The 144,179-nt window shown below is 39.5% G+C and overlaps 3 protein-coding genes across 4 annotated transcripts; all 3 read right to left on the bottom strand.

Annotated features, from left to right (window-relative positions):
• Window positions 1-3,259: 3,259 nt before the first annotated feature.
• TRIM36 (tripartite motif containing 36) lies at window positions 3,260-30,664 on the bottom strand. Of its 2 annotated transcripts, none has more exons than XM_063295326.1 (10): window positions 30,432-30,664; window positions 24,182-24,419; window positions 17,849-18,192; window positions 13,745-13,891; window positions 12,640-12,735; window positions 11,095-11,348; window positions 10,380-10,504; window positions 8,273-8,566; window positions 7,264-7,561; window positions 3,260-5,342 (listed from the first exon to the last, which is right to left on the bottom strand). In XM_063295326.1, the coding sequence occupies exons 1-10, from the start codon at window positions 30,456-30,458 to the stop codon at window positions 4,976-4,978; spliced, it is 2,190 nt and encodes a 729-aa protein (XP_063151396.1). In that variant the 5' UTR covers window positions 30,459-30,664; the 3' UTR covers window positions 3,260-4,975. The 2 variants fall into 2 exon arrangements, with proteins under 2 accessions (XP_063151396.1, XP_063151397.1); XM_063295327.1 differs by having other exon boundaries at window positions 17,849-18,174.
• A 34,925-nt stretch (window positions 30,665-65,589) lies between these two features.
• PGGT1B (protein geranylgeranyltransferase type I subunit beta) lies at window positions 65,590-108,004 on the bottom strand. Its single transcript, XM_063295338.1, has 9 exons — window positions 107,812-108,004; window positions 102,057-102,175; window positions 95,578-95,645; window positions 83,069-83,220; window positions 80,521-80,653; window positions 72,383-72,428; window positions 71,629-71,813; window positions 71,179-71,287; window positions 65,590-66,352 (listed from the first exon to the last, which is right to left on the bottom strand). The coding sequence occupies exons 1-9, from the start codon at window positions 107,952-107,954 to the stop codon at window positions 66,171-66,173; spliced, it is 1,137 nt and encodes a 378-aa protein (XP_063151408.1). The 5' UTR covers window positions 107,955-108,004; the 3' UTR covers window positions 65,590-66,170.
• A 2,598-nt stretch (window positions 108,005-110,602) lies between these two features.
• Window positions 110,603-138,042, bottom strand: CCDC112 (coiled-coil domain containing 112). The gene is made up of 10 exons (XM_063295325.1): window positions 137,782-138,042; window positions 136,284-136,399; window positions 124,094-124,215; window positions 123,011-123,100; window positions 121,935-122,010; window positions 119,854-120,238; window positions 117,240-117,656; window positions 112,371-112,466; window positions 110,944-111,062; window positions 110,603-110,804 (listed from the first exon to the last, which is right to left on the bottom strand). The coding sequence occupies exons 1-10, from the start codon at window positions 137,830-137,832 to the stop codon at window positions 110,774-110,776; spliced, it is 1,503 nt and encodes a 500-aa protein (XP_063151395.1). The 5' UTR covers window positions 137,833-138,042; the 3' UTR covers window positions 110,603-110,773.
• Between the last annotated feature and the right edge of the window lie 6,137 nt (window positions 138,043-144,179).

The raw sequence follows: 144,179 nt of genomic DNA, 5'->3' as shown, positions 1-144,179 counted from the left end.
TCAGAGACACATGAGTTTTTCCTGCATGTTTTTAATATGAATAATTGATCAGTCTACATGATCATCATCATATATATTGGGCCAGTTTTTCACTCCCAAATCCTGGAATTCTCTCCTTCACAAGCAGAAGTGCCAGTAGTGGCCATTGAGAAAGACATTTCAGAGTACAATGAGATGACTGGAGAGCAAAATTTAGTTACAGTGGAATAGCCCATTCCTCTTGGGTTCATCTGATAGGTATTCCAATAGCAGGGAAGAAAGTCTGCGTGAACTTTGCATATAATACTCAAACAGGAGCATAAACTCAGATCTTTTCAGTGAATCCTTGGCTCTGATAAAGGTTGCATGTTACTATTCTGATCACTCTTTGCAGGAAGTGTTTTTAAATCTTCCACTTATATAGAGATTTATATTGTCCAATAGCTCATATGAAGTATGAAGACTTCAGGTCAAAGTTCCAAATATTCTTTTGGAAATAATTTGCTAGTGATTGTTGATATTCCTCAAGCAATTGTTAACATAGGTTTCATAGTATGTTGCTATTTCTTCTTCCTGGTAACCTAACATTAGAAGTTCAGGTTTTGTGTGGCTTGTCCCACAGGATTTAGTGACCCTGCTTTCTTTCTCACTCTGAAATGCAATAAATAACGAGGAGGAGGAGGAGGAGGAAGAAGAGGAAGAGGAAGAGGAAGAGGAAGAAGAGGAAGAAAGTCTATTAGGCAGAAGGGAAGGCTGGGAATGAAAATCATTCTTTTGTCCAGTGTTGCTCAGTCAACAGTCAATAGTCGCCATCTACTGGCAACACTGAAGACCAGCAAGAGCAAGTCAACCTCCAGAGTGTGCTGGCATGGACGATATTAGAAGGTGGAAATTAAAGTATAAAAGAGAGATCAGACTGTTGACCTTGGTTCCATGGGCATTTGTTAAACATAATGTTAACAATACATTGCAGATTATATCATCTTTTTGAACTTATGAGCCTAATTCATCACTAGGATAAATGGCAAGAGGCAGATGGAGGGAAGTCTCTTCACAGGTGTCGCTGAGTTCATTTCTCAGCTGCCCCATAGGTGAGAAACTATGTAAGTTGGCTTGGATGTAAAGCTCATACTTTATATCCAAGCCAACTTATATTATGAAGATTTATATACATTCTGTTACTTAAATAGTGCTTTCAGCACTCTGTTTATGTTCAGGAATATATCTTCTAGCAAAAGTTCCTGCTGAATTCAATTCACTTACAATAAGCCATGCCTTCATTTCTTAGTATAAGACAGGCTTCCCAAATGTGATGTCAATGGCTATTACTGGAAACAGCAGCCTTAATACATGTCATAACAGGCATGGTCTATTTGAAGCACGATCTTCTGGGTGGTTAGTTATAGATTGTTCTTTAGACAACACTACTCTGGGTCTTCCTAGTATGTCACAGGTTAAACCCAGGTGTTTCCCTGTGGACTTGTCACACCATCTCTTCCAAGCAAGCTACAGTTTTTCAGGCACTTGTCCAGCAATCCCAGTGCAATGGACTCATACTGTATTTAGTTAAAAGATGCTTTGAAATTCAGTCAGTCTGTAAAAAAAAACCCAATACACAAATATTTTGAGTTGTATGCAAGGCACACCCAGTTGTGGACAGAAAACAACTGTCCGGAATTTTCCCTTGATAAATATCAGTCAGGATGAATGCCGCCACACCTGTATTTATTCCTGGTCCTCCAGTACACAAAGCTTTTTGGCACAAACCACTGAACACTCCACCACCACTATGTCTCAGAAGGACTGGAAGCTAAAGGGCATCAGATGCCGTCAGGTCTGCATTTCCCAGCCCTCCTTAAAAGAGCTATTCAACGTGCCTTCAAATTAATACATGTTTTAAAAAAAAATGCTAGCAGGGTAAGTACCATGAAATAGTTCCTCAGTCATTTGTCATCAGCAGCATAAGATGACATCCATCCTGACTCTTGCTTCTTCGACCTGAATAGACCAAAAGGCGACTAGGTTTTGTGAGGTTAGGATAATTTCTTTCTGATTAGGACAAAAATGAACTGGATCCTTGGGGAAGAGGAGGGAAAAAAACAGAAAAATGTAGGAGAATGGATAATTTTCAATTTATCCAAAAGAAAAAACATGACACAAGGGAAAAAAACCCTATAAAACACTTGTCTTAAAACTGACTGAAAAGTTTTGTAAAGCATTCTACTCATTCAACATGTGTAGTAAGACTTTTTATGAAAGGCAATGCACTATAAGAGAGTAATTTAATTCTGAAGTTTAATAATTTAAATGTAGTTGTAAAATTCATATTTAAATATCCTGTCAGTTCCTATCACTCTGAATGTATCACCTATTTGCCTAAGAAATCCCTGCCTGTATTTACTGCAAAATTTCTGTTGAATTTTTCTTCTCACTTCAGACTGTAAAAACTAAAATACCTTTTTAGCCTAGAAACAGCATGCAATGCTCTAATATTGGGTAGGACTATATTTATAGTTTGCTTATGCAAAGCTGTATTTATGTACCTTTGAGACCGCATTCAGGTACAGGCTTACTTTGGTAAAAGTTCCACCACAGTGGCTTTTCTGAGTAAACAGACACAATTGGTTTATGCAGGACCCCTGGAAGAGCCAGAGCACTGTAGTGATGTAGATCCAAGACCAGTCATGGAGCTCAGTGGGTGCCTGCGAGCTGCTCTCTCTCAACCCAACCTACCTGACCTGATGCCTATTATGGGAATAAAAGGAGAGGTTCCCTCCCCCCACCCCACCCGTATGTTGCCATAAGCACCCAGAGAAAAGGCAGAATGTAAATGTATGAATATTAAAAAATGCTCTGCAAATGTCAGAATATGCCAACTAGTACTGTTCTAGTCCCGCCTTAGGCATGAAAGCCAGCTGGGTAACCTTGGGCCAGTCACTCTCTCTCAGCCCAACTCACCTCACAGGGTTGTTGTTGTGGGGAAAATAGGAGGAGCAAGGAGTATTAGTATTAATTGAAAAATAAAGATCAGACACAGATTATGGGTGGTGAACTTGCAGCATGCAATATGAATGTTTAATCATATATGCAAGGATCTGTAAAGCCATAAAGCTGTAACAAACAAACATTTAATTTTGCCATATACCAGTGCAAAGTAAAGCCTAATTTAACCATTGTTAAAACTTTTAATTTCATAAGATGACTGTGGTTTTGAACTGAATTCCTGCTTCCCAAACACATTAATTTTCCCATACCAATAACTTAGTGACCAGGTGGAAGTATAAGAAACGGCCATTTTATTTGTTACTTTTATTAGAAAAAAAGAACTGGGAAAAAAACCTTCAGAAATGTTACATTTCCACTTCACAATATTTTCAGAACAAGGCCTTATGGGTTGCATTAAAGCTTCAAATATTTATTTTCTAAAAAACAGCCTACATGATGTACCTTTGCCTAGAGTTTGCCAATCACAGAGTGGTTATCAACTGATTTGTTAGTTATAGCAGCTACATTGTGGGTAATCCACACAAGGTTTAGCTTAGTCTGTATGTAAAGTGCAGAAAGTAGAAACTGTTTATTGTTTCCTTTTTTTCATTTATGTTGAAAATCAAATTATCACCACATGGCTAGATGTTTCCCTGGTCCCTTAAACTAAAGAAAAAGCACCAATTTTTGCATTGAGGAGGTCCTGACCATTCTACTTTTTCCAGCACAAATTACTGTTTTTAATTCAAACAATAGAATGCGTAAAGGCAGCAGAAATGTTCAGATCCACTGGGTGGATTAAATTGATGATTTAAGATTTACAGGCAGAATATCACTTCACTGTACAATAAATAATTACATCATAAATAAAAAAGTTTAAATTAATGCTTTGGGTTATTATTATTTGATTCAGAGTAACTAGCGCTTACCAGATCTTGGGAAACTACTGCATAGTTGATTTTTTTTGAAACAGTATTTCATACATAAAGTGTACTGCACACATTTATTTCCATAAAAACAAACAAAAAACCCTATGACCTGAAGTGCAAAGCTTCACAAACCCCTATTCAGAGCAATATTTTTCACACTCTTAAGTAGATTATATGGAGCTTTAGACAATTTTGTATGGATTGCTTCTTAGCTAATAGGTTTAGACTGATGATGATACCTTAAGGTCAAAGTGTTTCAAACTTAATTATCAGTGCATTTATTCTAAACACACTAAACACCTTAATTTTATGAAGTTAAGGATTAAATGTGCCAAAACCTTTTCTTAAAGAAAAACAAAAGTACAAGTTGTGTCTGCATTTTATCTCCCCACCCCCCATGACTTGCAGAGGTCTCAACCCCAAGGTCTGATGAAAAATTGCACTTATTTAAACATATTTAAATACAGCATACAGGAGATAACCTAAAATACTGAAAACACACATAAGAACCCTGCTTTTAATCAGTTACAATTACACCAGTTTTAAAAGTCAGCTATATGAATCACAATAAATCTATGTGAGATACAGCAACTGTGATTCATTATCTATCTCCCAAATGTTACCAGTTCTCTTGTAGCTTGGACTCACAAAGCACTTTGCTCTCATGCAAAGACAGTTTCTAAGACACCTGACCACTCAGTGTAGTCAAAATTAGCTCTTTCTGAAGTGAACAAATCTATAGCTACAAAAAAGAAGAGCCTACTTCCATTTGTTTAAAAATGGAATGTAAATGGCAGCAATATCAGGAAAGTAAGGATTTAAAATTAGACAGGCAGGCAGGCTTCCAGTTTGCAAAAGGCAATGAGGGTGCTAATCTGAGTATCCAAGGTCACTAAATGACAAAAGACAGTTCAAAGTTGTCTTCAGGTAGAGCTTTCTGGACACTAGACATTTAGTAGAGATGATTATTTTTCCGCTATTAAAAAACAAAAGAAAAACTGACTCAAAAGCAGGGGGTGCAGCAGATGCACTTGGAGTTATGATGTAATTAAGACACAAAGCTAAAGGTGGGTCCTTGGATATTACATGTCTTCATCCTGATACTGCAGGTATTTCACTGCAATCGTTTCTTCCAGATGAATTCCTGAGCTCCCCATCAGTGCAAAAGCTGGATACATTTTACCAGAGCATTCCACTGGACGTTCATAAAGACACTTCATCCGATCTGCATCATAGAATCCAATGTTGCCTTTGTCACAGTCAAGGCAGATTCCGATGCTTGATGGCATGGGAAGAACTCTGTTCACGGAATCCTTGGGAGCAGCTGAAGCAGATGATGCCTTAGGAATAAAGAATTTTTTCATGCCTATGGTTACCAACGTGAAAGGCTGCAAGGACTCAGCAAAGATGTCTTCACTCCCACTGTCATGACCACTGTCTTGTTCATACCTGAAAAACAAACACTAGTCATGCCACAATACTCAGGTTTTCAGTGGATTTTTCAGACTTCAGCACAATGTTCATACAATAAAGTTTGTAAAATCTTGTACAATATCACAGTGTGTTAGAGAAAAAATCAACACTTGTAGGAGGGAATTACATAAGAAAGGTGAATTCTGTTTCCTTTATTAAATATTTCTTGCAACAAACAGACCAGAAAGGTTCTAACTTATTAGAACATTTGAAATGATCAAAATGCTATTTCCAGATGAAACATTACAATACAGTCATGCTGGGGAAGCAATTTGACTGCAACCCTATTTCAGTGGAACCTCTTGGGGAAAAAATTCTGTAAGAAGCAATCCACCCCCATCCAGTACTCACCTCAGCTAGGGTATGCCAGCAGAAATAGAACTAAAACAAGCCCACTGCCCTCCAAAACCTGTTTGTATGGCACTTCAAGCCCCCTAATCTAGCCTGCCTAATATAGACTCGCTCATGTGTAGTATTTGTTATAACTAATCGGTATCACAACTACTGCATCTTAAAATCTTCTGATACTTAACAAAGCCTTATATAACCTAACCCAAGAGATTCCAGGGTGCCCTGCTGAACGAGACATGTACAGGATATGATCACAAACCCTTTACCTTATCACAGTCTACAATTCTTGAGATCTACCTGTCATTTCATCATTTCATTTCATTTCATCTCAACTTGCTATAAACAACTGACTTCTTTTAGGCTATAAGAAAACATCAGAATGATGTGAGTTCCAGATTCTAGATCTATTGTCTGACATTGTCAGAATACTCACTATGAGGGGTAATCTAAGCACAACTGGAGGAACCTGTGGCCTAGGGAATACATAAAGCTTAGAAAAAGGAAAGGGCATCACAATTTTTCAAGAGTTCCTTACAGCTATTGGAGGATGGCACATCTCACATATATGAACAGGATCATTTTCTAATACTGTATGTGATTGCAATGTTTTGTTGCAAGTCTCACTAATTAATATACCATTTAAACAGTTCTTTGTAATTTAAGTAATCTCTTCCCTTATTGGTATCTTAGTTTTATGAAATAAAGCAGAGTACTTTTTGTAAAGACTATAAATCTAAAAAAATCAAAACAGTATATTGCAAGCCAAATCACCATGGAAAATCTTAACCCCCCATTTCCAAACTAATTATGTGAAACAACAATAGAATTCTTATAGAGGCACATTCTTTCCCATGCGGGATTAGCCTGCTCTCAGATTGCCTTTTACTGTGATATAAATTTCATGTCTCGCTTCTAACCCAAAGATTTAGCTTTCAGCTATATGTATTCTTTTCTACATTCCATGAAGTATACTGGTTATCATCAAGTATATTTTCTTTCTTCTAAGTAAACATCATCTTCCAATTGTCACACTTCTTAAAATCATGGCACTCTGAATTAAGTAAGTGCATATATAAAAATTACAGATCTCTAATTTGGGGGAAGTACTCTAATTATTTTGCTAATCATATACACAAGTGTGTCAGTTTTAAGTATCCTAATATATGTGATATGTAATGGCTAAGACCTTGGATATACTTATAAGTATTATTGTTGCCGTTCCTGTTATTATTATTCTTATTTCTTTGAATAGCAGTCCTCCTTCCCTCAAAGGATACTCCAAATTGCTTTGGGAACCCTCAGCTAAATGAAAGCATGTGGGAATCCATTTGACACACATAGGTCTAAAGTTCCCTTGAGCATGAAGAAAAAAGTGGTTCTGTATTTCTTTAGATGCAGATCACTATCTAAAAATATTATCTTCCTTATTAACATCCAATTAATATATTTGAACTAATGGAAAAGAACCAAGCTATTAAATTAAATTACCACAGCAGAACTTAAGAGAAAATAAAATCCATAAAAACAATAGAAAGTGATTATTTACCTGGGGCTATTTAGTTCACAAGAATTCTGGAACCATTCTTGGATCTTAGCATCAGATGCAACTCCTACTTTCACAAGATATGAATAGGGCTCCACCCGGAAAGCCCAGAAATGCTTTCCTTTCACAATGCCAGTGTCTCCAATAATGTAGTCCAGGGCAGTATAACAGCCTTGTTGGATACGTTCAGCTTCCAAAAGCAGAGGAAACCCAGCCCTGCTTTCCACAACATTTCTTCTTGCATTCAGCATTAGACGTTCACTATTGTAGCCACATTTGTCATCCAAAAGAAAACTGAAAACTAAAAATGAATACAGTATTCGTTAACAGAATTACAGCTTCTGAAAATATCATAAAGGACCGAGTTAAAAAAAAAAGACTCTCTCCCACAAATTTCTGGGCTTCCCAACTACAATGACTCTGGGCATCTTAGCATGTACAAACAATAAAATCAAAATAAAACTCAGAACATAAGTGTCATCTGGAAGGAACAGCAAAGTGTTCAAAAAGATATATAGAGAGACAGATACATACAGTATATTGTATATATAGATATCTTGAACAGTATTTAAAGGAAGTGCTGTTGCTAAGGAATCTCAAGCATATAATACTATAATTTTTGTCACCATGTTTCTTCTGATGCATAAATTATTAGAAAATGGAGAGTAAACCAGCTAGCCCAGGCTGTTCAATTTTTGCATTTTATACAAATTGCTAAGGAATGCCTTTTTCCCTAAAAACAAGTATTACTTTATATTCACTGATACTAAAAATATTTTCTTCAATCTAATTTAAAAGTTCAATAAACTCAATACAAAGAATTGTATCATGGCATCTTATACCTCATTATAGCAATTTAAAGACTGAGAAGAAACAGTGGATACCATCTAACTTCTGTTTTGTGTAGACTTATTAAGCGTGGCTGTTTAAATTTATACCTAAAGTCTTTGGTTTCACTAAATGCAACAAGAGAACAGGAAGAAAAGCATCACATGTAGATTTTTTATTGTACCTGGAGCTGGTGGTGTGTGTAAGATAAGTTCTCTGCTCCATGGGCTACAGATAGATCCTTTATATCCTCTGACCCTAAAGGCATAGCTACTGTTTGTGTCAAGGTCAGAAATTATTTCACTCTTATTGCAAACTTCAATTTCTTGCCATGCTGAATTAGCATCTTCTTTATTAAGCTTGCGATACTCAAGTATGTAAGTATCAGCTGAACCTGTTCTCTGTGGATGATCCCAACAGATCAAAGCTTTGTTATACATTTTGCTCCGTTCCTCACTGATTTCTGGTATATCATTCCCTGAATTAAACATACAAGATGTTACATATAAAAATACATTTCACTCCATGTATATTCATAAAATTAAGGGAAGACGATGGGCAAACCACATATTTATTTGGCATGTACAACATCATCTTATTCAAGCGTTGTTATCTTCACCCCACATCTCCAGTCTATCTCATACAGCCAAGGTCCAGGCTTATCTAAGACCAGGTGTGTCTGAATCTAGAGCGGCCATCATTTCTGATAAGTAGGAACGCACTGAGATAACTTTTTGCACGTTACTCACCCACACTTACTACCCTCACCAAACCACAGTGCTGCTCATATCGTACTACTTCCCCCTGGCAAAAACATGACAACAGGGGTAGACAAAAATTGGGCTTGCCTGACATAGATGGCTGGGGAACACCTACTATGGGTCCCCATCACCCAGGAGATGTAATGAATAGAGGTCAGATTGCAGGCATCTTCTGTAGGGTTCCCTTCCTGTGGAACATCACCTACGCCCTAGTCACCTCCCATTTGGACTATTGTAATGCTCTGTACATGGGGCTGCCCTTGAAAAGTATCCAGAAGCTTCAGTTGGTTCAAAATGCAGTGGCCCGCATAGCTTTGCGCAAGCCTAGACTTGTGCATGTGTCACCTCTTTTGCAGGAGCTGAATTGGTTGCCATTTGCTTCCAGGTCCAATTCAAGGTGCAGGTTATCACCTTTAAAGCCCTACATGGCTTGGGGCCGAGTTATTTGAAGGACCACCGCATCCCGGTCACATCCACCCAGCCCACCAGAGCAGGGAGGCAGGGTATGTTGCAGGTCCCTTCAGCTAGGGAAGCACATCTAGTGGGGCCAAGGAAAAGGGCCTTGTCCATGGTGGCTCTCTCCCTTTGGAACATCATTCCCCCAGATATAAGATTGGCCCCCTCCTTGCTCCTTTTCTGGAAGGCCCTGAAGACATGGTTTTGTCAGCAGGCCTGGGGACCCCAGGCTACTTTGGAGCCAATGAAGTGGCTGATATGAATGTGTTTGCTGCTGCCGAGTGGCATCTATTGTGGTTTTATGGTTTTTAATTCTGTAAGCCACCTAGAGTCACTGTCTGTGAGCTGGGCAGCCTTATAAATTTGTTAAATAAATAAATATTCTGTTCATTGACCTGAGAACAGACCTGATCATTCTTCCAGAAGATTGGAAAATATCTGGCTCTTCCAGATGGCCTTTTGAGATTGACTGTGGTGTAATCAATGCCAAAATTAGTTTTATTGTACTCTACTATGATTTCTATTTTATTATCTTTGTATTATTATTGTATTCTTACTTGTAAACCACCTGGAGTCCAGTCAAACTAAAGCAGCGAATAAATTCCATAAACAGATTTTAAAAACCAAGCCTTGTTGGTTGAGGCTGCTGGAAATCATAGCTTGGCAATATTTGGAGGCCTACAGGTTACCCATATTAAACTGTCCAAAATGTTATTGATAGGTCCTGCTAGTATTCTTCTTTTATCCAGTCCCAATCTAAAGATGCTTTGCTCCACTGACAATATAAAATAATGGAAACTCCAGTATGCACACAGAAGCACCCAAACAGTATATGTGCACTCATATTTACCAGAGATGTTAGTAATAGCTTGTTCCTAATGGCCTATTTCTCTTCCTGTAAGGATTTTTTACTATACTAAGAAATTCCCATTGAGGGATAATCAAGTGTGTTCAACCAACTTTTGAAGAATATTGAATACTGAATCAAGAGCAAACTGTTTACAAATAAAATCTCTCTCTCACTGCCTCTCTTAGGTGGGGAGAGGTTAAATGTTTCTTCCTTTTTTAACTTACCATGTGAATGAAAACACATATTTTCAAGAGCATCCTGTTGCTTTTCTATGTCAAGAACAAAGTCATCAAAAGAAGCTTGGGCTGCAGGCCTGAAGCTCTTCAAAGATTCAGTAGCTTTTTGAATTCTATAGATAGAAAAAAATATTAGTAGTATACACACACTAACAAATTGCCTTTAAGGTTTTAATGTGAGAGAAAAAAATTGTGAACACATACCATTCAAGAACCGTACTAAAATACACGATTTTTTAATTTTTACTTCTAACTGAAAATTAGTAAAAAGAATTCTTTCACCAAAGAAAATTCTTCTTACAAATTCCTATATTATAATGAAATTAGTAACACTAGCAGCTGAATTATATAGTTCATATAAATTGGATAAAATTTTCAAGATGGTAAAGATATAATCCATCAAAAATTCTCCTGTGCAAACTAATTAAAATGAGTAAGAATGACACATGGATCTCATAATCTTGGATTATATCTTTGGATCCAAAGTAGACCACACAGCAGCAGAAAGCACTTTTACAGGTACATAAGGAAAACTGCTAGTTTTTGTGCCCGTCCCCACTACGCTGCATGCATCCCAAACCAGTGGAGTCTCTTGGAGTGTGGCTTGCAAAAGTACAACTAAAAGGACATTGGGAAAGTCCCAAGAGACATGCAGAGCATCATGCACAATTCAAGCCACTATGAAAAGAAATAAATGACATACCTCTCATGAAGCTGCTTTGCTGTTTGAACAAAACAGGATGGGTCTGTTTCTTTGAGAACTTCTTGAGCGTATCCCACTAAGCCATTATTTTCTAGAAGTCCCTGATACTCTTCTATTTGAGAATGCAATTTTTCCAGTCTTAAATGTTTGGATGCTTCTATAGCTCTGAGTGCAGTATTTTTCCTTTCTTCCAAAACACCAAACAGCTTATCAAAGCTATTAGAAGCTTCTTCCTTTGCTCTTTCACCATTGCACTGTTTTTTTTTAAGTTAAGATAGGATAATATATTAACTTTAAAAATGTTTTTCATTAGTTACCAGAACAATTTCAAGGAAAGTAGTCAGATTAATGCAATGTACAAAACCAGGATTCTTTATACATAGGAACATAGGCTAAAGTATTCGATGGACTGAAATAAGTTTGTTCATCTTTATGATTCTGAAGGATAGTTGTTTTAAACAAAACATTTAAACCATAATTTTGGGTGAAAAGTGAATTTAGATATACTTTACTTTCTATGTTACAGAGAGAAATTTACAGTCCAACTCTTTACACAAGAGCAACTAGCCATGACAAGCTACAATTGTGAACAAAGGGTTGCTCTTAAAAATTTAGACACCAGAACATCTGTGACAATTAGGGTAAATATATTAGGATGAAGAAACACTTTTTCTGAATTACTTCTCTGACATTAAAAACAGTCCAGATCTTAGGCTTCTAGAAAATTGCTAGAAAAAATAGAAAAAGACTATTTTTTAAAAGAACATGTTTACAACAGAAGCTTTTCAAAACTCTGTAAAAATTGAAGCATTTTCACTTTTCAGAATAATAAATTATGGATATTTCAATCTCACAATCTCAAAAACAATTTAAAGCAAACTATCTTTATGATAGAAGGGTTATTTTGTTGAAGAGAAGGGAACAGACGCTTTTTCAGTATGTAGGTGTTTAGCTCAATGCAAATACTGTTCCAATCAGGGCTGTCCTCTTTGACAAGGAGTCTGCAGCTCTTCCTTTTCTGGGCAAAATAAAAAGTGAACAAAATAGTTCTTTTCTACTTTGCACAAAACAGTATAATGGGCTAGTGGTGGCTCTGGTTGCCTCTTAATTGTGGCATATGTTTCTGAATATTTTGTATAGATTACCATGCTGTAGAGTATTTTTAGTCTGATTCAAAACAAGAGAATTTCTAGAATGAAGATAAATATTATCCGGCTATTTACTAGCCAAATATTTCATACTTGAAAGTCATAGTATCTAGCAATACATTTATAGGCAACTGTCACATATAACTGAATGACCAGTTTTAGCACAATTTTCTAATACAATGCAAACCTATTTGAGAAGCAGAAGCTATGTACCGTAGCTCTTCATTTTTTAAATGCAGTACGCAAGACCTTTAAATAAATTGGTCAAATTACAACTGCAAGTGATGTTTTAGTTTCAATGAAATGTAATAAATATTGTTCATGTAAAAATTCACAATAATACTAGTACTATTAAAGAGCCAAAGTACGGCCCATGGCAAAAATAAGTAGTTCTTACCTCAGCTTCTTTCATTAAAAGACCAAGCTCTGTAATTTGGGTTTTCACATGGCTCTCCTTACTAATGAGGTAGTGTATATCCTGTGAAAGTTTCTCCTATGAAAAATCATACTGTACTGGTTAAAAATGATTATAAAATTTTATTTTTTCATTTTAAGTTAGTGAATATAAGGAATTTTAATATTTTTGTTTTGCTATTGACAGTTCAGTTCAATAAACCATTGTCTCCTATATCATCTATTTAAACTGCAGCCCGGCAACTGTTTCAGAGTTAAATAAAAGTGCACTTAATTCAATCATGACATGAGAACAAAGAAGTGTGATGGGCCTTGGCATAAACTATGTATGTGCCAATGTCAATTTCATTTCTTCAAGTAAATGAAAGCTGCATTAAAAAAAAAAGAACAATATGCTCTTTTACTACCCATGGAGAAGCTTGTAGTCATCACTAATTCTAACTGCTTATTTGTTTGCTTCCAAATTAAAAGGGTTACTAAAAGGATATGGTATATAACCAGTCCATTAAAACCTGCAGTGAACCAAAACAACTTTAGCCAGTATTACATATTATCAAATTAAATCTGCTTTGTCTCTATTCCAAGAGCTAATTTAAAATGTTATTTGTCCCATCAAATCCATCATAAAACATTTGTCTATTTGAACAGATGGCATGAGCCAATGTAAGGTATTCAATGATACTGATTAAATTTAAATGTTCCCCTTCTAGGATATTAAAAATGTTACAAGCCACGGCCATGACCCTGTATTATTGCTTTATGGGTAGCAATACTCAAATGTGCCTAAATGTTAAAAACATCATTTAGACTGTAGATTTTTAAACAGTTGAAGTCCATTTTACTTCTGAGGAAATTTCTAACATTCTACACATATGACCCACTTGGGAAGCTGAAAATTATTAAGGCCTTCTGAACACAAAATTGTGGTATAAGTCAGAATCAAGTCAGAAAAAGACTGGACACTATTTAATTATCCCAGGTTTTTGTGACTTTTCATGACACATAGAATCAGTTGAACAAAACAGCTGCTTTACTCTTTGTAACACTAAGCGACACAGAACCAGCCAAGAAATGAAGAAAGAAGACACCTTGAGTGTTTTGTAGGCACTGCTCATGGTAGTCACTCTATGGTTTGCATGTGTACCACCCAATTTGCAAAGGTGACAAACAGGTCTTCTGCATATTTCACAGTACATATTTACTTTTTCCATTTCATGTTCCGGACACATCAAAATCTGAGAACAAAATAATAGAATATAAAATATACTTCAAGAACTACATAAATTGAATGAATAGTAACTGGGTAACTGTGAAGTAAAATCACAAGTATTTTCATTTCTGTTTTTCATACACATTTTGATGTTATTTACTGCATATATCAAAATTATTTTCTTCCTTTCTTATCAGATAGAATACTTGTAATATTTGTATGAAATCCATTCATACAAATGAATGGATTTGTACTCAAGCTATATTCTATTAAATTATAAAAAATGAATGCATTTTTAATATTCCATAAGACCATCGTATCTTTGTAAAGGAAAACGTTAAGATATCCTTGTGGAACTTTCTCTTGTTCTATACTGAAGAATTTCATGCTGGAATCTGTGTCTTTCCACCAACAGAATAAATATCTGCCAGCCAACAGACTCCCACAATCTCTTCTGGAGATTTTAGGGACACACTGCAGAGGGAAAAGTTGCATGAGGAAATATATCTGTAACACTGGATGAGACTTCGTAAAGTACTATTACTATAACTATATAACCTGCACATACCATGACCTTATTCTAAGGAATACTATATGCTCTGTTATTTTGGAGAATTTCAATCTCATTTGCTTCCACTGTCTTTTGAATAAATTTTGTTTCGAGTATTCAAACCTTTTCTTTCAGACCCATAAGTCTGGTTAGTTATAACTGCATTTCTGTTCATCTTTTAAAGTAAATGAAAGCAAGCTCCTTAACCATTTGCTTTGCATCAAAGTTTAATTTTTTTTTCAGTTTATTTTACTACACCAATTATAGTGTTTTTTTCTAAATCTAAGAATTGATTAATGGAAAATAATTTTTGGCTAAAGTACAATAATCTAGAATTTAATATTTTAAAGTTAGTTCACTTAAATAGATTTTTTTTCCCTGTTTGATTGTATCCAATTCTCAGAGACTGCCTGGACAAGTCCCTGCAGTTTTCTTGGCAAGACTTTTCAGAAGTGGTTTCTCATTGCCTCTTTCCTAGGGCTGAGAGAAAATGACTGGCTCAAGGTCACCCAGCTGGCTTTGTGCCTAAGGCAGGACTAGAACTCACAGTATCCTGGTTTCTAGACTGATGCCTTAACCATTACACCAAACTGGCTCTCCTAAACAGGATCGCAAGATTCCATTTACTTCTTTTTTTGAAGCCATTTAAAATAATTATCCTACAACTGGAACTAGCTGAAGAAGATCACCATCTTCCCTGAGATACTATATATGAATTTATTCTTCAATAGCTTTCCCAAACCAAACATTATTTTACAATTATAGATTTTCTTAACACTAATAGAAGGCACCTCCACTTACAGAGATATGTCAATATCCATAAAGCTGAAGCTGTATTCCTCTGCTGTAGGACATGCCATAATGGAAGGTTCTCTAATGTTAACAAAAGCATTTTCAAGAGGTAAGATAGGCTTACTGCATTTATAATATGGCTGGGAAATCCAGATGCTGTTGAAGTACGGTGATCAATTGGGGGAAAGAGTGCTCATTGCTCCTAGTTGTCTGTTAAATCACAAATTACCTCATCCATGGCAATTTATGTCATTTGTATAATTACATCATTATGCAAAACCTGTAAATTATGTCATTTCTGGTGACTTTCATCATTTGCATAATAAAGATGTAAATGGATGTAAATTACATAATTTGTGCATTTTGTTAGAGATGTTGCAAATAGCAACAAAAGATTAACATTAATGTAAATATAACTGTTCATCCAGACTATTTTGGTCCATTATATGCAAAGTCTGCTAAAATGGGGTCTATTAAACTGAGGTTTCAATATATAACTGTCACCATCCCCAATGGTGGTTGTGCCAATTTATTTATTTATTTATCTATTTATTTGATTTCTATAGATGCCCTTCTCAGCAAGTGACTCAGAGCAGCTTTGTATCTGCAACTCAACAATCTCCCTACCAGTGATTCATACATTTAATTATTTGATTCAAGCTACTATTTATATTAAAAGGGAATACAGATTTGATACTGGTTCAAGAGCTAGTGCAAATAAATGCAGTTACGAGCAAATTATAAACTGGAAACTAGGGAAAAAAATTAATAACTTGAACAGTGAAGGTTTGGAATAGTCCCTGAATAAAACTGAAAGCTACTGTATACCCCCTAATTTTCCTAAACTGCACAATTTCATACATTCTTTAAAAGAAATTTCGTATTAGACTTCAGTAGATAAATCTTATCCTCTCTCCCATTCATATTTCTGCCTGAAGAATTACAAGTTGTATTTAAAAAAAGAAACAGGAAGCAGTCACCCAGGATTCTCTTTGTTTGCTTACAAAGTCATGAAATTTGGAGATCACTTAAAAATGACAAGTTTTTTTTTGAAGTAAAACAGTAGTCTTGGGAATAGCATTACAAATCTGAAAGACATCTCCATACAACCTAAACTGATGTTGAGCAGGAAAGAAAGAAGAAATGTTCTGTCATATTCTGCAGAGCATGCTTACTTGAGACTTGAGGCCAGTTAACATCTGACTCCACAGTTATCCCACAAAATGATATAATTTGACTCATGCTGAAGTACAATCTATTTACATCATACAATGAGGACAAAACTGATCTAAAGTCCCACTATCAAGCAGGTTTCCTCACTCTGAACTACAACATTTGTTCAACAGCAGAAAATTTCACCCATGATGTCAGAATTGCTACTTTGTGATGTGCAGAGTTATTTCACAACATAAACTGAGCTACAGCTAGAGGTCACAAGACTAGCTCTATGTGCTGTTTTTTGCAGGATATCAACATTTCCCCAGTTTTCTGATCTTCATCCCATTTAGCAGTAAGAACATCTGTTTTCAAAATTTTAAGCATGACTTCTACCATGCTACCAAAAAATAAATCTGATTTCTTCTTTCACCCTATCTACAGTACTATAATCTATTTATGAAAGACTGTCAGAATAAAGTCCTTTACAATTTCTCTGAAACAGTGTAAATCAAATAGTAAATCAGGGATGGCAACATTTTCAACACAGAGAGTTCTACATAGGCTCTGCTTTTCCAGCAGTTGTATACAATTATTACAAAATATGGAAATAAGATATGGATCTAACAAGGATGCACACCTGGCATCTATGAAACCTATGTGTGAGCAGACATTATCAAACTTCCAGCTCTAATTTTTTTTAACTGGAATTTGGCCAACAGCGAAGCAAAGCAAAGCAAAGCAAAGCACAACCCCCTCATTTTTATTTCTAAGAATACCTCTGATCAAACATACTTTCAGTACATATTCTTAGAAAGCAAGTTTTAATAGCAGGGAATCACCTTTGTTTGTTTTGAAATGAGCTCATCCACCTACAAAGCGGTGGCTTGCAGAGGAAGAAAAAAATCCAATTCCACTAGCGGCACTCTACCAGCAAGGCCTCAAATTCCGTTCTAGCAGCAGTCAGTTTCTTAATCTAAATTTAAAACTGTTTACAAAATACTTAACATTTTAGGGTAACCATCTTTAAATATAATATTCTAACAGCATAAAATATCTCACTTTGCTAAACATACGAAGTAATAAAGTTAAGCCAAAGAAAATGACTAATTCCACAAAGGAATATAAATTAATATTAGATGCTAAAATACTTACATTTCAACTTATTTGAATATAGAAATCCAGCTATATGCACCTTTAAAAAATAAGAAATATAAACACTATGCTTCTTACCCTAAATCTGCTTTGGCAATTACACTAAACGGTACATTTCCTCCAAGTGCAGCTTATGCATATACTATATACGTTTCAGCTTGTTCATCAACATCTATAACACAAAGCTGAACTGTACTGTTGGAACATGTCTGTTAAGAGTATTAAAGCAATTGTTTCATAGCAACATTTAATGAAGAGTTGGTTTTAAATAAATACATATGCATTCACTTCTACGTGCTGATATGCACACTGAAGAAAAATACCACTTACTTTAGGTCTGAAATTGGTGGTTGGTCCCACATATTCATGTTGGGCTTTTAAAGTTCCCCAGGGATGATGTATTTTGAAGCATTCGTTGCAATAACTTGCACTACAATCCATGCAGCTCTTTGTGGATTCTTGTGCTGGAGGTTTACAGAGATCACACATAATAGCTGTGGCTGCCCTTGCTGCCTGCCTGTATCGTTCTACAATAGTTTCCAAGGTGACATTTCGAAATAGGCCACTGATGCCACGCTCGCCCAGATCTACATCATGCCGGCATCCTGGGCAAGGGAAGGTAGTTGTCCTAGGAGTCAATGAATTGCGTTTCCAACCTGCATAGATGGTAGGACCTGGTTTAATTACAATGCAATAAAAAAAAAAGTTTTACCTTGTCAAGAAATGAAGAAATGCTAAGCTACTGGGTTGCATTTTTTAAAAAATGCACACTATAGGCAGACACTAAATGAATGTCATACTGTTTAATAACTTTTCATATGAACTGTGAAATCATGACAACAAAGTAAAACAGAAAATTACACTAAATATTTTATAAATGGACAGCCCTTTGATCTATGAGTAAAATGTTGCAATGAATACATACATACATACATACATACATAATGTAGTAAAAACCATACTGGAAAATAGTATAATTTAACTGAGAAAGATCAGGTAATTGGAAAGCTTTGTTCAGATCCCTCCTTCTCTGGAAACTCACAACAGCCTTTTGTACTTTAGGGTCTTCCAACTGAATCTTTTGCAATTTTTTTTTTAATAAGGTATATACTGAATCCAATATATGCTGGTCGTGGAGCAGAAACAGGAAAAGAAAGAAATTGCTTTCAGAGCAGAGGGGTGATATAACTTGATTTCATTCCCAGACTGCAAGCAATTGCTAACTCGTCATTAAAATTACTGCATTTTAGATAGAACAGGCTTTTTTCCCATAAACATGAAAATATATGCATGTCACATACTTCAACATTAATAATATTCTTTTGGGCCTAAAAGAACAACAGTCCCTTAAAATATTACTCATGGAATCCTTTATAGGTTTCTACAGAAAGTTTATTTTTCCCACCTTTGATGTAAAAAATCTAAATATCACCACTGAGTTTAAGTAAATCTAGACAACTTTCAGATATTTTACATAGATATTCTTTCCCAGATTAAGGTTCTCACAATATATGTATTGTTTTGGAAAATTAGAACGGAAAGGTAAAATAAATTACAGGAATTCTTTACACAGAAAGAAACTTTTGAAAACAATTCTAAAATGTATGGAGAAGTGGTCATTCTCAATTACATTTACAATGGAACTCATTAAAATATTATTTTTTAACTAAATTACTATTATGTACTATTCGGACTCAGAACATCTGTATGAATCAAGGATAAAGTGATATCCAAAGAAACCTTCAGAAAAACGATTAGCATCAGATGCATATGAAAACTTGCAGTAACAGATACTAGTGCATTTATAAACTAATTTCAAATGATTATTAAAAAAGAATCATTTGTTTGGACAGTGGGTTTAATCTAGGTCACAGATACCATAGCACAACACACATGCATTTTTAAAATTAAAGTATAGTATGTTCTAAGCAAAATTTAACTCACAGCACAAACCTATAATGATCTACTGAGAAGTAAGCGCCACTGAGTTTCATGGGACTTACTTAAAAGTAATTTTAAATTACTTTAAAATCTAAATTACCTTTAAAATCTAAATTACCTTTAAAATCTAAGAAGCAGGAGGGTGTAGTGTATAGCATGCAACATGCAGTTAAGTGATGCCACAGAAGCAGTCTTAGGCTGACCAATTTAGAAGAAAATTAATTTAAGGCATTTTTATTCAAGCGGCGATTAAACAGATAGATATGAAAAATAAAATGCAACATAAATTGAAGTGCAGTGGTCAAGTTTAGATAGTATGATTTGAAATGTTTAGACAGTAACATGCTTTTGAAATGCCCACAAGTGCAAATATTTTCATTTAAGCCAAAACATTAAGTTAAATGCCTAGAACTGCAGCAAAATTAGTTAAAAATAAAAAGTGATAATGAAAACATGTGATGTGATGCTGATGATTGTTATAATCAGATCTAAGATGTTCTATCCCTTTTCATGTTGTCTATTTATATTTGCTTAAACTAAGGTATTATATGGCATTTTACCCTTATTTATACAGATATCACAGAATTCAGGTATTATTATTATTAGTGGCTAAGCAAATCTTCACTTGTCTGTGCAAGCCCTATTTGCATTTCTTATTTAGTAATAGTTAAAGCATACTAGCAGAACTAATATAAACTGCCAATGTGTTATTTGCCCTTGTGCTTTCTATTACACTTTATATCTAGAGGATGAATTTGAAAACTTCAGCTGGGCTAAACACAGTATGTCCCTGAGGTATCTCATGTTCCAATTAAGGTTACTGAATTCAATTTTAAACTACTAAAGAACTTAGTACCTGGACACTTAAAACATATATGAATCTACACTGAATTTAGTATCTGCTTAGATATCCTTCAATAAACATCCCCTTTTCATAGCACCAGAAGTATTCAAAATTTAGGTATACCCTTCTATTTTCCTCTACCTATATATATGCAGAACTTGATAAAAACAGTATTTGGTTGGCTGAGAAAAAGATGCTCATTTCCAACTGCCTTCTTCCACTTCCACATGACATGCAAGAATATTATCTGTGGTTGCAAGCCAGAAAGCCCTTTTAGAAACATACAATGTACTGAATGCATGCAACAAAGCTTCTACTATTCAGGGACAGAGCAATTATTATATTCAATGTTCTAATGGCTTTAAAAAAGTATTTCACCATACCACATGACAAAGTAGAAAAGGGATAATACACCCTTAATTTATTGTAGAGTTTTGAATCAACAATATCACCAGCATAGCACACAAAGAATAAGAAGAATCAATTTATGGGGTGTATTTTAAAAACACTCAACAAAATTAAGTCAACTGGATTCATATATTTGACACCAACAATGTTCTTCCTATACCAACAATGTTCTTCCTACCTTTTGATGAAATATTTTAAGATTATTAGAGAAAGACAAGGATTGATCTGGGAACTAGAATTGGAAACTAAATCACAGCTTGGGAATAAGAATGTTTGAATAGAATTAATTGGACATAATTAGAATAAAAGCATCTAAAATCTGTTACTCTCATAATGGAAGACTTTTTAGTTTCACTCATACCTTTCTGGAGTTCAATCCTTCTAACAAAAATTAATTTTGAAAGACAGACTTAATCTACAAGCAATATATTGCTTGTGTCTATACCGTATTTTCAAACATACTATGTTTATATCCCGCCTATGAATCTTTCATGTGAAGAGGATTGAAACTGAAGGCTCTCGCAAAACAAGATGAGTTTGTAGAATCCCAACCATTTTTATAGCAACAATTGTTCACCGCCTAACCCTAACCCTAACTCTAGGTTTAAGCCAATCCATGAAATGCACCTAGTCTTCGACTAAGCTCAGATACTCACCCCTTACTTTTTTCTGATATGATTGAAGGGATAATTAATTTAGATTAGCTGTAATTTAGTGTATTCTCTTAAATTTAATTTATGTTTAATCTCAATTACAGCTAGTAAAATAAGCAAGCTTCATAAATGGCTTGTTTCCATTAACCCTAACTGATCAAAACTATATTTTGTCCAAATTTGGATGGCAAGGCAAGCTACAGCTAATTATTAGTTAAAACTTGTAACCTCCACCTTGCAGCCCTATCAGAGTTGAGGAAGGAAATACACAGGCCCAGAGGAAGCTAGGGTTCTTTTTTAAAGCCTATGCTTTAACACAGCATTCTCCACTCAGGACCTTTCAGAGAATTCTGGAAGTTGCAATCCCAGTATACCTGAAGGGAAAGGATGTTTATATCTAGAGGGTGTCAGTTGTAATCCCAATATATCTGGAAGGGGGCAAGTTGGGTAAAACCACCAAATCAATCCAAAAAAATTTAGAGGCTGGATATAGAGAGAATGAGATACTATTTTTTAACTATGAGTAAAAACAGGAGCATAATATTGTATTACTCTTTCCAGAAAATAATGAAAATATAAACCTGATAGCAAAAATCAGTGTATGGGATACATCATTTACTCCTTTGCCATTTATTTCCTCTATAATAGAATCAGATTAGAATTAATTACTTTACTAATGAATTTAAAAGCTGCAACTGACATCCATACTTTTAAAAAAAATAATTCGTGTCAAAGGAACTCAGAACATCAAAACCAACAAAACTTTTCACTTCGGACAACAATGTAAGTTGTCACCTTGGTAGCATTAGAATCACTGTACCAAAATTCAAAAGACCATTTTTTTATTTCTAAAGATAATCTTTAATGCATGGAAGTTTTATATCATCTAATGAAGGTGTGATATTATGCATTTGAATCCAGGTGACCTTTATATGCATTAGCAAAATTAAAATAATTTTTGTTTGCAATATTGCCCAACTGATAATTTTGGACTTGACCACTGATACTTAAAATAATTATACTAAACTTAGTATAAGACCCAGGTTCTACCAAGTATTGTCTACAGCCAAATAAAAGGAAACATTTCTACCTCTCAACCCATGCGACCTCCTCTGTGAGGCTGTAAACAGTGAACAGAGAATCATTTTTAGAAGAAAAGTAAGGATTCCGTACAGGTTTACAATGGTATGCTGGATATAACACAGCATCTACCCTTATTTCATAACAGGAAATTGGCTTAAGTTACAAGCCATGCACACTTATTTGGAAGTTTCATTATGATTAATGGGACTGACATTTGAGTAAGCAAGGATCAGAGGGATGAAGAAAAGATCTATCACCATCTATAACTGAAAGATAGAATTATTATTAGAAAATAGTTTATTTGTACTTTTAACTATAGAACTGCTAGGGTTTCAAGCATTTGTTTTTTCATTAAAATGTGATTTCCACAATAAAATAAACTCTATTTTATGAATAACCTTCTAATCAAGCACACATCAAGCTAACCAACTGAATCAAAATTCGTAACTTCTGTGCTTCTGTAACACCAATAACATGTTCTCTCTAATATATAGACAAACAATTACAGGAGTTACTTTGAAAACATTATTTGATTATTCAATTAGGGCAGCATGAAACTTGCCAAATCTGTATTTAACTAGATTCTCAAGGACACAAACAGTAAGAGGGAATTTGGAACTAGAACTTATAAACTCCTGATTGAAGGCAACCAGTTAATATTCATATTTTATACTCAAGGACGCTTATACAGTTAGTAGGAGGCCAGCCATGTCTCATTACTTTTTAATTTTCAATTCTAGTTAAAACTGCTAAAATTACTGGGAATCAAAAAATGATGCCTATCTGTCGAAAATATTCAAAGATCCATTAGTGGCTATCAGTCTATCATCCTGGACAGCACCAGATCCAATAACATGAAAATGACCATAACTCAGTCACCAAAGCGTATGCTTCATATGCAAAAGATCACAGTTATATCCTCTTGGTATCCACATTCAAAAGGAAAAAAGAAAATATGTGATGAACATGATCTCTGCCTTAAGAGTCTAGCCAGCAACTGCTAGTCAGAATAAACAGTTCTGGACTAGATGAATAGTTTGATTTGTTAGGTTGCTGAAAACATTTTACAATTCTAGCTGGGTTTATGAAGAATTCCACTATTGTATATGCAGATGAAGTCAAACATAGCTGAGTAGAGAAACAAGTACACAAATCAATACCATGATCCTAGCTACTCTTCCTAGGATTACATTAATTTACATGGGCTTATTCCTTAGTAACTTTATTCAGAATGCAAGAACCTGGAAATTAAATAAGCACAAATATATGGCGCATTCTTAGAAAAGTGAAGATGCATATACTATAAAGTAATTAAGCATTGTATTCAAGTAAGCAAGTTTACCAGAACAATCTGATGATACTATGTGTATGTGCATAGATACACAACAGATATAAAACCTATTTGTTGGTATATTAATACCCTAACCCCACCTTGACAACAACGCAGCAACAAAGCATCATTTTACACTTTTTTACTGTGTTGGTTATTTACAAATACATTGTGCAATTCACACCATACTAATCGAGTGTTTATATTACAGTATTTTTGGTGTTACATCAAAGGCTATCTACTTGCTTAAGCATTTTGACTGTTTGACTAAGCTGGGTGTAGCTGTCATGACATGTTTATTATTGTATTTTGATGTGGTTTGATTAAGGTTATTCTTTTATTCTGTAACTTACCATGTTACTTTAAGAAGAAAAAAAAATTTTTAATAGTGTTTTTTCACATACCTGATCTATTAACCCTGTCAATTCTATCCAAGCTAGGGGAATTCATTCTACTGCGAGGGCTACTATGATTGGAAGTTTCTGAGGCAGCATCATTGAACGAATCTTCAAATGTTAAGTACAGAATTTCTTTTACACATTTGTGGCAGATACTATGTTGACAAGGGAGAATAAGTGGATGGGTAAATAACTCCTTGCATGCTGGGCAGATGAGTTCTCGTTCAATATTCTTAATGGTAACCTACAAACAAAAAGAAATGAGAAACTGATAAGGAACAGCATGATGGCTACATAGACAAATAATGTACACTATTTCAATCAGGTAATTTTAAAGAAATGAAAATATGAATATGCTGCACTTTTCGATTTTGACATTCAGCATCCAGATAACCTGTAGTTTCCATTAGAAAAAGATGTTAATATAATAACTAAAGACAACAAAGACTGCTATTCTGATTCAGAGATTAATTAAATGCAGTCAAAAATGAAGTACTAACTTCACACATTTAATAACAGCAAGAACATAACATGAAATGGGAAAGAATATAAACTATGGCCAAAGAACATAGAGGATAGGGCTCCAACCAGTATGGAAGCTTATAAACTGCCCTGGAAGGAAGGCTGACTTCTTGAGCTTAGTGAAAAGAAACTGAACTTTACTCTGAGCAAGAAAAAGGCTTTGCAAAAACCCTGATGTATTATGTGTTTGTCTAAAGTATATGTATAGCTACAGCATGGCTAAACTGAAGGGGAAAAAAGGAAAAGTAATGGATTATATAGCAAACACCAATAAAGCTATTTTGTCATTCTTCCGTACCATTAATATTGCACTCTAACTTACCTGAGTGTTATACTGAGTAAACATGAATAAGCTTGTAATAATTTTTTTCTATGTTTAATAAATGCTGTAAAACACAGGTAGTTTTTCTCAGAGGTTTGGACTTATTTTTACTCTGCAGAGTACTATCACTTGTACTGGTAAGACATGGTATCTTCTATTTGCGCACATTCTCTGAATGCTGGAGAGCACCATACAAAAGTAAGGCTAACACAAACTTCTAAAAACCATGTTTTGAAGCAACATGAAAAAATATATACCTGAGTTTTGTTTCCAACTAAAAATGTGAGGCATCTGATTATAAATACGGAAAGTAGTATTATGTTTTCTGTATACTGTACCATTTCATACACACATATAAGCCTTTCATGTTATTTCCTTTTGGAGAAAGCAGTATTATATAAAGCGGAGAAAAGGAGCAAGAAATAATAAGCAAAAGAAATTAAAGAGAAAAGAAAAGAAAAAAGAAATGGGTAAATCTAGGTTACACAAATACAATCCAGTGTAAGTCATCATACCTTTCTATCCTTTCAAACCATCCTTGTTTCCAACATATTTATGTACTTGCTTCTATCATTTCCATACATTCAGTAAATGTACATCTACTAAAACACATTGTATGAAAATGATGTACATTTAAACATCACAACAATCAACTTGAGCTTCCTTCTCTTTAGGTAAAGGTAAAGGTTTCCCTTGACGTAAAGTCCAGTCGTGTCCGACTCTAGGGGGCGGTGCTCATCTCCGTTTCAAAGCCTTGGAGCCAGCGTTGTCCATAGGACACTTCCGGGTCATGTGGCCAGCATGACTCACGGAACGCCGTTACCTTCCCGCCGAAGCGGTACCAATTAATCTACTCACATTTGCATGTTTTCGAACTGCTTGGTGTGCAGAAGCTGGGACGAGCAACGGGAGCTCACCCCGCCGCGCGGTTTCGAACCGCCGACCTTCCGATCGACAGCTCAGCGGTTTAACCCGCAGCGCCACCGCGTCCCTTCTCTTTACTCAGAAATAAATAAAATGAAACATGTTCTATTACTGTATATTCCACTACAACACTTTCTCTGATTAGCATCTAATCAAGCATTTGCAAACCACAATTAATCACTTTATATCAACTAATCCAGCAAGGCACAAATTTAACACTGCAGTGTCTTTTTAACTATTTTACATATATATGTATGTTTGTTTGCTTCTTCTTTATGATGCTGTTTCTTACTTTTAATGTGTTCTTGATATACTGTTCCCCTAAATAATTTTAAAATTATAATTAAAAAATATTGATTTACTATATTTGTTAACCACCCCAATCTTATGACCCTCGATAGTATATAATGGAGTTAAAAACAAACCAGGGATAAACAGATCTTAAAATGAGAATTATTTTGACTATATTACAAGCTTTTTCACCTCTTGCAGAAAACCAAAAAGCAAATAAATAAAACACTACAGAAAGAACAAATGCCAAAAACAATCTCAAAACGTTTCTGAGAGCTGCACTTTCACAGTGACACCATGGTATGGCAGTAAATGCCTTAAGAATTTATCAAACCACTTAAGCTATAAGAATTAATGTCACTTGTTAGAAAACTATTTTAGCCTAAATATTTAACAAAGGCATGCATATTCTAAACAATTTATCACTAATTGTATTTTTAGTTCTAAAGATAGTACTAGATAGACTGAAGCGCATGTGCTTTAAATAGACATCTAATAAGCATATGGCAGTTTCTTTGCCTCCTTTCCAAAAGGATTCTGAAGAACAAGCAAGCACATGGTTAGAAAAGAAAGATGCTTGTCCCAGTTACAGTTCAGTCAAAATAAATCATAGCCTGGTTGAATAAATCAGGAGAGGTATTCTGCAAGTTTCAGCACATTGTCTTTTGGGAATAGCTATTTGCAAAGTCAGCTGCCAAAGATTCAGTGTGGGATAGTCAAGTTACTATTCATTCTCAAGAAGCACCACACAAAAAAAATCACTTTCCACTTATCCAAAGAAAAAAGGGAAATGAGAGAAATAGGGTTCTATGTTAGTCTGTAATATGTTGACTAGAGACAGAGTACTTTTTCAGTAAACTGAAAATGTGATGATAGATGGATAGATGCATTTTTGTCACACTGTTATTCGTCAAAGGAGCTTTGAAGTGTCACAAGCTGCAATCTGATCTTTCAAAACATATTTGTTCTGACATAAACAAAAGACATAAGATAAACCACCATCTCTTCATATATTTACTCAAATTCACTAAATAAAGATTAATTAATAAATTTTTCACTGTTTAAACATAGATTTCCACTCATATTTTAAATTGACATTTCTTAAGGAGGGATTGCACCTTATGGTACTGATACTCCCTTTTAGTTTGTGTAGCTTGACAATATGAACAAGCTGCTTAAAGGTTAAGACTTAACACTTATACCCTAGAATGGTGATCATCTTATTCTTCTGAAAGCAAACAAAATGAGTTAAATGTTGGAGTTTGTAAAGCTTTCCTTGAACTATGAGTTTTCTTCCACTTTGGAAAACGCAGTAATCTGCCTTTTTAAAATCTACCTTGGATGCTATAAAGCTGAACCACTGCTGTTCAGTGTTGTTGTTTATTCGTTTAGTCGCTTCCGACTCTTCGTGACTTCATGGACCAGCCCACGCCAGAGCTTCCTGTCGGTCGTCAACACCCCCAGCTCCCCCAGGGACGAGTCCGTCACCTCTAGAATATCATCCATCCATCTTGCCCTTGGTCGGCCCCTCTTCCTTTTGCCTTCCACTCTCCCTAGCATCAGCATCTTCTCCAGGGTGTCCTGTCTTCTCATTATGTGGCCAAAGTATTTCAGTTTTGCCTTTAATATCATTCCCTCAAGTGAGCAGTCTGGCTTTATTTCCTGGAGGATGGACTGGTTGGATCTTCTTGCAGTCCAAGGCACTCTCAGAATTTTCCTCCAACACCACAGTTCAAAAGCATCGATCTTCCTTCGCTCAGCCTTCCTTATGGTCCAGCTCTCGCAGCCATATGTTACTACAGGGAACACCATTGCTTTAACTATGCGGGCCTTTGTTGTCAGTGTGATGTCTCTGCTCTTAACTATTTTATCGAGATTTGTCATTGCTCTTCTTCCAAGGATTAAGCGTCTTCTGATTTCCTGACTGCAGTCAGCATCTGCAGTAATCTTTGCACCTAGGAATACAAAGTCTTTCACTGCTTCTACATTTTCTCCCTCTATTTGCCAGTTATCAATCAAGCTGGTTGCCATAATCTTGGTTTTTTTGAGGTTTAGCTGCAAACCAGCTTTTGCACTTTCTTCTTTCACCTTCATCATAAGGCTCCTCAGTTCCTCTTCACTTTCAGCCATCAAAGTGGTATCATCTGCATATCTGAGATTGTTAATGTTTCTTCCAGAGATTTTAACTCCAGCCTTGGATTCCTCAAGGCCAGCTTGTCGCATGATGTGTTCTGCATACAAGTTGAATAGGTAGGGTGAGAGTATACAGCCCTGCCGTACTCCTTTCCCAATCTTAAACCAGTCTGTTGTTCCGTGGTCTGTTCTTACTGTTGCTACTTGGTCGTTATACAGATTCTTCAGGAGGCATACAAGATGACTTGGTATCCCCATACCACTAAGAACTTGCCACAATTTGTTATGGTCCACACAGTCAAAGGCTTTAGAATAGTCAATAAAACAGAAATAGATGTTTTTCTGAAACTCCCTGGCTTTTTCCATTATCCAGCGGATATTGGCAATTTGGTCTCTAGTTCCTCTGTAGTGTAAAATGTATCATTTTGAATGACCAAGTGGTGATCTTTCAACTTTGGTTTTGGATTTGGATTTGAAGCTATTTCATCCTTCTTTCAACTCAGTTTTCGAAACCATGTCCCAGAGCGAGAAACGATCTGTGCTTGGAGACGGACGGGGAAAGTATTATTTTATTTGTCACCCTAGATCATTCAGAGATGTTTAAACCATTGGGCATGGTATCGATCTGGATCGCTTTTCCAGAGTAGTATTTAGGAGGCATGATATTACAATGGAGAACTGTTTTCAGAAAATTGTATTAGAATGCATTTTTTTAAACACTGACCTTTGATATCTAGGCTTTTATATGGCCTTTAAGGCACTCCAAGACACGCTTAATTATGCTTTTCAAAATTTATATAAACTTGCTCTGAGAAATCCCTGGAAGGCTTGACCTAAGATACCATGAACAGTCCAACTTCTCTTCCATCTACTAATCCCTGGAAAATCCTTAGTTAAGGGTTTCAAGGCAGCTCAAAGGAGGATGAAGATAAAATAAATGAAGCATAATCATTACAGACAGAAAAACTATTGTATAGACTGTTTATACAATAGAAATTTGGGGGGGGGAAGTCCTAAAGGAGTTGCAGTGAACAACTAGGCATTAAGTTGGGGTTCACTAATCCAGGTGACGTTGATGGCTGGGGGAATGCTGTTTCCACTTCAGTTTGTTCACTAGTAACAACCTTGGCATCAGTTTCCCACATCCTGGTTTCATGCAGACTAAAGTGTAGTCTAATATTTTGATTTGCATTGTTCATCCTTATTCAAGAAACCTGGATACAACTACAGTAATACATATAGCATCTGAGTAACAATGTGGAGCATAGTCTTCTTTTGCCTCAATTTCCCTCTCATCTTCTCAAGTGCATTTGCATATATTCATTCATCTACTTTGCTGCATGTATACTTTAGAAAGCAAGACTGAAATCATCTTGTTTGCATGTGAAAAGTAATTCATGACTGAACTAACCCTGCCTTGTCAATACTTACACACAGTGAAAAGCTGGAAGATGGACTGCACCTTCCCAGCCTAGATCAAGAGGGCATGAAGGACTGACACACTCACTTGCTCTCTCACACAAGATCCATTAAAGTGTTTTCACCACATCTGCAGCAATGCAGACATTCCTGAAAGATCTGAAACAAGTCCTGGCCAAAGACTGATATAGCTGACAGCTCCTCCTTGGGATAGAGTCCACCAAACGCTCAGCTACACACTATGAGTTTGCACAATGCTTTGGCGGAGGGCACAACACCCCCAGTCTCCAAGCCTATGTCTTAAAGCAAACAAGGGGGTGAGAGAAGAGTCAGCGTTCAAGTCGAGGACGGGGCGGGGGTGCGGATATTTGGCAAGCCAGCTGCTGAAAAGGCGACCACAATCTCTTCAAAGAAGAGGGCGGAAAAGGCTACCAGTTCTGCTTTTGCAGCCGGGCCATGGGAAGAAAGAGAGGGGAAGCCCTACCGAGATAGAGCTCCCTCCCTCCTCACGGTCGGGAGAAAGCCATGGTCAGCCTTACAGGTCGGGAGAAAAACCCAGAAATCCACCCCCTCCCCTTCGAAAAGACGACCTCCGGGGACCCTCCCGTCTCCCTCGATCCGGGATTCCCCCTCAGGAGCACTCACGACGGGTTCCAGCCGGTCCCCTTCCATCCTGGAATCGTCACTACCACTGCCGCCGCTTTTGGCCCCGGACGGTTGAGCCGACGGTGCCCGGGGCGCGCGAGTCTGTTTCTCTCGCTCTCTTCGCAGACTCTCGGAACCGGTCGAGTCCGCCCTTCCCCCCCCAGAGCGCGGCGCGAGGGAAGGGAGCGAGAGAGCACGCGCGAAGCGGCTGCGAGGCGCCCAGCAGCTGCCACTGCTGCCCCTAGGAAACTCCGACGCCGGGCGGGCGGGGAGAGGGAGGCGGGGCAAGGGGAGAGGGGCCACGCCACAATGGGGGCGGGGCGTCAGCGCCACCTGGCACCTTTGTTGAGCCGCCGCCAGCCTCCGCGCGGAGGCTGCTTTCGCCGCCTTTCTCTTTCAAGGAAGGGGCGGGGGACGGAGATCTACGGAGTGAGTCTCCTCCCGGGTACACCTATGTGTAGGAGCCAGGGGGTGGGGCAGTCCGGCTATATCCCCTCTCTGGAAGAGTGTTGGGACGGCCATGCCTTCCAGTCGGGCTCGAGCTGGAATCGCTGCCGTCAGTTTCCAGCCAGACGGAGTCTCCAGGGAAGTCGGCAAGGGCAGTTTTTCTCGGAGTTACAAAGTGGACTTCACCTAACTGGATTTCTGTCTCAGCGGTCAAAAAGACGGGGGGCCGGGAGGGAGGAGAGAGGAGGGAGAAGGACGCAGTTTGTACATTGTTTTCAAGGCAAAAAATCCCAATGTAAAACGACCACCAGGACGTTTTATAGTTTTCCGATGCAGAGCGCGGAGAATTTCTCCTTTGGCAACGTCACGAAAAGCACTGATCCTAACTCGCCGATGCTTTGAAACTTGTCTTGCCTTTTTCGAAAGCAACGAACAAATTATGAAAATTAGCGCTGGTTAAGTTACCTTTTGCAGGTCTAGAGTTTCGCAAGCTGCTCTTTTCTTAGTCTTGGTCCCACTCCTTTATGAGGAGTATCAAAACAGCTTCCCTAGCCTAATGTAAGGATTTAAGAATGACACTAAACTTGGGGAAATTAACTCTGAACATAAAATTTTTGCTTTACCCATGATTTAGTAACTAACTGGAGGACATTCACCCCTTCCAGTGTTTTTCTTAACAATAGTTGGACAGGTTTGTGCAGTATGTTTAGTAAGTAACATTTGGCCTTTAAGTACAGTCCAGAACCTATTTTTCTCCACAAGAACAATTTATAAGGAAGGTTGGGCTGAGAGCAACTAGCCCAAAGTCACCCAGTGGCTGGGGGTTTACGCAGCCATAAGCCATGGGTAGTATGATTTATAAATACGCTGGGGTAAGTATGATTTACAAATACACTAAGCCTGAGACAAACCACACTATGGCTGAGTGCAATGTTTGAACTTAGTGGAACAGCACTAAGAGACTTCCCTATATACTTCCCTATTGAAATATCAATTATTGGAGAGGTTTATTACAAAATGCATGTGATTTCCCACACTCTAAGTGGCATACACAGAACCAGATGTATGACTGAAGTCCTCTAGTAATATAAGGCAAACAAAAAAATGGCAGTTAAGATAAAGATTTTGTTACTGGTATTCATTCAGAATTATATATGCATGTATGTATGTGTATATATATGTGGGGGGGTGTATGTATATGTATATGCGTGTGTGTATATATATATATAAATTGCAAACATGGATGTGACAGGTAATTAAAAATATTGGGGTTTTTTTTAATTGAGACAGAACAGACATCTTCAGAGTCAATGGTGCATGTACACATTGGTTTGTGATGCTAGGAACCATTGAACTAGAGGGAAGTCTTAGGCAGACACAAGTCTTCCATCTGCCTAGACCAAAACTTTGGGAAAGCAAACAACTGCAAGTCAATTCCCTCTACCACAAATGTCTTTCACTTTTTTTTTGGAAAGGCTTGATTAAAACAAAGAATCTGACATAAAGCTTTTTTTTTAATGCCTTTTTCTTTTCTGCATTCAGATGGGGTTTTATTCCCAAATCTTAGGGCCATTCTACCCATCCCACCAGGTCTGGCCAGAGAGGCATGTTGCAGATCCTGTCTGCCAGGTAGTTTCATTAGGTGGGACCTAGGAGGAAAGCCTTTTCTCCCATGGCCCCTGCCCTATGGAACATCATTCCCCCTGAGGTGAGGTTGGCCCCAACCCTATTGGCCTTCCAGAAGGCCTTAAAACATGGCTCTGTCAACTAGCTTGGGAATCCCATGACAGAGTGGAGCCTGCTAGATGATTATATGACAGTTAATGGAATGTACTTTTTGTATATTCTGCCACCATTTTGTTTTTTTACTTTGTTTTTATCTTGTTTTGCCTTTTAATTTAAATTGGTTGTTTTAATGGTTTTTATGTATTTTGATTGTCTTATTATGTACACTGCCCAGAGTCATGATGTGAGATGGAGGCTACACATGTAAATAAATAAATAAAAGCAACTACTGGCAACTTACATTATCGATTTTGTGCTTTTCAGAGCATATGTTACATATTTTCATTTAGGCCATAATTAAAAACGAACAAACCTTAAAATGCAGTGCTATCCCTCTGATTGTTCTGAAAGGAACAACTTCATGAAGTATAATGAGTCATAATGATTAGCTTGCAAAATGAAGTAAACATTACAATTCTAGAGTTCCTCTATAAATTATAAGTGAACCAAAAAAGAATTTACATGCCTTCACTTATCTGGTTCACACATTGCACTAAGCCTTGATTTGTTTGTTGAATAAGTCAGAATTGGCTGGGATTTCACAATAAGTCATGATTCACAAAACAGTGGCTGGATTTACAGAACATAGTAAGTTAAAACCTGCGTGGTGATAGGTGCTTAGTCACTCACCTATGTGACAGTAAGGAGGACTGCTAGGAAGTAGTGCCGGGAGGAAGAAAAGCTTCTCCCTCAGGCTCTGAATCCTGCCATGCAGCTTCCCAGACTCCCTTATACTTTGAACCTACAGCTTTCCCCACACATTTTATATATTTTGCATGAGTATCAGGCATCCTAAAGAATATTACATTTCTTTCTGTCCCTAATTCTGAAGACACTTAGAGAAAGAGCTCTTACCCTTATGCCATTCTTGCCATCACCACTGAAGCAGGCAAGCAGGAAACAAGCTGTGACACCACTGAAACTAGCCAGCAAGTGTTGTTACTAATATGGTTACCAGGAGCACAATGGTGTCCAAATCCAGCTCATAAAAACTGAGTATATTGTAATGATTGGTTAAACTTAAAGTAGTTTACCAAGCCCAGTTTGAACTGAACAAGGAACACAATTCACCAACTGCCCCAACACTTTGGTATTCTGCAGCAGAATGGATGCAACATACAATACTTACAAAATGTTCCTTAATATAAAACCAGTACAGCAAAATGCTGACCTTTTCCTGTTTGCAGAGAACGTTGAAGTTCTGTGATGAGCCCATTTTGTGTGTGGATCCAAGATGTCTGAGAATCCTAATCTTAAAGTAAAGTACACCTGCAGTCCACTAGAACTATTCAGATGTTAAGGTCTATCAAAAGTACATTTACAAGAGCAACACTAGCCTTTTTATGTGCAGACTGCACATTCTATGCAGTTTAATGTATACCTGCATTGTTTTCTCCAGATTACCCATCTCCCAACAAATAGAAGGGTAAAACCAGTCCTTGCCTCTACGTCCACAGAGAGCTGTGATTGTGTTAGCATGGAGCTGCTGGGAGAGGTTGGAACCTGGACCTGGGCCTTGGACCAGATGCCATTTTTTACCCACTTTAGCCCAATTTTGGAAGTGCATTATTACAGTACAGTACACATATATCCTCTTCTGTTATTTGAAGCCATGCTATCATTTTAATTAACAGATTAATCTGAAACAATCAGTGGTTTCAGTAACATACGTATTTTCTTTGAGAGCCATGTTCTTCCTGGAATCATCTGTTGGGGGATGCACTGCACGCCACCTGGGGATGGGGCTGAAACAAGCAGTGAGTGGGAGGAACACAGCATGATGTAGGAATAGCCAATCTCTTTCTGCCCCCCCCTTTTTTTTCTTTTTCTGATATTCTGTACTTTCTTTCTCTCTCTCCTTCCCCATTCCCCATCCAACTTACACAATAGGCTGCCAGAAAAGGGCAGATCATTGTGGCTAGAGATTTGAACTGACTGGAATTAGACTGAAACTCTAGAGCTGGGATAGAATATCAAAATGGATTATAGAACGTATATATTAGGAACAAATAAATACATAAACCATTATTTGGGACAAATGTACCAAAAATGTACAATATAAAATAACATTAGAGTACCTTTAACAAGCAGCCATAATATTGAACAGCAAAATACAGCGAAGGAGATTATTAACACTACTGTATACATCTCACTGTAAGAGCAGCACGTTCATTCATTCTTCGCCTAATTTTTATTAGAACAAAGTGGTTCTGATTCAGCAGGGCTCTTGAAGATGTATCCTAATTGAGTTTGTTGAAATGAACGCATTAAGACCATTTCTGTCTGTTAGAAGAAAGCAGAGACTAAGTGCCCTTCTCATCTACCAGGGAAAGGAAACCACAGTCTGTGACCACTTCCAGGGGAGACGCACAGTCCATTTTTATTCAAAAAATAAGATGCATTGTATTGAATGGGGCCTAAGTATTGAATCAATATATGTCAAGGAGTCAGTCCCATTGAATACTGTATACATACTTAGGACTAAACCTGGAGTAAAGTATTTAGCAGAACCTGCTACAAAAACCGATAGGCCTTAAAGACCTCAGGAGAGTATAATTATCCTTTTGCACAGAAACAAGACTTTTCACAAAAAACCTGAACTAGATTCTTCACCTATCCCATATCATTCAACTTTGCAAGTTATTTGAATGCACCCTTATTTGGAACCAAGGACAATGGCATTGTATGGTACTTGTGAGCCATCTTAAACATTTTTTACCATAGAAAAGCAGCATGCAAGTAAACAAACCATGAAAGAAGGTTTCCTTTAGCAAGTCAACAGAAATAGCCATTAAGGGGAACATTTGACATTCTTAAAATAACCCCTTTTGGTACCATATAAAACTGATCGATGACATCTATTGTCCTGTAAGGGGATTTCAACTTGTACAATAGTATAGCCCCTCCTCCTTATAATCTCTTGTGTTCCCCCCATATGTTCTAGAGCAGTGTTTCTCAATCTTGACAACTTTAAGATGTGTGGACTTCAACTCCCAGAATTCCCCAGCCAGCATGCTGGGGAATTGCATTCAGAAGCCAACTGACAACCAATACAGCTTGCGTAGCAGTAGGGACACATGGGTCTGCCAGCAGGGGCCCATCGCTGCTCACATCAGTGCATTTTGAAACAGCTGCAGCTTCTTGGTGGTCTTCAAGGGCAACCCCATGTAGGCTCATTGCAATAATCTAGTTGTGAGGTGACCATGGCATGAGTAACTGTCTGAAAGGCCTCCTGATTGAGGAAAGGGCACAACTTTGAACCTGTGCAAAAGCCCCCCTGCCCACAGATGCCATCTGCTCTTCAAGCAATAGCTGTGAATCCAGAAGCACACAAGTCTTGAATGGGGAGGTCAGCCCCATCCAAGACCAACAATAAACATCCTCGACCCCCGGGAGCCAAAGAGCCACAGCCACTCAGTCTTCTCAGGGTTGAGCCAAAGCCTGTTCCTTGCCATCCAGACCTGAACAGCCTCCAGACACTGAGTCAACACATCACAGCTTCACCTGTGCAGCTAGGGGCTGAGAGGAAAAGCTATGCTGATGATACTGAACCCTAAATCTAACAAGTAAATAAAGTGGCTCACTTTGCTAATTTATAGCTATATAACATTATGCATTGCTAGTTTATACCATATAATATTATGCAAACATATCCATGTTTTCTTTTCTGCAAGTTAAAACATTCTACCATGAAGTACGCATGATTCAATTCTATGACATCACATGGCAATTTTATTATATTTTTATCCCACCTTATATATATTTTGGCAAACTCAAGGCAGCAAACATACCTAATATTCCTGCCTATTTTCCCTACAAGGACTACCCTGTGTGCTGGATTGGGCTGAGAGAGAGTGACTGGCCCAAAGTCACCCAGTTGGCTTTCGTGCCCAATGGGTGACCTAGAACTCACAGCTTCTTGGTTTCTAGGCCAGCACCTTAACCACTACACTGAACTGGCTCTCTATGTGGCACTCTGTGTATCGCATACAGTGCATATGTAATAGTCTTATTGTTAAAGAACAATGTTAGCTTTAAGCAACATTCCCAACAAACCATTTTTATAAATAGTCTTTAATCCCAAGTCCTACTAAAGATCAAACTTAATTAACTTTAAAAAGCAAAGACTTTAAATCATCTGCTGATAAAAATGTACTAATGTACTCAAATTAACTCTAACATGAATCAATGTCTTGTTTGCCTCGCGTTTGAGCAACATATATTCTATTGTACATATCACGATCCCTTGATCTCAAATCCTAGTCTTTGCTTCAAGGATAAATACCATTCTTGATTGAGAAACATGGAGGGAACAGAAATAATATTCGGGCAGATTGTAACAGACAAGGTACCATGCAAAAGGTTTTTAAAACTACCTTACTCAACCCTATTCTATTTCAACTATAATCAATCTTTTGGTGATTTACTATGATTTTTAAATAGAGTGGGCTCTTTTTGTCCATGGGTATGTTGAAAAAAAGGCTGAGGATGTTTCCTTCAACAATATGGTCACTTTCACATGTTCTTCCAAGTTTATTCTATCATTAGGAACAACTAATTAAAAATGCTGGTATTAACCTATAAAGTTCTATATGGTTAGGCATCCCCCACCCTCTAACTTATCTACTAAAATCCCAAGAGCTTCACTTGAGGCTGTTTCCAGTCCTGAACCTATTGAGGCAAGGCAGATGGCTATATGAGAAAAGATTTTTCAGTGGTGATGCCCAACTTGTGGAAACCTTTCAAGAGAGAAACATCTAGTGGCTACGTTACGGCCCTTTTGGCACCAGGTAATTTTTTCTATTTTCTCAGTTCCTCAAAACAATTTTTTCAGTATTTCAGTGTATTGGGGCTATTTTATTATTGTGACTTTTTTATGTTTATCTCCATTAAAGTTAATATTCTGGTTTACATCTGCTTGCTGTAAATGTTCTCAATGTCAGTTTGTATACAGTTTTACTCTATAATATATTTTAAGTTAGTTTAGAGCATGAATCAGCCCAGATCTGATTCAAACTGGGGACTCAAAGAGTTAAAGAATGCAAGATTTTCTGTGACTTCAGTTTGAGATATGAGGGCAAATTGATTTGTGTCAAGCTTTTTCAAGATCAGATTTTTTTTTAAAAATGTTCTGGGCAAAAAAAAAAACTGCTTCATTTTCTTGAATGACATGGAAATAGCAGGAATGGTAGATTACTGTCAGGATGTCAACCAGATAACTTCAAGGATTTTAGAGTGATTTGATAAAAGATTTGCCCAACTATAGTAATCTTCCAAAGCTTTAAACCGGTGTTCTTCAAATTTGGCAATTTTAAGATGTGTGGACTTCAGCTCCCAGAATTCTTAAAGTTGCCAACATTTTAAAGTTGCCTAGTTTGAAAAGCACAACTTTAAACAGTCCAGTTGTGCATTGCCGTGAGAAGGGTTGTTATTGGGTAGTTTAAAAGTACACTCAATTAATCAGTAAGTGGAAGGGGGTAAGCAATGCTCCCACAGAAGGTGTTTGGGAACAACAGGAAACCCCAGTGGAAATGCTAATGTAATAAAGCTGTCTCTAACTTATTAGGGACTTCAACACACGCACCACCACCCCAAATAATATGCTGCCTGGAGATTGTGGGACTTGGGTACCACAATCAGAAAGACTGCCACAATACATAAAGTTACACTAAAAGGAACATAGCATAGCATAATTTATTATTAATTAGCTATTAGGCCATATCAAAGTACAGAATATAAAACATCGAACATCAATAAGACTGTATATAAAAATAGAAAAAACCCTAAAAGGAACATAAGCGTTCAGACTTTCAAGAGGAGCATAATTAAGACAGAAATATGCCTACAAGTCCTGAATCATTTCCTGAAAAAAGACAGTTCTTCCTATTATAACTCCTATTGTTATCACAGCAAAAGAAAGTATTTTTAGCACCTAGCAACATGAAAAACTACTACTTATGCATAGACTAGTCCTCCAAATAGTCATAATTCTAGTGTTTTTCAACTCCCAGGCTGGCTGGGGAATTCTGGGAGTTGAAGTCCACACATCTTAAAGTTGCCAACTTTGAAAAACACTGTTCAAGTTGGAATGCTAAGCACCAGACTTTTTTTGTCTCAGGCCAGTGTGTAAACAGGGCAAAATGATAACTAGCTAGAGAAAGTTTCCAAGTTGTGTCAATTCCGTATCACTTGAGCATTCTACTGAACTCTTTCTTCTGTTCAGTCCTAAGCAAACATACTGAATCCTCTACATTCATTATTTCTTGGAACTTGTATTCTTCCTTTCTCCCAACAGGTGGTGCTCAAGGGGCTAACAAGTGTATTGGTTTACTTTATTTACTGCCACATTCAAAGCAATATATAATAAAAATCAAATTAATTATAAGTCCAATACATAGATAATTCACAAATAATTAGTAAAGCTGTCAAATCCTTTCAAAAATTACTATAATCAAGTTAAATTATAATAGGCACACCAGTGGCAGTTCTTAATTAAAAGTCTAAACAGCTCAGTTTTCAAGGTTTTTCTAAAGATCAGCAGAGAGCGGTCATTCAGATTTTTGTAAACGGATGTTCCCTAGGGAAGGAGCCACTACTGAGAAACAAGATGTCCTTGCTTTTCTTTGAATTTCACAGAAAAAACTTGGAGCATCCAACCTGAAACATCTGTGGACAGGTAGTGTCCATTGCAAATAGATTGCTTGATTATGTGCCATTGAGTTCTTTTCAACTTCTAGCAACCACATAATTTTCTCCATGACAATCTATCCCTAACCTGTTCTTTCAAGTCCCCACTTGTGCACTCATCACCACTGTAACTTAGTCCATCCACCTTGCTGCTGGTCATCCTCTTCTCTTTCCTTCCATCTTTCCCAGCATTAGAGCCTTTTCGAGAGCCAACTAGTTCCCAGATGAACTAAATAATGATCTGACTATGTGAAGGGACTAACAACCAGAGTCAGCATGTGAGATGGGTGGCTATACACATATGGTTAAATAAATAAACCATGCTTTTCATATTTAGAACACCATGGCACTGCTATGAGGTGAAGTCTAGATATAATGTGCATCAGGCAAGAGATTACCTTTGATAAACCCATGGTTCCCAGGGAGACCATAAAGTCCTGAACTCTGCTTGAACCCCACGCCAAGACTTTGAAATTGAAATCACCAAACACCATAAGCTAGGAGATTCCAAGATCAGCCAAGAAATATGGTCAAGGAGCTCAGGAATGGCCTTTGTTGTGTAGCAAAGTGGGCAGTGCACAAGCAGAATAGCCAATTAGTCCTTATAGCTCAACAACATGAATAAGTATTCACAGTCCATCATTTCATGAACAGAGCCCCTGACTGCCACCAAACTTTGACAAGAAGATTGTGAATTAATGTGCTGTTATTACATAGGCACTTGACATTTACAAGCAACAGCCTGAGACCAAAACCTATAACCCAGTCACCAACTACTAGACTTCCCTTTCCCTGGAACAACCTTTCTGGAGCTCCCCACTGCATCTTCTCCTACCCATTACTACTTGAATATGCCCATCATCTCTCATTATGTTATCAGATTATCTGTGTCATGTTCACTGTTTCAATGTGCACTGTACATCTTTCTTTTGGGGGGGTCAGTATGTCATGTTCACTGTTTCAATGTGTAGTATACATTGTAACGTTTCACATGCCATGGCGCTGACACGCGTTTCTGTTTGGGAGGGAGCTGCTGTGAAACCTTGTACCAAGCTCTGTATCTGTATTCATTACAATGGAATGTGTTTGGGTTATGTTATCTGTTCAAGGTCTTTTCCCGCAGACCATCAGAAACCGTTAGGAGCACCTGGGATTGTGAACTTGGGAAGATTCTACGGGGGGAGGGATCTCATTTACACCGAGGGTTTTTAGTTTGCATTTGGTGCACTTTTATCATTCTCAGCTTTCTCTGTGATCCTGCATACTATTCTTTAATAAATCAGATATCTTTGAATTCCTGCTCATGAGTCTGATAGTGTTTTAGAATAGGCAACCATTACATAAAGCTGAGAATCACCAAAGTTGTACCGTTAGCTCCTACCAAGATTAGTTTCTTGTGAGGGAAAATAGTTAACGATGGCCGAGTCCAAGCTCACGACCGGGGGACTTGAGGAGATGGCTGGTTTGATGCCCGAGTTGACGGTCAAGAGCGGAGAACTGAGCCTCACCCCGGAACCTTCAGATTTCCGGGAGGAATCGAGTTCCAGTCCTGAGGTAGAGGAATCTGACGATGGGGGAGAACCAGAGCAACCGGCACCCAGCGAATCACCTGCAGAGTTGATCACCTGGGATGAAGCGGGAGAACCCCAGCCAGGGACATCCCAGGTGTCCTGGAAGTATCGGTTCCCACTGACCCCAGACGCAGAATCTACCACAGTATCAACAGAGAGACAGCCTAACACGCGAGGGAGGAAGGAATCTCAAACCCCTGAAAGGCTAAGAGTGATGGAGGCCAAAATAGAATCGATGGACTATATGCTAAGAAACTTGTCTCTGTCACTGGGGAGGCAGGGGAGGCGCGGAGGAGATCCCAGCTTCACGCAACTATCCCCCATCCTCCCATCTGGACCGCCGGCGGAGCGGGGCTGGAGACGGCTCCAGGAAGAATCTCCACCCCGCAGGCTTGACCACCAGTGTCCCCACCCCGAAGAGGGAGAACTACTGTAACCTGGGGCCCAACCACTCAGGCAGCTGCCGATTCTGCTCCCAACAGGAGTGGGGGTGAGAGACTTTTCTGTCAAGTTTGATGGGGATCCAACCAAGTTATCATTCTTTCTAACTAATGCTAAAAGTTACATGAGGCAGTTTGGAGCATACTTCCCTTCCAAAGAGGCTAAGATAACTGCCATTGCCACCAAGTTGAAGGGTCGAGCGGCTGACTGGTATGTTCAATTAAGTGAGGCTGACTCCCCTGCACTTGATTATTTCGAGGACTTCATGTGGGCGTTAAAGCTACATTTTGAGGATCCTCTGGCCAAGGCAAGAGCTAAGAAGGCACTGAAGGATCTTACCCAGGGCCAACTGTCTGTAGCTGATTATGCCCTGGAGTTTAAGGCTCTAGCTGGAAAAATCCCTGACTGGTCTCAGTCAACCTTAATAGAACGGTTCAAAGAGGGACTCAACCGGGAAGTCCTACGGTGGGCGTTGTGTAGGGACGACCCAGAGTCATTGTACAAATGGATATGTCTGGCAGGCAAGGCTGAGCACGCTCAGCATACCTTCATGCAAACCAGAAGACCTGAAAAACCACCAGCCACCATGAGGGGATCCCGAAGTGCTGCGACTGCTGCCCGGCCAAGCTATAGAGCCTTGGATGAGGAGAGAGATCGGCGCTACGCAAGGGATCAGTGTCTCCAATGCAGAAAGGAAGGGCATCAAGCAGCTGATTGCCCAAAAGCCAAGGCTGGAGATCACGCGGGCAAGCCACCAGCTAAATCGCCCTCCCCCTCGCAGCGGATGACAGCAGCCAAGGGCGCGCCGATGCTGAGGAAGTATTCTACTTCCTGGGAGAGGCTGAAGACGACTCTAAGGAGCTGGCGGGAAATGCCAGCCACCTGCCATGAAGAGCGCCTGCGGGCAGGTGGAGGACGATGGGCGCGAGGATGCTATGGTGAGTGCTGACTGTCCCACTTTAGCAGTAAAAGTGAAATTGGCCTCCCACACAAAAATTACAGAGGTCTGGGCTTTGGTTGACCCTGGGTGTTCCAGGTGTCTAATTCACCCTGATCTGGTTGCTGCTTTGGACCTGCCTAGCTTCCCCCTCCAGCATCCTTTGATCTTCACACAGTTGGATGGGTCAACAGCAGGGGGGGGGGGGCAGCAACCCATTTCACTGGAACTGTCGCAATGCAAATGGGCAGCCACCGTGAGACTTTAAAATTCGTAGTAGCACCTGTTGGCAATCCCTTGGTAATTCTGGGGATCCCCTGGTTGACCTATCGAAGCCCATATATAAACTGGGAACACAGAACTGTGATTTTTAAAGATGGGTTTTACCAAGCTCCTACAGCGGAGAGAGCTGCACGTGCGGGGGTTGGAAGGGCTGTGGCTGCCACGCCATGCCCTAACTTGGCACATTTAGAAGGCTTGCCCGATCGATACCAAGACTTTGCAGATGTTTCTGGGGAAATGGAAGCAGATCAGCTACCCCCCCCCCTCCATCGGAAAACTGACTGTGCAATAGAGTTGGTTCCCAATGCTCAATTGCCCAAGCCAAAAATTTATCCAATGACTCAGAAGGAGCTTGAGGCATTACGGGACTTTATTGACAAAAATCTGTCAAGGGGGTTTATTGAACCTGCAAATTCCCCAGTTGGAGCCCCTGTGCTATTCTGGGAAAAGAAAGATGGCACGCTTCGACTCTGTACGGACTATCGGGGGTTAAATTCCCTCTCAATTTTCAACAAGTACCCTCTTCCGCTCATGAAGGACATGTTAGCTCATTTGTCTAACGGCAAGATTTTCTCCAAGCTTGATCTTCATGAAGCCTATTTCTGCATCCTCATACGAGCTGGAGATGAGTGGAAAACTGCTTTTAATTGCCCATTGGGTTCATTTCAGTACAAAGTCCTCCCTTTTGTGTTGGCAGGGGCGCCCGGAGTCTTCATGCAATTGATTAATGAAGTATTACATGATCATTTGTTTAAAGGGGTCCTGGTTTATTTAGATGATGTTCTCATTTACACTGAAACTGAGGAGGAACACAAACACCTCCTCAAACAGGTGTTACGCAAGCTTAGAAATGCCAAACTCTATGCCAAACTTTCCAAATGTGAATTCCACAAGACCCATCTTGACTATCTGGGCTATAGGGTGTCTGACAAGGTCACTGAAATGGATCCTGCAAAAATCCAGGCAATTTTAAGTTGGGAACATCCCCGCACCCGGAAGCAATTGCAAAGTTTCCTCGGGTTCAGTAATTACTATCGCCAATTTATCCAGAGGTTCGTTGAGATTGCTTTGCGCCTGATTTACTCCATACCAAGGGCTTGGGGGAGACACGCAAAGGAAAAAACCCTGGGGCAGTGTTGAATTGGACGCCTGAATGCCAGGCAGCATTTGAGAAATTAAAAACCCTTTTCACTGCTGAGCCTATTCTACAGCACCCCAATCCTGAATGCCCCTTTGTGGTCCAAGTTGATGCTTCTGACTCCTCAGTTGGGGCTATATTGTTACAGAGAGATTCTGAAAATCACTTAAGACCATGCGCTTATCTGTCCAGAAAATTTTCTGAAACCGAACGCCGGTGGCATGTTTGGGAAAAGGAGGCATTTGCTGTAAAAGCCACTTTGGAAGCCTGGCATCACCTCCTGGAAGGCGCTAAATGCCCTTTCGAGGTTTGGACCAATCACAGGAATTTGGAAGCCCTCTGTACCCCCCGGCGTCTCAGTCCTAAACAAATTTGCTGGGCTCAGTTTTTCAGTCGTTTCAACTTCCAGTTGAAATTTATTCTGGGAAAGAAAAACTTTCTGGCCGATGCTTTGTCACGTTTACCTCAGGATTTTGACCAGGGGGCAGATGTGGTTGGGACTGTTCTCACTGAACCACAACTGGGTTTGGTTGCTGTCACTCCGAGCCAGACCCGTGCGCAAGCAACCCCGCCCCCAGCCCAGTCTGGGAAGCAGAAGGTGCAAGTTCCTTGTCCGTTACAGAAAGACTTTCTCCAGGCACTGATATCTGACACTTGGTTGCTAGCTAATAAAGATACTGTTTCCTTCGAAAACGGTCTGGCACGGGTGGAACACTGCCTTTATGTACCCGAAACTTTAAGAGCTGAGATTTTACAGAGCTCCCATGATGATAAACTTGCTGGGCACTTTGGTTTTGTCAAAACATTACATTTGGTTCGTCGTCAATTCTGGTGGCCTACCTTGAGACGCAATGTAAAAGACTATGTGGCTTCCTGTCCTGTTTGTGCAATGTCAAAACGTAAGGGGGGGGGGGAACCACAGGGGCTTCTACAGCCCATGGCCAGCCCATCCCATCCCTGGGATGAGATTTCTATGGATTTTATTGTGGATCTTCCTCCCAGTCAGAAGAAAACTGTCATTTGGGTTGTAAAATATTTTTTTCCAAACAAGCACATTTCATTCCATGTGCATCCATCCCGTCAGCCCCGCAATTGGCGTGCCTATTTCTCATCCACATCTACCACCTCCACGGTAGCCCCTCCTGTTTGGTCAGTGACCGTGGGACACAGTTTACTTCCCAGTCTTAGAAATCATTTTTAAAATTGATTGGCACCAAACAAGTGCTATCCACATCTTCCCATCCTGAGACTGACAGTTCTACTGAGATTTTGAACTCCACTCGAACAATTTCTTAGAGCATACATTAACTACCATCAGGACGATTGGGTGGAGTTACTACCTTTTGCTGAAGTGGCTTACAACAATGCTGTCCATCAAAGTAGTGGGCAAACCCCTTTCCGTGTGGTTTCTGGTCATGACTTTGTTCCCATCCCTGAACTGCCACAACCCCCTTCCCAAACATGTTCTGCCTCTGACTGGGCTATTAAGCTGGCTGATTCCTGGCCAGTGATTCAACAAGCTTTGGCTGATGCCCAGGCTGCTTACAAGTTTCAAGCCGATAAGCATCGTTCCTTGCAACATGACTTCAAGATTGGGGATTGGGGATCAGGTGTATCTATCCACCAATTTATCAAGTCACCACAACCCTCTAAAAAACTTGCTCCCAAGTTCATTAGTCCTTTCCCTATTGTTGGTCTTATCAATCCAGTTACTGTTAAATTGGACCTGCCTCACAAAATGAAACGCTTGCACCCTGTTTTCCATTGCAGCTTGCTCAAGCCTGTCCACCACTCCTCCCGCTGGCATCCCCAACCTCCTCCTCCTGCTCTGATCATGATTGATGGCCAACAGCACTTTGAGGTCAAGGAGGTTGTTGATTCTCACAAGCTTCAAGGCACCCTCCAGTATCTGGTCCGATGGAAACATTTTCCTCATCCTGAATGGGTGTCTGCTCGCCATGTTAATGCTCCTGATTTAGTTCGCCGTTTCCACTTTGCTTATCCTTTGAAGCCTGCTGCTTAGTGTTTTCTTTCTTTTGGGGGGGGCAGTATGTCATGTTCACTGTTTCAATGTGTAGTATAAATTGTAACGTTTCACATGCCATGGCGCTGACGCGCGTTTCTGTTTGGGAGGGAGCTGCTGTGAAGCCTTGTACCAAGCTCTGTTTGTTCATTACAATGGAATGTGTAATTGTTCATTACAATGGAATGTGTTTGGGTTATGTTATCTGTTCAAGGTCTTTTCCCGCAGACCATCAGAAACCGTTAGGAGCACCTGGGATTGTGAACTTGGGAAGATTCTACGGGGGGAGGGACCTCATTTGCATTGAGGGTTTTTAGTTTGCATTTGGCGCGCTTTTATCATTCTCAGCTTTCTCTGTGATCCTGCATACTATTCTTTAATAAATCAGATATCTTTGAATTCCTGCTCATGAGTCTGATAGTGTTTTAGAATAGGCAACCATTACAGTCTGCATTTGTTGGATCCTATTTCTAGCCAATGGAGCTGTTTCTCTGCCAAACACCAATTCCCCAGGTATTTTCCCTCCCACTTTTTCAGCTCAACTTCATTTTGCACTTATTTGAAAAGGCCAGTCCTTGTCTGAAAAAGCTACTCAGATCCCATCCCACAGTCTACACATTCACATGATATTTCACATTTTCATACCCACATTTTCTATTCCTTAAATTAAAATGTTATTGTTTATCCCTTCCCACCCAGCCCCCTCTCATGAGGCTGATTGAGGTAGGAATCCCTCCCATTCTCACTTTGGGGGGATTATCCTTCTGCGGGATCTACCCACTGTGAGGCACCCCTTCTGTTAGTCACCACTTAGCATATTTCTGTGTCACATCAGCTCATATATATCTTGTTCTTACTTCTATTCTTGTAGTTTCTCTTTCATTATCAATTGTTGTTCTGTTTTGATTTTTCTTGTCTCTACCCCATTCCTCTTCAATCAAATTCTACCATCTCCTTGCCTTCCATACAAACTTTTTACACCGACTCCATATACTTTCATTGATTCTGATACTATAATCAACAATGCTTACTCCAGTCATTTTCTCAATCATTTTTACTTTTTTGCGTCTAACATTACATGTCCCAATGTTCATTCTTCAGTGGCTGGCTGCCAGTTTTTTTGGGTGGGGAAAGGGTCCCAACATTCAAAAAATTCCCTTGTATTTATATTATAGGGCCCACAAGGGCATACTCTCTCTGCTTAGGCCCCAATGCAGATAATTTACTGAGGTATCCAAAGCAGTCTCCATAACCACAGCTGAAACATGGATCTAGATAGTTGACATCCCTTAATCTCCTTGACTTCAGAACTTTGCCCAGGAATAGAATATATGAAACTGATTGGAAATTATCCAACATGGACAGAAGTCTTACCAATGACTCTTTGAAACAGGAATGAATAGCACCTTGATAAAACGGTATTTAGTACAACCCTTTATTGACTTAGCCAGAACTTCTCCCAACTTGTTTTAGCTCAAAAGGTTATGGTAAAACACATACACAGGAACTCTCTGGAGGTCCTCCTTGACAAAGGAATTTCTGGAAAAGAATCTTTTGTAACTGGACAGAGGCCATAATTACAGCTACTGGATTTCTATCAATTGTCATATCAAACTGGCACAGTTCCAAACAACTGTAGCTACAAAGTGCCACAAACACTGATTAGGGCAAGCTGCTGAATACATTCTGTATACATAGGCTAGAATACTGTGGGGTTTTCACCATGTTGGAATGGTCCACTGGAGATTTCTGTGCAGGCACAAGCATGGTAGAGAGTAGCACTTTCTTCCCCATCGTCATCTTCCTGGCACTGACCTCCAAACAGGTTCCAGCCTATATACAGGACAAGCTTTTTGCTAGTATCACTCTAGGTTTCTTTCACATTTCTGAAAGACTCTATGCTGCTGACTCTATAAAAAGTGGAAACTCTTTTGGCTCTTTTGAGCAGGAGAGAACACTCAGGAGCAATTCTGTCAATCATCCAAGTCATTTCCCTATCCTAGAAGTGAGCCAGGGATTTAACAGAACTGATCCAGGTAATGGAAAAATGCCCAAGAGCTGTCTGGAAACCATTTGGATAAATTAACAAATGTACCTATTTGGATGAATCAACTGTGATAGTCAAACAAGGAACTTAGAATATTTTACAGCTGCAACTTAGGTTTTACAGATGCTACCAAAGTTCTTGGGTGAAGCACAGGCATTTAGCCACATTTCAAATCCATTATCATACCAAATTGTTGTAGTCTTCTCCAGCATTTACATTAAAAAGCAAATTAAACCTCACAGAAGACAGCTGAAGCAATGATACAGCATACAGGCAACCTAAAGCACTAGTGACCTCAACAGTGTCAGTTCATTTTGATTAGTGCAGCTTCTTCCCATTTCTCCAGATGGATGACCAAATGAAGATCAGGTGCACAAGACTGGAGTATATGAAGATGGAAAATGTTTTTTCAACTAATGCTGTCCAGTGACCCTAAAAATTGACATTCAGAGCTGTTTTAAGTGTTCAAGTGACATTTTCCATTTTTTTGTGCACTGAATACTAGGTCAAAAGAAAAGAGATGGTGCCTTACTGAAAATATTAACACTATCCAGAACATAAGTTCATAATTTTGCATTATTTAGAATTCATACCCATTACTTTAGAATAGCTAAATTAAACTTGAGCTTATAATGAAAACATGCATCAACTAGGGATGGGTAGTAAATGGCTAAAATTCGATCCCAAGAGCAGGATTTTTCAGATTGGATATTCCCTGTAGGTGATGTAGCCAGATTCCAGTTCTGTGCCTCAGTGAAGCTCTGGTTCTAATCTGTTTATCTGGAGCTTCAGGCCACTGCAAGATCCGTGCATAGCAGCTGAAATAACCGCCAATGTTTTTGTTATGGACACAATTTAGCATGTTGATGATAGGGTCCAAGTTTGGGATCTGCCCAGCTCCTACTAGCACTTTATGCTGCAGTAGTCACACTCCCTACCCTCTGGCTGCTGGGTACTAACTTCTATGGCCCTTTTGCATTGGGCTGCAGGATAGATTGGATAGCTGGCTTCTGCAGAGGCATCTGCCCACATCATGCCTAGCCAGCCCTTTCCAAACCACTTCCCAGGTCTTACATAGGCTCTGTTGAAAGCATACTAGTCCTGTTTTTTAAACATGAGTTTAGTAGTGTTCTTGTGAAAGAACACTAGGCTTGTTTAAAAAAAGGACTAGTGCTTACCTCAGTGTGCTGCACAGAAGGTTGATTTAAACTGGGCAACAGAGCCAGATTCTGTCTCTGTGTTGCTGGTTCTGTCACCAAAGACAGCATTACATTACAGTTGTTCTGCTGCTTCTGCTGACAATGGGTTTTGCAATTTTTTACTTTTTATTACTGTGGGGGGAGAGGAACCATTTGCTTACTCCCCAGGCTACCTCTGGATAACACTGGTCATAGCCACTTGCAGCAGAATGCTATTTATTTTGCAGTAGTAGCTGAGGATGGACTTACTCCCTCACCTTTCACTCCTTGCCTGCAACTTACATTTCTATCTTTGGACATGGGTTTAGCACTCTTTGAGAAGAACACTAGACCCATATTCAGAAATAGCCTGACTGATAAGTCATAGGTTTGGAATGTAGTGCCTATGAGCTGTAAGTTGGGCAACTTGACAGACACATAATTCAACCACTCCACCTGACATTAAGGAGAGTAACTGATGGTTTTCCCACTCACAGGTAATGCTTGGTAGGAGAGGAACAAAGCCAGGGGAATCTACCAATCATTTCCCTTAACTTGTCCCATATTAAAACAGGAAAAGGCACCGTCAATCACTGGCCTCATCACTGAGGCAGAATAGGATCAGCAATGAGGACAGCGCAATTTATACTTCCCTACTAGTTCTCGGGTGGAGGAGAGTATTTTAACATGGCTGTCCGGCTATGCCCTCAGGCAGAATCCCCATTAATGATTTATAATAGGTTCTAGCATCACCCAGCCATTCCTGAGGTAATCACAAGAAGTGATGCTAGAAGGTAATACTTATCACTAATGGGTATCCTATCATAGTTTCCATGAGAAATACTAGAAAGTATTCTTAACACAATTTATGCAGCCAAAACTCAGTCCATGGGATCTACCACCCTTCTTCAATCTGTTGCCCTTCATGTGTGTTGGGTTACACTGATAGATTACACTGAGTAGGTAGAATGGGAGTTAAGGACAACACATCTGCAAGACAGCCCAACTGTGTAAGATCTGGCCCCACTGTGCAAGATACATTTGTTAGGGAGAACTTCTACTTCCCAGATCAGACAGTGTAAGATTCATGGCCATTCAGAAATAATTCTTACTGAATTCAATGGGTTTTACTCCTAAATCTATCCTACAAAATTTTAAAATTATTATTGTAATACTTTGCTTTCAACAATTTCCCCAGGTGACATAGAAAAAATAAACAAACACACATTAAAAACAAAGATTAAAGCACCACAGTTGCCATAAGCAGAGACCGTTCAGTTTTAAAAGCCTGGGATCAGGATGATGATGCAGCTAATTATCCACATTACACCTTCTGCTCTAGCTTTGCAATAATTGCCAACAGCCATCCTGTGCAACCGCTACAATTCAGAACATCACCACTGAGCACAAACTGTATTTTGATTTCCATTCTAACTTTTATTTCAATTCCCAGATCGTAAGATTATCAATGATAGTAAGGAGAATCTAGTTCAGAACAAATTAATGACAGCATTCATTAATCATACAGCTTAAAATCCTATTTCTAGTACTTTGTAAGGTACCTCAGTAACAAACTCTGTCAGACTGAGTTCACCAATGCGCTTAACCAAGCTGTGGTTAATGTGTTGCATAAACTTATCCCGCTTGTTTTTCCATCAGGGTTTAGTATACCATATAAGCCCAGCCAATTGTGATTTATTTAACACCTTGGCTTAACCGTTTGTGTAAACTCAGCTACGACGAAGCAAAGAGACGCTTCTACTTAAAATATCTAGTGGCTATTTTCACATGTCATACTTATCGGTTACCAGAACCATGGCTTAACCCAGGTTTCGGGCTTGATAAGCCACATTCACCAAACCACGAACCATACGGCTGAGTTCGAGTAACACCTTACGCTAAATGGTGATTGGCTACTTCATGGCTTACTACGTCGTGCGAAGACAGCCCGGGAAGCAATCCTAAATATGCGCGGGGGGTGGGGGTGGAGAACCAGGTACACCCGCCGAAGTCCACCGCGATGGTTGGGTGCGTCAGAGAAATAAGCGCTCGGCGCGCCTTAGCCTAGATTCGCGGAGCAACGGCTTCTGACCCACACGCAACTCACACTGCTGTCCCAGAGGGCGGACAAGCCTCCCGCCCCGTCGCTCTGGTTCAGCAGCTCCCCACGCTGCTTCCCCCGCCGCCTCGGAAACTCCTTTTTCGCGGCTGATCGCTTATTCCCACAACTCTGAGCCGAAGCTGCTTTGCCACCTGCGAGCGCAGCAGACTGCCTCGCATTTAATGCCGAATTGCCGGCGAAAACTCACGGGCGTTTCCCGGGAAGGCGAGACGGATTCACTTTACCTTGCCTTTTTCTAACAACTCCACTATGTAGCCGAACGCGCTCCCTTCCGCTGAGTCGGACATCGTCAAGAAAGCCCTGAGAAGGCAGTCCCTTTACCCACTCGCTCCACGCCCCCACGAGCGTCAGTCAAGCCCCTGCGACGAAGCAGCGGAACTTTGAGTAGATGAGGACCATCCCCGCCTTCCTCCTCGCTGCCCCCGGTCGGAAATGGCTGTACCAAGGAAACCGCGAGCGCCCTCGGCGCTGGGAAGAACGGGCGGGGGGGAAAGGGGGGACTGAAGACGCGCTGCCTTAATTAATTCTGTTCGGTAGCCGGTCAAGGAAAAGGTGAGCTAACGGAAAAGAAAAAGAAGCTGCCCGGATGTGAAATGTTGAGTAGCTGATCCATCTCCAGACACTCGCACTCCGTCTAGAGGAGGCCGACGTTTTATCCCCACTCCCCCTTCAGCAAACCGCTCTCATCCAGGGGAAGGTCAAATGAACCCAACGCCAAGCCCATTTCTGCAGGAAAAAGGGCCAGGCGGAAGTTATCATGCCTGCTCTGAGGGCAGTTATAACCCAAAGCTATAAAACCAGGAGGCTGATAGCCCAATTCCCGTCTGACATATTACACGATCCGGGAGGTTGAAATGCTCTGATATTACTTTGTTCTTACTCTAAATCCTGATGTCAAATTTGTGTCCATTAATTATTCTGTACAAAGTTTGTCCCATTTGTCCTATATAGAATCCAGAGGGGTGTTGCTGGCAGATGATGGCATCCTTGTACTGGAGGAAGAGCATGTGAGGTGCCTCTGATCTTGTGTGTGTACTTGTTGGGGCCTGTGATGCTGCTGTTGGTGTAGATATGAGGAGGGCAAAGGAGACATCTGGTCTGGCCAAATCTACACCAACAGCACCATCACAAATCCTACTGATGTGGGGTCTTGTTGCTGTTGTTTATTCATTTAGTCGCTTCCGACTCTTCGTGACTTCATGGACCAGCCCGCGCCAGAGCTTCCTGTCGGTCGTCAACACCCCCAGCTCCCCCAGGGACGAGTCCATCACCTCTAGAATATCATCCATCCACCTTGCCCTTGGTCGGCCCCTCTTCCTTTTGCCTTCCACTCTCCCTAGCATCAGCATCTTCTCCAGGGTGTCCTGTCTTCTCATTATGTGGCCAAAGTATTTCAGTTTGGCCTTTAATATCATTCCCTCAAGTGAGCAGTCGGGCTTTATTTCCTGCAGGATGGACTGGTTTGATCTTCTGGCAGTCCAAGGCACTCAGAATTTTCCTCCAACACCACAGTTCAAAAGCATCGATCTTCCTTCTCTCAGACTTCCTTATGGTCCAGCTCTCGCAGCCATATGTTACTATGGGGAACACCATTGCTTTAACTATGCAGACCTTTGTTGTCAGTGTGATGTCTCTGCTCTTAACTATTTTATCGAGATCTGTCATTGCTCTTCTCCCAAAGATTAAGCGTCTTCTGATTTCCTGACTGCAGTCAGCATCTGCAGTAATCTTTGCACCTAGAAATACAAAGTCTTTCACTGCTTCTACATTTTCTCCCTCTCTTTGCCAGTTATCAATCAAGCTGGTTGCCATAATCTTGGTTCTTTTGAGGTTTAGCTGCAAGCCAGCTTTTGCACTTTCTTCTTTCACCTTCATCATAAGGCTCCTCAGTTCCTCTTCACTTTCAGCCATCAAAGTGGTATCATCTGCATATCTGAGATTGTTAATGTTTCTTCCAGCGATTTTAACTCCAGCCTTGGATTCCTCAAGCCCAGCATGTCGCATGATGTGTTCTGCGTGCAAGTTGAATAGGTAGGGTGAGAGTATATAGCCCTGCCGTACTCCTTTCCCAATCTTGAACCAGTCCGTTGTTCCGTGGTCCGTTCTTACTGTTGCTACTTGGTCGTTATACAGATTCTTCAGGAGGCATACAAGATGACTTGGTATCCCCATACCACTAAGAACTTGCCACAATTTGTTATGGTCCACACAGACAAAGGCTTTAGAATAGTCAATAAAACAGAAATGGATGTTTTTCTGAAACTCCCTGGCTTTTTCCATTATCCAGCGGATATTGGCAATTTGGTCCCTAGTTCCTCTGCCTTTTCTAAACCCAGCTTGTACATCTGGCAATTCTTGCTCCATGAATTGCTGAAGTCTACCTTGCAGGATCTTGAGCATTACCTTACTGGCATGTGAAATGAGTGCCACTGAGGTCTCTTGTCCTTCCTATTCTATTGTCTTCTTCCACTTCCGCGCATTGCTTGTTTAAAAATAATTCCTTATCCCTTCTGGCTAACCTCTGGAATTTTGCATTTAATTGGGCATATCTCCCCCTATCACTGTTGCCTTTTGCTTTCCTTCTTTCTTGGGCTACTTCTAGTGTCTCAGCAGACAGCCATTTTGCCTTCTTGGTTTTCTCTTTCTTTGGGATGTATTTTGTTGCTGCCTCCTGAACAATGTTCCGGACTTTTGTCCATAGTTCTTCCGGGACCCTATCTACTAAGTCCAGTCCCTTAAATCTATTCTTCACCTCCACTGCATATTCCTTAGGAATATTAGTGAGCTCATATCTAGCTGATCTGTGGGTCTTCCCTAATCTCTTTAGTCTGATCCTAAATTGTGCAAGAAGTTCGTGATATGAACTACAGTCAGCTCCAGGTCTTGTTTTTACCAACTGTATAGATGTCCGCCACCTTTGGCTGCAAAGGATGTAGTCAATCTGATTTCAGTGTTGTCCATCTGGTGAAGTCCATGTATAAAGCCGTCTCTTAGGTTGTTGGAAGAGAGTGTTTGTTATGCAGAGTGAGTTGTCTTGGCAAAATTCTATCAGCCTATGTCCTGCTTCGTTTTGTTCTCCCAGGCCATGCTTACCTGTAATTCCAGGTGTCATTATGCCCACCTTAGCATTCTAGTCTCCCGTGATGAAAATAACATCTCTTTTAGGCGTGTTGTCCAGTAGGTGCTGCAGATCCTCATAGAACCGCTCTACTTCAGCTTCTTCAGCATCTGTGGTTGGGGCGTATATTTGGATCACTGTGATGTTAGATGGCTTGCCCTGAATTCGAATTGAGATCATTCTATCATTTTTTGGATCGTATCCAAGCACTGCTTTAGCCACTTTACTATTAATTATGAAGGCTACTCCATTTCTTCTGTGGTCCTCTTGTCCGCAGTAGTAGATCTGGTGGTCATTTGATGTGAAGTGGCCCATTCCAGTCCATTTCAGTTCACTGATGCCCAAAATGTCTATCTTTAATCTTGACATCTAACCAATAACCACATCCAATTTGCCCTGGCTCATAGATCTTACATTTCAGGTTCCTATGGTGTGTTGAGAACATCGGATTCGCCGTTCACCACCAGCACCATTGGCTGCTAGCCATCCTTTTGGCTTTGAGCTAGCTGCATCATCATGTCTGGGGCTAGTTGAACTCATCCTCTGTTCCTCCCCAGTAGCATTTTGACCATCTTCTGACCTGGGGGTCTCATCTTCCGATGGTATACCGACATATCTCTTGTTGTACTGATCCATTTAGTTTTCACGGCAAGAATACTGGGGTGGGTTGCCATTACCTTCCCCAGGGATCGCCTTTAGTCTGACCTCTCTGTCACGACCTTCCCGTCTTGGGTGGCCCTTCACGGTTTAGCTCATGGCATCATTGAGGTGCTCAAGCTCCAGCACCACAACAAGGTAATGATCCTTTGCTGAAGAATGTCATGGAGACATGCCCCAAAAAGAACTTGGGGGCATGTTTGTATTGTAGTTAGGTACAACCGGGGAAAGGCCTATAATCACACATTTGCAGAGCATTCTAACAAACTTCTCTTTTAAAAAATCTAATCCCAGTTAATTATGTAACTTCATTAAATCTATCCCTAGAGCTTATCCATGGTTTACTTTAGGAGAGTTGAATTGCTCTTTTCAGAGTGTTCACTGGTTATGGTTACTATAGTAATAGTATACCTTTCTACAGTTTAACCTTGATACAAAATATTCTTCCCTTAGAAAACTGAGCACAAAAGTAGGTATCAAGCTCAATTGTTACTGGATATTCTGCATTTCACTTAATCATTCATTAGCTAAACAGCTTGCTGTTATGTCCTGTTTGAAGCTAAGGTCCAGGCCTTCTCCAGTGACTTCTCTTTTTTCCCTTATTTTTCAACACTGTCCTATGAAGTTTTGCAACCAAGCACCAGGTGAACTAAATGATCCCACACAATAAAAAGAATAGTCATCAACCAATACAGAAGAGAGCTCAGTGGAGAAGAGAAAAGTAGAAATGTTATACTGCTGGTCTTGTTTGGGCCTTGATAACAAAACGAGTAATGTGTGTCATCTCCAGTAGATGATGAGGCCTTTCCTCTGCCAAACTCTTCTCAGTCCCATGTCTACAGGCTGGACCCATGACACATACTGTAGCCATCTTCTTCCTGAAGTAGCTCCTGCAGGGCCTGTAACTTAGCTGAAACAGGACATAAGAGGATGACTTGTTAGGCAACAACCCTGAGAAGGCACAGCAACTGCAGCTGGACAATCCTAAACCCCAATTATCTTCAGGGCTGAACCTCCTTCTGAACTACCCTTGCTTGGCCCTCAGCTATTCCCTCTTTCCTCTCCTATATTCCCCACTTATTTCTCTCTCAAGTCACCACTTTTGACACACCTTTCTTGGATAGAAATCCCATTGGATTGAGGAGAAGCACAACACCAACCCACCCCTTTCCCTGAATTCAAAAGTTAGAGGTGAAACAGGTAATTCATTGGAGTCAGCAGTCAAGTCATAACAGGAATTTTGAGAAGATTTAGTAGCATTCTCACAAAATGTCTTTTTAAGGTGGTTGCCTATTCAGCAACAATGATATGATTGTGGGTATAGAGCATCCATGTATCAAAGGCAGGTGAATTTTTGTGAATTTTTTCTGGGCAAATATGTACATTTCCAGACAAAGCAGTAAGCTATAATAACTTACCACTTTTTTCTAAAAATACTGTGGAATTTGTATGGAGCTCAAAGGGATTCTTGTAAATAAAGAATTCAGATTCCCTTTAAAAACAAAATAAAATCAGAAAGGCACAAAGCCAAATGGATGCCAAGGGAGGAATTTACTGCATATTGGTCCTCTGGTTATCTGTTCCTGATTTAGAGACTGACTTGGCTCAGAAAGAATGACCTAATTCCTATGCTTGCCATACATCTCTCCAGGGACAGAAATTAAAGTGTACAAGTGAAGTACCATTACAGTATTCAGAATCCCATTCTACTTTCATCTATGCCATTTATGCTTTTTCTCTTTTGTTTTTACTGAACATGCGTCCCATGAACACGAGACATGCTCTGTCATCAGTGGGTTGCTTTGGGCTTCCATCAGTCTTGATGGTATTTCTGTCTTGCCCATGGGCTCCAAATTTCAAAGGACAAAGAGGGCAGGACAAAGTCGGCTTAGGTATTCGATAGCAAAAAATCACAGGGAATCTGGTAGAATTCAGATTCAGAGCTTCTGAGATTGCCTAAACCTTTTGAAGTATGTGTGTTCAGCAACCTGTCACTCCAAAGTGGAGTTAAAGTCCTGTTTTTCCAAAACAGTCACTTTGAAGTCCGCTAGAGAGTATCCTGGGAGGTTGATATGCTCTGATACTATTTTGCACTTGGCCAAGAAAGATCTGGGATAGGTCTAATCAGTGTTGATCAACCACACCTACTGCTTTGCATTATTATAGTATAGTAGGCAAATGCCCTTTGATTGCTGTTCTGAGCATCTTCAAGGATGAGATGCAGAATATAGCAAAGAAAGCAAAACAGGAGATTTCTTTTGGGGAAACTCTACATCACAACAGTAAAAGAAAAATCTTGGAATATCCTAAAAGCTACAACTATATTTCCATCAGCTTGCATGGACTGGAGGTCACTTCACTTCAGGGGCATAAAGCATTATCCTAAGTTGGCAGATATATTACATTGGAGGCAAGAGATACTAAAGAGTAAAGTCAGAATGAGATGCAAGAAGCACAGATTCTACAGTCACGGTTTGTGTTTCTTCGGATCTCATTGCTTTCAGACTCATATAGATATGGCCTTTAATAAATGTTTTATGCCATAAGTAAAGTTTGAAGATGCCATAAGATATTTTGTTGCACCATTCTAGATTCTATTGCTTTGCTTGATGATTCCTAAAGCCTTACAGTGTTTTAACCTGGCAATGAGGTATTGCTAGATTGAATAAGGCCAGGGATGGGGATACAAAAAGTCTGAGTGGTGGTTGCAACTGTGTGATTAAAGGCCCATCCCTTTCTACATGTATGTGACATCAATAAAGGAATGGGCTTCAATCACAGAGTTACATCTACTATCTTGACTTCCCTCTCCCCATCATAGCTGTCACTGAATAAAGCTTTAAGAATTAATCAAACAAAGCAGAATATCTTACATGTCCAACAAAATTTTCTTGAGCCTAGTTGTGCTTGTTAAAACCATTAAGCAACAATGGGAATCATTTCAAACCTGTATTTAATTTTTCTCCTGAAAGAGAAATCAAACCTGCTTTTTTCCTAACTCTTCTGTTATTAAGGGAAATATTTCAGTGCTCCGTCATATAGATAATGCACATGACATTCATATTCTGTTACATAGCTGAGGTTTACATATTGTCTTAATCATAAACAGAATATTTTTTTCCGTATATACAGAAAGGGCTAGGGTGTGTCATCGAGGCTGCATAGGTGGATCCTTGTAGAATGAGGTACAGATCACAACTTGGCCCTGCTTTCTGAGCTTTCCTTTGTGTTTTATTAAGCCACCAAACACCTGACAGTATAAATAAAGTCTTAAATTGCTTGCTAAAGTTGTCAAAGCAGAAGCTGGATGGAATTTCAGCACTTCAAGCTCTCGACGCTGCTCTGGTTTCTGCAAGAGGCTCAGCCGTAGTATGTTCTTGGTTGAGATGCTCTGTGAACTCGGCACTGTAATTTATAAACATACCATGCTTTGTGGTTTGGTATGTTGTGATATTTTTACATTAAAGTGACAGTGTGAAGTGTCTGTCCAGCCATCATTTGTCCTCCAGTTTTGCACCACACTTGAGTTGGCTCCTCATATTAAGCTTTGATTTACTTAAAAAGTACTTATTGAAGAAACAATGCAAATGTAATGATGAACAGTTATGGTTTAACATTTCCCAATTCCTGTATTAGCAGAGATGTCCACAAGTGGAGGGGGTCAAAAAAAGATGGCAGCCACAACCATGTGCTTGAAGCCCTGACACTTTTTATGTAGGTTGTGACACATTAAAAAAAAGGCCATAGTTTCAACTGCTTGGTTGTGACCACCATCCTGAATTTTCTAATCCCGCCCTGCAGATACCCCTATATGTTAGGAAACATTACTCACACTTTACTTAGGATCTCTGGACAGTATCCAAATGCAGCTCCTATAAACAAGCATTTATATCTGGCTACTCCGGGAGAAGGTGGAAGACAGGAAGGCCTGGCGTGCTATGGTCCATGGGGTCACGAAGAGTTGGACACGACTTAATGACTGAACAACAACTAAAATTCCAACTAGAAAAACTTTGATAAAAGTTTAAAATAAAGAATATAGATACCAGAATGTTGGAAAGTGGATTTTGTCTAGAATCATGTCAATGCATAGGACTGAAGGTCTATAAATAATAAAAGCTTTCATGTTTCTGACAGTTAAAACGTATTTCTCATGAGGTTCATATTTCCAGCACTCCATGGAAAAGCCCTGTTCACTTATCACAAGACTTTAACATTAAAGTATTCAACTCAGAAAGATGGGTTGTGCAGACCAATATAAATGCTTTATGTGTGTTCTATTTTCCATTACATATTTATAAGCAACAACTGCAAGTCAATAGAAAACCATATCATATATATAGTCTTTTTTTTTTTAAAGAAACTTTCTAAGAAGATGGAATTAACTAAGACTGCCCACATCTCCACAGCTTAAGCCAGTCCCCTTGAATTCACTGCCAAATCTTCTCCTCCTTCTTCTTTCCCTAAATCATTTTACCTGCTCAATAACTGGAGTTGTCTGGGTGGGTTGAAAGGCAATTTAAAACAACAGCATGGGTAAAAAAGCAGACATGATTAATAAATAGGACAGGAAAAAAAATCTTTAAAACCAACAAAGAAGCCAGTACATTCAGGGTTAAAATATTAATTGGCTTTGAAGTGTCAAGTAAGTATTCTAATTATGCAAAGGAATAAACAAGATATTAAAGATTTATGGAAGTAAAAAGGAAGAAGGGTGGTTGGGCAATTAACTGCAAAGGCAGGAATTCTCAGAAGAGTTATATTTCCAACATAAATATATCAGCAAAGAATCAGTTTCTTCCCAAAACAGTTCTATAGAACAAAAGATGAACCGATGAGTTCATTAATTCTGCCTTTCATTTACAATTTCTAATTCTTAATATATTGTTTGCCTTGCATGTTTCCCTAGAAATGTTTGACCTCTTAACATTGTTGAAGGAGAATTATGAGAAAACATAATTATATCAGCATTAAAAGAAATTAAGACAGCAGAAAAGGAGGGGGAAAATGGAGAGGCAAGACACTGGAGTCTACGAGAGAGGCACAGATCTTACGTGCTGCAAAAGTCTCTTCTCTTGCATCACTGAGGCTGGATTCATTCATTGCATTGAGATATGGTCTAAATTTCACCACACATTAAGCCATAAATCATGATTTATCAGCCATAATGGCTTGTTTTGCATATTGATTAAAAATAAACAACCACAGAATGGCCCAGCTTGTCATGTAAGCCAGGAGAGCATGAAAAGCCCATAAACGGTACTAAAAATCCATCCCTTTATAGCTTGAGTGTCTTCCGGAGGTAATTTAAGGTATTTTGATGTCTTAGCAAAGTCCAGGATTTTTAAAGAAGCCCAAGTAGGCTATGACCTGAGTTCATGGACCTTCCACTGCAAGGATTCATCCATGCAACTTTGGTGAGCAGCTCATTCTGAGAAATAGAATAGTGGAGTGGCTAAGGTGTTGGACTAGCACCAGAGAATCTCAGGTTCAAATATAATTTCAGCTATGGAAGCTCACTTCGGGGCAATCACTGTCTCTCAGCCCAATCTCATGGGGTTGTTGTGGAGAAAAATGGGAAGAAGAACTCTGTTTGCCATCTTGAGTTCCTGGAGGAAAAGCAGGATATAAATCTAATAAATAATAAATGTAATTCTTCATACATGTTAAGAAAGCCAGTTTCTGGGTTTGAAACTCCCTGGAAAGTACAAGTACAAACCTATTACATCTCTGGTCCCTAATTTAACACAGCCCCTGAATGATGTCTCTAAAATGCTTTCTGTTCCACCCAAACTATATCAATGGACATATCCTTAGGCAAAATGGTCAGAGGTCCCTTTTCAAGTGGAGACAGAATAATCTAAATGGCACCTGAACTAGCAGTTGCATTGGAAATCTGAAGAGACCTATATACATTATAACATTTGCACCTGTTTTTTCCTCTGAGGGCTCAGCATTAAGAGTGACTTACCTCTGGAGTTTCACAGCTGTACAGTTATTTGAATAAGAGTTTCCTGCATCTAACCCAACTTTCTAGGCACTGGTAATGATGGATTTTTCACTAGAAATGTTCCTCTGTATGGAAATCTTTAGTAAAAGTCAGAAGACTTATATGATCTTAAGAGAAACTAAAGTATGACTGGTTTTTAAATAGGTGGACAAAACATTGTTTCCACAATTGTGAGTGCACATCACAATGCTGATAAATGTTTTAAAGGTTTAAACCCATGCATGTCTGAATATTTTAAATGTACTGGGACTGAAAAACCTAGTTAGGTGGGCACCGAGGGAGTGGAAAGTTTATGAATGTTGTACACAGAGGTTTTCCTTACAAGCACTTATAGTTTGTCTGAAACTTACTGCACAGCATGCAATTCATACAGTATTTTCTGTACACATGAAATGTGTGTGTTTTGGCGCTAAGGGAGTTTTCATTTGGTTTAGCCACAAACATATTCCATTGATTAATGGTCATCAAAAGCTGTTGCAGCTGCTAAAAGAGGAGGAATAGGAAAGGCAAAAGAGTGAATGAGAGAATGAACTAATCCAGACTTGGTATCAGATCAACAGCTGCAGCAAAATTTTGTTTCCTTTTTTAGAAGGGAAACCGTGGGAACTCTTGATCTCCAGCCACATTCCATAGTCTGCACGTGCCCTTGAGATCATCATACAAGGGGCCCATGTTACATGTATCCAGATTCCACATTTGACATTAAATGTCAAAGTCAACAGAACCAAACTAAAACTTACATGCATCTGTAAAGCTGCCTATTTTTAAGCTTTTGAAAGTGCTGGTACATGGAATGACCTGTAGCCCATTAATGCAAGCAGTGAGTGGGAGACAATCCTAGACACCTGCATCCTATATGAAATTAAGAGTTCTATCTGTTTTGAGCAAATAAGTTCAAGGCAACTGAAGGTATCTGCACCTACAAGGAATCGTTACAAATGACATAACCACTATAAACATGTCTCATTTCATACTGGTCATTTGAAGAATTTGGTGGCCAGATCTCAGATAAGATGGCCAACCTTTCATTAGCAGTAGATAGTACTTAATCATTTTTGGAGCACTGACATAACTGACAATTGTCGATGCAAAGTGGACAGAAATATACTATGCATGTTGGCTTTGCCAGAACTTCCTAATTTGTGGAATCCGTGGTGCTCCCTGAGCTTGGTTGTTTGCTTGCAAACATTTCATTACCAAACTAGGTAACATCATCAGTGCTGCTGAGTGTGGGGTTTGCTCCTTGTTTATATACACTGGCTTTCCCTGCCAGTGCTGGTGAGGGTGTTGATTGTTTATCTAGTGCTAATCCCTGCTCATCTGGGTGTTGGCTGCTGGAGAGGATGTGTTCTCTCTAAAAGCACTGTTCTCCAGCAGCCAACACCCAGATGAGCAGGGATTAGCACCAGAAAAACAAACAGAAAACAATACCCTAATCAAGGAACTCCCAAGGAGAAAACCACACCAAATGATGTGCATCATTTAAAGTTCCATTTGGAACCAGTCCTAAAAGATATTTGAAGATGGGTATACACCCAACATAAATCCTATGGCCATGTAATTATTATCAAAAAGTGCTTACCTTTATGGCCATATGTTACATCAAATGGCTTTAATAAGTGGCACAACTATTTTCTTGCAACTATGCCAAGCCAAGCCAAATCAATCCCTCACCTCCAAGCTTTCAGAAGGATATCAGTTAAGAATTATATTCTTTTTGTATGATATATTCATATACAAGGTAGACACATTCCGGTACTTATATGGTAAGTAACTGAAAGTCAGAAAACCGTGTGGAAAAATTTGATTTCTCAGAACTAATAATCAGAACAAAATGGGAAGCAAAGAAGAAACAAGGTAGTATAGCTTGAGAATTCTTTCCAACCCCGGTTGATAGCAACTCACTGGGTCACATGACCAGGTAGGAGAAGGGAGGGGGCTTGGCATGAAGGAATCAGCAACATACTGGGCTACTGACCTACTGCCTCTCCTGTAGGGGGAATATTATTCTTTCTAGCCTCTAGCTGGATGTGGTCCATTTTCAAATCAATATTTCTTTTGCCAGCTTCTCCCCCTATCTCCCCAAAATCTGGTTCCCTTCCATTCTGTTTTCAGAGAGGTAGCTTGCTGATGACAGACAGAGTCTCAAGACCCTTTACATAATGTTGTTCCAACATTCAAGTTGGAAAGAATTAAAACAGGAAAAGCGGGGGTGGGGGGAGGAGGAGTGACAGGGAGATACTTTAATACTCAAAGTCAATGGTCCACATTTAGCAAGTCTTAAAGTGGAGGGCCAAAATAGGCTTTTGAGATTTAATTTAGATTTTCTCAGGTGCTGAGATGGTTTCAGGCTGATGGCAAGGAAAGAATACCTCATTCTTGAAAAATACAAAAGTCAACTGCTACATTTATTCCTAAGGCAAAGCACACAAAGCATAAGTGGATATAGAAAATGTTAAGTCCAGAGAAGAAAAGCTGGAGATAATCAATGATCAGTAAATTAACAATTCAAAAAGAGACCATCAGAAAAGAAATTTAGTATGCTTTCCCCCCCATAAATGAAAATTAAAGCTCAGCTTCCTATGTATTCTGATCCAGCTGTGGAGAAATAGAAAATCCTGCTGAGTGCATAATATATGTGTTCTATATTTTTCAGGATGTCACTACATTACAACTTGAACCTCAAGAAACAGTGAACTGTAAAAAATAAAGAAACCGGAAATTCCATTATAAAATGCAATTACTTAATCTAGTTAAATATCATTGTTTAAAAAGCATTGAAGTATGGTAAAGTTGAAAGAATGCAGCAGATAAAAGAATGCAGCAGATAAAAGAAAATGGCTAAAGGGCACAAGAACACCCAGTACGCCATTTATCTGTTCTGAGAATAAGAAAGCATCATTTCTCCTCTTCTCCATGCGTGGAAGAAATTACATGGCTATATGAAACTGTATCACTGAAATGGATGGCACTCTTTGAAACCACCCACCCATAGGATTCCTGATATTTAGGAGCTCTTGATAGGAGCCAGAATTAGCAGTTGTTCAGCTGCTGCAGAACACTCAAAAGTTTTTCCTTTTCCCTTCTGTAGTTCAGTGTAAAATGTGTATTTTCACAAGCATGTAATACAACAAAACTAGGAAACATGAATTACACTACTGTAAAGGAAAAAAAAACCCTATTTACTATAAATGGTTGTGTTAGATTGGAATGTTCTGATTATAATAATTTGCCCAATTAAATCAAACCATAGTGATACCATTGCGATTTCCCATTTTTAGTGTTAAGGAGGATTACTTTTGGAAAAGATCCAGTTCGACTGCCCCCACATTTTCTCTTAAAGTTTATCTTCACAATTGGTGCAAATTAAGTTGGTCTGAGAATATTCACAATCACTCAGTGGACTTGCACACTTCACTAAAGCATGGTTTCTTTTACAATACCTCATTAAATAGGCCATAGTTCAGTAAACCATAAACTATGATTTATCAATCACACGATTTAGTTTTCACTTGTACCACTGTAAAAATGGGATTCCCTGGAAGACGCTTTTTTTTTTTTTTTGAGAAACAATCTGAATTCCCTCTATTTAGGCTTTCCACACAGTATCAATCGTGTATGGCTGGAGGGTGCACTCTTCTGCCATACTAAAAACTAAGGTTTGCCAGAGAGCAAATAGTGAATTGTATCAGTAGTTTATAGCAGACTAATTAAGGTGCAAAAAAGGTAACTTTTCATGCAGTTGCTTTTAGTTGTTAAGATGAGCTATATGCTATTTTATATACCTGATTTTCTTCGGGGAGACAGGAAAATAATAAAGTGGCCTGTTGTCTTCACTGCTGTACACTTATGCAGTATAAGTTTACAAAAGCAAAACGTTTAGGAAGTGGAATGCACAAAGCGAGAAATTGTTAAATGTAATGTGGGTTGGACCATCTGTGCAACTTTCTGTAGCAGGTCACAATATTTGGTGTATTAGAAGGATCCTGAGAACAATAACAGTACTTTCATTTTAATTTTTTTCAGATAACACAATATACCTTTCACTATTAAACTTCAGTTAAAACGACTGAAACTGTAGTACTCCAACTGTTATCTGAAATTCAACGTGTAAAAGCAAATGGATGCAGAATGAGACCAAGCAGGAATTGTCAGCAGAGTTCAGTAATGTAAGTCTACTTTATAAGGGAGAATCCTTCATGAATTTACCTTTTAAGTCAAGAGTTTGTGTAAGTAGTGCCTTAAGAAGTGAAAATGAACTGAAAGGAATCTGCAATTGTGACCTGTAACGCTTGTGGCATGGTTGCATCCCCGCCTGAATATAACCTAGCTATACTTCAAGGTTGTAGCAGTGGTTGAAGAAAAAGTCAGAGGCTTGGAGCTGTGAGTGGACCCAGTTTAGTTTGTAGGAGATAATGATTTATCACCTCAAAGAAACATGGCAGCAGGAGCTGGCAGAGGAAGCACTACTTCAACAGGAAGAGAGTCAAGCAAAGATGCAAGCCCAGTGGACAAGGGGGACAAGCAGAAGCAAAATTCACAGAATGTACTTTGCACTGCTGAAACTAAAGAAAGAGCTTTCAGGCCTGCATGGAAGAAATGGGCACTGAACATCTTGAGAATTACAGGATTAGAGAACTGGGATGAAAACAACAAGTAATTCAACAGAGACAAAATGTTTCTGGGAAACAAAAATCAAATACACAGAGACTGCATAAAGTGGGGGATACCTGGATACTTTAATTTAGGCTGCTGCACTGAACAGGTGACTGGAGTTGATGGCCCAAATGACCCCATCCAACTGTTTTAATTCTAAATCAAGGTTCCCCCCAAATAAATACAGTATATAATGAATAAAATAATTTTATTTTTTTACAAAGATTATATAATTGTCATCTACCTCAAAGAACATCTTTTAGCAATTAAGACTTAATTTAAAGATTTCATATGAAGTCCATATTACATAAGTATCACTAATCTCAAGAGATTTAGTATGAAAATATGTAAGTTCATTTTGAAGTTTCTTTATATTATAGTTTGCCATTGCACTGTTTAAAATAATACAGTAGAAGTAATTAACTCATTTTGCTCTGAAGATTTTTTTCTGAAACCAATCTGCTATCTTTGCATCTGCAAAGGCAAGCTTTTTTTTTAAATCCAATCCAGAAGCTGTCTAGTTGATGCCAGTAACATGAATTTGATTCTATGATACCAGTACTTTAAAAGAGCACATTGGTTATACATGGCTTTGAACCTTGAGCTACAATTATGCTACCAAGCTCAACTGGAGTCTCAGTCATGTGGCACCATGCACTTCCTCTGAAGACTGTTTAGAGTCCTTGGTTGCCCAGATCTGATGAAGGTGCTGAAGGCGCTCTGAGGTCCTTGTGCTTACATTCAGGGCAGGATGAACCTTCCGAATGCCAGACTCGCCCATTAAAGACAGGCCACAAATCCCAAAGTAGGCATGAAGAGCATCTGGAAAGAGAAACCAGAAATGAGAGTGTGTGTGTCTATGAGAGAGATGTATACATACATATACACACAAAGTACAAAACAGTAGCAACCTATTATTTTCTAAAGAAAGCTTCATCCCGAGACTGTCATGAGTAAGGATGGCGAGCAGGGGGCTCCCATCCAGACTGTTAAGCGCATGCGTAGCACTGAGGAATTAGGTAGCCATTCAAAGAGACACAGATCGGGACCGCCTTAACCTTTGGGGTTTATATGGCTGGGTTTTTCCCATGCTTCTTCAGTTTGTTAGGATTCCTGTTATGTACAAGCAATAAAACATTACAGACCAGTTCCTTGTCTCAGCGTGTTTCCTGGCAGTTAGGACAGAGACACAACTATATATTCTGGAAAAAAAATCTTGAATAGGCCAAACTTAGAGGACACTGCATGAAGGCTTGCTTGTTTGTATCCCACCTTTTGTTCAGCTCAAGACAGCATACGTAGCACTCCCTCCCTCCTCCTATTTTCTTATAAGAACCATAACCCTATGAGTTAACATTCTGATGCTGGAGATTCTCAAACTATATGGACAAATGCTTAAGAATTTGATTTAAGGCCTCAAAACAATATTAAATCGTCAAAAGATTTAGCAAACATCTCAGTTTTTTTCCTCCAGATTCTGCTTAGTTCCTGTATGTTTCTTCAGAGGCTTGGATATAAAATGACCATATGACTCCAAGGAAATTCTGTCTGTAAAAATACACCATGTCTTTCAAGCCAAGTTTGACGCCTGGTGGCTTTATGAATATATCCCTTCCTTTAATTTTCTTGGCAACAATATAGAAGTGGTTTACCACTATCCTCTTTCAGGATGTTAATTTTAACTTTCCAGTCTAGCCTAACCAGATCCAACCCTGCTTAGCTTTCTAAGATTAGCCAGTACTGGCTCTTTAACATTCAGTACAGATCTTTACAGAGCCTTGAACTAGTGCTAGAAAACAGCTGAATGCTGGCAGAGAATTGTAGAATGTATGAGTTGGAAGGGATGTTGTAGGTCACCTAGACCAACCTCCTTTCTTGAGGAACACTATTAAATCTTTTCAGAATGTTGGCCATACAGCCATTATTTGAAAATCTCCAGCAAGAGGCAGACTGTTCCATTGCTTAATAGCCCTTAGCATCAGGAAATTTCTCTTAATATGTATTAAGAATTTCACTCCTTTTAATTTAATGAATTGATTTGTCATGTTTTGAGTTTCAACACAGAGTATGTCTGAAATTGCTTGCATGTGACAACCCTTCAGATACTTGTAGATTGCAATTCTATCTCCACTTCACTTGCTTCTGTTGCAAGTTAAACATATACCCAGCCCCTTAAACTGTTCCTTAGTGGGATTGGTTCCTGGCCCTCTTATCATTCTGGTAGCTCACCTCTGAACCCGTTCCAGCTGCTTCATGCCCCTTTTGAAATGCATTAGACAAAGCAGTTCAGCCGCAGCCTGATCAGTGCAGATTGCAATGGAACCATTAATCCCACAATCTGGATGCAATGCCTGTTAATGGAGCCCAGGATTGCATGGGGTTGCATTACACTGCTTGCTCATTTTTAACTGGCAGGTACACTAATTACTTCTACAGCCTTTTTACATATACTGCCATCAAGTAAGGTCTCCCTATTCCTGTACTTATGCATCTGATTTCCTCCCCAACTCCCCAAGAGGCAAAACCTTACATCTGTCACAGCTGAACAGCTTCCCAACAAAATCTCCCAAGGAAGAAATAACAGCAACAGCTCCATCTATTATTTGATCCCAGCACCTGGAATTCAAAGCTTGAATACTCTGGATTTCTAAATATAAAAGCACTTTAAACTTCCATTTTGAAAAGGTCACCCTATCTTTTTTCTTTTGCATCTTTTCCAGATCTATGTTATATTTATACATTCATTTCTAATTCATCAGCCAGTATTGTAACTTGATTAGGGAACCAAAAACCTACCTAAGTGTAAAATCTATTGAGAATTAAATGATAATTACAATAGTTTCTTTTCCCTGGCAGATGAGATTTCAGATACTCTGTCCAGAGGGAACAGCAGAAGCTACCAAGTTACCATGACACAAGGGGGAAATTATTGAATACATATGAAAACTTAATTCTCTAAATTTAAGTTTAATTAAATATAAATGGAATCACATCAAATTTGCTTTTGTCCTGGCACTGCTCATTAGTTTTGAAGTATGGTTCCCACTGTAGGTAATTTCAGGGTCTGATTAATAACAAGTCAAATAACAACATCACCTTTTAGGATCTGTAGAATGTTCTGATATTTTTGAGATGAAGGGATTAGATTATAAAAATGTAGGATATTCTAAATGCTACCCCACAATAACAGGTTTTAAAACATTAACAGTTCTATGTTCATTTTATGTGCCAAAACCTCAAACAAGAAACTTGTGTTTTTTGTTACACTACTAAGTAAATGTCTTAAGCTACCTAGCATGATCTTCTATCTTTCCTAAATAATACCCACCAGTGCATACTGTCAGGACCAGAAATATTGGAACAAGGGTAACTGTTTTGGCATTTGGCCTCTGTACACCACCACATTGAAGTTGAAAGGACACACACCCAAGATGGGAGTGAAGTCAGGACTTTCAGCTGTAATTCAAGGGGTTTGACAAAAGTGGGGCACTAACCATTCAGCCAGTGTACATGCACACATACTCCCCCATCGTTGGTGGCTCATAAGTAACGGAACAAACCAACATCATTACAAACATAAGGATTGCCTTTAATACCTGGATGAAAATCCTTTGCAGTCAATGACTGCCTGAAGTCTGGAACCCATGGACATGACCAAATGCTGAGTTTCCTCTCTTGAGATGCTTTGTCAGGCCTTTACTGCAGCTGCCTTCAGCTGCTGCTTGTTTGTGGGTCTTTCTGCCTTCAGTCTCGTCTTCAGTAAGTGAAAAGCATGCTCTGTTGGGTTGAGATCAGGTGACTGACTTGGCCATTGAAGAACATCTCACTTCTTTGCCTTGAGAAACTCTTGGGTAGTTGTTGCTGAATGTTTTCGGTCATTATTCATCTGCAATATGAAGCGGCGTCCTATCAGTTTGGCAGACTTTGGCTGAATCTGAGCAGAAAGTATAGCCCTATACACTTCAGAATTCATCCTTCTGCTTTTATCAGCAGTCAGGTCATCAAGAAACACGAGCGACCCGGTTCCATTGGCAGCCATACATGCCCATGCCATAACACTGCCTCCCCCATGTTTGACAGATGATGTGGTATGCTTTGGATCATGAGCTGTTCCTTTCCTTTTCCATACTTTTCTCTTCCTATCATTCTGGTGCAAGTTAATCTTGGCTTCATCAGTCCAAAGAATCTTATTCCAGAACTGGGCAGGCTTTTTTAGGTGTTTGCTGGCCAAGTATAATCTGGCCTTTCTGTTCTTGAGCGTTACCTGTGGTTTGCACCTTGTTGTGAAGCCTCTGTATTTACATTCATAAAGCCGTCTCTTGACTGTAGACGTTGACAATGACATGCCTACCTCAAGAGCGTTCTTGACCTGGCTAGATGCTGTGAAAGGGTTCCTCTTCACCATGTGCAGAATTCTGTGGTCATCCACTTCCGTGGTCTTGCAAACCTTTTGCTGTTGCTGAGCTTGCCAGTTAATTCCTTCTTTTTCAGGATGTTCAAAACTGTTGTATTGGCCACTCCCAATGTTTTTGCTATCTCTCTGATGGGTTTGTTTTCTCAGCCTAATGATGGCCTCCTTCACTTGCATGGACACCTCTTTGGACCTCCTGTTGAGAGTTCCAGTGAACAGCTACCAAATGCAAATGTAACACTCAGAACGACCTCCAGGCCTTTTATCTGCTTGATTGGCCATGGGGTACTTTTCATGCTCCTCGATCAAATGTTCCCAGAACATCTTAACTGTAGAAACGCCTGGGAAATTTCATTCGCAACTTTTTCTCTGTATTGGAGGCTTCGCACCATTAAAATAGATTTCTAAGCAAAAGCTTATGAGTTGTAATTGAATGAGTGCATGAGCGTTCCAGTCATCACAGTACCCAGGAAACAGGACACACCTGGCCATGCAGCTGCTTGTCAGCCATTTTTTTCATTACTTATGAGCCACCAACGATGGGGGAGTATGTGTGCATGTACACTGGCTGAATGGTTAGTGCCCCACTTTTGTCAAACCCCTTGAATTACAGCTGAAAGTCCTGACTTCGCTCCCATCTGGTGTATTTCCTTTCAACTTCAATTTGGTGGTATACAGAGGCCAACGCCAGAACAGTTATCCTTGTTCCAATATTTCTGGTCCTGACTATATTTTTTTTGCCACTTTGCACTTTCTTAATAATTTGCTCATTTGCTATTTTATTCACCTTTCACAGATTTTGAAGAAACAAGTTCTCTATAATCCATCTGAGTTTTCTTAACCATCTGGAGTTGCACCTTAATCTGACTATATCACTGATGATCCAATTCCAGATTATCCTGTATTGTACAAATTTGTGAGAGTCTTATTTCCTTCTATCGTGACAACTATCCATTTATTCTTATGCTGCTTTCCCATTTATAATCCACTAATAATTCATATGATAAGCACTTATTCTGTGACTGTTTATACAGAATCTTGCCTGAGGGATTCTACAAAATACTTTGTTAGATCACTTCTATCTGTGTATCTGTTTTATCTCTGAAAAATTTAGTGACAAAAACTTATTTTGTCCTAGGAAACTTATTCCTATTTCTTTCACATCTGGCTCTGTTTTAAGACAATATTCTCTTTGTCATACATAAATGATCATGAGTAAGCAAAACAGTGAAATTACCTGGATGACTATCCGGCCACTTAGCAAATCCACCAACAAGGCGATCTTGGGTTGATAAAATGTAATTTCTATTTTTTTCATAGTTTGTATACTGAAATATTTTCAGAAGCTGAAAGAGAAATTTATCATGTTCAAAACACCTTAGAATCATTACGACAAAGCAATTTCACATGAGGAACATTCAAAGCTAGATGATGATATACCATTTATATTAAAGGCTAGGCTAAACTGACAGCCTCAGATATGTAAACTTTGTATAGATATTACTCAAAAATCAGCTACAACTTTCCTCCTTTACCTGCTCATTCATGTATTTTAATCAGAAATTTTAGTCATCTAGCCTGATGAAAAACTCAAAAGCTTGCACATTGTTGGCATAATAAAGATACTGTACTAATGTAAAACAAGCAGACTATAGATTCTAGAGTCTTACTTATACCTTCAAATTACCTTAAGAGTTGCTCCTACCCAAAATGAGTAACAGGTATCTACAGGCTTGTTGGGTCTTCCTTGATAACCATTCTGTTGCCTCATAATACACCATCTCCTTATTCTGTTCAGTTCCTTTTCAGAGAAGACTTCCTCAAGTTTACTCATCAGGCACAATGATGCAATACCACAAAAAGTAGAGCCACCTGTAAGATGGGGGACAGTCTCTTTAATATGGTTTATGGTCCTTTATAAAGATGATGATAGTTCATGTAAATTAAGTCTTATTAGTAACTCTATAAAGACTTAATTTACATGAACTATCATCTACTGTTTATATTCTCAAGCAACTAGTATTCAGATTACTGACACTGATAGCTTTTTCCTCCATGAATTTACTCTTTTAAAATTCCTCCACGAACGGACATAATCTCCTTTTAAAGTAATCTCCTACATGTTGTAATTGATAGCCTCCAACTGAGTTGTAATTGGTTCTAATTCATCCAACTTTGAAAACACAGCTGTTATTCCACAATTTATGTGGAAGCAGGAACTACACACAGTTGTAGCAAGCAAGACACTGAAGAAGCAACAATCCCAATATGGGAGGAGCCAGCTGTTCTTAAAGAAAAATGAGTTTTTCCCCCTTTTTCATAAGAATTCTCAAAATAGGATTCACAGCTTTCAGGTTTTGCCAGCACTTGGGTCAAAAGTCAAGCTCAATCAGATTCCCACTGCCAGTTTTTAAATGGTTGGACCCCAAAAATAATCTTACCATGCGATTCAAGTTCAGCTCCTTGAGCAAGACCATTATCGTAGGACTGAAAAAACAAAAACAAATGGTCGAAGTAATTTTTTTAATAGTGCTTGTTTATTTTCCTTTTTTAATTGTTGCATCAGGCATATTGATCTTGGATGGAACTCAATGTTATGCAGATTTTGTCCTGATAGAATGGGAAAGTGGAATCTCTCCCTTCAACTGACTACTTCCAACATCAATATCTGTTCAGGATAAAACAGAGGGTTTTAAGTATTTCTACACATCAGACTGGTGCTCCATTGAATGGTAGCACTGTCAGCATTTTTAATCCAAAAGGAAAGACAAGGTTGGGAGTGGATGTGGGCATTCACACAGCATCCATTTGGTCTAGTGGTTAAGGCGCTGGGCTAGAAACCAGGAGTCTGTGAGTTCTAGTGCCGCCTTAGGCATGAAAGCCGGCTGGGTGACTTTGGGCCAGTCACTCTCTCTCAGCCCAACTCACCTCACAGGGTTGTTGTTGTGGGGAAAATAGGAGGAGGAAGGAGTATTAGGTATGTTCGCCACTTTGAGTTATTTATAAAAATAATAAAGGTGGGATAAAAAATAAATATTTTCTGGGAATTGCACTGAATTTTGTGATTATTGCAGAAAGACAATGTTGTCTCATATCTGCTTCTGTAGAAACCTTAGTTTGGAATCATTCAACTAGACGAGTAAGTAACACCAAGATCCTTAATCCAGGATAACTATAATCAGTAGGGCGAGGATTTCTATGACCTAAAGATGTTATGCAAGCTTTTATGACCTTAAAACCTTTTAAATATGACCAATTAAACCAAAAACATGACTTTTAAAGCAAAAATATGACTTTACAATTTTTCTGAAATTAGCACCCAATTTTTAAAAATCTGTGCTTACACACACACACACACACACACACACATTAAAAGATTTATTCTTCTCACTTCCAGTGCAGAAGTGCTAGTATTTGAAGGAATCAACTGAACACTTTGAGAGTAAAATGTTCATCCCTGGATTAGTTTTCATTAACAGCAGAAATGCATTGGATGAACACGTGCATCTTGAGGTTATCAAACTCAAAACTCCTTCTGTTGTCCACCAGTATGTTCTTGTATCTGGAGAAACCCCATTCAACATCACAAGAGGTTATAGGAACAAATTTGAAAAAAGCAACTCATCTGGAGAAAATTCTGGCTCGAAGTCTTCAAATTTTGCTTCAAATCCATTTAGAACGTTACTGATTTTGCAAAGTGAATAACCCAGATTAGATTGCAGCACTCTTTGCAGTTTATCACTAATTTTTTCAGCCACTTTCCCCTTTGCTTGTTTTAAATCACTCTCAGTTTGTTTTACAATGTTCAGTGCATCACTAAATTCCATTCCTACAGTTTCAAGGCGGGTGATTGCTCTTGATAATCCACTGAAGTGAGATTCTACATATGCTAAGTTTCCAGCCAAGGTTTCAGAAAAGGAATCTAGCACAATCTTGATGGAGGAAGATTCACAACAGTCAAATTCTTTAACTATCCGCTGCAAGGAAGCATAATTTGTGAAATAATACATAGCCGTATCCAGCCAAGTCCCTCAACGTGTCAGGACAGGTTGGGGAGGGAGAGCCAAAGTAGAAGCAATTTCTTTGAACTTTTGTACTCAAAGTGGAGCTTTAATGAACATTTTTTTCCCATTCAAAATTATTTTATCTACATCAGGATAGTTGCTTCGAATCTCTTTGGTCACTCTGTGTAAACCATGTGCAAGGCATGTGATATGGATCATTTTTAGATAAAGAAGTTTAAGTCCCTTGGCTGCTTTAGTCATGTATGGAGCGGCATCTGTTACAAAGAGAAGGATATTTCCCCTTTTTACACCATCCGGCGAGAGTAGTTTCACAGAATCGTCAAAGAGCATAGCAACAGTGGAATTGTTTACTTTTTGTAGAGTTTCACATTTTAGAAGAAGTATTTCATTAGGCTTGTCATATTTCAGAGTGCCAATAATAACAACAGCTACATATCTTCCGTTTACATGACTTGTTTCATCTAGTGAAACCCATATCTTTTTGTTGTCAACAGCAGATCTTATCTTTCCTAACGTATCTTCATAGCAGGCAGAGGTGTAATTTTTCCTTACAGTTGATCCATTTGGAATCGGGTGACTGGTGTACTTCTCCAAAAATGCCTAAGGCTACCACTACCTAATTTCCTTAAGGGAATATCTGAAGTAACCATCATTGTACAGAGATCCTCACAAAATTCTGACTAGGTATTTGATGAACCTACAGTTGAAGAAGCAGCTCTCTTGAAAAGGAGATGTTGCCTGTTCTCAGTGAAGGTAAATCTTGCTAAACAACTCTTGTGTTTTGTGTTGTCACAATGTTGTTGAATATTAAAATGCTTTTGGGCCGATACCTTAACTTCACACAATTTACAAAACAAAATATCACCACCGCTACTGAAAATCTGCTCCCCAAATTCTTGAACAAGATGCCATAATTTCACACTTGCCAAATATCTACTTTTAGGCATGTTGAAATCAGACTGCAGCTCTCACGTGACTCTACCACCTTGAACACACACACCCCTGAGTTGGGGAGCAAATGAGAAAAAGAAAAAGGTAAATTCTCACTCTTTTTTTCAGGCCTGGTCCGAGAAGCCTCTGCCTGCTGAAGTCATTTTAAAAAAGGTTGGTCTCCCTCTCTTACACGCACACACACATACACACACCTGAGTTGGGGAGCAAATAAGAAAAAGAAAATAAAACAGGCAAATTCTCACCTTTTTTTTTCAGGCCTGATCAGTGGCCTTTGTCTCCCCCTCCCCCCACACACAAACACACACCTCCCTGAGTTGGGGAGTGAATAAGAAAAAGAAAAAAACAGGCAAATTCTCACTTTCTTTGCTGGCTCGAAATTGCTGGCTTATCAGGAGGGTTGCCAATGACCAAAATATAATGTTTGTTACAAAATTAAGCAGAAATATGACATAACACCTTTAAAAGTCAAAATATGACTTTTCAGGCAAAATAAAAGGCATCTAATTCTCACCAGATTATTCTAAAACATGTTTTAACTTACTTATAAATTCAAATAAAGGTTCCAGAAAAAATATGACATGTCACAGAAATCCTCGCCCTAATAATCAGTTACAGGCATATGAGAGTACAGTATCTCAAAATTACATAAAGGCATACATAAAGAACAACAATAAAAATAGTATATGCCAATATAAATATAAAGATAATTAGATAGCTCTTTGCAAAGAAGAAAATATCTTCAGAGGGAACTATATGGCATTCCAAATCAGGTTCTATAACTCAAAAGGATTTAATTATGTTTTAAAGTGGAAGTATATTAATGAACTTCCTGGCTAGTTATTGTAATCCAAAGGCAGCCTTATAGCAAATACTTAAAATGGTAAGACTCAACACTCAACATTTTTAAAATCCAGATTTTGTCAACATATTAAAAGGACAATAACAATTTTGGGATATCTTAAGCATTTCCATCAAAAGGGGAGAAAGGCAACTTTCCAAAGTCATATGAGATTCAAGTTCTATCAAAGAGGCTTAACATTAAACATTTATAATTGCAATTACCATTGGGACAGAAAAATAATCAGGAGAAAGAGATCTGACCTTTCCAGGGCAATCACTAGAGCAGACATAGTAATATTAACTTTGTGAAAGACTGGATTTTAAAAGAGTTTAAAGTAACACTTCTGCTTGGATTTAAGTATCTGCAAGCATAACTGTATTCATAGCAAAATGCCTTCTCACCCCATCTTCCCACTGAATTCACCTGCCTCATTATATTCATCTGAGGATTAAGGATTCCTCCAAAATGACACAGGGTACAAGGAGCAGCAGAAGCAGTATACTAGTATATGAGTGTAAGATCTGCAGAAACTTGAAGAAAAAGAGACTCTATATACACAGAACTACATTCTGTATATGATTTTATTATAGCAAATTATAAAATGACTTCTGCTTCTGCAGGAGCATATTTGGATTCAAGCCTATAAAAATATTACCTTAAAATAATGTCTGTCTGGTCAAAACAACAACTGATTACCAAGCTCTATGAATTTCAGCAGTATGCCAATTTGCATTGCCTAGCCAAGTTGATATTAAACATGAACAGGCTTTATTCTTTTTCACATAGTAACAAGAGATATGGCAAAACAAAGAAACATCTTTGTATAGTAGCTCTCTAACAATGACATCTATTTTGCCTTAAAGAAAGAGCTATTATTCAAATAAATGATCAGTTTGGTGTAGTGGTTAAAGTGCTGGACTAGAAACCAGGAGATCTATCAGTGCTAGTCTTCCCTTATACATACAGGGAAGCCAGCTGACTCTTAGCCCAATCCAAATTACAGGGTTATTTTTGTGGAGAAAATAGGAGGAGGGAACATTATGTACACCAAATAAAGATGGAATATACTGTAAATCTGATAAATAAATTATCCATAGCCTAGAAATCAACACAGAAGTTTGCATCAATGATGTATTTGGTTTACAATGTAATGAAATACATACACACCTTCGGAGCAGTGTTGAAAAAGTCTTTTTATTTTATATAATCTACAGTATCCTTAATACCTGCATAAATAAAGGAAGAACATCTGCTATCTGTATCTTGGTGCTATGAAAATATTATACATTTAATTTAAGAATTTACTTGTTCAGTAATAAGCAAGTACAATTGTTTTTATGTTATCAGAGAATATGCTTGCTGGTTTACAGTGTAAAACTGAAGTTTAGGGAGGTTTCAAGAATCAAATTTACAGCGTATTCATGCTTACTGCAAAACTATTTATCAGATGATAATGATAGTAGTGTAAGATAATTTAACAATATGCTGCCTATAAAAAACTCCACAACACTTGCAACATTTCCCTTTATTTCTCTCATAAAATCCACTTTATTTCAACAGTAGTATTATTACTCTTTTAAGCAAAATCATCAGTAGTCAAAACACATATTCCATGTTACTTTAAATGAGTAACAAAATAATTTTCTCCTTTACTAGACAGAAACAATTGCAGGTAAGTATTCCCTGTTTGTGTAATCTCAAAATAGGGATGTGCACTAAAGCCCCTTCCATTCCTGAGTTCAGTATTATTACTGACTTCCACGGATGGACCTATCCAAATTCAGAAATGCATCAACCTGTTTATAATGCTGGGGATGCTAAACTACCTTTATCAGCTTAGTAAATAGTTTTAGGATACAGGCAAGGAATAATTGGTAGGGAAAACTGCACACAATCCCTGATCTATGCTCATTATATAAACCAAACCCCAAAGTGATGGCCATCAATAGCTTTTCAAGATTTAATTCACTCAAAATTGCCAGCAAACTGGAATACATAAAAGCCATTATTTATACACTGACACGGAGAATGCACACCCAAATTTGTATAGGTTCTGTGTATGTCAGTGTTATAATAATGGCTTCTAGATGTTCCAGTTGGCTGGCTAATTTCATTTATCCACAAGAAATAGCCAACTTAATAATATAATTACTACTAATAAAATAGTTTTTTTCCTTCCATTTATTTATAATAAAAATTACCCAAAATTTATATAACAATGAATAAATGTATATAACATCTGAATCAAAAGTTATATAAAAATAGTTTCTACAGGTAGTCTTTGCTTAATGACCACAGTTGGGCCTGGAATTTCGGTTGCTAAGCGATGCAGTCATTAAGTGAATCCGACCTGATTTTACAAACTTTTTTGCAGTGATTGTTAAGTGAATCACCAAGGGTGTTCAGCAAACGGCATGTTTATTGAATCATGCATTTCCCCATTGATTTTGCTTGCCAGAAGCCAGCTGGGAAGATTGAAAATGGTGATGACATGATGCTGCTATGGTCATAAATGTGAATTGGTTGCCAAGTGCCCAAATTGTGATCACATGACCGCAGGGATGCTGCAACAGTTGTAACTGTGAGGATCGGTCATAACTCAGTTTTTCCAGCACCGTTGTAAGTCTGAACTGTCACTAAACAAATGGTTGTTAAGTGAGGACTACCTGTATACTGCTGTAATGGATCATTTTTATTGTATTTCCTACTGATTTTTTAAAACTGCCCTTAAAATGGATGTTGAAAAGTGGTTCAGAAATAAATCAAAGCACTCTAGTTTCTTCAATCCCAATTTGGAATTTAAGATTTTCTATGGAAAGTCAAGTATTTTAAATGAATTCAAATTAAGCTCAGTAATCTTTTTTTAATAAGCACTTAATTTTAAATTGCACTAAATAATTTCAAGAATTTCTGCCTATCAGTTGAAATGCTGACTGCTTTTACCCTCTGCCTTAATTTTAATTAAGGGAAAATAGAGAAGTGGTTTCAGATTTGCTGTTCAACATCAAATATTTCAGCATATTTCATTTTCTAACTGTTAAATCAAATGTACTTGAACTCTAGTGTCTCATTTTCTGGGCTCACTACACAGAAGTATTTTAATCATTCAGGGCTTTCCCCATATCATATCAGAATTAAAAATAAGCATGCCAGATTCTGATGAATAAATAACTTCTTAAAGAATTTGTGTGAAGGCTAGAGCTGGCCAAATTGGAAGTAAGGAGCCTGGGACTGGACCATTAGGTAAACATAAAGCAGATGCTATCAACAGCCCAATCTGAGAAAAAGACTGCAAGCAGTCTATTACAACAAAAGGACAGAAAAAACACAGAATTTAAACCGTGGGGTACACATATACAGTGAATTTTTTAGATGCTATATCTTCATTATTATAGCAATTTTGTATCTGCACTAAATCTGCACTAAATCTTACTTATCTAACACAGCCCTGTCCTCCCAAGAAAGCTCCTGACTGCAGATTGAAACTTCTAGAGAGATTTATTATTTATTACAATGATGTGGGTATAAGGCTGAAAATTTGCAGCATTACTACAACCAAATGGCTATTGGGCTTCTCTAAAAGTAGCTTAGGGCATGCCTAAGAAATGGCAAGCTGACATGCTGGGGATCATGTAATTTCTGCTCTTGAAGATTCCAGACTTTCACAGAAATTGAACATTTGCAATAATCAGATAAAGAGGAGAAAGAGATTTGTGATTATCTAATTCAGAATTTTGCATTATTCACCACCTTCTCATTTCAGAATCTTATAATAGGAAATTGTGTATTTTGTTCATACTGGAATTCTTTGTTTCTTACTTAGGAAAGGCAAAACTATGATTTTTAAATGTTTATAAGTCACAAACAGATTAAACTTTAAACTATGTTTACATACTTAATGCAGTTGTACCCACCTAAACAAAACATTCCTAATTTCAATACATTATGGAGTGGGATCCTATCATTGTAATCACAGTTAAAAGGTATATATTAGCTTAAATCTGAGCTAATAGTTTGATAGACTTTATTTCATAAACCAGTTAGACATCTAAAAATACTACAACCTCAATTTCCAAAAAAGCTAAATATTATCGGTATTTTTACAAAGTTCACATAGTACACTTTATATCTATTGCATGCTTATAGAATAGACAACTCAAAACAGAATTTTAATTTATGGATTTATAAACCACTTATGCCAATCATAATCTAAAAAAGCAGATGCTATTTTTTATTTATTATATTATTTGTAACAAAACAATCTTTAATCTTAAAAAAACTTTAAAAATTAGAAATACAAACTAAAAATTCTAACTAAGAACGAAAAGAAAAAAATCTATCTGCTATTTTCTAGTTACCAATAATCACTAAATAGCAGGTGCTACTTGGTCCAACAGAAGTTACTAAAGTTTGAGGTAAGAAGGATATAAAGCCTATATATTATACTAGTACTGTAAGAATACACATTTTAACATCCCTATGAATCCTATATCACTATATACAGTTGTTGGGAGTTGGGATGGTATATAAATAATAATGATGATAATGATAATAATATGGCTAAGCTGAAGATTCCTCATTCAGCTCAAGTTAAGAACAAAGCTAAATATTATCTCTATGATATAATTTGGATGCAGCAATGGTGGAAAAAACACATTATCCCAATAACATTAGGGATGCTCATGAGAAGCAATATAATGGTTTTCTAAGTATGGGAAACAAGAAACATTTTTATCAAGTGATACTTGGCAAAACATACCATGCTTCTTCTAATATAGTCAATGGCTTTCTTTGTATCCATTCCTGACCAATTGTTGAGCATGTAGCATATACAAGCAGCACAGTATACAAATCTCATGTCATTTTCACTTCCTTCAAGGACTGCACAAAAACTAGAAAAAACAGAAAAGTTATGTATTAGTTACATTATTTAACAAAACCCCAAATATAGTATTTTAGTTTCCAAGACAAAGCACAATGGTATGTTCTTCCCCAGTGATCAAATTTACAGTATTTATCAGTATCAACATCTATATATCTACATATCTACTGTATATATAGATATATATGAATAAAAAGGATAAAATCTCCCTTGAATCAAGTTCAACTCTTGATGATTCCAAAGTTACATCCATGCTGTTTTTTGGGGACCAATATGTTAACAATCTGCCACCACCTCCTTCTTGGTGTGTGCGTGTGTGTAAATACACACACACCCATCCATGAATCCATCCAAGTATAGTTTACAGCCAGGGAAGTTCCATCACTCCTCTAGCGATGGAAAGACTTTTTCTTCCTTTGATAACATCAGAAGAGTCTACAGAGATTGCCACTGTCCCAGTACAGAACTTCATTTGAGGGCCAAATCTTCCACAGATGGCTTCTAGCTCTATTCCTGGCTGACTACTTTGCTATCAGTGGTACTGCCACTTTGTAGTGGAATTTCCTTACAGCTGCAGCTTCAATAAATTGAGCAACTGACGCATGTGTTGCAGAGACAACTTCTCTGGTGACACCACCAACCCCTCAGGAGTTAACTCAGCTGGGAATAGGGCTTCCACAGGTCCTGATCTGCCTCTGGAGTACCCAGTCTCCTGTCACTAGGTCTTCTAATCTTTCCAGTTTTTTTTCTCTCATCAATTTAACATCCTCCACTAAGTACCATCCAGCCTAATCAACTTTACCAAAGCCTTTACTTACCCTACTAACAACCTAACCCCGAGCCACAAGGTCATCCAACTAAAACAACAATCCATTATGTACTAAAAGTAACCATTTGCCAGATGCCATCTTTTTTTAAAAAAAGCCAAATCATTCAGCATCACTCTCTTGCTGCAAATTCATCTTAGGTATTTAGAGTCAGCATATTAAAATCTACTATAGACACCTGAGTTTTCATCCCATTTTGGAATCAATGGCAAGAAAAACAGAGAGTAATGTTTATTCTCTGTGTTTTCCAAGTTGCTGTGTTCACCAAGGCCTGTCATGTTACCCTAATTCTGAAACAAATTAATGATAAACGCATGATCAGTATTCCTATCATTATAGCTCAGTGTTTCACCAAATACTTCTGCATTCCTAGTATATTTTCCCAAACTCTTGCCTAGTCATTTCTGCAGCACCCTCTCTTGTTTTTTATTTGGCAGTGCTTATCTGATTATTATCAGACACAGGTTTTATGTTGGGGTTATTATTAACAAGGTGTTAAGGAACTGGTATGCTTGTAAGCCACTGTTCTCTTTGTAGTACAAATGCACTCATGTGGGCATGCATACTAAAAATAAAAGTGTAGCTTTGGATCTCTAAATGAGTGCTTGAATTATTGTGTTTCCATTACAACAGTAACTATTCACTATTTTCTGAAGTGCTTAACATAGGACTTATGGAATAGGTCCTTTTGCTTCCACATCCTTGTTTTTACAAGTGTACATGTTTAAGCTGATACTGGAATATAAAGGAAGACATATGACATTAACTAATTGTATTGACTGCAAATTACAATAGCAGAGGAAATAACTGATATTAGAGGTACACAAAATATTTTGCTTCCAACTCTTCCCTGCATGAACCATTGTGAAGCATCCCATTTCAAGTGAGAACCAGGCTGTTTTAAGGACACTGGGCTGTTTGGAGTATTTTCAAAGTGTTCCAAGCATAAAGCAGAGTGCTTCCTGTTCTTTTGTTTCAAGGTTAAAGCGTTTCTAAAATGTTTGGTGCAGCCACCCAGTGGTTTCACACTCAAAATGGGACTTTTCCACATTCATATTTGATCATCATACTGCAAAGCTCTAGCATACAATGGAATTATGTCTTTAAGACACTGTTGTAATTAACAGTATACAGTAGGTCATAGAAGAAATATAAGATACCACCCTCCCCATGTATAGCTACAAATATTTCAATTTCTTGACTCAACATTTTATATTCTACTTCTGTAAGTGCAATTTTTGTTAGCCTAGAGCATGTCCAATGTTCTCGTTCACCAGCTGCCTGATGATGTAGGGAGGAAAACCCTGAAACACCCAGCCAATTTTATCATTTAAAGGCAAGACCATAAGTTCCCCCCACTTCCTGAACTGTGCTGTGTAATATGAGCAAGGGGCTGATAAAGACTATTCTACTAACTGGAAGGTCATGGTCTCAAACTGCCTTCTCTGAAAAGATAATACAACATAGGCACAGAACAGGAAAATATCTTCTCTTTATGTGCTTATATACCCAACCCAGATCCAGCTTGACCAACTGCTATACTATAGTACTGTGCATTATTTTGATATTTTTTCTTTTCTAAATATATTTTACTGTACCTCCCATCTTCCAGCTGGAGAGCTCTGAGTCCTGCCAAGCAGGCTTCTTTATTTACGCGGCTTAAGTCATCACCAAGAATAATTAAGCAGCAAAGGCCAGTATAAGTCATTGCTATGTGCCCACTATCATACGGATGAGAAATACCAGGTCCCTGAAACAAGAGAAAATTCAAGTTTCAGCTTACCAAACAGAATTATAATTACATATACATAAATATAAGCATTTATTTTACAGGGAATTGCCTTGAGCTTTTTACTGTAGTTCAAGAGGGATCTATCAAGAAAGACTGGCTTGAAAAGTTATATATAAATGTCCTCCTCTATGTGACCCACAGATATCAGCAACTATGTGAGCACAGGAAGAAGCTGTTTTAAGGTTAGATAGATTTCTGATACCAAAGATCTGATATGGTTGTAAGACTAATCAATTAATAAACTACTACTGCTTACCCCGATACCAAAGAGATTTACACAACTTTTTGCCAATTAGTAGCTGTTTCTGATATCCCAACTTACTTCTGTGAGACAGATCTCCAACACTATAGCATTTGATAAAAAGTAAGACATTGACACTAGAAACGTACCAAATGTACCATTTCAGGGAATCTTCCTAGCAACTAGTTAAAGCAGCAGCAGCTTCACTTTTCAGACTGAAGGGTTATAAACAACATGGTACCAACAACATCCATTCTGGGATCTTTATTAAATTATTCATAAATGAACTGTATTAGGATGAACCATGGAATGGCAAATCTAATCAAACTGGGAGAACAGAAATTAAAATAGCAAATGTAGTAATGAGTTTAATGAATGTGGAACAATTCTACTTCAAGAGATTCAAAAACTGAAAAGGTTATTGGACAGTTGGCTGGTCTGTAAGCCATGTGATGAATTGAGACAATTGAAGCCTGGGAAAGTTAAACATTGAGGAGCCAATCAAGAGGAGTGGTTTCCGCTCCTATATTGGCTTTCAGAACAGTACTGTATAACCTGTCCACCTTCACTTAAGCTCACAGAGCAGAGATGTAGATGTTACATTATTGTATGTCATATCCCCACATATGGGGTTCTATATGACTTCCAACCCCCTCGGGGCGGGGGGGAGATCTCTCTGTTTGAACATTTTATCAGTTTCTATTTGTCCTGGTTAGACTATGAGGTAACCAGAGGAAAGTAAAATAGAATTCCTTATTTACAGTACTACTATATACAATTGGTAGTTGTCTCTTGAATAATAGTTCAGTTCAATTCAAGCCCAACAGGGCAATGGCAGAGAGCTTGGCAAGACAGCGAAGCCAGGTTCAGCTGGAGAACACGGCTATGCGGCTGGACTGGACTGGGAATCGCGGCAAGGCGACCGGACAGGACTCGACCGAAGATGGCAGTAAGGCGGCTGAACCAGCCTTGGCTGGAGAACGTGGTGAGACTGCAAGGCAAAACTCGGCTATGGATCACAACTAGGTGATAAGGATAGGCTCGACTGGACTCCATAGCAAGGCGACAAGACTGGACTCAGCTGAACCTTATGGCAGGGCAGCAAGACTTGACTCGACTGGGTTTCATGACAAGATGGCAGGACTTGACTTGTCTGGACTTCATGGCAAGGCAGCAAGACTCGATCTGACTGAGTTCTCGGGCAAGGCAGCAGGACTCGACTCAGCTGGACTTCTTGGCAAGGCGGCAAGGCAAGACTCGACTGAGCTTCGGGGCAAGGCGGCAGGACTCGACTCGGCAGTGCTTCGTGGCAAGACGGCAAGGCAAGACTCGGCTGGATCTCATGGCGAGGCGACAAGGCAAGGTTTGACTGGGGCTCGCTGCAAGGTAGCAAGGTAGGGTTCGGGAGGGTGGGAAGGCTCTGGTTCCGTAGCGGCTACAGGGCAGGGTTCTGAGAACAGTTCCAGCTTTTCTTCTCCATAAGAAGCTGTTGGCTCAATGGAACGTCTGTCTCCGGCAGCCCAGTCCTTGTGCTGGCTCTTTTATTTTGTTCCCTTCACACAGTTTTTCTTCTGGAGCCAATTGAGCTGCTTTTTGCTTGGCACGCTTTTCAGTTTGCCTTTCCCTTGCGCTGATTGGCAGCTTTGAATCCAGCTCCTGGTTTTGTCCAATCAGTGCTCAGGACTTTCCCGCTCTGCTGAGTCACTCTGAGTTTCAATTGCCCCATTTTGCCTAGCACGGGTTTTGATTTCCCCTTCCTCAGCCTCAGAGTCAGACTCGACCCTTACACTATTTGAGAATTTTTTTCAGACCCACATCTGACAATTCCCAGTAAGGATGAAACCAGTAATGTGGTACCTCCTAGTGGTTAATGTAACTGAAAATCCCTCCCAAAGTTACAGTCTGCAGTTTTTCTTTATCCAAGGTGGGCCAATAGCTGGTAAGGGGAAAAGCACTCCTAGCCAGCAGCAACAGCTGGAATCCAGTGAAGGATTAGTAAAGCTAATTATACTATAAATTCTGTTCATTTTATCTGCTGAGGCTAAGGCCATATGGACTTGTTCTTGTACATGAGTGTGAGAGAAACAGACAGACAGACAGATCCTAGGGCTGAAAGAGCAGCTGATTCTTGAGCCGATAGTAACCAACATCAACCTCTTCAGAAAGCAATTGTTCATTCTTTCTCTTTTTCACCTTCCAACTGTTTTTAGGTTTCTGACCTTGCTATAAAGAATTTAGAATGTGTTCATTCTGTGAAAGGGATCTAGCCTTTATTACATGCCCCCCTACCAGGTCCAGCTACTGAAAAAAGGGACTGCAATTGATTTCCTCCCTGGTAAATCAGTAGGAGAGGGGACTTTTCTGGAGTAAAGTTGCTATTGGCAACATACCTAGTCTTTTCCTACAAGTTGTAGGGCAGGGTTATGGGAGGAAGGTTTGGAGATCTCATGGGAAGTGGGGGGGGGGGGAGCAAGCCATCACATCCCATATATGCGTGGATGCCCCATTACAACAGCAGAAAACAATAAGACTATGTGCACTCGGGTTTGAGCTCCACAGTAACGTAGACTTTGCTGAAGCTAAATGATCAGGAAACGATTTTGTGGTTGGTAGGGAGTTTGATACAAACTGAGATCCAGTGCATGGTTTCTATAAAAAGGCAATGTTGACAACTATTAGGAAAGAAATAGAATATGAAATATGTCATCATAATGACAGAAGAGGAAAAGTTTTTTCACATGATGCAATTAATTGCCTTTCCTAGCTCATCTCTCACAAATGTCATGAACATTATACAAAAACAGCCCTTGATTCAGCAGAATTTCAAAGCTGATGTTGAAGGTTTCCCAATAAAGTGGATTCTGTTTTAGTATACTGCTTTCAAATACATTTTCAGAATACTGAAATATTCCAAACTTTATGGCTCTGCATTAACCCCACCATCTATGTAAATTTACTCAACTTAATAAATGAAAATAAGTAGGACGTGCATCAAGTATTGAGGAACCAGAGATAAAAATGAGCATATCTCCATAAAATCAGCGACACTGCTAACATCTGATTCTTTTATGATAGACTTTTTTTTAAATATAAAGAATAAAGCTGAACGTATGTTCTCTGGCAAGCACTGCTGCTAAGAAACTGTTATTAATCTGGACAAGTCCTTGAGTTGGACTTCTTCATGTTCACTGTGCAAAATGAGGAATGGGATCCTCATGCATGTATAGATGGGTGTGAAACCCATTCCTGGCCTACAAGAACTTCTTCAACTCTATGATCACACTTGGGACTCATATGCTCTTCCCACCTCAGGTACATTGGCTTAGTTTCTTTAATAACCTTATTTTATGCACTTATATTTATTTACAATTTAGATTTCAAAGGCCACCCCACTCAGCGCAGATTCTGGGCAGCATACAGTTAAAACCTATTCAACACCTAAAAACAAACAAACAAAAATCATAAAATTGAACATAACAGGGGGAAGGGAAAGGGTGGAAAAACAAAATGCTGTAGCCAAGACAATCTACACACCTGTAGACATAACTCCAGTTTATTCCAAGCTTGGGGAAAGAGCTATGTTTTTAAAGACTATTTAAAAATCAGAACAGTCCAAACCTTGGGGTGGGGCAGGGGGGATATCATACCAAAGGGCAAGTCCCATAGCAGAAAAGGCATGCTTCCTAGGTTGTATCAGATCACTCTGCTTAGGAGACAGGATACCAAACGTACCTGTTCTGTTGGATTTTACAAGTGGGATAGAAATATTCATTAAGAAGCAGGCCTTAGATGCCTAGGTCCTAGGCCATGAAGGGCTTTATAGGGAATAACTTGCACCTTCAGTTGTACCTGGAAGCTCACTGGTAACTAGTGCAGTTTGCATAATAGAACTGTTACATGGGCATATTGATGTGTGCCCATAATTGCTTGCATTGCTGTATTCTGAACTAGCTGCACCTTTCAAGAAGTCTTCAAGGGCAGCCCCATGTAGAACGCATTGCAATAGTCCACATATGAGGTGATCAAGACATAAGTGATTGTGAGAAGGGACTTCCAGTCTAGAAAAGGGGGCAATTCACACAGAACTGAACCCATGCAAAGGTTCTCCTCTTGGCCACAGCTGCCACCTGCTTATCCAACAGGAATTGTGAGTCCAGGAAGAACCCAAAATTCTCACCAGCTATGAACAAGGGAGTGCAACTCCATTCAGACCTAACAATGAACAATCACAAGCACCAAGAAAGGTACGTACCCATAGCCATACAGTCTTATCAGGGTTGTGTTTGAGCCTGTTTCCCCATCATACCTTGGTTGATTAGGTGTTGAAATATAGTGGAGTATCATCAACATATTGATGGTACTTGACCCTATGTTGATGGATGACCTAGTCTAATAGTTTCATGTAGATAGTAAACAGGGGAGGTGAGAGCATCAAACCCTGAAACATCCTGCAAAGCAGGGGCTTTGAATCAGACTTCTTTTCACCTATCAACACCAACATGATCCAGCTGCAGAGAAAGGAGAACTTTCACTGAACTGTGTCTTCCACTTCCAAACTTCGTACCCAGTCCAGAAGGATACCATGATAGTATCAAAAGCCACTGAGTGATCAGGAAGCACTAGGATAGTTGCACCACTCCCATCCCAGCTCCACCAGAGGTCATCAACAAGTGCAATCAATACTGTCTTTGAACTATACCCCATCATGAAATACCATCGAAATGAGTCTAAATATAGGTAGTCCTCACTTAATGACTGCAACTACAACTGGAACCAGAAACTCTGTCGCTAAGTGACACAGTTGTTAAGTGAAACATCACGTGACCACACTAGGCTTACAGTGTCAGTTCCGCCACGGTCATTAAGCAAGTCACCTGGAGTCATAAAGTGTAACATCACATGACTGCAACTTGAGACTTACTGCTAGCTTCTCCATTGACTTTGTCAGAAGCTGGCTGTGAAGCTCACAAATGGCAACTACGTGACCATGGGACACTACGACCATCATAAATGTGCACCAGTTGTGAAGAGCCTCACTCATGATTACATGACCGTGGGAATGCGGCAATGGTCGTAAGTTTGAGGACCAGTCATAAAACTTTTTCAGTGCCATCAAAAGTTTGAATAGTCACTAAACAAGGCAGTCTTAACTGAGGACTACCTGTAATCCATTTCCTCCAGGGTCTTCTGGAGTTGCAGTCCAACTACCTTCTCCACAATTTTACCCAGAAAGGGAAGACTGGAGAGCAAAAATTGTCCTGAACTATTGAGCTTTGTGATGACTGCCTATTCAGTTTACCATTAAACCCGATTCATTCGTGTTAAGTAGAAATCTCTTTAATGGATTGTAGTGTGCAGTACAGAGAAAAAGTTGCGAATAGAAGTTCCCACGCTTTCCCCAAGTTAAACAGCCCAATGAATTCAATCCCCTCCCCCTTCTTCGGTATGCAGCCCCCCTTTCCATGCCAGTCTGTTCAGTTCTGTGCAGATCTATATAACGGCTCTGCCGGTTGACCTTGGATGCCAGAGGTAGTCCAAACAAGATGCTTTCACACTCCTGGCTTGTCCCCCCTCTCACTTCTACTGACTCGCAAGTCTCAACCCGTGTTGATTCCATTCATGCATGCGAGTTGGATCAGATGTTCTGGGAATGTATGATCTGGGAGCATGACAAGTTCAGTGATGGCTCCTTGAGGAGGAGGTGCACAATTTTTCTGGTTGCTCTCTGCATTGTGGACCACCATAATTTACAATTACATCCAAACTAAGTAGGTTTTGTGCTTGCCCTTCAAACCAAAACCAAACTCTGATTTAAAATTTTGGATTTCAGAGCAAGCACAGGCCAGAATTTCTTTGAACTATGGTTTGCTTGCAAACTATGGACTAAATAAGCATAGCTTACCGAGAGAAGAGGAGAACATAAGCACACTCTTTTTTCTGTACAGCCAAGATTTAGTCTGAAATTACATCTGATCATTCTATAGTAGACTGGTAAAAAGGGCTCCTGTCAGATCCCTCCGATCAAAGGTTTTACAAAAACCCTTATGGGAGCATCTACCATCATTTCCTTCTCTAAGGAATGGAATCCGTGTCGCCAGGTGGGAGGGGGTGTGAAGTTGGAGTGTGGTTTATTATGGCTATGGAGGACATCAAGGAAACAGGGTTGAGATATGCCAGGAATACCATCTGGATGGGAGGGGCGCTGACATGGTTTCATGAGAAAGGGGACTAGCTAAGGGAATGTAGTTTTTAAGTTAGGTTTGAGCAGGAAATCTTTATTCGCAGCTTGCCTTCTGTACCATTCATTACGCTTCATTAAAACAGTTAAAGGAATCCCAGCCTCCTGACTGTGATCCTGTGAATGCTCGAATGATCAGGTGCTGACATTAAGCTGCGAATCAATCTTTTCGAAAACTCTTCCTGAGCAAGTAATCAGCTGAGAGTTGACGAACCATGCCTAAACACGGAAAGTCCCGGGCTAAGCAGCCATCACCTTTACCGTCATCAGAGAGGACAGTGCTGTATGCCAAAGCAGAAGAAGAAAAAGTTGAGACGGAGGAGCGGTGACAGCGAATGTGAGATGGAACCCCGGCTCAACACTACGGAGTTGGAAAGTGCCCTCCGTTCCCTCAATTTCGTGAGAGAGCCTCAGAGGCCAAGTGTTATCATAGAACAACCACAGATGGGTCTTTCTCAGCCCAGTGCCAGAGAGGAAGAGGGAAGAGCCCCTCCACCCATGGAGGCACAAGTAAGGGTGCAGAGTCCAGGGTCGCATGGGATCATACCAGACCCCAATGGAACTCCGCAAGAAATGCGGAGCCTGGAGGCGAGGATGTCTGCTATGGAAGTGGTGTTGCAGCAGGTATCGAGAACCCTGGAGACCATGGCATACCCTTTGGCAGAAATCTCAACTCAGCTATCCAGAGTGGCATCGCCGGACACACGAGGAAGACGGCGTACCCTAACCCCAAACCAGGATTTCGAATCCCCAGTGAGGTGCAGGCGGAGTGGAGGCCACCCAGAGAACCAAGGCGACTGGAGGAGAGCTCTGCCCAGCGGGGCGACACTGGCTGCAACCCTGAAGGACATACAAGTTAAGTTTGATGGAGACCCTCGACAGTTGGCGTTCTTCTTGACCAATGTGTCCATATACATGAAGGAATATGGGTCTTACTTTCCCACTGAGTACAAGAAAGCGAGCCAGGTAGGCGCCAGGCTCCGGGGACCTGCGGCGGAGTGGTTTGTGCAACTGCACAATGCCATGGCCCCGGAGCTGAACAGCCTGCGAGACTTCATGAGGGCACTGAGAGACCAGTTCGAGGACCCACTCGACAAGATGAGGGCAAAGATGGGTATCCAGCAACTTGGGAAAGGGGGAAGGACCATGGTGGAGTATGCCATGGAGTTCAAAGCTCTTGCTTGAAAAGTTATGGACTGGTTGGAAACCACTAAGATTGACTACTTCAAAGGGGGCTTGGAGCCAGAAATCCTGAGATGGGCGCTCTGCCACGGAGACTCCCCCACTTTGAAAGAATGGATCTGCCTAGCAGGGGAGGTGGAGAATACCCAATACCAATTCCGTCGGCAACTCCAAGCACAAACGATGGGAAAAAATACCGTAGCCCCAGGTCAATTTCCCTTCACCCAGCGAAAACTGTTCTGTGACAAGGAAGACCAGAAAGACCGGCCAGGGAAAAGAGGCAGCTGTTTCAAATGCAGGAAGGACACCCACAGAGCAGCAGAATGCCCACGCGGGGAGTCAGACGCACCAAAAGGAGCAACCAAACCGGCTAAAACCCCGCCTAGACACAAGGCAGCTGCTGCAATGGCGCTGGCCTGAAAGGATCCAGAGGTGAAGTCCCTGATTGACTCCAGCGAAGACTCTGAACGGGAGGAACTGGAGCCTGCAGGAAACGAATTTCACCTGTTCTAAATCACGCCCACGAGCAGGGTAGAAACTCCAGGGTGCAACATGCCTACTTCAGAGATAGACAACAAAGAAGACCCTCTGGTGAGTGATGATTGCCCCACCTTGCTGGTGAAAGTAGAACTAAAATATTTAAGAACCCGGCACAAAGCCAATCTGACAGCTATGTTAGACTCGGGGTGCACAAAATGCTTGATACACCCTGCCTTAATTGACACACTGAGCCTTAAAACCAAAAGACTTAAAAATCCAATTATTTTCACCCAGATGGACGATTCAGTTGCCCGCGGGGGTCCCATGGAATTCTGGACTGAGACTTGGGCCATGAGGTTGGGGGGGCATAAAGAAACCTTGCAATTTATTGTAGCCTCTATCACCAACTATTTTATCATCCTGGGGCTCCCGTGGCTAAAGAGTAGAAAACCACAAATTGACTGGGACTCAGGTGCTTTATTGTTTAAAAATGGGGCTGGCAAACTCTTTACTGTACAACCCAGGTGGAATGTAGCCGGCACCCTCCTCAACCACACCCCTCCGGCAGAACCTGTGGCACAGCCCAACATTCTACCCAAGTATTCAGACTTTCTTGATGTGTTCAATGAGAAAGAGTGCGACCAATTGCCTCCTCACAGAAAAATTGTGCCATTGAAAGAGATCCAAAGGCTAAACTACCTAAGCAAAAAATGTATGCTATGTCAGAACTGAGAAACAGGTTCTCAGGGAATTCATTGACAAAAACTTAGAGATGGGGTTCATTGAGCCTGCCAATTCACCTTTGGCAGCCCCGGTGGTCTTCTGGGCGAAAAAAGATAGCTCTCTGAGACACTGCATGGATTACCGTGGAATAAATGCCATCTCAATAAACAATCAATACCCTCTCCCCCTAATGAAAGACATGCTGTCACACCTATCGAAGGGAAAAGTATTCACCAAACTTGACCTCAGAGAAGCCTACTTTAGAATTAGAATTCGGGAAGAGGATGAATGGAAAACAGCGTTAAACTGCCCTCTGGGTTCCTATCAATACAAAGTCCTCCCACTGGGGTTGGCGAGGACCCCTGGAGTGTTCATACAATATATCAATGAGGTCCTCCATGAACATTTGTACAAAGGGGTCCTGGTTTACTTGAATTACATTTTAATCTATTCTGACAACTTCAAAGACCACGTTCAGCCTGTCAAGAAAGTCTTGGGCAAACTAAGAGATGCTAAGCTGTATGCCAAGCTCTCTAAATGCAAGTTCCACAAGTCCCAGCTGGACTATTTGGGCTATCGTATTTCCTCCAAGGGTGTCGAAATGAATCCTGCCAAAGTACAAGACATCATGGAGTCGGAACCCCCTCGCACCAGGCGGCAACTTCAAAGTTTTCTAGGCTTCGCGAATGTCTATAGAAATTTTATCCCCCAATTTGCTCAAATTGCTTTGCCTCTGACTTGTTGAAAACTAGAGGGAGGGGGGAAACCTGGAAAGTTACTTCCCCCAGGGCTAGACTTGCCTGGACTTCTGATTGTCAAGCCACTTTTGACCATTTAAAGCTTCTTTTTACTAGAGAACCCATTCTGGCTCACCCAGATGCAACTTGCCCCTTTATTGTGCAAGCAGATGCTTCTGACTCCGCTATCGGGGCAGTTTTGGTTCAAAAAGGTGAAACCGGTTTCCCCCGCCCCTGCGCATACCTCTCACGCAAATTTTCTGACTCTGAGTGCAACTGGCCCATTTGGGAGAAAGAAGCTTTTGCTGTAAAGACTGCTCTCACACATTGGAGGCATTTGCTAGAGAGCGTTCGTTCTCCCTTTGAGGTTTGGACTGATCACAAAAACCTCCAAGCTTTACAAACCCCCAGGAAACTGAATGGCAAACAAATTCGTTGGGCTCAATTTTTTAGCCGTTTTAATTTTACCCTAAATTTCCTTCCTGGCAAGAGGAATTTTCTTGCTGATGCACTTTCTGTAGACACAGTTTTCTCTCAGAAGCAGCTTGGAATGGCTTGAGTAATGCGCAAACAAGCAGTAGCCGGGAAAGTGAAAGTGCAGGCTGACCTAAAAGAGGAACTGCTTCAGGAGCTCCCTAACGTTCCCTGGCTAAAATGTAACAAAGCCCAATTAACTGAAATTGACAACATCTGTATTGTAATGGCAAAATCTAAGTGCCTGAGTCTCTTCGCCAGACAATTTTGCACCGTTCCCATGATATTAAATCTGCAGGTCATTTTGCCTTCACAAAAACTCTCTACTTGGTGAGGCGCCAATTTTGGTGGCCCTCCCTTCGTGCTGATGTACAGTCCTACATCACCTCATGCCATGTCTGTGCCCAAGCGAAGAGGAAGGGGGGGAAACCGCAAGGACTTCTACAACCCGTAGCCTCCCCCAAGGCTCCATGGAAAGAAATCGCCATGGATTTTATTGTGGATTTACCTGAGAGTAAAAACCAGACTGTTATTTGGACTGTCATTGATTTGTTTTCCAAGCAGGCTCATTTTATACCTTGTGCTAAAATCCCAACTGTTCAGCCATTAGCCAAGCTATTTCTCACTCATATCTATAAAATTCACGGGTGTCCCACGTGTGTAATTTCCGACAAAGGCGCCCAATTTACTTCCAAATTTTGGTGGGCGTTTTTGAAATTAATTGGTGTCCAGCAATCCCTCAGCTTGTCGAGCCGTCCACAGACGGACAGAAAGACTGAACGGGCTCAGTCTACTCTAGAGCAATACTTACGCTGCTACATTAGCTTCCAACAGGATGATTGGGTGAACCTCCTCCCTTTTGCTGAGGTTGCTTATAATAATGCAGTTCACCAAAGCACTGGTTTTTCCCCTTTTCATATTGTTTATGGCCAGGACTTCGTTCCAATACCTGAACTTCAATTGCAATACTTGCCTGACTCCTCAGTAGCCGACTGGGCTGCACAGATTACCTAACTGGCCGGTCATCTGCCAGGCATTAGATCACACCCATGAAACTCAGAAAAAGTTTGCTGACTGTCACAGGCGCCCAGAGTGGAAATTTAAAATGGGCGATCTTGTTTATCTCTCTACCAAATTTTTACGCTCCCAACAACCCTCAAAGAAGCTTGCCCCCAAGTTTGTTGGACCTTTCCCCATCACAAAAATTATTAATCCTGTAACTGTTCAATTGCAATTACCCCCCACCCTCAAAAGGCTTCACCCTGTTTTTCATTGCAGCTTGCTTAAACCTGCACCAGAACGTTCTAAGTGGCACCAGCCTGCAGCAACCCCTCCACCCATCATGATTGATCGACATCAACATTTTGAAGTTAAAGACATTCTGGATTCTCGTTTTTTTCGCAAATCTTTATGGTACTTGATTCAGTGGAAGCATATTCCAGATCCTGAGTGGGTTAATGCATGTCATGTTAATGCGCCTATTTTAACCAAAAAGTTTCATGCAAAGTATCCTTCTAAGCCCTCTCCTTACTAATCTCATTGTTTAATTTCATGTGATATCTGATTTTTTTAGTCTTTCTTTGGGGGGCGGTATGTCAGATCCCCCCAATCAAGGTTTTACAAAAACCTTTATCGGAGCATCTACCATCATTTCCTCCAAGGAATGGAATCCATGTCGCCAGATGGGAGGGGGTGTGAAGTTGGAGTGTGGTTTATGATGGCTATGGAGGACATTAGGACACGGGGTTGAGATATGCCAGGAATACCATCTGGATGGGAGGGGTGGTGACATGGTTTCATGAGAAAGGGGACTAGCTAAGGGAATGTAGTTTTTAAGTTAGGTTTGAGCGGGAAATCTTTATTCGCAGCTTGCCTTCTATACCGTTCATTCGCTTCATTAAAACAGTTAAAGGAATCCCAGCCTCCTGACTGTGATTGTGTGAATGCTCGAATGATCAGGTGCTGACAGCTCCTATCATTTGATTTAAGATGTAAAAAATCTGCATAAGTTTTAAGTTTTTATGAAAATACTGTATCTGTATATCATTTATATCTATATAAATTTACTATATCTATATTTCTGTAAATAAGAAATATTTTCCCTATAGTTTCAGAAAAGCATTACAGCATTTTTACTTAATGGGTAGAAATTAGAAATATATAAAGCACTATGTTTAGATTTTCTACCTCATTCCCATTTTAATTTCTAAGGTGTCAGTTTTCATATATTATTCACTAACCTTAGATGGATTGAAAGGGATTCCTAGATATGAAGAACCACGGAAGCCACAGTGATGCATGTTTGATCCTTGGGAGAAAAAAAAATCTAAGTCACTTCGCATATTCATTAGAAAATAGGAGAGGTCTCTTAAAAACTGCTAGCACCTGGTAGTAAAAAAAAAATTAGATAAAATTTAAACTACTGCAGCTCACTGATATGTAATCATAAACATTTATTCATTCATACATACACATACTCAGAAGTTCCAATAAATTCAAAAAGTTTACTTCTGAGTAGCTATGCAGATTACACTGCCAGTCTTACACATTTTTGTACAACATATGAACAGCAGCAAAAAATCCTCCAGAACTAAGCATCACTACAAAGTATTAAAAAATATAAATGGTTGCATTTTGTAGTTGATGGTCCAAAATAGGGGACAAACCTAGCCCACCAAAAGCTAAGTGAGATTAGATCACCAGAAAATTCCAGGTTAGTCTGGGAAACAAACAAACAAACAAAAAACCTTTCTAGAAAAAGTCAATGGCAAACCACTACCATATTGTTGCCAAAAAACAAGGACATCTTCAGGGAGCCACCAGGAGTAGAGTAGAGCTTGACTCAAGGAAATCTTTACCTTTTAATATAGTAACTGTGAGCACACAATCATTTACATATAATAAGATAGATATAACTCATCTGTTTTCATGTGATACAATATATGAAACTAAATGATAATCATTTAGTATAGTATAGTTTATTATTGATTAGCCATTAGGCCATATCAAAGTATAGGATATAAAACATAAAACGTCAATAAGACTATATGTAAAAATAGAATAAAAGAAACAAAGTAGATAAGAAAAAGACTAAAAATACAAATTATATTTCTAAATCACCCCTACAGTTTACCCCAATCAGGCTCAAACATGCAGATCTCAACTGAACTGTTTTATTCAAATAAAGGGCCGTATCAAATATTTAGTGAAAATCACCAAAAACTTTAAACAAATTATTTACATCAGAACATCAAAATATCCATTTCTAGACATTAAGCACTATTTGTCAGTGAAGTTTACCAGAAACAATAGAAAAAAAGTCCTCCTGAAAAATCCAAACTTTAAATTTTTCTTCCACATTCCTTCAGCAATTCATAATTACTATCCTCTCCAATTCTTTTGGCACAGAAATGCTTATCACTTTTGCACCGTTCCTAACCGAAGAATTGTTTTGTGTTGGAATACAATCCAGCAATATTCTTTGTTTAAACACTATAGTACTTTCAATGCAGTGTATCCATAAAGCCCGTATGCAGTTTTAATTTTTAATCACCTTTATACAAGATACAATATATTTATATTTTTCTGCCTTTGAGTCAGTGTTGATTCCTGGCGACTGTGTTGAGTCAAAGCTGATGCCTGGACTAGTCCCTGCAGTCTTCTTGGCGAGTTTCTTGGAAGTGGTTTGTCACTGCCTTTTTCCTAGGGCTGAGAGAGAAGAAAACTGACCCAAAGTTACCCCACTGGCTTTGTGCCTAAAGCGGGACTAGAACTCACAGTCTCCTGGTTTCTAGCCTGATGCCCTAACCACTACACTAAACTGGTGCTCTCATACAAGATACAATCTGTAAAATGCAATAGAAAGGGAATTTATTTAAGATTTAAATAAAATGGATATTGTATAAAATGCTAGGATAACAAATATTAACATTGGAATAAATCAAACAGAATTGCAGAATGTCTTCAGAGAACTGATCCATGAAGTCACAAAGAGTCAGAAGCAACTGAACGAATAAACAACAACTTCAGAGAACTCCAAAAACATGCTATGCTTTGTATAGGTAGTCCTTGGTTAACAATGGCAATTGGGTCTGGAATTGCTGTCACTAAGCGACAATGGTCAGAAAGCACGATGTCACGTGACTGCGTCACTTAACAACAGTAATGCCAGCACTCCTGGTTGCCATTCTTAAGCAAATCACTGTGGATCATTAAGCAAGGACATCATGTGGTCGCCAACTGCAACCTCCTGCTGGCTTCCCCATTGACTTTGCTTGTCAGAAGCCAGCAAAGAAGGTTGCAAATGGCAACCATGTGACTGTGGGACACTGTGATGTAATCGTGAGCTGGGTACTGAGCACCGAAATCACAATCACGTGACTGCAGGGATGACATGATGACTGGAACTCCAAGGACCAGTTGTAAGTACCACTCATTCAGCACCACTGCAGGTTCAAATGGTTGCTGAACAAGTCGTTGTTAACAGAGAACCAGCTGTATTCAGATTGAGGTTGGATATGTTGAAGGTTAACATTCTTACAAATTAATATGCTAAATTTTAAATTTCCTCTGTTGCATTTTACAGATTGTTTGTTGCTTATTTAAAAACTGCACTTTATAAACACCTCATATCTCATTTACAAGAAAAAAAATCATGTTTGCAGAGGCAAATACAAAAACAAATAATGAGCAGTTTGAAACGGCTGTTGTCACAACAGAAGGTCATGGGGGCATGGAGAATTATTGATGTATTACCAAAGGTGGCCTGGCAATGTAGATCAGCCATTGCATGTCCTCAGAAGGAAGTAGAGCTGGAGTTTAGATGACTTCCTGACCCGACAAAGGAAATTAAAGTACCTTCTGTCCTAACAGCCAGGAACCACACTGAGACAAGGAATAGGTCTCTAGTGTTTTATTACTGCTACATTAGACAGAAAATCCTAACAAACTGAAGAAGCGTGGGAAAAACCCAGACAGATAAACCCCAAAGGTTAAGGCGGGTCTGATCTGTGTCTCTTTGAATGGCTGCTTAACTCCTCAGTACTACGCATGCGTTTTCCCCCCTGGATAGGGGCCCCCTCCTGCTCACCATCAGTACTCATGACACTTTCCTTACCACATTCTCAGCAAATCTAAGACACATGTACCCCCATTTTAAAGCTAAATTATTTGGGGCAAAATCTAGTTTTCCTTTCATATAAACACAGTATCCATAAGAAAAATACTAAAATGGTCACAAAAGCTATGGTGTCTGTAGTAGTTGCTTACTATATACAGTACAGATTATTCTTCACCGTGACATACTATTTGAGGCAAATTAATGAAATCTAATTACAGCATAAAACCTATACATATAATATATGCCTATCTCTCTTCTCTCTGTCTTTCCATATCTTGATCTGGCTACAGAACTTTTCTTTATACCTCAAAATCTCAGCTCAAGTTCTTTCTCCTGTATACTTCTAACGATGTTGCTGTTTATTTTTGCCCTCTTGCCTTTCAGTCCAAAGAGATGCTGAATGAATATAAACATGGGCTTCTTGAGAACTTTTAGAATATAAACATACCTCTTAGATTTTCATTTCATTATTTGCACACAGTTATTTTTAAAAGGAAGAAAAATGTTTTAGTTCTAACAGCTATTCTTAAATTTTTCACCAACATCCAAAGGTAAAAGCCCGTAAGAACACCAATCACAAGCAAGATCTTTTTTTTAAACGCCAGGACTGTGCGAATCCTTATAAAGAGATGCTTTGATACATGCAGACGTATCTTTTTCCAGGCTCATGCAGCAGCACTGGAAACTGTTCCTGACTGTCTCTGGTGACACAGCCAGGAGCAGCTTCCAAAGCAGCTGCACAAGCCTGGAAAAAGATGCATCTGCTTTAGCAATTCAAAGAGACAGGTCTCATATGCGCCTTCCCAAAGTATTCTTTCTGAAGCATTTGCACAGTCCTATGAAACACTGTCACTGAATCTGTTGCTTTTAAATTCTTATCTGTACATAGACTAAGTCCCTATAAATCTTTGTTCAATCTTCTTCAGCCGGGTGCCTCTAGACTGGATTGGATTTCCATAATCACCATGACAGCCAGGGATTATGAAAAATGATTCAACACATTTGGAGGGCACCAATTTGGAAAAGGCTGGACTAATTTTTAATTAAAGGACTCTTGAAATTAATTACCAAAGAGGATACTGCGTTAAATTTATAAGAAATCATGATCATCACTAGTAAGAGTCATCCAGCAATTTCAAACAAAACAAATTGTACCCAAATGTGAGTTTTTATAGTAATGATTCCCAAAGACTGACAAAATCTAATGCTAAAGCTGATAGTTATACATGTTTCGAAACAATAATAAATGAAGTGTTTAAGCTTCATGTTGATGCTATCAATGTGTTACAATGTATCATTTTAATTGTGAAATTTAGTATTACATTCATAATTAGGTATATTTGAATCAGCTAGATTTAAAGGAAGTAGTCAGAAAAGATCAGACCAAAGTAAGTCACATGTAACAAAATTAAAGTCTTGAGGTACCTTAAAGACTACAACACATTATACTTAAAGCTGTAATACATGTTTCTGTAAGGCACTGCCATTAATCTTTCCTTTGATTTGGTGGCAATCAACTAATATATAACTCCCTTTGGAAATTCTAATCTGAAAGATTTCATTTAAATTAAATTAAATTATGGGAGTGTTCCTTAACCAGGGGCATACAGAAGTGGCCTAGATGGGAATGTAACTCCCTTTCTCAAATTGCAAATTTTATGCTCTTAACTTATTTTATATTTATGCCCTTAACAAATTTTATGCTCTTAACTGTAACTGATACATATAATAACAGAATAACTCCGTGTATGTGTTTGTGTGTATCAGTCATTGGTAGGACTTAAAATCTGAAATGTCGAAACCCGCTGGATTATAGTAGGGTGCCACCTAGCGTTTATAGAAATTGTACTACTACTTCTGGAAAAAATTAAAACAGCTTTCTCTAACATGGTGCTTCAAGATATGCTAGATTTCAAGTATCATAATTTCACACCCTTTTGCCCTATTTGCTAGAGCATTATGCACTGTGGGAACTGGAAATCACCAAGTAAATTAGGATGGATCAAAGCATTTACAAAAGTATATAATATATTCCATTTATGCAACCCCACAATTATTCTAGGAAATTTACACTAGAATCTTGTGACATCGCACAGAAGTGTAATACAGCTTGTTTGGTTTGTTGGGGTTTTTTTTAACAGATTGGGTAACCCAGAAAAGTGTAGTTTAAATAAACCATGGTTAAACAAATCATAACTTGATATGCGGTGGCAACCCAACTCTATAAAACTATTGTGTCTGTTCTTGAAGTGCCATAAAATTGAGTTCTCTTTTGCTGTGGGGACAATATTTCTCTGGTGTTAATCTAGGGATAGCTGAAAGAAATACTGATTGGTCATTTTGGGTGGGGAAGGCTGTACTTAAGTATTTGAAATTAATCCAACGTTTTCATCCAATATTTTAGACTTCTAGTGTAGAGACTTAAGGTGCCTTTGTAAACTTGCTGTGGTTCCACAGAACAGTGATGACAATGAGCATTTGGAGTTTATATTTAAGCTAATTTCTACCTTTATCTATATCATTTTTACTTTTAAACATATTTCAACATGCTACCACCATAACATGCAGTAGATACAATATCTGAAGGAAAACCTCTTCCAGTATCCTTCTACTTAAATCATAAGATGATCTTCCCAGGCCCAGATCAAAGTGCCCTCCCACGCTGAGGTATGGCAAAACACTACAAGGGAGCAGGTCTTTACAGTGGTAATCTGCCAGCTCTGGAATGCCTTGTCAGTGAGTTTGCCTGGCACCCAACCTTGTTAACAAACATGTTTTATTAATGGGAAAGACTGGTTTTGAAGGGCAGCATTTAATTAAAAACAAAACAAAAACCAGCTATTATTCGCCTTTGGGCCTGGAAAATAGGAAAGAAGAGAAAGGTAATAAACACTGCTCTATTTCAGAAAATCTACCTCCTACTTGGTGGAGCAGAGAGAGCATACAGAACATGGGCCGCTGATATCCAACAAGCAAATTATATTCCAGGCATCCTATCAGTTCTTTCTAACAAGTAATGTGACTTCCTTTGTTATTCTTTCATTTTTTCTTACAGTAGTGAAAAATTAGCTTTACATTCATTAAAATAATCACAGATTTGGGAAGTTACATCGCTAATCATATTTATTGCAGTGCTAGTCAATAATTCTTGAAGAAACTCTGGCAAAATAAGAGAAACCCCCCCCCAGTGATTCATATAATCACACGTCAACAGTATTATGAGAACAAATATGAACACATTTTTGTCAGAGACAAAATGCTTTTGGAATAACATGGCATACAAAAACATGTTTTTAAAGTTATCAGCATCTACTTTAAAAAGGGAAAGAGGTTTCAGAAGCTCAAACTACTTTCATTTCTAACTCACTTTGGTAGAAGGTATTATCAGCAGCATACAAGCTTTTGCCAAGTTTCACTGCACTGTTCACTGACTTAGGAAAGAACAAAGATGTTTTAGGACTGACAAGCTTTTATCAGAGTTCATATAAAATAGTTTCTACAATTGATTAACTTTCTGATAAACAAGAGACTGCTCTCTGTTTTTAAAGCTAGTCGCTGCACATATATAATGAAATGTTAATAAAAGAAAAACTCACTCACTGTCTTCTGTGGGAAGGACCTGCAGAGAATAAATCCATTCTATTATATCTTCTTTGTTCACAACGTCTAAGGAGTCCAACATATCCAAACCAGAAAGTGCAAAAAAAGCAACTGTCAACCTGGAAGGAGGGAGGGGGACAAAAACAGCAATTTACGATTTACCATTCATGTTAAATTCCTTGTAAGCATACCTCCAACCCGAATGAAATGTATTTGCATGTATGACAACTTCAGAATAAACTGAAACAACATGAGTGTTATAACATGAAAATAAACTGCATGGAACTGCTCACATACAGTTCTCCAAGTTAGTAGTTATTCAACCATCAAGGTTCATTTACCTATCATACTGTGATGAATGAGCACGGACATGTTACCCACATTTCTCACCCAGCAGTACATGGTCAATTTTCCCCACATTTCTGATATTTCCATTTTACTGAATTTTCCCTTTCCCTTATTATTAAATCAAATTTAGCTGATCCTCTTACTTAGGCCTGCACAACACACACCCCACCCAGCAGCCTTGTGCAGCCTGCTGACATTTTGTAAAAAGTTAATAAATTCACTGCTGCCCCAAAAACTGCACTGCTGAGCCCTCTAACTCTTCCAGGTCTCACCGCCGCTGCCAGCTCCAGTGCTTCTGCCACCCCACTAGCTGCTGAGCAGCTGATCAGTGCACCAGGTATTCCTTTGGGGCCAGCAATTTTTTTTTTATTTATCAATGTGGCCCTTTCCCCTCTACCAGCTGTGCAGGCCTGCTCTTATTCTTTTCTCCATTCTCATGCAGCAACACACATCTATATGGTACGTCTGAGTTAACACCAGAAACATGATACTCTGTTTCCAATTATTTCTCCCTAAAACTTGGTATTTACCTTATAATTAAAAGCTATCAAGGCAGAGTCTTGGGTCTTTCTATTCAGGAGTTCTGGAAATTTCTATGTAACTTGCACCACAGATCTCTACACAATCCAGGGTTGGTCAAATAAATGGGCAGTTGTATGGTACAATCCATCTTTTTTTTATTGAAGGGTACATGATTATGTTAAAAATATATCAGTAACTATACAAAGGCCTACTAACTTTACACATAAAATAAATACTTCAGGAAAAGTGGGTAAACATTTCAGAGAATCAGCATGAAGAGGTAGTATGCAATAAGCAAAAAAGTGTTCTAGAAAAGGTTTATACATCTGACTGGTGATGGAATAAATTATTGAGCAGTATCTTTCTAAGTCAGGGTTTCATTTACTGAAACTTAAGAAATCTGTAGGAATACATATTATATGCACTTCAGACATAAAAGTGAATAGCAAAATTGATTGCACTACTGGCTGTATCAAACCATAAGGCATACTGCAAAGACTTTAGCATTTACATAATAAAACAAAAGGAAAAAAAAGTATTTCCACATTGATATAGAGGCCAAAAAAAGCATTACAGCATTGGAAATTATCAGTCAATCTACCCATGAAAAATTCTGTTTGAGCAAATGTTAAGACAATTGACTGAATTAGCATTTTGCTTAAATCAGAAACCAAAAATAATTTTAATAAATGTCAATTTATATTATTTGCAAAATAAACACATACATTTCATTGCTTAATTATTTCCCCAAATTCAGGATTAAATAGGACTATACAGATTCAAAAGAAAAACTGTCTCAGGGTATACACAGGGGTACACATAGCACCTGTTAGCAACTCCTTAAATCAAATACAGGTAGTCCTTGCTTACCAACAGTAATTGGGACCAGGAACCCCATCACTAAGCGATGCGGTCATAAAGCACATCACATGACCACACCAACTTATGACAGCAATTCTGGCAGTCCCAGTTGCCATTGTTAGGTGAATCCTGCATGGTCGCAGCATCCTGAATTCGTGTGATTGCTATTCGCAACCTCCTGCTGGCTTCCACATTGACTTCACTTGTTAAAGCCAGCAGTGAAGGATGCAAATGGCAATCCTGTGGCCACAGAACGCTGCAATGTCATAATTGTGAGCTGGTTGCCAAGCACCAGAATCGCGATCATGTGATCTCAGAGATGCTGCAATGTCCGCCACTATGAGGAACGGTCCTAAGTCCCCCTCATTCAGTGCTGTCATAACTTCAAATGGTTGCTGAATGAGTCATCATTAAGAGAGGACTACCTGTATGTATTTGTACCAACTAAAGTACTATGTACAATTCTCAGCACCCCATTTCTATAAGGATACATTAAAGGTTGGAGTAGATTCAGAGAAGGGCAACAAAGGTGTTAACAGGAACTTTTTGGATGTGCCCCAAAAGAACAGGCTTAAGAAACTTGGGATGTTCAGTTTGAAGATTTAGGAGAGTCTTGATAGTCATGCTCAGGTTCATAAAGGAAAGCTACAGGGAAGTTGTTCATGAGCTGTTTTCCATGGCTTCAAAAACCAGGCCCAGAAATAACAGGTATAAGTGGCAGCTACCTAGATTTCATTTAAATATAGGGTAAAACTTTCTGATGGTATGGTATATATAAAGTGGAACAGTCTACCTATTGAGATTCTGGGTTTCTCCATCATTGGAGGTTTTTAAGAAATGCTGGACAGCCACCTCTCATGGATGGTTTAAATGGTTTTCCTGCACATTGCAAAGAGTTGGACTAAATGATTCCTGCCTCTTCCATCTCTACAATTCTATGATCCTATGATTTTTCCCAGTATTGTGCTACAAATGTAATCCCAGAGAAAGATTAAACTGATTTGAGGAGTTGCTAATAGTTGCTACATGATTGCCATGCATACTCCAAAGCACCTTTTCTTCTTTAAAATGTATTTATTAAGCATGTTTAAAAGAAGAAGAGAAGGGGAAAAAAACAGTGAAAGAGCTAGCAAAAGGAAAAAAGAAAAAAAAGAATAGTTGATACAGAAATATATCAGAAGTGGGCAAAGGAATTAACAAGAGTGTATTAGTGCTCAGTATATTCTTAGTGATATTAACCATAAAAACAAAGTTCATTAGATTATCTGAACAATGTGAGAAAAGATTTGAATCTCTGAGCAAAGTGCCAAAATTTCCACTATTTACAAATGCAAAAAGGAAAAAGGAAGAAGAGAAACTACTAAAAACATTATAGATAAATACTAGTTTCTAACTTCTCTTTGTTTTACTCTGGCTGTTTATAGACTTTTAAAATTTGTGTGTTACCTTTCTAAAGAGCTGCACAGCTTTTGCACTGACACTATATTAAACATTATCATCCTAGATACTAAGAACAAAACTGTTTTCTAAGTGAACTACCCAAAATGGCATCATTCATTTGGGAAGCAATACCTTAAGGTTTACAAAAGATTATGAAACAATCCCAAAGCAGGGGAGCAGGGTAACATAACCTTCCTATGGAAAACAGAGCATCAGTTTTAGCCACAAAATGATGACTGTGGAAAAATGGAAAATTGGGAAGAGGAATGTAACAGAGAACCTTGAAAAAAGATGGGGAAGCTAGTTAACATCCTAAACAGGGATGCTATTCTGTTGCATGACCCACTTTAAAATATATACTTATTTTTTAAAAAAGTTAAGGAGTAGGACTTGTTTGTCTCACATTTCAGTGCACAGTAACTCCATATATACCTTCCTCAAGTTATATGCGAAAGAACCTCTCAGGCAACAGAACCTTAGAACCTCTCAGGCAATAACTAAACTGCCTTTGACAAAAAGATACAACTTAACATCTACCAAGGTTTTGCAATGCAATAAACAAAACATCACCAAGCACATTCATACTTGCTACACCCATTTTTAATTGCAATGTGTCTTCAGATTTTAACATTTAGACCCACTAATTAACTGTATTGCCTGTGTACTTGCCTTTAACAGAACAACTTATTAAGTAGCTAGATCAATTAGAGAGTGTATTCAAAGAGTAAACAATGCAGTACAAGTCCGAAGGACAGAATTAGGAATAATGGGCCAGGGTTTCCCAATATGGGAGCACAGAAAATAAAAACCCCTTTACCTTTGATGCATTTACAGAAACTGCAATACCTAGCTATACAATAGCTATACTATACAAAGGGCCAGAGTTAAATCCCTTGCATTTAGTGCGACAAACTTTTAGTTAAATTAGTCAAGACTTTTAGCTCTCCCCCCCCCAAATCTAGACATATTAACTGCAGTTTAAATAAGTAATTCATTTTATTTCAAGTCAATGAACTGAGAAAATTAGTTTCAAAATAATGAAACTGTCGATAAAGAAAACTTCATGAAAGACACATTCCCTAGCTGCTTCTTACTGTCCCAAGTCTAAATCATTCATCTGTTTTAGAACCCCCACATCTTCTCTTTCTAAGGGGCCTGGAGATTAAGGCCACATAATACCCAAGTATCTTGAGTCCCCAGCTCCAAGCCCAGAAATATGAATTTGCCACACATCTTGAGGGCAATCTTACAGATGTCCACCCAGAACTAAGTTTGATTAAGTTCATTGGGATGTAGGTAAAGGTAAAGGTTTCCCTTGAAATTAAGTGTCCGACTCTAGAGGGTGGTGCTCATCTCCGTTTCAAAGCCGAAGAGCCAGCGTTTGTCCGTAGACACTTCCGTGGTCATGTGTTACCTGCCCGCCGAAGCGGTACCTATTAATCTACTCATATTTGCATGTTTTCGAACTCCTAGGTTGGCAGGAGCTGGGACTAGCAACAGGAGCTCACCCTGTCACGTGGATTTGAACTGCTGACCTTCCGATCCGGAAGCTCAGCAGCTCAGGGGTTTAACCCGCAGCACCACCGCATCCCTTTCAGTGGGATGTACTATAAGGTTTAAAAAAAAACACCTTTCTCTTTCATGGTTGTACTGCTCCCCAGGAGTTTACCCAACTCAGATTTCCCCAAGAACAGAATACCACAACATTTTCTACATTTTTCCACTTCAAATTCTATGGACTGATACACTAGTCCTTTTAAGCACATACTTTATCTTTTTAATTCATATTTTCAGTCATTTGTGTTTAATTCTTTTGAGTAGAACCTTAATCATGAGGTATTCGGCCTTTCTGAACACAAAGCAGGTACCCTACCAACTAAACTAGCTAAGCACTACTACTATCTGCTCTCAAATGTCTATCCATCTCAAACAGGAAAGTATTCAAGTTTTGGAAATTGTAGAAAAAAAATCTGGATTCTGATAGAGGTAAACTGCAAAAGGTTAACATTTTAATTAAATGAAACAGAAAGTATATTAACTGTTAAGCTTGAATTTGTAACAACTGAAAACAAGATTGAAATCAAGACTGTATGCCTAGTCTGTTTACCTAGATTTGATCTAAAACGCATGGGGGAAACTGGATCTGATTTCCTTTATTTACGAGATTATCATTGTTGGATCACTACACTCTAATACTAAAGCTAAGATTCGAAGTGTATGGATAAACGGGAGTATCTCTGAGCATACAAACTCCTTTCAATTCCAAGCTGCCACAGAAATCAAGGATCAGGATGTAGGACTTTGGGCGCGCAGTCAGGTTTGATTAGGAATTAAACTAACGCCATTCTACAAATTCTGATTCCAGGAAGCCTCCCCGATCGCCACTCTGGCCTGCTGTCCCGACACCCCTAAGTGGCCGGGAGAGAACAAATCCTGGCGAGTTATTCCCGCTTCGGAGAAAAGGACGCCGCCCACCGCTCAGCTGTCCCAAGCACTTTGCGCAGGGGCTGCTTCTCGGGTCGGAGCTCGTCGTTCAGCTCCCACCCAAAGCACCTCGAACGTCTTCCCGCTTCCCCGAGGGTACCTGCTGGTCTCCAGGGACGAATAGCGTTCCGGCAAAATCTGAAGACTGCGTTGGAAGAACCGCACGTGGCGTTCCTTGAGGAAATCCAACCGTTCCCCGTCCCCAAAGCCTCCCTCATCTTCTACCAGCACCGCGCTCGCCATGTTGGTCTTCCGCTCCCTACCCTCACACGCAACTCCGTCACAGGCGGCACACCATCACGTGACGCAGCTCCAACGCTGGGCCTATTTTAACAACCTAGCCGGCAGACAGAGCTTAATCCCGCCCCTTGCAGCTAAAGAGGCGAGGTTAAGCAGCTCTGGCGCCAACCAAAAGCAGCTTTAAAAATGCTCTGACCATTCATGCTTGACTATCACCACGGCATAAAAGTTACAGATATGACAAGTTTGGGAAGCTTCAAGGTGCAGAAATGCAAGGAAATTTTTCTCCAAGATCCCTTTGAAATTATGTATTTCTTGTCACTGATAAATCATTTAAAATTCATAGATCGATATGCTACAAAAGCTGACATGGATTATTAAAACTGAAGTATTGTGCTCCAAAAAATGGATCTGTACTACATTTTCACGTGGATCCTCTGGATTTTTACAGGGGACCTTCCGAAACTACCATCAAATCCTGGAATATATCTGAGCTTTCCCAGTTAAAATCAAGGATATTTTGCCCAGTAGCATTACAGTGATAGAGAAACATGGTATTATGTCACAAAACTTTGAGTTCGAAGGATTTTTTATGGAGTTTCCACACCACAATACCCATTCTTTACAGCATCAGCACTGCATTTAATAGGGACGTGCAAGATGTTCAGTTCATGAAACAGGTAGCTTTAGGTGAGTTATGCTCAAATTGAAATAAGGCTCTTTTGTTCCATGCATGGAATGAAATGGAGCTGTTTTGTTTATGCAGAATTGGTGTGGTGGGGGAACGCAGGGAAAAAGTCAAGGACATCGGCTGAGGGATGGTAGGGGGGGAAAAGAGAAGGGAAGGTGCTGGGAAGATAGCAGAGGCAGATGAGCAATGGGCTATGCCATGCTTGGAGTTGCAGAGAAGAGACAGAGGATGGTGACCACTGCCTTTGCTTACCACATCTGGATTTTGTTTCATCTGAAACCTGGACAAACCAAAGCATTCCAGGTTTCAGTTCTGGAACTACCAAATGGTTTGGCAGAACCTCCAGAATGTGGTATGTTCCATGTTTGAAATTTTTTTAAAATCCCATTTTTTGCCTGCCCCTGGTATAAAGCCATACATCCTTGACATGTTTTATAAGGGATATTACAAACCAGTGTCAAATTTTAAAACATAGCTCATTCACAGTATCATTAAAATTATAAACTTGAATTTCCACATCAATTGGTTATAGATACATGACACAAATCAGCATGGACTACATAGATTTTTTACACATAATAGTGCTCACAGTTCCATTTCTGATCATATCTGAACCTGTTTTCCAAAGAAAAACTACATAACCTGTGATTCACTATGAAACCATTAATGCAACACAGAAGGAAAGCACATGATTTTTACCTAAATAACTGTAGATCACAAATGCTTTGTTTTCTAGCATCATCACAGTTCACTATGGATCCTTAGGAATTTTATAACATGTGGAAATTACTATTGCATCCCATTTATCTGTTGATCACTCAGTTTAAAAAAAAAGCCATAGATTTGCTGTTACATGGCAAAAATATGGATCCAGGATACATCTTCCAACACTTTGTCTTAAGTCTGGAGATTTCATACAGACTTCAAGACTATAACATCAGGTCAGCTTCCCGGCCATTGGTATTTTGTGCCCCCCCCCCCAAATGTTAGATAGTCTTAATAAAAGATATTGTCTGACGAGCCTTTCAGAATATTTCTTATGGATTTAACCAGTTGCTATCCTTGCTTTTAACCTCTTGGATTTTATACTTATTTATATTGTATTTTATATTTCTAAATTGTTTTTTTGGATCTTACTTGTTTATTATTATAGTTTTAATTTTATTGTAAACCGTCCAGAGTCCCTCTTTTGGGGGAGATGGGCGCTAGCAAAATTTGAATAATAAATAAATAAATAGATAATTATCATTTGATAGCTAAAATAATTGCAGTAATTATCCAATGAACACATTTCTTTCAACACTGTTGTTACAAAGGATAAGACCTCCCACATTCCCCTGCCCAGAAGTGTGAAGGTGCCTCTATACAAATTTGTTGAAACTGTTACTCTCATTTTCTATTTGAATATATTTTGCCTGTATCTTAAGCTTTAAATAGAATGTTTTTAAAAGCTGATAAAAGGCTTGGGCATGCAGAATTCAGGCTAGGGAGAAGGTAAATCTCTTAAAAAAAAGTTTTTAATCTTAGGCAAGCTTACTTTTTAATCTTAGGCAAACTTACTTTGAAAAATTTCCAATTATTTGGAGGACTACGCAGGAAGGAAAAATAATACTCTGTCTCTCTAGGGGTTTTAAATCTGTTTTGAAGGATTGCAATAAAGAAATAACTCATTTTCCCTGTAACAACAGCTTGTTATTTTATATCCCAGCTTAGGAATCTTAAATATATTTATCATCTGCTTACATTTCTAACTTAATTTGAGATATTGTACATTATGTAATCAATCTACTAAGTAAAGCAAAGAGGAAACAGCTGTGTTAATTTCCTCTATTTCTGGATTGAAAAAGAAGACAATAATGAAAGTATGTAGAAAGCAGTACATTTACTACTTTCCCAACTTTACAAAAAGAGGTCACTTGCTAAATCCAGGTTCCAGAGAAAGAAAATACAAACCAAAAAATAGCCTTTGAAAGTACTTTAACACAATGAAAACAATGTATACCTGATTTTTATTTAACATGACATAACATTTATATGTGTATGTACAACATTTCTCATATGTAATACAAACTAATATAGTAATAAATTGTGCTGTTACATATCTTCAAATAAATTATTTGCAGATGTCGAATTATAATCCCTGTCGCCAGCTTGGGACAGCCCTAGAAATGTAAAAATAGGTAAGTATCTTGTAAGTACATTAATCATATAGAAGTACATTAATCATATAAATATTTTAATTTAAGGTAATTTAATTTAAGGTAAGTACATTAATCATATAAAATATTTTAATTTTCTTACCTATGAGGAATATACAAAACTGGCCCTGCACCTATAGGTCCACTCTCTTTTGTTCGTTCTTCCCAAACTTTTGTAGGTTTGTATAACCTATATGGATCTCGAGTTACATTAATGTGAACCTGTTGATAGTGAAAATACAGAAAAAATAATTTAAGGCAATTGCAAACAGAAATGAATACTTAGAAGGGGCAGTGCATTCAAAGTGTCTCAGCAGAATCATACAGAGGGGGATGAGTAGTTGATTTGCAGCTGTTGGATGTCTATTTATATTAGTTTTAATTTTACTGGGTTGATTTAATTTTTATTTATTTTGTTGATTTATTAAGTTGGTGTAATATATTATGATTTTAATTGTGTGCTGCCATGAGTCCTTAGAAATATAGCAGAGTAAAAATATACTAAATAAATGTAATAAATAAATAAATAAAATGGACATTTAACTGGAAATTACCAAACTTAATTGAACATAAAAGAAGTCAAATGTGGCCAGACAGTAATTACAGGGCGGTAACACACCTGATGGAACCAAGACCACTAGAAGCACAAAAATTAACTTTCAGTCCACCAAGATTATTACTCCAGCATTTTAGAATTAGCAGTCTATGGGTCATTATTAGAAGCTCTGTTTCTACTGCTATTGTTGTTGTTTATTCGTTCAGTCACTTGCTATTACTGATAATTAAAATTTAATAGAAAATAATATATATATCTCAGTTATTGTTTAACATTTAACAAGTTTGTCAAGGAAGCTTTAGTTAGCCAAACTTAAAATGTGATTGAACACAATTTTGCACATAAGCAAGTCTTACTGAATTCCATGGAGTTTACCAATTGGAAACCAGGCATAACACTAAAGTCTGGGAGAAGGATCCTAAAACATTTACAGGAGAGAAACACCAAATGAATCCAGCAGGACTTACTGTTGATTCATCATCTATACATATTTAATTTTATGTCTCCTCTTTAGAAAAAAAAGCTATTAGATAAGATCCCATTTCAGTCCCTCTGGTGGGAGGAGATGGGCAGTGACAAATTTGATAGATAGATAGATAGATAGATAGATAGATAGATAGATAGATAGATAGATAGATAGATAGACAGACAGACAGACAGACAGACAGACAGACAGACAGACAGACTGATTTTTTAAATTGCGTATTAGAGGCATACCTACTTTAGCTAATCTCAACTCAATTATCTTTTGCATTTTCTTTCATTCTAATTTATTTACAACTTTTCCTCCCCTTGCTTCCATACAGGTGACTAAATTCCACTTTTAGGATGATACTTAAATATGACAACATTGGAATAAGAAACTAGTATCATATGTGAATTTTTAAATGCCAGATTTCTTTGAAGTCAGAGGACCACTTCTGAAAAATGTACAGTACATGAGACTGAGATACATAACTTGTTAAATTCCTTACCTTCTTTCTCAGCTTAGACAATCTTTTTTCTTTTTCGATCTTTTCATCTTCTTTTGCCTGCTTTTCTAGAACCTTCAATTCAAGTTTATGCAGATCCTGAATAAAATAAATGAAATATTGCTATAAATATATAAATATATATTCTCTCTCTCTCTCTCTTTGTTGCCATGCCAGCCATGTGGAACATCGTCCCCCAGAGATCAGATTGGCTTCAACCCTGAAGACAGGCTTGAGGGTTGGAGTGTTGCAGCCTATGAATTAATTTTATTGAAATATGTGCATTGTATTTGTACTGATAGCATTTTTGTTGTTTTTATCTCAGCTGCTGATTGTCTATTTATTTTGTATTTTTTTTAGTGTTTGCTGGTTTCTTATTGTTGCTAGCTGCCCAGAGTTACTTGTCTGAGATAGGCAACCATATAAATTGAATAAATAAGTCTTATATAAAACAAAAAAAATAAATACATCTTATATAAAACATAGTAGCTTTTTATGTTATTCTTGTTACAAAAGTTAAATAGCCAGTATCAATTAACTATTTTCTATGAATAATTTTAAGCAACAGCCTTGCCTAAATGGCCAGAACATGTAGCAGTGTTCTACTCTGCATTCACCAATGACTTGAATGTTACTCAGCTCTTGACTAATTTGGCAGAGTTTTTTCATTCTCCCATACAGGTAGTCCTCACATTTATGACCCTTGCAGGTCTGTAAAGCAAAGGAAAGCTGAAGTAAGATCATAAGCACAGTCACAATTTCACTTAATGACTGCTTCACTTAACGACCAGGTTGCCAGTCCCAACTGTGGTTGCTAAAGTTGACTACCTGTAATCCCCCTTCATTTTCATAGAACACAAGGATGTCAGTTATCTGCAAAAACCTGCTTCAGAGGCTTCTCTGCAGGCAGGGGATATAAAAATCAAATGTTGTTTAGCGGATTTTTAAAATTTTAAATTGGATTTTTATTCAAGTCAGAATTTAAAACAAGTGCTTCATAAAAACTGAACCTAGCTGGAATATATTAACATGAACACAATCTCATTATAGTCTATCCTGCTTGTTAATGCTAACACTGGGATGTGATATAAGTGCACAGAATATAGCAGATCTCTCTCTAAAAGTACTAAGACAAACATGGTCAATGAATAGGAAATTTGAGATGTAGGCAAGCAGGGGGCATTTGGTTAAAAGTGCAAGGGATATAAATAAGGAATGGAATTAGGAAGTGAAACTAATGTAGGGATGCATTTTTGCCATACACTGATTTGAAAAATATGTTTCTGATCCTCCCAAAGTATATAAAACAAAGCTAATGGGGGCAGCAGGTTGGGGCAGGCTATAAATATTGTAAAATAAATAAAATCAGTAAGAAAGACCCCATATAAGAATATTTTAATGTAGTTTGACTTCCTGTAATTGTAAAAATGAAAAGCAATCATAAACAATACAAAAAGCACAAGAAGATGCTGAAGGAAGCATGGGTACCAACATAATTGTTTCATAATTTTTAATGAAATTAAATGAAATCTACATCTCTCTATCAAAGGATATGTACATTACAAGTATATACTTTCACTGGAAGTGATAATACTCTTTGAGAGTAGAGATACAATGTGATTTCAGTCATTACATCTGAATCTTCCTGTCTAATCATGATTTAAAACTATTTGATTTAAATCAAATCTGCCTGATCTGCAGGTATCCTTAACTTAGGATCTAAGGTGGGTGAACAGGAAGACGGACTGTTCAGTCGAAGGGTCTCACTAATGGAATTCCCCCTGCACCCTATTTTGGTATGTTTGCAGCAAACCCCCTTATACATACCCAGGTTTAAACATTTTCAACTTCTGAAGTTTTCTTTCAGCTTTTGCAAGCTATACCACACACGGCTATTATTATATCATTATTTCATAATATATAAAGCATTTTTAGTTCTTTGACAAATGGCTGACATAGATCAATCAGATGTTGATTGAACATGTGAAAGAAATGATGGCAGCTCCATTTTGTTGCTTTTCTACTCATAGAACAGTTGATTCCATGAGGGGAGGGCCCCAATCCCAACCGATGAAATAGTAACAGGTAAGGATGACAGAGGAATGCATCCCCTTGATCTCTGTAAAAAATAAAGGGCAAGGTATACAGAAATAAAGAGAAGGTGTGGAACGTATCATCCTAAAGCTCTGCTCTTGCATCATCTCAGCTGTTTTATCTCACACATTATTTGCCCCTTGCAGAGGAAGGTCAACACCTCTTTGAGAGGGCAGTGCCAACCACTTTGAAAGAAGTGGTGGTCTGCCCCTTGCTCAACAGACCAGCTCTGGGTCCACTTCTATCTGACAACTATTGTTCTATCTCCAACCTCTCCTTTTTAGGCAAGATTGTTGAGAAAGTGGTTGTGCAACAGTAACAAAGAGTCCTGAAGGATTATGATTATTTGGACCCTTGGAAGGTCCAAATTCAGGCCTGGACACAGGGAGAAATCACACTGGTCTCTCTCATGGATGATTTGGTGGGGCTTGGATGGAGGGAGTGTGACCATCCTCACCCTGCTGGATCTCTTAGTGTTCTTCAATACTTTGTGGGGGTGGGCATTTCACCTTTTATACCACATTCTTATACTCTAGATAAAGCAGGACTTTGTTTTTCATAGTATCATTGGTTGCTAAATATTCAATTCTGTTTCTAATTAATATAATTGGTTAGTAAATATATAAATACATGATACAGCTGCTTTCCTGTGTGCTTGCCTTGTATATTTCTCATTTCCTTATTTCTTCAACCTTATGCATATATAGTTTTCTTATATGCTGTGATATGACTAAACAAAAGGATATTTATATCTGCTACACCAGTGGTTTTGAGATTGTGTTATGTGCTGAGCCAGTTTTTAAGGAACTCATTGCAATAAGCATAAATCAAACATAAAACTGAAAAACCTCTCAGACCCTTAGGCCCTCTCGTTTGCAACCACAATATCTTTCTGGGTTGCCTGCAAGGGTTGGGAACTCTAGGCACCATTTTATAGTGGTTTCACTTCTATCAGAGTGGACAGGTCCAGTCAGAGGTAGCAGAGAAAAAAAGGTCCAGACTTCAGGAATTTCAATACAGGGTACCCCATGGCTTGGTTCTCTCTCTAATCCCAGTTAATCTGCATGAAACCACTGGAAGAGGTCGTCTGGCTGGATGGGCAGAAACAGGCTTACTCATCCCAAGCAAACAGGACTGGCTGTTAATTCAGAAGCGTATTGATTCCAGGGTAATGCCAACTGTGACATTCAGCAGGGTTGTGTTTCCTGGAAAGAGCTGAAGGTTCTCCTTGACTCACAGCTCCTGCTGAAAGAGGAAGTGGAAGCTGGGTGGGGGGCTACTTTTCTAGCTGGTTTGCCATTTGGGACCTTCCCTGGAATAGGTTGCACTGAGGATGGTCACTCATGCCCTTGTCCTCTCACAACTAGATAGGCTAATTTTATCTATATGAAACTGCCCCTGAAGACCAATGATAGTCTTAATTGGTCCAAAATGCTTTTTTTTTGTTAAATTAATTTTTATTAAATAATTTTTTTACAGAATGAAGACAATACAAATTTAGAGAAGAAAAAGAAAAGTGAAGAAAAGTGGTAAGTAAATAAGAAAGAAAAGAGAAAGGAAAAGGAAAAAAGATACAAAGCAGCTTCCAATCTTTATAGCAGTTATAAATGCATTTATATTTTATCCTCTCTCTCTAAAGTTATATTGTGGCTCCCTTCTTTCCATATTCTACCTTTCTAATCATCAAACTCATAAATCACAAATTCATTTTTTTTCTATTTTCAGCAAAAAGTCTATAAAGGGTTTCTAATCACTGACATTAGTTGGTCCAAAATGCTGTGGTTCCCATGTTTATGATGTAGTCCTGGCACTGCCACATTACACCAGTTATAGGAGCTGCATTGATACCAGTTTCAGGGCATTTTAGTGTGTTGGTCACTCCCCATAAAGCCCTACATGGCTTGAGGCCTGCAAATTCAAGAGATTGCCTTTCCCAGGCAGATTTTGCTAGCTTAAATCAGATGATTTATTGTAAACTGCCCAGAGTCTGTTTTGGGAGATGGGCGGTGATAAATTTGATTGATTGATTGATAAATAAATAAATGATCAGGGAACTCCTGCTGAAGACCCCCTCCTATTGTGAGGTGCAATGAGAGGGGGCTCACTGTGGGTGCTCTCCTCCTTTGGAACAGTGTGTTCCCTGCAGGGTGGTTGGCTGCTATCCTTATGGCCTTCTGAAGAAGAGGGAAGAATAGTTCTTTCAGAACACCTCCAGAGGTTGCTTGTATACAACCATATAACCATCAGTGGTGAAATGGTTAGTTTTTATTGCTATTGTTATATCATCATGATATTATATATGCTATTTTGTTATTCTGTTTTACATTTTGTACTCCATCCAGAGTTCTTCAGGATTGGGGAAGTTAATCACTCTTATAAATAAATAAATTGTAGTCCATTCTGCAAACTTCAAACTTGATATAGTATATGCTTGGATAACAGCACATGCAGAAGATCCCTCCTTTTGCTTCAAGGAAATGCTGGGGAGACAATTGGTACATGTACTTCATTTTCATAATTACTGTCTCATCAGTTCAATTCTTGATTACTTCATGCAAGTAGTTATTTTTAAGCCTATACTAGTAATTATTTTAGAAAAAAAAATGAGATTTTTCATTTTTTAATGGAGACAATTGTAGCCAGATGAGATAAGATCAACTGAATATAAACATATTCTATCACTAAGAAGTTTCATACAGTGAAATACAATTGTCCTTCTCATATTAAACCACAGAGAAACCTGAAGTAAATATGGAGGAGGTAAACAAGACTACTTACTCGCTCTTGGAATTTAACAATTTCTTCCGCTGCAGTTCTTTTCCTCTCTTCCCTTTCAGCTTCCTCTCTCTTTTCTTGTTCAAGTCTCAGCAGCTCTTCCTGTTCCTTTTTCTCTCTAGTATAATCTTCCAACAGCAACCTCATTTGAAGCTGCCGCTGACGCTCTCTCTGCTTTTTTTTCTCCTTCTCTTCTTCCTCTTTTAACTGAGCTGCCTGTTTCATTGCACATGCAAGTGCTTTATGTTTCTTCCATGCTTCAAGCTCTACTAATCGCTTTTTCTTTTCCTCTTCAGTTTTCTGCTTCTGAGCTTCTTCACGCTGAAGTTGAACACCAGTGGGCACTTCCTCAGGATTCTCTTTTTGGACTAAGATTTTATCCTTTTCTTCATGTTTCTTCATCTTCCATTTTTGAATGGCCTAGTGTAACAGTAAAGTGAATAAAATAATGCATAAATAAATTTATCACCATGCAAGTTCTAATCCTCTGAAGGAGAACAGAACAGGACCTAAGAAGTATCACAAAACTGTACCTCCTATTAGTAACCTGTACAATTAGGTTTGTGGGGGACTTCATGCTTCTGAAGAATTCATAAATATCTGGCTGGCAACTGCAAGAAACCAAATACTATATAAGGTGGGCCTTGGACTGATCTAGCAGGGCTATTCTTCTGCTTTTATAACTATGCATTAGGAATTTTCCAAGTAACCAATGAAGGGAAAACATTCACGGCTTCTGGAACTCTTTCCAGCTCCTTTGCAGGCAGTGGCCATGGGAGGTGCCCACATATTTTCTGCATAACAAATTCATATGTTGTGTTTGTGTGTGTCCTTTCTCCCCAAGGATTAATTACACTAACCCTAGCCAGATCCAGTCTATTTTTAACTCATTTTTTCCTTGCTGGCCTCTCTTCCTACAACAAATCTGATCCTGTTCTATTTTGTTTTCAGTTATTCTGCTGATGGACAGACAGACATAGGTCTAAACACTTTCACATAATTTCATTCCAACGTCTACTGGTTTAGAAAGAATAAAAAGTATGCGCTTCATTTTATCAGAAACTCATGAGAGATTTTGTCTTGAAAAAGCTACTTAACTTATGCTCTAAAAAGAAGATGTCAATAATATTTCTTTACAATCAATATGAGGCTTGTTTCATTGTTAGAGCCCTTTTGAATTAAGACAGATTTATAGTCATACAAGTAGTACTATATCCATTATCAGAATTTTATCTTAAGAGGAAACTACATGTTCTGCTTCACCTTCTTTAAAATCTCACAACTGCTTATCTAATGCAAATTCAGCCCAGGAAAATAGAATTTGTTGCTAAGAACTTTAAATGGAGACTGTTGTTGTTGTTTTTAGCTGCCAATTTTATCTCATAATACACTCCTGCTGGTTTTTCACAGTTCACGTTTTGTCTAGATCTTTAATGCACTGGGTGGGGAGATGGGGAGAAGAGATAAATCTATCTACCCCTAAAGCATTTCTATGTTGTGGGCAAAGGGGGTAGTCTTGAGGAAGAATTGCTACCAAGACAATGATCAGATAAAAGAAACCTGAGTCTGGGGCAGAACTGTAAGTTGAGAAATCATCTCAGGCAAGACCCTCTGTAATTTTCATGAAGATAAAGGGAAGAAGGAGGGCAAACACATTCAGACTTGTAAGATTCTGTTACTATATCTTTATAATAAAAGTAATGTTGGCCTACATGACTTTGGTTTCCTTGTCTGGTCTACTTAGAAGGGTTGATATTCTATGGCAAATCTTTCTCTCCCAACTCCAGTTCATATACTCTAAGTGAGGGGTGGCATCATATGGTCTTATTAAACTTATGTTACAGACTTGAGCAAACACAAACAATTCTCCAGAATAATGGCAATTTCAATTCAACAACATTTTAAGGGCTACATGTGCCCACCTTGACATTAACAACAGCAAGTGCTGCCGCTTCTAATCATAGGCATTATGATTAGGAAACAACGATTAAACTGCTGAAATCCTTTGTTAGACTGTTGAAAGCTTTTATATTTCAATGGAACTGATTTCCAAATAGCCTGGTTAGATTTGAGTCTTACATACAGAATTATACATCCTGACCATTGTTGAATACATTCCAGTCTGTATGACTATCAACAAAGCTGGAGAATAGAGAAACAATGAACAACTAGGTGAATGTTTGTTGGCAGGAGAACTGTATGCTGTAAGGATATAAAAATGGGGTACCGAACAATAAAGGGAGATAGAGAGAGAACAAAGGGGGATGGTCCTATACAGAACCCAAAAAAGGACAATCTGTTTTCCCAAATGTTCTTGGTTATTGCAACAGCACTTCAGCATGTTAGGTTCAAAAGCACTGAACATTATCACCTGTATTTACCAAATTATATAAGCATTCTTCCTAAACTTAATTCCTAGCATAACAATTGAGAATTATGGGACTTGTAGTTCAACTACATCTAGAGGGTGGTAGGTAAGGGAATACTGATGAAAATGGAAGCACATTTACATACTAGCATAAAAAAAGAACTAGCAGTTAAGAAAAAATTGCCTGGATCAATTCTGATATATTCTGGCACTATTAAATTTATGGGCAGATTGACAAAATTCTCTCACCTCCTTTTTATGTGACTCTAAAATGAGAAATTCTTGATGCCATTTCTCATGTGATTGAATGTCTTCCTTTGTTCTATCAGGGAGGTAATCAAGGGTTTCAGTGATGTATGATGGTTTTCCTTTATGTTTTCTCCAAATTTTTAGGAAGACTAGATGATCACATTCATCCCAACCTCCTTGCCTTCCTCCAGTTTGCTGGAGAAATCTTTCAAGCTCAAGGACTTCTTCAGGAAGTTGATTTTGGACTTCCTTATGTACTGGAAATACATATTGCTTGGAAATTCTTGCAGTTGCTGAAGTTCCTACAGCCCACATCTCAATTTTTCTTTCCAAAGCATTAATCTCATTTGTAGTCATCTTCTCCTCTCTCAGAAGTTCATCATAACTGGAATTTAAAATAAATAAATAAATAAATAAATAAATATAAATAAATCATCCAACACAGAATAAAATGATGTGACACATTCTGCACCTAATTTTCATGAACAGCATATTCTCATACAGCTTGCAAAAAGTTGTATGAACTGAACAAATTTACAAAAACAGTGTGATGTGGTATCAGTTTTGCTGCTTATACAACATCACACTCAGAAAATTGACATGGTTTTTGGATATATATATATTTAGAACAGATCTTTCAATCCCGACACTGGTAGCAAACCTCGGGAATATTCATTCTTCAGAGAGTATTAAGGCATAAATAAATAATAAAATGTAAATATCATTCTTACAAAGGCCAAATACGTTATTCTCTTAGTTACCTAAACACAAAGTAAAATATGTATCTAAAATTAAGGGAATTTGAGTTAACTTTTAAATTCACTATTTTTTTTTCATACAATAGAAACATAAATCAAAGGTAAAAATAATATAGCACACTTCAGCGTGTTAAAGGGCTTTCTTTTATATTCTTATGTGTATGTGTGCACGCACATACATACACACCCTCAATAATTTTTATGACAGAAGTACAAACTGGTCAAAATTATTGTCCCTTCCTTATTATATAAGGCTGAAAGAAAATGGTTTGGCAATGGCTGTCAGTCAAGCTCATAAGAAAAATGAGTAATGATACCAAACACTCCTGGATGAACTGCTCAATCAGCAGAAAAGCACTCTATAACCCCATTTGAATGGCCTGAATGGTAGAAAGGAGTTTGCCAACAGGGGGAACCTATCTTTCCCAGCTGCCCAGCAATGACGTGTAAGGAAGGCTCCATATGTGAACTGCTACTATAGTCATTTGGCAAAGAGAGTGTCTTCCATAGGTATTGTTAGCTTTGATTTCCCTCCTCAACTGAGAATGGGAATTTTCTTTCCTGAAATAAAAAAAATGGAAGAGGAAGAAAAAGGTAAATTATCCCTAACCCCCCACCCCCCATGTCTGATGCAGGCTTCTGGAAATAGCAGAGAAGATGCTGTTTCATTCTACAATCCAGGTGCACATTTTAATTTTATTAATTAGTTTATATGCTGGATTTCTATTTAAATGGAAGTCATGGAAATTTACAATTTGAAACATGAAAAATAATCTAGCGGCTAACAGGAAACTTAAACCTTGACTTTCCATAAAGGTGGTAAAAGAAGAGATTATTTCATGTCTTTAAAAATGCAGTTTACTGTCTTATGGGCTATGAATACATAAAATATTACTAAATGTATCCTTGTTACATAAACAAACTTAGCTTTTGAAAATAAAGTGAATATTTAAAATGTTGATTTTACATCAAATACTAAGAGTGAAGGTAGATTAAAAAATTACTACAAGACATAATGTCTGCAGGTTTAGAACTTACTTTCTACACACTATTGCTTGTAGTTCTTTCTTCAGTGGCTTTCTATAGCACTGTTAAAAGGCCTTTGGGTTATAAGTATTTTACATTGAAATGTTGGTTTACTGGAAATTGTTTTAATAAAGTTAGATTTAATAAAGTTAGATATCTGTATTCTTTACTTTTTTATTCACTTTTTAAATAATATATGGATGTATTATGGTTAACATTTTAAATTTCCTATTAATTAAGTTATAGTAAGTAAAAGCAAGATATACATATTTTATTTTTTTATAAAAACATGAATACATTTGTCGCTGCTCTTCTTTAAAAGCACTTATTGTCGTTTCAGCTTCTTCCATCATTTCTCTAAGCTTGTCAACAACTGCAAAAGTGAGAGGAGATAATGTTTGCATGCCAAAACAAAGAAGTTCAAACATATCACAACATATAGAGAGGTAGTATATCTTAACCCAATTTAAAAGTAAAAATATGACCAAAAAGGGGGATTCAGTATATGCAAATATGCTATTCAGTTCCCAACAGATTTGTGTCAAGAACAGAAGCGTAATCAGAAAATAAATTAACAAAATCAAGTTACAATTAGATAATCTTGACCTAGAATAGTAAGATTTAAAAAATGGATGAACTTATTGTGCCTTCAACAGTGAGACAGAAAAGAGAACTTCAGCAGCAGAGGCTTGCCATAAAAGCTTCCCTTGCTGGAATTCCCTCTTTTGTGCAACAATTCAAGCTGAAGGAGTCCAGTCCCATTTTGCATCTAGCCACCCTGACTTGATCCCAGGTAAAGGGATAATTGCAGCTAATCTGGAAATAGTATAAAGTCACAACACTCACTGCAGAAATGTCTAAGGTGACATCAACATCATCCTTTGCAGAGGTTTGCCTGCATTCTATAAGCTTAGGAGAGCCAGTTTGGTGTAGTGGTGAAGGTGCTGGCCTCAGGAGACTTTGTTCTGGGCTTCCCTTAGGCATAAAAGCCAGCTGGGAGAATTTGGGCCAGACACTCTCTCTCAGCCCAACCCACCTCACAGGGTTGTTGTTGTGGGGAAAATAGGAGGCAAGAGGTATGTTCACCACCTTGAGTTGAGCAATTTTTTTAAAAAAAGGTGGGATAAAATAATAATGATAATAATAATAATAATTTCAACGTGTTCCTTAGTAAGTGAGCAGAGAACTGTGAAGTCTGAAAGTTACCTTGCAACTCTGTTCAGTTTAATCCAAGTACCTAATAAAAATCTTTTCAACTTCATAATTAGGAAATTTACTGCTGCTAAAACACAGATAATCCATTTATAACACAATGATTCAAACTACTTTTAAGGATTTTGCTTGTGTAACTAAAATATTATTAGCAGGCTTACATTCTGGAGTTGGTTTCACATCTTTTAGCTGTTGCTGAAGTCCCTGAACAGTACTATGGATTTTGGTCAGTTTTTGCTGGATTTTCGCCTCTATGGAAAAAAACCCACACAGCATCTTACTAGTATTTTTTCCACTAGAGAATCATGTTGTTTTAATAACTTACCCTCAGATCACTTTGAATATACTTTTCCTATTGTCTTTCCCAGGAATCAGTACCAGCCTTAGTTCTTCATAATCAATATAGTTTTGACACATGTGCAGAAAAGTCAATCTGTTTCTGAACAGCACTTGTTCTAGAGTTTAGTGTACACAACTGTAGCCTAGAAACATTAGCTTGAACACCTGGAAGTTACTTCTGAATAAATATGCGCAGAATTGCATTAGCAATACTTCCATAGTTGACTTCACAGTGTAAGTTCTCAATATTTCTCAAAAGGCTATTTCCACCACAAAAAGAACTGATACCTGACATCAAAATTTCAAGTATCATAAAAATGCACAAATGCCTAAAACGCTCTTCTCTACTACTCTTAATATAAACGTTCAGAAATGAAGCAGAAAAATATGAAATAATGTTAAGAATCTGCTAAACAATTTTTTGTAAGTTAGAACAGGATTACATTATCCAGTATATAGCAAGTTCACTCATCTTTATTCAAATGTCACTCTACCACGATCCCCTACCGTATCTTCCTATATGAAGATCAGTGATCTGGCAATGAGTGAAGAAAGTAAGGTATCTTCCAAAACTGCTTTCTCTGCAGAGGCAATGGATAATCTTGCCGTGGCAAAGTGGAACTCTTATTCCACTACTAGATCATTACTTCGAGGTATTCTGGCTCTGCTCACTAATATCATATAGCTGAAACCCATTATTTCCGTCAATGGAGATTTCCTAATCCTAACTCATGAGGTGCCATTCTGAAGGTCCTCCAGCCTTCATACAACCTGCAGGGGAGCCCACTATGAAAACTTCAAAGCTGATCTGTTGTTTACACAACATATAATGAAGCACGTAGGTATTTTCAGTATTTTTCAAAGTAGTTAATGAATAAACATAAATAAATAAAATAACATTTTACTTTCCGTTTTTCGGTCTTTAGTCAATTTGTGTTCCAGTTCTTCCAATTTGTAATATTCTATCCTAAAATCACTCTTCTTATTGAAGAGAAGAATATTTTTATCCTTTTCAAGGTTCACAAGTCTGGGAAAAGGGAGAAGATTGGTTGAAAATACATATCTGTTAAGTAACATGATAAATACTAATATTAGAAATCAAAAGTTCTATGTTAAATGTAATACTACAAACTCAGAATTTTTTCAGACAAAATTGTTTTCTTTATATTTGAAATGTAATAAACCTACTGAAATCTTTACTTAAATTATTCTTGATGGTCATTATGACCTATAGGAAGGTTAATTTAAGGCAGATAGTAGATATAAACTTCAGCAAAGGATCGTTACCTTGTCATGGTGCTGGAGCTTGAGCACCTCAATGATGCCATGAGCTGAACCGTGAAGGGCCACCCAAGACGGGAAGGTCATGACAGAGAGGTCAGACTAAATGCGATCCCTGGGGAAGGTAATGGCAACCCACCCCAGTATTCTTGCCGTGAAAACTAAATGGATCAGTACAACCAGAGATATGTCGGTATGCCATTGGAAGATGAGACCCCCAGGTCGGAAGATGGTCAAAATGCTACTGGGGAGGAACAGAGGATGAGTTCAACTAGCCCCAGACGTGGTGATGCAGCTAGCTCAAAGCCGAAAGGACGGCTAGCGGCTGACGGTGCTGGTGGTGAACGGCGAATCCGATGTTCTAAGGATCAACACACCATTGGAACCTGGAATGTAAGATCTATGAGCCAGGGCAAATTGGATGTGGTTATTGGTGAGATGTCAAGATTAAAGATAGACATTCTGGGTGTCAGTGGACTGAAATGGACTGGAATGGGCCACTTTACATCAAATGACCACCAGATCTACTACTGTGGACAAGAGGACCACAGAAGAAATGGAGTAGCCTTCATAATTAATAGTAAAGTGGCTAAAGCAGTGCTTGGATACAATCCAAAAAATGATAGAATGATCTCAATTCGAATTCAGGGCAAGCCATCTAACATCACAGTGATCCAAATATACGCCCCAACCACAGATGCTGAAGAAGCTGAAGTAGAGCAGTTCTATGAGGATCTGCAGCACCTACTGGAAAACACGCCTAAAAGAGATGTTATTTTCATCACGGGAGACTGGAATGCTAAGGTGGGCAGTCAAATGACACCTGGAATTACAGGTAAGCATGGCCTGGATGAACAAAACGAAGCAGGACATAGGCTGACAGAATTTTGCCAAGACAACTCACTCTGCATAACAAACACTCTCTTCCAGCAACCTAAGAGACGGCTTTATACATGGACTTCCCCAGATGGACAACACCGAAACCAGATTGACTACATCCTTTGCAGCCAAAGGTGGCGGACATCTATACAGTCGGTAAGACCTGGAGCTGACTGTAGTTCAGATCACGAACTTCTTCTTGCACAATTTAGGATCAGACTAAAGAGATTAGGGAAGACCCACAGATCAGCTAGATATGAGCTCACTAATATTCCTAAGGAATATGCAGTGGAGGTGAAGAACAGATTTAAGGGACTGGACTTAGTAGATAGGGTCCCAGAAAAACTATGGACAGAAGTCCGCAACATTGTTCAAGAGGCGGCAACAAAATACATCCCAAAGAAAGAGAACACCAAGAAGGCAAAATGGCTGTCTGCTGAGACACTAGAAGTAGCCCAAGAAAGAAGGAAAGTAAAAGGCAACAGTGATAGGGGGAGATATGCCCAATTAAATGCAAAATTCCAGAGGTTAGCCAGAAGAGATAAGGAATTATTTTTAAACAAGCAATGCGTGCAAGTGGAAGAAGACAATAGAATAGGAAGGACAATAGATCTCTTCCAGAAAATTAGAAACTTCGGAGGTAAATTCCAGGCCAAAATGGGTATCATCAAAAACAAAGATGGCAAGGACCTAACAGAAGAAGAAGAGATCAAGAAAAGGTGGCAAGAATATACGGAAGACCTGTATAGGAAGGATAACAATATCGGGGATAGCTTTGACGGTGTGGTCAGTGAGCTAGAGCCAGACATCCTGAAGAGTGAGGTTGAATGGGCCTTAAGAAGCATTGCTAATAACAAGGCAGCAGGAGACGACGGCATCCCAGCTGAACTGTTCAAAATCTTGCAAGATGATGCTGTCAAGCTAATACATGCTATATGCCAGCAAATTTGGAAAACACAAGAATGGCCATCAGACTGGAAAAAATCAACTTATATCCCTATACCAAAAAAGGGAAACACTAAAGAACGTTCAAACTATCGAACAGTGGCACTCATTTCACATGCCAGTAAGGTAACGCTCAAGATCCTGCAAGGTAGACTTCAGCAATTCATGGAGCGAGAATTGCCAGATGTACAAGCTGGGTTTAGAAAAGGCAGAGGAACTAGGGACCAAATTGCCAATATCCGCTGGATAATGGAAAAAGCCAGGGAGTTTCAGAAAAACATCTATTTCTGTTTTATTGACTATTCTAAAGCCTTTGACTGTGTGGACCATAACAAATTGTGGCAAGTTCTTAGTGGTATGGGGATACCAAGTCATCTTGTATGCCTCCTGAAGAATCTGTATAATGACCAAGTAGCAACAGTAAGAACAGACCATGGAACAACGGACTGGTTTAAGATTGGGAAAGGAGTACGGCAGGGCTGTATACTCTCACCCTACCTATTCAACTTGTATGCAGAACACATCATGCGACCTGCTGGGCTTGAGGAATCCAAGGCTGGAGTTAAAATCGCTCGAAGAAACATTAACAATCTCAGATATGCAGATGATACCACTTTGATGGCTGAAAGCAAAGAGGAACTGAGGAGCCTTATGATGAAGGTGTCGTGTTCACCGTTGCGATGCTTGTGACAGCGCAACGACTCACATAACAATACAGGGAAATGGGTGCCAGGGGATTAAGGGAAAAGGCAACTGGTTAACAAAAGAGAGCAACAGCTGCTGGCAACAAAGTAATGACTCTAGCCGGAGACAGGAAGGAAGAGATACAATGTTGCAAAGAAGGTAATTGACAACACCTGACCACGAGGCATGCCCGAGCTGTCAAAAAGAATCACGAAACTAATCGTCCGGCAATGACCCATCACCGGCCGGGGAAATCGATCAAGAAACCACCCGAGGCACAGGAGGGGGCTCCACGACCACTCACCCACCGGCAACGGGACAATCGGGGCTCGGGGCACACCCGGAGTAAGGAGGGGTGGAGCGCTGACCGGCGCGGGCTATTTAAATCCCGTTCCGGCGCGCTCCACTCACTCTCAGCTTTTCCTAAGGCATGCATTCTATACTCAATTAAAGCCAGAGCCTAAAGCCTACATTAGAGTCTGTGTTTTATTGGGTAGCAGGCAGAGCCTGACATAAAGCTGAGAGTCACCAAACCAGCATCGCCAAGCTCCACCGGACGAAAATTTTTCCGCGGGAGGAACCAACTGGTGAGAAACGGAACCAGGGACAGCGATGGAGCCAGCACTTCGCACCAGAGGCGTGAAGGACGGCCCGCAAGAGGCAGAGGCGGCCCGACGACGGCTGGAGGCAACGCACCCCACAGGAGCCACGGACACCCTCCCTGCCCACACCACACCCCAGTTCTAGACCTGGAGCCCAACCCAGACGGGGGAACCCTGACGGAAGACGAAGTCACGGACCAACAACTCGCTTGGGCTGACGGAATAGGATCCCAGATGGGAACACCCTACCCCAGCTGGAGGCTCTGCTACCCAGAAACGCCCGAGCAGGATGGCACAAGACTACATACCGGACAGCATCTGGCAGCACCGACGTCAGACGACCAGGGCACGCCAGACAGGGTCACGGCCCTAGAAGCCCAGGTACGATACCTTGAGCACCTGCTCCTGTCCCTGCCAGTGGCAGATGAGGACACGACCCTGAAAGCCAAGGTACGAGACCTGGAACACATGCTCCAGTCCCTGGCAACAATCGTCAGCGAGCGCTCCAAGACTGAGGCAGCACAGGGGGTAAGAGGGGACCGGGGCAACATACCCACCCCATCTACAACCCCGAGCGGGAGGGGCCAAGCTCGAGACTCCACCGCAGGGGATCGCGCCCCCAGGCCAGTGGGAACCATCCTTCAACACCCACGGGGGGGACGGGACCCGCAACACGGGAGGTTCGCAAAAGACTTCACCGTGCAATTTGACGGGAACCCCACAAAACTGTCCTTCTTCTTGACCAACAAGAGGGACTACATGGCCCAATACGAACATTGTTTCAGCACAGAAGCCGCCAAAATCTCGGCGGTGGCCACCAGACTCCAGGATAGGGCTGCGGTCTGGTATGTACAGATGCACGAGTCCGGAGCCCCAGCCTTAACCAACTTTCATGACTTCCTTGCCAAGCTGAAACATTACTTTGAGGACCCCCTGGAGAAGGAAAGGGCAAAGTGCACACTCCTAGCACTGCGGCAGGGCAAAAGAACGGTGGCCGACTACGCCCTCGAATTCAAGGTCCTCGCGGGCAAAATCACAGAATGGTCAGAGGCCACCCTGATCGACATGTTCAAACGTGGCCTCAAGCGGGAGGTGCTCCAATGGACACTCTACAGGGACGACCCGGCCTCCCTTCACGGGTGGATTTGTCTAGCCGGCAAAGCAGAGCACGCGCAGCGCACATTCCTGCTCGCAACCGCAGAAGACAAAATCCTGCCCAGCACAAGAGGACCAGTCCCACAGCTGGGGCCAACCTGGCACGCAGACCAACAGAGGCTTGCCCGCGGGCAGTGCACTAAGTGCGGGAAAACGGGGCACCAAGCGGCAGATTGCTTCACGAACAGAGCAACGGATCGCCTGCCCAGACCCGCACCGAAGACGCCGCACAAACCATCCAACCCCCCCCCCCAGACGGCTGACAGGAGCATTAGCAACCCCGGACGAGGACGCCTACCTCGCAGGGGACGCGAGTGACGCCCAAGAACAGCCGGCAGGAAACGCTCCCCACCTGCTCTAAGCAGCGCCGCTGGGCAGGTGGTGAAGAAGGGGCGCAACAACCCCAGGGTGAGTGATGACTGCTCCATCCTGGCAGGGACAATCAAACTCGCTTACGGCCCCAGAGCCATTGCGGTCGAAGCTCTGGTGGATTCTGGGTGCTCCAGAAATCTGATCCACCCCAACATTGTCACCGCACTCAAACTGCCCTGTTCCCCCCTCCCTAAACCGTTGGCGTTCCACCAGCTAGACGGCTCCACAGCGGGGGGGGGGGGAGACCGGCCAGCCAGAGGACCGAAATGTTCACCCTGACAATGGGCACCCACAAGGAATCAATAAACTTTGTGGTGACCCAGATAGGGAAACCCATAATAGTATTGGGGATCCCATGGCTAACACGCAATAACCCCCACATCGACTGGAGGACACGCTCCATCAAGTTCAAAGATGGCGTCTACCAGGCACCGACACCGGACAAACCACCTACTCCGACAGTGGGGAGGGCAGAGGCTGTCGCCCACGACAATGACCCCCCCCAGAAGGACTGCCAGAGCAATATGCAAACTTTGCAGATGTCTTCGGAGAGGAGGAGGCGGACCAACTACCCCCCCACTGCAAGATGGACTGCACAATTGAGCTGCTCCCAGACGTCCCCTTACCCAAACCCAAGATCTACCCCATGACCCAGAGAGAATTAGCGGCTCTGCGGGAATTCTTGGACAAGAACCTTTCCAGGGGCTTCATAGAACCAGCGAACTTGCCGGTTGGAGCACCCGTCCTATTTCGAGAAAAGAAGGACGGCACCTTAAGACTATGCACCGATTACCGCGGATTAAATTCTGCTTCCCTATCCAATAAATACCCACTACCCCTCGTAAAGGACATGCTAGCACACCTGTCAAAGGGCAGGGTGTTCTCCAAACTCGACCTCCGCAAAGCATATTACAGAATCCGCATCAGGGAAGGGGACGAGTGGAAAACGGCATTCAACTGTCCCTTGGGCTCCTTTCAATATAAGGTACTGCCATTCGGCCTTGCGGGGGCTCCGGGGATCTTCATGCAACTCATAAACGAGGTGCTGCATGAGCACCTATTCAAGGGCGTGCTAGTGTACCTGGATGATGTCCTCATCTACACGAGGACGCAGAAGGAACACGAAAGGTTGGTGAGGCAAGTCCCCACTAAACTACGAAAAGCCAAACTCTACGCTAAGCTGTCCAAGTGCAAATTCCACAAATCGCGCTTGGACTACCTAGGGTACAGAATCTCGGACAAAGGCGTAGAAATGGACCCCACGAAGGTCCAGGCAGTTTTGAGTTGGGAACGCCCATGCACCAGGCACCAACTTCAAAGCTTCCTTGGGTTCGCGAATTTCTATAGGTCCTTCGCAAGGGGGTTCGCGGAAATAGCCCTACCCTTAACAGATTTGCTCAAGACCAAGGGAGTCGGGGAGACGCGCAAGGTAAAAAACCCAGGGGCCGTACTTAATTGGACTCCTGCCTGTCAAACGGCATTTGACAGGCTGAAAGCGCTGTTTACAGCGGAGCCAATCCTTGTGCACCCGGACTCCGAACGACCTTTTGTGGTGCAGGTGGACGCCTCTGACTTTTCAATAGGCGCCATCCTGCTGCAAAAGGATTCCGCAGGAATCCCTAAGCCATGCGCCTACCTCTCGAAGAAATTCTCAGAGACGGAGAGGCGATGGCACGTATGGGAAAAGGAGGCGTTTGCGGTTAAAGCGGCACTGGAGGCTTGGCGTCACCTTCTGGAAGGGACAACCTGCCTGTTCGAGGTCTGGACAGACCACCGCAACCTCGAGGCGCTCTGTACGCCCCGACGCCTCAGCCCTAAGCAAATAAGATGGGCTCAGTTCTTCAGCCGGTTTAACTTCCAGCTGAAGTTCATCAGGAAAAAAGAACTTCCTGGCAGACGCGCTTTCCCGACTGCCCCAGGACGCGGAGCCCATCTCCAACATTGTAGGGACGGTGCTTTCCGATTCCCAGCTGGGTATGGCGGCGATCACCCGGGGTCGCATGCAGGGACAGCCCGCCCCCCCCCCCACAAACGACTACGATGCAACCCGCCACCAGACACAGGCAACCTCAACTGCCAGGTGGGATACGGGCAGACCTCATAACAGCATTGAAATCTGACCCCTGGCTCCTCGCCAACCCCAACAAGGTTACTATGGACCAGGACCTAGCATGGGGGGAGGGTAGACTATATGTACCCAACTCACAACGGCAGGCGATCCTCAACAGATCGCATGACAGCAAACAGGCTGGGCATTTCGGATTCTTGAAAACCCTGCACCTGACTCGGAGGCAGTTTTGGTGGCCCTCACTGAGAAAGGACATCAAGAAGTATGTGGCATCCTGCCCAGTGTGCGCGATGGCCAAACGACCGACGAGCAAACCCCAGGGGCTGCTGCAACCCGTAGCGGAGCCCTCCCGCCCTTGGGAGGAAATCTCAATGGACTTCATAGTCGACTTACCGCCCAGCCAAAAGAAATGGTCATCTGGGTGGTGAAAGATTATTTCTCTAAACAAGCGCATTTCATCCTGAGCTTCGATTCCGTCAGCCCAACAGCTGGCGAAACTGTTCCTAGTCCACGTGTACCGCCTACACGGATGCCCCTCCCGCTTGGTGACCGATAGGGGCACACAATTCACCTCGAGGTTTTGGCGGGCTTTTTTAAAACTGACCAGTACCCAACAAGCCCTGTCAACTACCTGGCATCCCCAGACAGATGGCACCACAGAGATCCTCAATGCCACACTGGAACAATTCCTCCGCTCTTATATAAACTATCACCAAGACAACTGGGTCGACCTCCTCGTGTTTGCAGAGGTCGCATACAACAATGCAATACACCAGAGCACCGGAAAAAACCCATTTGAGGTGGTGTCGGGTCGAGAGTTCCTCCCCATTCCGGAACTACCTCAGCCTCCGTCCCCAACAATGGCCGCTTGTGATTGGGGTAAGAAAATCACAGACTCCTGGCCGGTCATCAAGGACGCGCTTAAAGAAGCACAAACAGCATACAAAACGCAAGCAGACAAGCACCGGTGACAGCAACCAACATTTCAGGTGGGAGACATGGTCTATCTGTCTACCAAATGCATAAAGTCGCCGCAACCGTCAAAGAAGCTGGGCCTCAAGTACATTGGACCATTCCGGGTGACACAAATAGTGAACCCAGTCATGGTGCGCCTGGACCTGCCACATAATTTAAAGAAACTGCACCCGGTATTTCACTGCAGCTTACTTAAGCCAGCAAGTGATCCCTCCTGGTGGCACCCACGCACGTCCCCCCCCCCGCCTGTGATGATAGACGGACAGCAACACTTTGAGGTAAAAGAGGTGCTTGACTCCCGCAAGCAGCGGGGCTCCCTCCAATACCTCGTGAAGTGGAAACACTTTCCACACCCTGAATGGGTCGCTGCCCGTCACGTTCAGGCTCCTGACCTGGTCCGCACATTCTACACCGCCTACCCCGCAAAACCCGCGGCTTAACCTTCCAAAAGGGGGGCAGTATGTCATGATCACCGTTGCAATGCTTGTGACAGCGCAACAACTCACATAACAATACAGGGAAATGGGTGCCGGGGGATTAAGGGAAAAGGCAACTGGTTAACAAAAGAGAGCAACAGGTGCTGGCAACAAAGTAATGACTCTAGCCGGAGACGCGGAAGGAAGAGATACAATGTTGCAAAGAAGGTAATTGACAACACCCGACCACGAGGCACACCCGAGCTGTCAAAAAGAATCACGAAACTAATCGCCCGGCAATGACCCATCACCGGCCGGGGAAATCGATCAAGAAACCACCCGAGGCACAGGAGGGGGCTCCACAACCCCTCACCCACCAGCAACGGGACAATCGGGGCTCGGGGCACACCCGGAGTAAGGAGGGGTGGAGCGCTGACCAGCGTGGGCTATTTAAATTCCGTTCCGGCGCGCTCCACTCTCAGCTTTTCCTAAGGCATGCATTCTATACTCAATTAAAGCCAGAGCCTAAAGCCTACATTAGAGTCTGTGTTTTATTGGGTAGCAGGCAGAGCCTGACAGAAGGTGAAAGAAGAAAGTGCAAAAGCTGGCTTGCAGCTAAACCTCAAAAAAACCAAGATTATGGCAACCAGCTTGATTGATAACTGGCAAATAGAGGGAGAAAATGTAGAAGCAGTAAAATACTTTGTATTTCTAGGTGCGAAGATTACTGCAGATGCTGACTGCAGTCAGGAAATCAGAAGTCGCTTAATCCTTGGGAGAAGAGCAATGACAAATCTCGATAAAATAGTTAAGAGCAGAGACATCACACTGACAACAAAGGTCTGCATAGTTAAAGCAATGGTATTCCCAGTGGTAACATATGGCTGTGAGAGCTGGACCATAAGGAAGACTGAGAGAAGGAAGATTGATGCTTTGGAACTGTGGTGGTGGAGGAAAATTTTGAGAGTGCCTTGGACTGCAAGAAGATCAAACCAGTCCATCCTCCAGGAAATAAAGCCAGACTGCTCACTTGAGGGAACGATATTAAAGGCAAAACTGAAATACTTTGGCCACATAATGAGAAGACAGGACACCCTGGAGAAGATGCTGATGCTACGGAGAATGGAGGGCAAAAGGAAGAGGGGCCGACCAAGGGCAAGGTGGATGGATGATATTCTAGAGGTGACAGATTCGTCCCTGGGGGAGCTGGGGGTGTTGACGACCGACAGGAAGCTCTGGCGTGGGCTGGTCCATGAAGTCATGAAGAGTCGGAAGCGACTAAACAAATAAGCAACAAAAGTAGATATAAAATGTATTTATTTATTTATTTAAATTTTATCGCCGCCCATCTCCCCCCAAAGGAGGAACTCTGGGCAGTTTACAATTTATCATTTTATTATTTATCATTTTATTCCTTTTGTAAATTTAATTTAAAGCAATAAATAAATAATTCCTAAAAATGTAATTAGTGGATACCTATTAACTAAGATAATAAAGTCTAACAAGAGTTAAAGCAGAAACTGTTTTTGTTGGGAGTTCTTTTGGTAAATATACTGGATATTATTTTCTATAATCTTTTAAAAATTAAACGAATTATTGTCGCAGTTGTAGACTGCTACATTCAGACTGTAACCTGCTAGTTCAGATATACAATCCACATCAACACAAGGAAGAGATATCCCATCTTCTCCCTCTGCCGGTGATAGATAAACGTAGGTCATTTTAAAACTAGGGGAGAACTCTGGGTTAAGCATGTGGAGAAAGGCTGGGAAAAGGAATGGGCTTTGTTCTCTCTCTCAAGCAACAGCAAAATTAACTTACTGGAATCTCCAAGAAGCTAGGAATTCCAGATAAATGAAGCAGAGGGAACATCTGTTTCAAGTGTTTTCTATTTCTACAGAAATAGGTAAAAATCTTCTACCCAGAAATCTACTCTAGGTTTAATTTATTTCCTGTGTGATGCTAAGTCAAGCATCACTGTCCCATGTTCAACTAACTATGAAGGTATTATTTCTACTTATAATCTTCTTCTGATTTGTAATAATAATTTGGAAATTTTTCTTAGTATCTTCCCAAAGCTGGAGAAATTTGTAGCAGACCATTGCCATCTTGTGATCTGTCTGGAGCACTGTATTTTTATTGGTTTTTCTATTTTCTGCTTGGTTTTCCTGTAATCTGGGCATTTTGTAAGTCATTTTCTACAAAGTTGAAAGTATGTATTTTAGTATTTGAAGTTAAAGGGAGTATACATTTTATCTTTTCTTTTAAAATAAAGTTTGATTTCATTTATCTCTTGTAAGATAAGGAAGGCCTGACTCCTGTAGCCAAATGTGTTTATACTGTATGGCAAGAAGTGGCATTATAGAAATTCTCTCCACTTCTGTTTTTCTACCTTTTTAATTACCAGAAAGGCAACAAATATTATGAGAGTCCTCTCTCATACTGAGATTAGTGGGTAGACACTAAGTGAGACACCCTTTGAAAGATAGGTGGTAGCAATAGAAACTATCAAGATGCTACCTCAAAGAAAGAGACGAAGACAGAGACAGAGAACTTCTGGGAAAGGAGGATGAGACCTTCAACCTTTCACCCTATGGACTCAGTCAGTTCGCTATAAAAATAACATTAAAAAAAGACTGACTAGATAAATTATTTTACACTATCCATATTTCCACATGAAAAGCATTGAAACAAAGCATATTAAATAAATATTTTAATAGTCAATAAATCTGATCTGTAAATTAATATCGTTGTAAGTAAATTTAAAAATAGTCTGCAACCACATCATTTTTTGAATGATATAAACCACCACCTCATTTACAGGCAAATTAGATGTGAACAGGATTGGCTACCTAAAAATAATAGTTAAAAGAAAACCTTTAACCCCAAAAGTCACACAATGCATGTGACAGGCTGTAACATATAAGGATCATAAATCCAATGTTCCACAGAATCATCCTAATAAAAAGTATTTGGGAATGTAATTTCAAAATAAATAAGATGTAAATTAAAACATCCATGTAAACAAGCAATATCCATAAAGATATCATGTTGCAGAAAGCAGAGAACTATTCAAAAATAAATTTAGAATTAAAAATGTTGTTCCTTTAAAGTAAAATATATTATTAATTTGTTTATTGAATTTATCCCTGCCACAATCAAAGGCAGTTTGCAAAACATCTATAAAAATAATAAAATGTCCAAGGTTTAATATATCAAACCAAAAATAAAAGACAATAAAACAAATTCAATCAACTCACCCACTCCCAAAACATACAGACTGAAGGCATCACTTTATACCCCAACAATTTACTGCTGTGAGATGGGTGGCCAAATAAAATATTTATATAAATAAATAAAATCTTTGAAATAGCACAATTTTTAATACCTTATGTAAAGCTGATCAAATTTCCAGCTGTTCCAGACCAATAGAAAAACAATCTCTGCATGCCTATACTCCACTCTCCTTGCAAAAGTGTGGAACCACTAGCAGGTTCTGTTCTCCTAGCTCCACAAGATGGGCAAATTAGGAAAATAAAATTTTGTGAAACTGAACAAGCTAGCTTACAGGTTGCTACAGCTACTTACATTCAATAACAATATCAACAAATTTCAAACATCCCTTTCTTACAATACCTGACAATTTTTAAAATATTTTATTTTTTACTTTACCATGTCTTGTTTAGACAGGTTATACCATTATAGAATTTAAACTTACTGATTTTTTAGTTTATTGCTTGTTCTTACAAATTCAGCTTTCTTAACTTGATCAGTTTTGATCTTCCAGCTCTGAAAATGTTGAAGAGCATCTGGAGCACTAAAACAGCTGTCATTCTATATAAAACAAAAATTTAAAAATCATTATAATCAAATACAGTAGTGTATTTTCATTAAAGAGTGTTTGAAACAAAGACCGAGGAAAGCTCAATTTAGATGTAAAACTACTTCAAATTTCACCTAAATGTTGTTCATTTTAATAACATGGTAATATGGTAAAAGCAATCCTGCAAGAACCCTTCAAGGCTAAAATGTTTTGATATTTTACCATCTTCAAAATTCTATGGCAAAGCAGATTACATTACTTGAATGCTGAATTTGACAATAAAGCAGCAGAAAATTGAGACAATTTTAATATTTCATTACTGTTTCTGGAAAGTAGGGAATATGTTATCCTTTTCAACCAAAAGGATGCTCCCTGTGCACAATAGGAAGATGGTCATAATAGTTTCCCTGCAATTAAAAAGCACAAAGAGTTCCATGTTTTACCCAGGTTAGATAAAGGAGAGACACACAAGACATCCAATTACTCTTCCCATATGTCTGGCTTTCCCTGGACATGTATTCTACCTAGCTGGAAAGCAAAATTTCCCCCCAAATGTCTGAAACTGGAGCAGCAGCAGCAAATGACAGGGGCAGTTGAGAGCAGGAGGCAAATGCAACATTCAGAAGAAAACGTGACAGAGCTTCCCAGCTTTACGGTCTGGGAAAGAAAGTAGTCTCTGCTGCCTCCTGATTGTTGCAGGAAAGAAAAAGGAAGCATCCAACAAGCACGTAAAATGAAGTACAGTCAGACACAAGATGGCAAAAGCATTTGATAATGCTGGAGAGATTTTTAAATTTAGTATTTAGAGGCAAAGGCTTTCCGTTTCATATCACTGGTTGAAGTGGTAGGGACTTTTCATAATGAACAGTGATTTATAAGTATAGAGATCTGTATAGAGGTTTTTGTTCTGAAACCCTGGCTGTATCGGGTTTATTCCACTCACTTTTCTCCTGTACTTCAGCTACTGAGCCAACCGCATATTGGGTTCGATTCAGTCCGGTACAGGCTCTCCTCCACTCCCTTTAAAACGACCAGGTTTCACTGTCCATGCCATGCCCCGGAGGAAATCGGCAATAGCCTATGACTCCATACATTTCTACTAACAAGCCTGCCTGCCCAAGTAAATCATAATATAGATCTGCTGGCGTAGTCTTCTCCTACTTGAGGCCTTTCAGAAGAGGCAAAAGATAACTTCCAGCATTCCCGGCACCGTAGCCCACTGATATCAACGTCGGGAAAACTGACCGGGAAGCGGGGGGGCGGCGGGGGACAGTCCGAAGACGACCGTTTGATCTCAGCTTAATATATCCAGCCAGATCTCTCTCACACACCTCCCCCGTCATGCAACTGGGGAGGAAGGCTTTAGTAGCGAGGCTGAGGTGGGCGAATTTACCTGTTGGTACTTGGTCGCTGCCACAAGCGCCTCCGTTGCTAGGGCGGCCATGTTTCAAACCGAGAAATAAGGCGGGACAGCACAGCGGCGGAGGGAGGTCCTTCCCTCTCTATGGTTGACGTCAAGCCTGTACAAGGCAGTGCGGGGCGGCTGGGCAGCACGCTAGGGTGTGGCCAGTTTTTTAATCTTTGTTATACGGTTTTTATAGGTTAAAGCATCTAAGGTTCAGAACTAGCCTTCTGATTCCTGGAAGTTGAGAGCTGCCCATAGAAATCACCAGAAAAATTCAGAATGTTAGCCTAGCTGTGAAGATTAACAACATCCTAAATGTCTTATACTTCATTAAAAAAAAGTTTGCCCTGTTCAATTTGTATTCTGTATGGATGAAAACAAACTGTATGTTTTTAATGTTTGTTTTGACTCAGATCACATTTCATTCAGAAACTCCCATTTATTAAAACTTGTCAAAACCCACATTCCTAAAATGAAAGCAAACTGAAGGCAATGAAAGCAATTAAATAAGGTTATTGAGAATAATAATAATAATAATAATAATAATAATAATAATAATAATAATAATAATAATACACTTACTGAGATACGGATCTCAAGTCTGAAATCTCACTTCTCAGGATAAAATCAAAATAATGCTGAGAAGGCTATTTATTGTTTTATGGCAAGGACAAACTAAGAGGATTGACTCAGTACAGTAGAAATGCAAATCAAGATCCATTCAATTCAAGGCAGATCCTGGTTGCAAAGACAGATGAGATTATGAAATTTTAGGTACTCCCTTTTTCCAGTTCATTCTTCTATCATAGTGTTACTCAACCTTGGCACCTTTCAGTTATGTGGATTTCAACTCCCAGAATTCCCCAGCCAGCTCTGGATGGGGAGTTCTGGGAGTTGGTCCACATATCTTAAAGGTACCAAGGTTGAGAAATACTGTTATAAGGTAAAAAGTTGTAGTTTAGCTTGTGACAACACTACTGGTGTCTGGCATACCCATCTAATAATGGAGGACCACAGGATGTTCAGTCTCTATGGAGCATTTCTGGCTCACTTTGGATCAAGTTGCACCCAGGCTTGGCTTAGCAGTAGAAGATTGTCGTATCTAAGTGGCTGTGGAGAAAGTGGTTATACCTATTAGCACATATAGGACAATTGCTACTGAGCTGCAGTAAAATAGTAAGGTGTAGAGGAGATAAAAAATGGGTAGGATCAGAGCCATTTCAACTTAGGCCCACACATCCATCAATTCCATACACTCTGCTCCTCTCTAGTCTTTCCATGTCTCTGATATCTATTTTTACCTTTTGCTCTATCCTTAGTGTATGTACTCCCACAAGTGCAGAAGTTAGGGTTATTTTTAAAAATTTCAGGTTGATGCCAAGTATGAGATCTAGCTATAGGTGAAAAAACAAGCATAGAACTTCAAACTAGAAGGTGAAGTCTACAACCATTTGGGGCCAGTGAACATGGCTGAACTTGTTATAGCATTGCAAGATCGCTCATACACGATGACTGCCATTTTGTACATGGCTAATCACAAAGCACTCACTTACCAGAAGGCAGACAGATGGGGATGCTGCCTACCACCCTTCAGTTAACTTTTGGGGGCAGTTCTGGTTCCCAATAAATAACTGGACTGCAATCATCATTTTGAATTTCCTAGAATGCCTATGGGGCACATATGGATGCCAGATTCATTATAAGCAATGTGGATGTTGTTCCTTTGTTCTGTAATCAGTTTCATATTTAATGTATTAAATTAATTTTTAAAACACTACGTTGGAAAGAAAGCCTAGCAATTTCAACTGAGGTTTCTAAATACATGTTGGTACCACAAGACATCATGTCAGAGACTCCAGAACCAGGGCTTAATGTACCTTTTTCTACAAACATTTGAAAGCTAAACTCACACACATAAAATTATGTAAAGTTGCTAAAATTATATTACATCTGTGTAATTACACTGGTTTGGGATCTGTCCACACCAGCATGGGTCAGGAAAGTGCCACATACACTTGCTTGGATAGTGTCTAAGTGACTATTTCTAAAATCAGTTGTGAGAATCCAACCTGCCTTTGACTCAGAAAACGAAACTCTTTCTGAGTCAAAGGAGGAAATAGAAACTTACCAGGCTAAAACCGGGAAAGCAAAACCCAGGGATGAGTCAGCAGCATGGGAAGAGTCACAGGCGCTGATTGGCCAATCTTCGGAGGAGAATTTGAATCTGCCAATCAGCACGCACCAATGATGGGCAGAAAAGCATGTGAAGGAGAAGTCAGCCCAATTGGCTGCAGAAGGGAAAAAGTGTGTGAAGGATCGGCATAAAAGGCAGATGCGTGAAGAGCAAGCTGCTGGAGACAACCAATCCTACAAGCCTGCAGCGTCCGCAGAAGAGTCCCTATCAGTGTCGGAGACAGCGTCTGTTACCAAAGAGGAATCAGCGCCAGCATTCTCCACAGAAGAGGACTTGAACCCTGCTTCTGCTGCCACCAAGGATCCACTCCTCGCCGCACCCAGGAACCTCAGTCCCGCATCCAGCTTCGGATTTCTGCGGTCACCTTGTGCACGTTCCAGGCCCCGTGTCAAGATTCCAGCCATGTCCAGAGTTTCCAGTCCAGCCTTGCCGTGCCTTCAGCCCGCAGTCTTGCCTCAAGCCTTCGGTGCAGCCTTGCAACGTTTCTAGCTCACCGCTTAGTTCCAGGTCACCCGTGCAGCTTCGGTGTGCCTTCGATCTCCAGTCTCTCCATGAATCCCCAGTCCAGTTCAGCTGAGCTTTGGGTGCTCGACCTTGTTCCGGAGTTTCATACCTATTTGGTTGCAAACCTGAATTGCTACCTAGTCCAGAGCTTCCAGCCGAGTCCAGCCTTGCTCTGAGTTCCCAGCCTTGCTCCAAGTTCCTAGTCCAGAGTATCCAGCCTAGTCCAGAGCTTCCAGTCATGTCCAGCCTTGCTCTGAATTTTCAACCTTGCTACGAGTCTTCAGTTTCCAGTGTCCAGTCCAGCCCGGGCCATCGAGTCCAGTCCAGTCCGATCCTTAGATCCCAGAAGTATCCAGGGGGCTCCAGTCAGCCCCGCCCAGTATTCCGGTGCCAGCCTATTTCGAGTGGTGTTCCAGTTCAAGATCATCCAACTTCAGTTTCAGTAGCGCCTTGCACTCCAGCTTCTCCCAGCCTTCAAGTCTCTGTTAAAGAGTCCTGCTCCACTACCTTGCTGCTGTCTCCTCCTGCAATATTGCCTGTTTCCTTGTTGCTGCCCAGTTGGGCTTGATTGAACTCAGTTCTTTCTTGATTCTAAGGAGTTATTTATTGTAAATAGTTATTTAATAAAGAGTATTTTTGATATTTAATCTGCCTGGCCACCTCTAAGTCTAATCAGGACACCAGTGTAATTACACAGATGCAGTGTAATTTTAGCCATCCTACATAATTGCAGTCTTTAAGTATTTTAGTTTGGACAAACCCGGAAAAAGGGCTATGAGGTTGCTTTAGTAAATTGGATTTAGACCTACCCATTCGCAAGATGAAAACAAAGCTCAAAAAGATTTCCATGTAAATATATGAAACCAAAAGTCCCAATGTCAGATTGCTCAAATGTGGCAGCAGCAAGTGGCTCTTCTGTCATTTTTAACTGTGACTTGGGAACAGACCTTGTTCAACTCATATCCCATTCCCTTAGCTTCCCTTATAACCCAAGAGAGAAAATAGGTTCTCTTTTATCTTAAATAAAGAGATATCCACAATATACCTGACCTTTATGAAAGTAAGGACTTAAAACCCACATCCTTAGATTAAAACTCCTATTATCTGATCTGTTCATTGAACTGGAGCTGACTAGAACATTGCCGGGCCAAGAAACAAAACACAAAACAGCATAATAAAATTGGGTATCTCCTAATAATAGATTATGAGAAAAAATGTCGCAACTTCATTATTATTATCATCATGAACAATGTTATTTTACAATAATTAGTGCATGAAGCATAACAATTATAATGAAGGAAACCATAAAGGAGAACTTCAGTGAAATTTAGAGATAACAACCATTCAGTTTTAGGGGGAATGGGAAAAATTGTGTTCCAAAATTGCCTTGTTTAACCAGCAGATGTCATTGAAAAAACAACATGGCAGCCCCTACATGAAAATAATATTCTCTCTTAAATTGAATTGCTAGAGATAAGGCCAATACAATGATACATGGGAAGAGGGAGGGTTTACTATTGCTCCACTCAGGCTAAAGTACCAATAAAATCCCATCAGCTGCTATTTATCCAGAAGAGAAACTTTCTGCCAGTATTTCATCAAAACACTTTTGCAATCATTCCACTCAACAGTTTGTATCATCAATGAGAGATACAGGGCAGGTTCTCCTGGCAGTGTTAATGCACATGCTTTCCGTTGCTTGAGTTGGCAGAAAAGCATGATGACATAAACTGTACTATCCCCACAGTGGTGCTGTACATACAGAGGTAATGCAGGGCAGTTTCAAGGCAGTGATTGGTGGCTTCCTTGGCTTCCTTTCCTGTGTCACCCAACATTACCTATGTTGGCAGGGGGGCTCTGGGCACCCCTTCTTCTTCATCCTGTGTCCCTCTTATGCCCCATCTGTCACCAGGTTGTTTAGTTTTTGGGATGCTTTCTGCAAAACACACCAACCAGCTCCTTGTCTTTCTTAATATTCAGAATTACTTCTGCTTCTTTCTTTCTGCAGGAAAATGACAGTTTTAGGAAGTTTTACTAGTCTCTGAAAGATTAAAAAGTGAATGGGTCTGTACAATCTCCACAATACATATACCCTTGGTCTTCACTTCCCAATTCATGAATACCCTGATCCTAGGCATATTTACTCTGAAGGAAGTCTTGTCATTAATACAATGTGATTAGTCATGAATAAGAGTGTATCAGTGTTTGGGTTTTTTCAACAGTGCTGTGTTAAAACAAACACATCAACCTTTTCTCCTCTTAATAGTTTTCTGCTTCTTCATACTTTTACAGCTCAGTGATTCTTTATGAAGACCACTACATAATCATCAAAAGCTTTCGAAAACCACTGTATAAACCAAATGTCAGCAATGCAGTGCCCATGGGTATAGATGACTCCCCTTAGATGGAGTGCATAGGACCCACAAATTAAATAAGCACTAATTTAAAAATATTTTTAAGATAAATAGCCAACATCTCATTTGATAACATGTCTACAAGTTTTTGCTGTCCCCTTCTCAATTCTAGTAAGATTTGAGGAGAGAACATCAAAATCTCACAAGATTCCCAGTCAGAAGGCCAATGCATTGTGTTTTTATTTTATACAGTGAGACTACATGTAATATCCTTGGAAAGTACAGATTGGGAGTTTCCAGAGCATAGGGTTTGAGAATGTTGGTGTAATACATACACACTCCTTGAGAAATCTCCCTTGCTGCAGATATAACTTTCTGGTATAGAGATAAAATTAGGAGGAACAGACATAGAAGCAGTTGCATTCCCACCTGCAGGGTGGGGAGGAGATGTCTGGATTGAATGCATATGGGTAACATAATGGCATCTTCATTAGGCTAAGACTAACCAGAAAGGCCTTAGCAGAATTGTGTTGGATGCCTTCACCTGAGAGACAGTTCTTAGACAGATATTACATTTAACAGATGTCCATAGGAAACGTGTTTCTTAATCATATAGCAGGTCTAACAAAACGTGTAGTTAATTCCATCTAGCCATTTCCTAAAATGTTCAAATAGTCAATTCTGTCTTACCATCTGGAGTCTAATATAATTTTATGCCTACAGCCCATTGATTCCTCCAGTGGTAGTCCTTTTACTGGGAATCTAAATAGATTTTTGAATGTTCAAAAATAAGAGGGCATTTAAAAGAAGTTTCATCATGCATATTAAACACTCTCTTTTAAAAAATGTGTATATTTTAAACCATTTGTATCTAGCTTCTTGGAACAGAATACTCTAGAAAACATAAAACGAAGGTTGAAAAGATTCTTTGAAGGTTGTTATTCACTGAAGCAGCTTTTATTACACTGTTCAATGGAATAGCATCCAGATGCTCAAATTGGCAGAAGGGCCATTTAGTCCTAGCACTGTTTCAATAGAATGTGATCCATACAACTGGGAACTTGCATCTCCTGCTTATTATTGATGTGATCATTGATGGAGTTTTCAAAGGTTAATAAAAGAACTCCAAGCAGCTAACAGCAATCTTGCAGAGAAGAAGCATGAACCAAAAGAGAACTTGCACATTAAGCTTAATTACATTCAGAAATAAATTCAGTCTTCGCACAGTAGTTAGTTGAAGAAAAATAGAGATAGCTTAGTTTTATTCAGTAGATCTGGATACAGGTAGGTTCATAGTAGAAAGCACTTAATCATCACTGGTTCTTTTGTAGACA

Source organism: Candoia aspera, chromosome 2 (assembly GCF_035149785.1).
Source record: "Candoia aspera isolate rCanAsp1 chromosome 2, rCanAsp1.hap2, whole genome shotgun sequence".
NCBI lineage: Eukaryota > Metazoa > Chordata > Lepidosauria > Squamata > Boidae > Candoia > Candoia aspera.
This window is presented reverse-complemented; position numbering and strand designations above follow the sequence as displayed.

Bases quoted from the DNA above. Each gene is read 5' to 3' on its own strand.
- PGGT1B (XM_063295338.1), bottom strand. From the start codon at position 107,954: ATGGCGAGCGCGGTGCTGGTAGAAGATGAGGGAGGCTTTGGGGACGGG. The intron at 83,221-95,577 runs GTTAGTGAATAA...CTCTTGTTTCAG, and splicing joins TCCCTTTCAATCCATCTAAG to GGACCTGGTATTTCTCATCC. The intron at 80,654-83,068 runs GTACAGTAAAAT...TGTTTTTTCTAG, and splicing joins CTCCAGCTGGAAGATGGGAG to TTTTTGTGCAGTCCTTGAAG.
- CCDC112 (XM_063295325.1), bottom strand. From the start codon at position 137,832: ATGGCCGCCCTAGCAACGGAGGCGCTTGTGGCAGCGACCAAGTACCAA. The intron at 124,216-136,283 runs GTAAGTTTAAAT...CCCTTTTCCCAG, and splicing joins AGCAATAAACTAAAAAATCA to ACTTGTGAACCTTGAAAAGG. The intron at 111,063-112,370 runs GTAAGGAATTTA...CACTATCAACAG, and splicing joins TGTCTAAGCTGAGAAAGAAG to GTTCACATTAATGTAACTCG.
- TRIM36 (XM_063295326.1), bottom strand. From the start codon at position 30,458: ATGGAAGGGGACCGGCTGGAACCCGTC. The intron at 24,420-30,431 runs GTGAGTGCTCCT...TTTTGTTTGTAG, and splicing joins GGGACCGGCTGGAACCCGTC to GTTACCATTAAGAATATTGA. The intron at 5,343-7,263 runs GTAAATAATCAC...TTTGTTTTTCAG, and splicing joins TGTGAACTAAATAGCCCCAG to GTATGAACAAGACAGTGGTC.